The sequence below is a fragment of the Fusarium phalaenopsidis genome (assembly GCF_050370095.1).
Source record: "Fusarium phalaenopsidis strain FUZ10S chromosome Unknown contig_32292, whole genome shotgun sequence".
NCBI classification, from domain to species: domain Eukaryota; kingdom Fungi; phylum Ascomycota; class Sordariomycetes; order Hypocreales; family Nectriaceae; genus Fusarium; species Fusarium phalaenopsidis.
The window spans coordinates 215,710-322,850 of record NW_028145410.1 but is presented as its reverse complement, the minus strand read 5'-3'; the positions used below and the strand labels follow the sequence as shown (position 1 = coordinate 322,850).

Sequence of the window (107,141 nt, the reverse complement as noted above, 5' to 3'; positions counted from 1 at the left end):
AGGTATTGCCTAATGAAGTTTAAAGCCTAATGCGTGCTAATTAATAGTGCGTCGCGGTCAATAAGTAATTAATTAGCTATTTCCTTTATACCACAAAGCTAGGGGGGAAATCCTTATGAATCTAGGTCGAGAATAAAGTAAATAAGGATCTATTCCTCTAGATTAAATAGTTAGCGTGAATTAGGAATAGTATTAACTCGGGCTTAGATGCTATTATATCGGTTAAATAGTATTAAATGCTTAACTTAGTAGAGCTTTGCGGTACCTCTAAGACTTAGTTTTAGTATATTTTAATAGGCTTAAAGTGCAAGAAGGATTCTAGCCTCTTTATTAGACTATGATATATTAGGTGGTTAAGAATTAATTAATTAAATAGAGATAATATAGGTTAAGGGATTTTTTATCTGGTTTGCTTGCTGTCTGGCTCGCTATATATATAAGTTATTATTAATTATTTATTAAAATACTATAGGTATATTAATAAGTCTAAAGGGCATAATAAGATACTTAAATAATTTATACTTAGTATAAAAAGCGGTTTTTTATTTATATCCTTTCTTAATTTAAATAAGGTTATAAGCTTCTTTAAGATTAAATACTATAAAATACTTTATATTAAAAAGCTAATCCTTTAACTTACTAATAAGAAGTAATAATATATAATCCTTAATTATAATAATATTAAGTATTCTAAAGTTAATATAAAGTTAGAGCTTTTTATTCTTTTTTAAAATAAATATAATAAGGTATCTAATAAATAACTTGCTTTCCCTAATATATCTTTTTTATATTATATCTTTAATATATCCCTTTAATACTAATAGCTATACTTTATTAAGTAAGTAAAGTTTACTAAAGCTAGGTTACTTCTTATTAATAAACTTAATTTCTAAGTTATAATATATATATTTAGGTAGGCTTATTTTAAGTTTTTCTATGAAGAGTTTCTTATAGATATAATATTACTATAATATATTCTTAAGTTACTTTTTTTTTTCTAGGTTATTTTATAATTTCTTTTATAAAGCTAGATTCTTCTTAGGTTTATAAAATTATTATATAACTTATATAATTATTCTTTATTACTATTACTTTTATTCTTTCTAATATTTATATTTTATCCCTATAAGTAAAGAGGTATCTTATATTTACCTTTGCCTAACTTCTTTAATCCCTTTAGTAAAAGTTTAAGATCTTATATTATATTTTAAGTTATTATTTACTATAGAAAGTATCTTATTATTAAAAGAGAGCACTTAGCTAGTCTTTTAGTTAAAATATAAGTTAAATTATTATAACTATAAGTACCTAAGTATAAGATTATATTATTTATTTAATATAATATTAAATAATATCTCTTAGTTCTTTTTTTAATAAAAACTTTAAGGTAATTAATCTTATTATTAATAATACTATTATTATAATTAAAAGAGGTTCCTTCTAGGTTAATAACTAAGTAAGGCATTTATTTATACCTCTATAGTAGCTTAAGTCTATTTATTATTATTAAGTTAAAGTAATTCTACTTTACTTTACTATTTACTAAAGCGTTTAATTATTCTCCTTTAACTTATACTTTTAGTTTTAGGTATTATCGCTTATATACTCTAGTAGTAAAGTAAAGGGCCTTTTAGGGTAATATATTTCCTTATTTATTTACTTATTACCTTATATTAAATAAGGTATTTAGTTTTTTATTATTATTAAAGCATAGCTAATATAATTAAATTTATACTTATTATTTTTATAAGTATTATAATTATATATATTGTCCTAGCTATATAGCTAGTCCTAATATTACTATTTTTATTTAGCTCTTAGGTTTTTTTTATTTTCTTAGCTAATTATTTTTTATTAGTCCTTAATCTTATAAGTGATTTATTTCTTTTTCTAAGTAATATAATAGAGTTTTAAAGAATATTATATATTTGCGATACTAATAGATTTATATTAATATATTACTTTATACCCTTTTATTTTATATTTTAAATAAGGTTTATTATTTAATTAATATAATAATAAGATAGGAAAGTAATTTTATTTTTATTTTTCCTCTTAATAGGTTTTATATTAATAGTATTAATATAATATCTAAGAGATATTAATATACTCTTAGTATATTAAATATATTCTTATATTATCTTATAGATTAAAAGGTACTTTTAGATATTAGGGGTTTTTAGCTAATTCCTAGTAATAAGCTTAAATATAGATTTCTTACTTATTTACTATTTTTATATATTTTTATATAGTCTAGATATACCTTTTCCTTAGGCTATTTTAATACTTATTATTATTTTTATTATATAATTAGAGGTAATCTTTCTTCTCTTATAATTTTTTATTATTTTTCTAGGGCTTCTTAAAGTACTCTTAGTATAATTCTCTTTATAGTTTTTAAGCCTTATACTTAAACTTAGTTTAATTAATATTATTACTACTTATTTTAATAATCTAATTATTATATAATAATTTATTATATTAGTTTATTTTTTATTTTTTATAGATTTTATTATATTCTTATAATGCCTTAATCTAGTATTAAGGGCATAGGGTATAGTTATACCGCGCGGGGTTATCTTATTAATAGTCCCTCTAATAAACTATAGTAAGCACTAAAAGTTATTTTTTTTTTTTATATCTTATAATTTATCTCTTATAATTAAATCCTTTTATAATAGCCTCTTAGAAGTTAGCTTATTTATTTAAGGGTTACTATGCTAAAGGGGATATTATAGGTTTTTTAGTTTTAGGTTTAGTATATTTATTTATAATAATAGTATGCTATAGCATTAAGTTACCTAGTTATTATTCTCTCTTATTAGGCTCTAAGAGTGGTTTTTATCTTATATATTTTATAATATATAAGTAATTAGTTTTTTAGGGTTTAATTAGTTTATAAAGTTATTTCTTTATAATATTATTAATTATATAATTACCTTTTATTTATTTTTCTAAGAGGTATACTTAGCTATATAATATATTTATTTTATCTAATTAAATACTAGTTTTATTATATTCTTATTAGGCTATTCTAAGTATTTTAATAATATAAATAGCCGTCTAGGGTTTAATATCTGCCCAGGTGGATCTTACTTATTTCTTACTTTCTAAGAGGGGTTATTATAGCTTTGGTTAATAGCGCCCTTCCTTTATATCTCGCTACTTCTTTTAGTATTTATTAGCCTTATAACCCTTTTTATAATAATAATAATATTTAATATCTTTATTATCTTTCTAGGCTACTCTAAGTTTTATAAGTCCCGCGTAGGTTTTATAAAAAAAGTTACCCTTAGTTTATTTTTACCTTTAAGATTAATTAATATTATTTTTATTGCCTTAAATCTGCCTTTTATTAGATTTCTCTATATATTATTTAAATTATTAATTATTAATCTTAATAGTTATATTAATATAGTCTTAGAGGTTATTAAGTTTTTTTATTTTATAAAATTTATCCTTAATCTTATCTTTAAGTCTTTTATAAAAAGTAATCTAGAGGGTATTTATTTCTTAATTAAGGAATAAAGTAATTTATATAAACTTAGCTATATAGGTTAAGGCGGCCTTTATTTATTATAGGTTTTTAAGTTTTTATATAGCCTATTATTCTTTATTAATAGTTTTAAAGTTATATTTAATTACCTCTTTAAAGTTTTTATACTTAATAAAAAAGAGTTATATCTCCTTAGTAGGTTTATTTCTAAGAAAGCTATATAGCTTAGGTTTAAACTAAGTAAGTATATTACCTATAAGGTATTTATTAATATATAAGACCTTATTTTTAATACTAGCTATCTTAGTAGGAAAGTATTATTAGTATACTCTAAGGAATATAAGAAATATCTTAATATAAGTAACCTATTTATTAAATAGCTCTAAGTCCTTAGGTTTAATAATTTTACTAATATCTTTATAAGTAATACTAATAATAATATATTTAAATATTAAATTACTAAGGTTATAAACCTATTATTATATTAGGTTATTTTACTAGGTTTAGAGTATAGTAAGTTAATTAATCTAGTTTTATTATTTATTAATTATTTATTAGTATTATTACTATTATTATTTTATAACTTAGCGGAAATATTTTTATATATTATTTATAGATATCTTTATGCTAGTTAATTATTTTTAAGTAATTCTAGTATTATTATATGCGCTATCTAAGAGGTTATTATATTAGGTGCTTAGGTAATTATACTTATTTCTAAGCTTATAGACCTTATTCTTATATAAGGCCGGGATAATATATTCTTTATTATTATTATCTATATCTATTAGGATATTAGGTTCTTTTAGCTTAGTCGCGGGCTACCCCTATTAGGGGGTAATAGGTAGTTTACTACGGGGGGTAAAAGGAGATCTAGTATTAGGTGCTATAGTAATAGTATTGCTTAGAGTATATAATATATTACTAAATAAAAGCTATTAATATATAATAATTATATATTTCTTAAGAGATAAACCGGTTATACTAGGTTTATATTAGTAGAGAGTGCAAGGCATAGTTTAAGTAATAAGTTATAAGTCATGTTTAGTAATATACTTAAAGGTATTAAGTATAACTAAGTTATATTAATAGCTAAGGTAGCTAGTATATAAGAAAGTGCTAATAAGCGTATATTATATACTTTGGGATATTCTTAGGACTAATATTATTAAGGTTTAGTCTAGGGTAGGACTGATATTTCTAATACTCGGTCCTAGGACTGGCGGGAGCGACGTTTAGTCCCCTTGGTCTTATTTTACTTAGTTAGGTTATTTTACTAGGTTTCCCTGCCTAGCATATATTATAGCTATAATAATTAAGAAGGAGGCTATATTTCTTAATTTTATATTTTAGTATTTTAAATAATAGATAATTATAAGTAGTTTTTTATTATAAATTAAATAATTATATTTAATAAATAGGTTTTTTTTTAAAAAGATAGCTATTAATTAAAAGATTTTATTTTTTCTTATTTATAAAAGGGTAATATATATAATAAGCGAGTATACTAAATAAGTAAGTATACTAAAAATCTCTACCTTAAAGATAGAAATCGCTATAAAAATACTATAAACTATTTAATTAATTAAAACTACTAGCTATACTCTTCCCCTAATATCTTAATTATTACCTAATAGGTCCTTATATTATAGCCGGGCTTACCGTAGACACTATAACGCCGAATACCTAGTCACGCCGACCTCCCTTGACCACTACTTCTCGACGATTCGGCCACTACCTGCGCATTAATATCTATCTAATTAATTACTTACCTTCCTTCCTTTACCATCATTACCCCTCTTTTCTATAGTCAGGTTCTTTTTACCCTCCGGCGCCGGCTTAGTATCTTATTTGCCTCTCGAAGGTCTTTATTCTTAGCGGTTAATAAGGCTACCCGATGCATAACTGCCTTTATCTCCTTTGCAAGAGACTATAGAGCTTCTAAAATTAACTCTGGGGAGCTACTCTGATGCCTTCTAATTTGTCTTTCGAGGTATTTAGACTGAGATCTAGCCTTAAGCACGGTCTTTGGGGTCCTTAAGGCCCAAGGGGTCGACAGTTTAGCTGCCTCCTTAACCGGCGTTAGCATATATAGCTGCATATTAAGCTTTGAGATCACATTTTCCGCATTAAGAGGAATAAGCCTAGCTTCTCTAAAAGCCCCCTTGATATTTCGTTTTATTATAGTGGCTTAAAATGCGGCGTAGAAGGCTAGAAAGAACTTAGTCTTTAAAACGTGGGTTATAGAGCATCTAATTAGACGCTCTATTTCTTAACTATAAGTACTCTTAAGCACGCTAAAGCACTTAATATTAAGGGGCTAAAGTAGATAAGAGGAATAAGGTGATATATAAAGCCTAATAATCTTATTTTCCTTATAATATCTCTCAAATTTAATAAAGTGGTGACTTTTATAGCTATTAAGGATTAAGAGACAATAGATACTAATTAATTAATTAGTTATGCACTGGTTAAAGTGCTTAAGCCACTCGAGACTAGTCTCGTTATCGGTCTAGCTATTTTAGGTCATCGCAATAGCCTAATCGCCCGGGAGGTTGCTTTCTTGGTACTAGTTGGCGAGATGATATTGGCCCGCACTGATGATAAACGGCGGGATCGGCTAGCCTTCCGCATTGATCGCCTGAATGACCGTAATCCATTCTTGGTTTCTAGGCTATACTGCTTTTGGCTTTTCACGCCTTTCTGTGCCTATGATGACTATTCCGCTTGTAATCATACCTATAAGAAAGCTAGTCTCGTTAACGTTATAGATATTATCTAATTAGATGCTATACTTCGCGATTATATTCGCCATAAGCTAAAACTAATCGCGGATAATAATTAGATCTTCGCACTTAGCTCTCTAGTAATTATATTTATAAAAAAAATATATCTTAAGGTCTAGATATCGCTTAATAAAGTTTAAAGCCTAGCGTATATTAATTAGTAATATATCGCGGTCAGTAAGTAATTAATTAGCTATTTCTTTTATACTATATAGCCAGGGGGGAAATCCTCGCGAATCTAGGTTAAGAATAAACTAAATAATAATCTATTCCTCTAGATCTAATAGTTTATATGATTTCGGGATAGTATCGCGTTAAGATTATATACTATTATGCCGATGATATAAGGCATAGTAGTTAACCTGGTAGAGCCTTGTAGTTTATCATAGTTTTAAATCTAGGTTATTTTAAAGGGCCTAAAGTGTAAGAAGTAATCTAGCTTCTTTATTTAATTAAGATATCTCTAGTTATAAGGAATTAATTAATTAAATAGTAATAATATTAAATAAGGGATTTTTAATACACTCACTTATCTAGTGCACTCGCTTATTATATATGTTATCCCTAGTAATATATCTAAAAAAGTTAATTTTAAGGATTATCTCTTAATTAGGGTCTTATTAGGCTAATATAAATATATTAATAAAAAGCGCTTTAAGCTTCTTAAAGGCTATTTAGTAATTATTTAATTAAATAAATATAGCCTCTTTTTTTATTAAGGCTATAAGAGGTAATATAATAAAAGAAAACCTCGGGATAAATTATTAATAATAATTTATAAAGCCTAAGAACTTTTTAACTTCCTTAACTAAATAGGACTGCTCTTATAATTAGATTACTTTTACTTTTTCTAAGTTAACTTAAATTCCTTGCCTAGCTTTAATAATAAATCTAAGATATTTAATACTTATAGTCTTAAATTTATATTTATTAATATTAATTTATAGGCCTACCTCTTATAACCTCTAGAGGACTAGCTTTACTTTCTTCTTATAGTTAGCTAGGGACCTATCTAAGTAAATAAGGATATTATTAATATAAGCTAAGTAAAACTTATTTAAGTAATCTTATAATATATAATTAATATATTATTAAAAGGTTACTAAGGCGCCTATAAGGCTAAATAGTATAACTAGTTATTTATAAAGGCTATATTAAGTATAAAATACTATTTTTTACTTATCTCTCTTTTATATCTATATCTTATAAATAGCAGTGATTATATCTAGCTTAGTTAATTACTTTGCCTTAAATAGAGACCTTAAAGTCTCTTTAATAAGTAATAATAGGTATTAATCCTTCTTAATAATTATATTAAGACCTTAATAGTCTATATAAAACCATAAGCTACCCCCTAGCTTTTATATAAAGAGGATAAGGGCTAAGGCAAGGGAGCTACTAATATATATAAATCCCTTATTAAGTAACTCCGTTAGGGTTCTTTTAAGAATAATTAATTCCTCGCGAGATATTTTATATAAGGGGCCCTAAGGGGGCTCTTTTTCCCTTCTATTAGGCCCTTATTCTAATAAGATCTTATAGTTAGTACTAGGTTAATATAATAGCAATTAATTAATAAGCTTTTAATTAAATGCTCTTAAGAACTTATAGTAATACTTAGGGAGCTTTTCCTTTAAATTTAATCTCTTTTTTAATATAAAGACTTTTTTAATATCTAAGAGACTTATAAAAAATACTCTTAGGCTATTATATTTTTTTTTATTTCTTAATATATTAAATTAAACTTATAAAGATTATATTAATTAGACTTAGTAAATTAGGTTATTAAAAGCTCTTAAGGTCTTACTTATTTACCTAGTAGTTATATAAGCCTATATATAATTATCCTCTTATAAGTTAAATAGTAATATCTTTTTATTTATCTAGGTTTATTTAAAAATAACTTTATCTCCCTAGCTTATTATAATATAAAAAAAAACTTATTTTTTATAATAATTATTAATATTTATATTTATATATATTATATACTTAATAATACTTAGCGAGGATATATTTATTTACTTAAGTATTTATAAAATAATAAAAATATATAATAAGTATAACTTATAAGTAAGGGCATTAATAATTATTTTATAATATAAATATCTATTATTAATAAGGGCTATTAAGTAATATTTTTAATTAATCCTTATATTAATATAAAAAGATTAATTATCTATTTAATCTTCTAGCTCTTCTTACTTAGCTTAAGCCTATTAATACTTTTAATAATAATTTTAATTAAGAGCTATTTATTTTCTAATTCCTCTACTAAGGCTACCTCGCTTAGGCTATTAGCTTTATCTTTATTACTTAGGTCTTAGTCCCTCTTCTTTCTTAGCTTACTCTTTATAGCCCTAGTTTTATACTTAGGCTTCCTTACCTCTTCTAAGTCTTACTAGCTTCTTTAGTATTAAGTGCAATAAGTAATAATATAATTAACCTCGCCGTATTAATAGTATTTCTGCCTATCTAAGAGCTTTAATTTATATCTCTTGACCTTTATAGGTTCCTAATCTATATAATTAGATACCTCTTTTGACAGCGGTGACCTCTATCTAGGTTATTCTTAGTTAGGGCTTAGGCCTCGTCGCTACTCCTACTAGTTGCCTAGCTTCTAGTTATAAAAGCAGAGCTCTTTTAAGTTAGCCCTAAGGCTTTATAGCGCATTAATAAAGGAGGGATATATCTTTAGTAAACTAAGCTAGCTTATAAGGTAGGAATAAAGCTCTTAGTTAATTATATACTTAAGGGCATTAATTTATACTAAGTCTACCTAGCTAGCTCCTTTATTATCTATAAGCTCTTTCTTAAACTTAAGGAGGAAAGATATAAAGCTCTTTTTATCTTTTTATCTTATTATCTCTAGCTAGCTAAGAGCTTATTACTTAATATTTAGGTCTTTATAATAGCTAGCTAAGTATATTATAAATTTACTTAGCTTAAATTACTAGTTTAAGCCTCCTTTTTTAAAGAAGGCTATTATTATTATTTATAGCGTTTTAGCTAATTTAAAGTAAATATAAGTAAATTAATTTAATAGTTTACTAAGGGTAAGGTTATTAATATATAATTTATTTTATATTTTAAGTTATTAGGCCTAGAACTTCTATTAAGTTTTATTAAATTATAGGGGGTCTAAGAGGATTAATTTCCTCTTTATTAATAGTTATTTTAGCGAGGAGCTTTATTAAGGTTTAAGTTTAGCTATATTTAGGGGCTCTAGCGGTTATAGCATTAGAGCTAGTATTATAATTACTAACTAGATAGCATAAATCTAATTTCTTATCTCCTCGCGGTTGGTTTTTTATTTAGCGCATAGGGCTTATAATTCTTTTAATATTTATATTATTATTTATATTATTATCTAAGAGGCTTAGCTAGGGGAGCCCCCGTCTTAGTTAAGAGCTTTTATTATAAAAGTTACTTATATTAATTATTTATATTAATTTATCTTATTAGGTAGGGTTAATTAATTAATTACTTATCCCTTTAGGGGATCTTTTATTAATCGCTCTGGTAGCGAGGTCTTAGGGGGGGGAACTTCTACTACTTATAATTTATATAAGGTCTTCACAGGGATATACTTAGCTCGACCGCCATATAGGCAAGAGCCTTCTATTACTTATAATTAGCATAAGGTCTTCATAGAGGTATATATATATAACGGTCCAGCTGAGTATATTGACAACTAGCTAAACGACTCTAATGAGTATCCTAAAGCTAAGGAAGAAAGGAAAAGAAAGTAAAGGAGAAGAAGCGGAAAGAACCCCCTTTTAGCTGTTGAGCTTATGTGGGCCTCGGTGCTTATGTGGGTCTTGGTCGAGAGTGCAAGCCGAGACCCCCACGGGCTCAGCCCGTTACAATATATAGCTTAACCGCTATATAGGCAAGAGCCTTCTGCTCTTCTGGGCTTAATTATATAAAAAGCCAAGCAGGGACTAGACTAATTAACTTAATTAATTAGTCTTCTTATTAAAAGATATAATATATATAATAAGTATGCATCGCATATAAGCATATATTGTATTTTCCCTCTTATACCTAACTTTTTATTTAATTAATTAATTCTTTAATTATTAAATATATTAGACCTAAATACTAAGGCTAAAACTCTTCTTACTCTTTAAGCACTTTAGAATAACCTAAAACTAAGTATCTAATATGCTATAAACCTCTATAAGATCTCTAAGCATAGGCTATGTCGCTAGCAGAATGGCATTTAATCGCGATATAATTAGATCCCTTAATCGCATTAATTATCTAATCTTAAGGAATAAATTATTATTTACTTTATTCTTAACCTAGACTTATAAGGATTTCCTCTTAGATTATATAATATAAAAGAAATAGCTAATTAATTACTTATTAACCGCGATATATTATTAATTAGCATGCGTTAGGCTTAAAACTTTATTAGATAATACTTAGAGCTTAAAATGCGTTTTTTTTAGAAATATAATTACTAGAGAGCTAAGTATAAAAATCTAATTATTATCTATAACTAGTTTATACTTATAATAAATATAATCGCAAAGTATAATATTTAATTAGATAATCTCTATAATATTAATAAGACTAGCTTTATAATAAGTATAATTTAAAGCAAAATAGTTATTATAGGCATAGAAAGGCGTGGAAAGTTAAAATTAATATAGCCTAGAAACCGAGAATAGATTATAGTTATCTAGGCGATTAATGCGAATAGCTAAGTAATCCCGCTATTTATTATTAATGCGGGCTAATATTACCTCGCTAACTAGTACTAAGAAAGTAACCTCCTAGGCGATTAGGCTATTGCGATGACTTAAAATAGCTAGACTAATAATAAGACTAGTCTTAAGTGGCTTAAGTACTTTAATCGGTATATAGCTAAGTAATTAAATAATTACTATTATTTTTTAATTTTTAATAGCTATAAAAGTTATTACTTTATTAAATTTAAGAGATATTATAAGAAAAATAAGATTATTAGGCTTTATATATTACCTTATTTATTTTATTTATTTTAGCTACTTAATATTAAGTACTTTAATATACTTAAAAATACTTATAATTAAGAAATAAAGCATTTAATTAAATACTTTATAACTTATATTTCTAAGACTAAGTTCTTTCTAGCCTTTTATACCGCGTATTAGGCTATTATAATAAAAAGAAATATTAAATTAGCCTTTAGAGGAGCTAGGCTTATTTCTCTTAACTTAGAAAGTATAGTCTTAAAGCTTAATATATAGCTATAGACTTTAATACCGCCTAAGAAGGTAGCTAAACTATTAACCCCTTAGGTCTTAAAGACCCTAAAGACTATGCTTAAGGCTTAATCTTAGTTAAATTACCTCGAGAGGTAAATAAAAAGGTATAAAAGTAGCTCCCTAGAGTTAATTCTAGAAGCTATATAGTTTTCTTCTAAGGGAATAAAGATAATTATATATAAGGTTGCCTTACTTAAGGCTAGGGTTAAAGAACTTAAATAGGTAAATAAGATATTAAGTTAGCGCTAGAGGGTAAAAAGGACTTAATTATAAAAAAAGAGGGGTAATAATAATAAAAAAAGGAAGGTAAATAATTAATTAAATAAATATTAATATATAGGTAATAGCTAAATCGTCGAGGAGTAGTAATTAAGGGAGGTTAGCGCGACTAAGAGTTTAATATTATAATATCTATAATAAGCCTAGTTATAATATAAGAATATATTAGGTAGTAATTAAGATATCTAGGGAAGAATATAATAAGTAATTTTAATTAATAAAATAATTTATAATATTTTTATTATAATTTTTATCTTAAAAATATAAAAAAAATATAATATATACTTATATATAATATATACTTATTATATATATTAGCTTTAAGATAATATAATAATTTAGCTAAGTATATTAATAACTAGTTAAATAACTTTAATAAGTATTTTAAAGCTAAGGAAAAAAAAAGAAAGTAAAAAAAGAAGAAGTAAAAAGAGCCCCCTTTTAGCTATTAAGCTTATATAAGTCTTAGTTAAGAGTACAAGCTAAGACCCCCACGGGCTCAGCCCGTTATAAAAGGCATAGCTTTATTGGCTTTATTAAGCTATATAAGAGCCCTAAGTCTAAAGTTACGTGACCCTTCCTAAAAGGGTAATATAACCTAAAAGGGGCATTATTATAACTCCTTAATATCTTGCTTATATAAGCATATATAGCTTAGGTAAGCAAACTATAAGATAGCGCATAAGCTATAATATAAGATAATAAAATCCTAGGCTTATATCTTATAAGCCTATTTTTCTAGAATTATATTTATAAAAGACCTTTATTTTAAAGACTTTTATAATTTAGAAAGCATATAGCTATCTACTTATCCTAGATACTTATTTATGATCTTATAGTAGAAGACTTTGCGATAAAAACCTTAAAAGACTTACTTATATATAGCTTCTATAACTATTAAGGATAATAAGCCTCGCATCTAATGCCTTACGAGGCTCTATTTAAGGTAGATAGACGTCTTTTAACCACTCGAGAGCTATATGGTTGTCGGTCTAGCTATTAGGCGATGTAATATAGTACTAGTTAGCTATTAATTTAAACTCATCTAGAAACCACTATTTCTATAGCTCCTTTCCTTTAAAGATAATCACCGGTTTTAAAGCGCGGCTAATTACAGTAATAGCCTTAATAAATAAGGTCCACCTACGCGACTAGGAGCCCTTTAATATCGCCTTCTTCTTCAGGTCAGAGCTCCCGATTACAAGGCTATCTAAGCCTTGTGGGCAACTAATCAGTTATAACCTATAAAAACACGCAGAGGAGTTATAGATGACCTACTGAAACCGGCTATTATGCCACCCTTATCCACGTTAACTGTGTTCTCGGGCTTAATCTAGCCGTACTCGTTCTCCCGGATATCGAAGTACTAATTAATTACCTTCGGCGTAAACCCATTAAATCTGGCGGCTTCTTGACGTTTTCTAAGCTTAGTAGATAGTTATGGGTGACGTTTGACGAATCTCGTGGTCTAGTGCTTGCCCAAAGGTTTATTATCGCCTTATTATTGAAGGATAGCCTCGATATACGCGCGGAGCTGGCTGTGAGAGGGGGCATAGCCCAGAGACTCTTGCCGCAGCACCTAACGAAGGAGTGTGTCCTCTTGGCTCTTTGAAATACGTAGGTGGGCCTGGATGTGTTTATTCCTACTTGCTTGACCGGAAAGTCATCTCGAAATGGTCCACTGAGGTACTCTATGTTTCTGGGCCGCCTCAGTCTGCGATAGGCCTCTATTAATAACATTAAATATAGCCTCAGCTACGTCGTCTTCAGTATAAATATGCCGAGCTATTATGGCAGGAGTTCCACCGCGTAAACTAGGCGATATGCCTACTTAAGTATATATAGTTATATAGGGTAGATAAGTTAAAAATAATAATTTTTCAAAGGGCTAGAGAACTAAGCCACGCTGCGGAACGGGAAAAAACGAATCTAATATTAAGTTCCACGGAAAAAGCAATATAGTACATGTCTTACTTCGTCAGTAACTTTACTCCGGAGCGAATGCGATGTTATTAAAAATTTAGATTTTGTATGGGAGGACCGAAATTTTGGTGATGCATTAGGTGGGGCTATGCATTAGGTGGTCCTGGATGGTATGTATCAAGGTCTTCCAGGGTAGCGGACGACACAGGTCTGCACCAATGGCAGCGGCAAGCCCTCCGCTATGATGTGAAATGCCGAGAGTGGATACACGGCAACTAGAAGGCAGCTCGGACATTATTACGGAATCCGATCAGGCGAGCTGCGGAAGAATCTGCTATCATCCTAGTCATGGCTCAAGCGAGACTCAACAACACACATATTAGGACCTGAATGCTAGTTTTTATACACTCACTAAACCGTTAAAGTCTCCAACGGACCAATAAGCGAACACGAGCAAGGGTATGGAAATCCACTGTGAGGTCCTAAAGTATTGAAGCATCACGGCTGTTAGAGGAATGAACTCATCAGGTGAAGCGCCTCGGCCCGTCGGGCTTCGCGGGCAGAATAGAAAGACTCGATTTCGTCCGCGTCGACCTTGGCGTTTTGGAAAAAATGGGTATATAAAGTTGCAAATGGCACCAAGTCTCCTATCACATTCCTCATCATCCGACTTTCAACACAATCTACTTCTCTGCATCTGGTTTTGCTCCAGCAATGCTCCCATCTTCAAGCCCCGTCAAGCTGATCCTCCTGGCTTCGGCGGCCACGGGGGTAGCGCAACTCCTCTCGCCCCTCTCGCTCGTCAGGATCTCCGGTTTTGTCTCTCAGCGCCATCGGGGGAGACGCGGCGAGGGCGCAGTTCCAAGACGAGCAAGGTTTGATCTCTAAAGACGTCAACTATCACAACCTCAGCCTGCAGTACAAGCCGTTTGCGGTCCTGTATCCCAAGACATAGGACGAGATCTCTGAGACGCTAGCTTGTGCTGTCAAGCACAAGCGCAAGGTATAGCCCCGAAGCGGTGGTAGGGACTTTATCAATAAGTGTAAGTGCATTGTATATGACAAAAAAGACATTAAAGACTTGGTTGTTGCTAACAAAGAACCTTATTGTCCTAGGGTTGGGAGGCGCCGACGATGCTATCGTTGTCGACTTAAAGCACTTCAATCACCTCAGTGTGGACAAGACCACGGGCATCGCAACCGTCGGGTCTGGCAACTTGCTCAGAGACCTCGTCGAAGGTCTCAACAATGCCGGGCGTTTCATGCCCCATGGGCCTTCTCCGACTGTTGGTGTCGGCGGTCTCATCGCAGTCGGCGGCATCGGCTCTACCTCTCGCGAGAATGGCCTTTCCATCGATGTAATGCAAGAGGTTGAGGTTGTCTTTGCCAACGGTACCGTCACTCGTGCCACCAAGAACAGTAACCTAGACCTATTCTGGGCCATGAGCGGTGCTGGCGCTAGTTTCGGCATCGCAACCGAGTTCAAGTTTCAGACGAAGCCCGTGCTCAAGGAGCTCACTACTTTCAGCTATAACTATTCGACCACCGACAAGGCCCTCCTCGCTCACGCTGTGAAGGCCTTTAACAAGCTGGCGTTGGATAAGAGCACGTCTCGAAAACTGGGCGGATCCGGCAATCTTGCTAAGAACAGCTTTTACGTCAGCGGTGTCTTTCTGGGGGGAGCTGATACAGGCACAGCTAGCTGTGCAATTATCATCACGTGCCTTTTCGCACAGCTAGCTATGCTATTATCATCTCTTATGTAAGCCCAAAAAGGGGTAACGTACTTAATAAGCATGCGGATTAGATAAGCATGTGGATTAAAAATCTTAACCTCTAAGATATAAATCATAATAAAAATATAATAAACTATTTAATTAATTAAAACTACTTATTATATTCTTCCCTAGATATCTTAATTACTACCTAATATATTTTTATATTATAACTAGGCTTATTATATATACTATAGCGCTAAACCCCTAGTTACGCTAACCTTCCTTAACTACTACTTCTTAATAATTTAGCTATTACCTATGTACTAATATCTATCTAATTAATTACTTACCTTCCTTTATTTAGAGTTATTTTCCCTCTTTTTTATAGGTGGGTCCTTTTTGCCCTTCGCTGCTAGCTTAATGCCTTATTTACTTATTAAAGGTCTTAGATCTTAGCCCTTATTAATACTATCTTATATATAACCGCTTTTATTCTCTTAGAAAGAGATTTTAATATTTTTAGAATTAATTTAAGAGAGCTATTTTTATACCTTTTAATTCTTCTTTTAAGGTATTTAAACTAAGATTAGGCCTTAAAGATAGTCTTTAGGGTCTTTAAGACCTAAGGGTTAGAGGGGCTAGCCTCCTCCTCAGCAGGTATTAAAGTCTATAGCTATATAATATATATAATAAGCTTATATCCCAGATAAGTATATATCCTAAAAATCTTTACTTTTTATATTAAAAATTACTATAAAAATACTATAAACTATTTAATTAATTAAAACTACTTATTATATTCTTCCCTAGATATCTTAATTATTACTTAATAGGTTCTTATATTATAACTAGGCTTACTATAGATACTATAATACTAAACCCTTAGTTACACTGACCTCCCTTAACTACTATTCTACGACGATTTAGCTATTACTTATATATTAATATCTATTTAATTAATTACCTGCCTTCCTTCCTCTACTATTATTACTTCTCTTTTCTATAGTTTAGTCCTTTTTGCTCTTTAGCGCTAGCTTAATATCTTATTTGCCTATTTAAGATCTTTAACCTTGGCCTTAAGTAAGGCAACCTTATATATAATTATCTTTATTCCCTTAGAAGAAGACTATATAGCTTTTAGAATTAACTCTAGGGAGTTACTTTTATGCCTTTTAACTTATATCTTAAGGTATTTTAACTAAGATTAAGCCTTAAGTATAATCTTTAGGGTCTTTAAGACCTAAGGGGTTAAGGGTTTAATTACCTCCTCGGCAGGCATTAGAGTCTATAGCTATATATTAAGCTTTGAGACTATACTTTCCGGGTTAAGAGGAATAAGCCTAGCTCCTTTAAAGGCTAACTTAATATTTTTTTTTATTATAATAGCTTAAAATGTAGTATAAAAGGCTAAAAAGAACTTAGTCTTTAAAATATAAGTTATAAAGTATTTAATTAAATACTTTATTTCTTAACTATAAGCGCTCTTAAGTATATTAAAGTACTTAATATTAAGGGGCTAAAGTAGATAAGATAAATAAGGCAGTATATAAAGCATAATAATATTATTATCTTAGTAATATCTCTTAAAATTAATAAAATAATAACTTTTATAATTATTAAGAATTAAGAAATAATAAAAACTAATTAATTAATTAGTTATATACTAGTTAAAGTGCTTTAGCTACTTTAAACTAATATATATAATAAGTAAGTAAAATAAATAAGTAAGTAAAATACTTTCCTTAACCTTTAAAATAAAAATCACTATAAAAATATAATAAATTATCTAATTAATTAAAACTTATTGCTATATTTTTCCCTAGATATCTTAATTACTACCTAATAGGTTCTTATATTATAGCTAGGCTTACTATAGATACTATAATGCTAAACCCTTAGTCGCGCTAACCTCCCTTAATTACTACTCCGCGATAATTTAGCCACTACCTACATATTAATATCTATTTAATTAATTACCTACCTTCCTTCTTCTACTATTATAACCCCTCTTTTCTATAGCTAGGTTCTTTTTGCCCTCTAGCGCCGACTAAGTATCTTATTTGCCTCCTAAAGGTCTTTATTCTTAGCAGCTAGTAAGGCAACCCGATGCATAACTGCCTTTGTCCCTTTCTTAAGAGACCTTAGGGCTTTAAGGATTAACTCTAGGGAGCTACTTTAATGCCTTCTAATTTATCTTTTAAGATATTTAGACTAAGATCTGGCCTTAAGCATAGTCTTTAGGGTCCTTAAGACCCAATGGGTAAAGGGTTTAGCCCCCTCCTTAACCGGCATTAGAGTCCATAGCTATATATTAAGCTTTAAGAGTATACTTTCTAGGTCAAGAGGAATAAGCCTAGCTCCTTTAAAACCTCCCTTAATATTTCTTTCTATTATAATAGCTTAATATGCGGCATAAAAGGCTAGAAAGAACTTAGTCTTTAAAACATGGGTTATAGAGCATCTGATTAGATGCTTTATTTCTCGACTATAAGCCTTTTTAAGTGGCCTAAAGTACCTGATGTTAAGAGGCTGAAGTAGATGAGATAAATAAGGCGGCATATAAAGCGTGATGATATTATTTTCCTCGCAATATATCTCAAAGTCGGCCGAGTGGTAGCTTTCATGCCCATCGAGGATTAGAAGACGATAGGGACTAGTTGATCGGTTGGTTATGTGCCGATTGAAGTGCTTTAGCCACTCGAGACCTATCTCATTATCAGTCCAGCTATTTTGAGACGTCGCAATAGCCTAATCGCCCGGGAGATTACTTTCTTAGTACTAATTAGCGAGGTGATATTGGCCTGTAACCATGATGAACGGCTGGATAGCCTGGCCTTCCGCATTGATCGCCTGAATGACTATAACCCATTCCCGGTCTCTAGGCTACACTAATTTTGGTCTTCTATGCCTTTCTGCGCCTATGACGACTATTCCGCTCTAAATCAGGCCTATTATAAAGCTAGTCTCATTAAAGTTATAAATATTACCTAGGGTAATACTATATTTCGCGATTATATTCTCTATAAGCCTAAACTAATCGCGAATAATAGCTAGATCTTCGCATTTAGCTCTCTAATAGTCGTATTTATGAAAAAAATACGTCTTAAGCTCTTAGTATTACTTAATGAAGTTAAAAGCCTAGCGCTTGCCGATAAGTGGCGCGTCGCGGTCGGCGAGTAATTAATTAGCTATTTCTTTAATACTATATAGTCATAGGGGAAATCCTCGCGAATCTAGGTCAAGAATGAACTAAATAATGATTTATTTTTCTAGATTAGATAGTTTCCGTGACTTTAGTATAGTATTATATGGAGAAAGAATGCCTTGCTGCCGGCGCCATAGCATTATAGGACTAACTTTATAGATCTTTGCGGCGCATCGGAGAGATAATTTTAAATTATTTTAAAGGGCTTAAAGAGCAAGAAGGATATTAGCTTCTTTATTTAACTATAATATATTAGGTGGTTAGGAATTAATTAATTAAATAGAGATAATATTAGTTAAGGGATTTTTATTTTACTCGCTTGTTTGTTTTACTCGCTTATTATATATGTTAGTCTTATTATTTATTTAGCTATTTTAGGTCATCGCAATAGCCTAATCGCCCGGGAGGTTGCTTTCTTAGTACTAGTTAGCGAGGTAATATTAGCCCGCACTAATAATAAACAGCGGGATCGCTTAGCCTTTTATATTAATCGCTTAGATAACTATAATTTATTCCTAGTTTCTAGGCTATATTAATTTTAGCTTTTTATACCTATCTATACCTATAATAACTATTTCGCTTTAAATTATACTTATTATAAAGCTAGTCTTATTAAAGTTATAAATATCTTTTAATTAAATACTATATTTTATAATTATATTTATTATAAATATAAATTAGTTATAAATAATAGCTAGATCTTTATACTTAGCTCTCTAGTAATTATATTTCTAAAAAAAACACGTCTTAAGGTCTAGGTGCCGCTTAATAAAGTTAGAAGCTTAGTGCTTACTAATAGGTAGCGCGTCGCGGTCGGCGAGCAATTAGTTAGCTATTTCTTTAATACCACGTAGTCGCGGGGGAAATCCTCGTGAATCTAGGTCGAGAATGAACTAAATAATAATCTATTCCTCTAGATTAGATAATTTATATGATTTAGGAATCTAATCGCGTCGAGATTATTTACCTTTCTAGCGGCGACTTAGCTTTTTAAGGCAGATATTATAGATTAATATAGCGTGTTAGATATGTAATTTTAGGTTATTTTAAAGCGCTTAAAGGGTAAGAAGTATATTACCTTTGCTATTAAATTTAGATATATTTAATAGTTAAGAATTAATTAATTAAATAAAAGAGAGAGAGATTAAGGGATTTTTAGGATATATACTTGTCTAGGATATAAGCTTATTATATATATTATTAAGCTTTAAAACTATACTTTTTAAGTTAAAAAGAATAAGCCTAGCCCCTTTAAAGACTACCTTAATATTTTTCTTTATTATAATAGCTTAAAATATAATATAAAAGGCTAGGAAGAATTTAATCTTTAAAATATAAGTTATAAAGCATTTAATTAAATACTTTATTTCTTAACTATAAGCCTTCTTAAGTAGCCTAAAGTAATTAATATTAAGGGGCTAGAGTAGATAAGATAAATAAGGCGGCATATAGAGCATAATAATATTATTTTCCTCGCAATATATCTCAAAGTCAGCCAAGTAGTGACTTTTATAGCTATTAAGGATTAAAAGACGATAGGGACTAGTTAATCAGTTGGTTATATGTTAATTAAAGTGCTTTAGCCACTTAAGACCTATCTTATTATTAGTCCAGCCATTTTAAGACATCGCAATAGCCTAATCGCCCGGGAGGTTGCTTTCTTAGTACTAATTAGTAAGGTAATACTAGCCCGTAACCATAATAAATAGCTAGATAGCCCGGCCTTCCGCATTAATCGCCTAAATGACTATAACCCATTCCCGGTCTCTAGGCTATATTAATTTCGGTCTTCTATGCCTTTCTGCGCCTATAATAATTATCCCGCTTTAAATTAGGCCTATTATAAAGCTAGTCTTATTAAAGTTATAGATATCTTTTAATTAAATATTATACTTCGCGATTATATTTTTAATAAGCCTAAATTAATTATAAATAATAGTTAGATCTTTATATTTAGCTCTTTAATAATTATATTTATAAAAAAAATATATCTTAAGCTCTAGGTATTACTTAATAAAGTTTCTAGCTTAGCGCTTATTAATAAGTAGCGCATTATAGTTAGCGAGTAATTAATTAGTTATTTCTTTAATACTATATAGTCACGGGGGAAATCCTTATAAATCTAGGTTAAGAATAAATTAAATAATAATCTATTCCTCTAGATTAAATAGTTTATATAATTTAGGGATTTAATCGCAATGCATAGATATGCTATATTATTAGCGATAAAGAGTAATATAAGAGATTTTATAGATCTTTGTGGCGCATTAAAGACTTAATTTTAGGTTATTTTAATAGGTCTAGAGCATAAGAAGGATATTAGCCTCTTTATTTAATTATGGCATATTGGGTGGTTGAGAATTAATTAATTAAATAGAAATATTATAAGATAAGGGATTTTTAATCTGCATGCTTGTCTGATCTGCATGCTTATTAAGTACGTTAATATACTTTAAATTAGCATACTAATTTAATGATTAATAGCTTATATAGCTTTAATTCAATAATTAATAGCTTCTATAATATTAAATCCACGACTAATAGCTTCTATAGCACTAATTTAACTTACCGCGCCTTTCTTTTATTATAATAAACCTAATTAAGGGTCCCCGTTGCTTCCCTAATAATGCCCTTCCTTTTAAATATAATTATAACTCTCTAGAGGAACTATATATAGTAATTAATGCTTAGGCAGCGCTATGAGGCTATGCCTTTATAACCTAGAAGTCTTAGAAGACCTTTAGTAAAAGAATTAGAGTTATCTTTAGCTATAACCAAGGAGGGCGCCCTTCTTAGCTAAAGAAATAGTAATAGCAGATAATATTATATTAGATAAAATGCCTCTTCTTTATAATAGTAATAAAGAGCCTATATAAGACTATATAGAGTATAAGGCATCGCTCTAAGCCTAAATTTAATTAATATAATTATAAACTAAGCCTTAGTTAATTAGTATATCTAATATATTATTAGCTATTATCCTTAGATAAAATAATAATCTAATAACTTACTAATACTAATATTATACTAAAGGAGATTAATTCTTACTTATATATAAACTTAGATTTACTTATTATATAGCGAGATATCTATAATTATATTATATAGGGTAAATAAGAGCTTACTAAAGGTTAAAATAATATATATGCCCTTGCTAATAAGCTTAAAAACTAAGGCTTTTAGAGTTAAATATGCCTTAATAAGACTAGCAGAGCTATAGCGGTATTATTTATATACTTAAAGTCACTAAGATATATTAAATTATATCTTAAAGCGCTTATATTAAACTATATATATAAGACTAATAAGTATAAAATACCTTAACTTAATATAATTAGTATTAATATATATAATAAGCGAGTATATTAAATAAGTAAGTATATTAAAAATCTCTACCTTAAAGATAAAAATTACTATAAAAATACTATAAATTATTTAATTAATTAAAACTACTTACTATACTCTTCCCCTAATATCTTAATTACTACCTAATAGGTCCTTATATTATAGCCAGGCTTACCATAGATACTATAACGCCGAATACCTAGTCGCGTTAACCTCCCTTAACTATTACTTCTCAATAATTTAGCCATTACCTATGCATTAATATCTATCTAATTAATTACTTACCTTCTTTCCTCTATTATTATTACCCCTCTTTTCTATAATTAGGTTCTTTTTGCCCTCTAGCGCTAGCTTAGTATCTTATTTACCTCTTAAAGGTCTTTATTCTTAGCGGTTAATAAGGCTACCTAATATATAATTGCCTTTATCCCCTTTGCAAGAGACTATAGAGCTTCTAAAATTAACTCTAGGGAGCTACTTTAATGCCTTCTAATTTATCTTTCGAGGTATTTAGACTAAGATCTAGCCTTAAGCATAGTCTTTAGGGTCCTTAAGGCCCAAGGGGTCAATGGTTTAGCTGCCTCCTTAACCGGTGTTAGCATATATAGCTATATATTAAGCTTTAAGATTATATTTTCCGCATTAAGAGGAATAAGCCTAGCTCCTTTAAAAGCCCCCTTAATATTTCATTCTATTATAATAGCTTAAAATATAGCATAGAAGGCTAGAAAGAACTTAGTCTTTAAAATATAGGTTATAGAGCATCTAATTAGATACTTTATTTCTTAACTATAAGTATTCTTAAGCACGCTAAAGTACCTAATATTAAGGGGCTAAAATAAATAAGAGGAATAAGGTAATATATAAAGCCTAATAATCTTATTCTCCTTATAATATCTCTTAAATTTAATAAAGTAATAACTTTTATAGCTATTAAGGATTAAGAGATAATAAATACTAATTAATTAATTAGTTATATACTAGTTAAAGTACTTAAGCCACTTAAGACTAGTCTCGTTATTAGTCTAGCTATTTTAGGTTATTATAATAGCCTAATCGCCCGGGAGATTACTTTCTCAGTACTAGTTAGCGAGATAATATTAGCCTGCACTAATAATAAACGGCGGGATTAGCCAGCCTTCTATATTAATCGCCTAAATAACTATAATCTATTCTCGGTTTCTAGGCTATACTACTTTTAGCTTTTTATACCTTTTTATGCCTATAATAACTATTCCGCTTATAATTATACCTATAAGAAAGCTAGTCTTATTAATATTATAGATATTATCTAATTAGATGCTATACTTTGCGATTATATTTGCTATAAGCTAAAACTAATCGCGGATAATAGTTAGATCTTCGCACTTAGCTCTCTAGTAGTTATATTTATAAAAAAAATATATCTTAAGGTCTAGGTATTACTTAACAAAGTTTAAAGCCTAGCGTATACTAACTAGTAATACGTCGCGGTCAGTAAGTAATTAATTAGCTATTTCTTTTATACTATATAGCTAGGGGGGAAATCCTCGTAAATCTAGGCTAAGAATAAACTAAATAATAATCTATTCCTCTAGATCTAATAATTTATATAATTTTGGGATAATATCACGTTGAGATTATATGCTATTATACCGACGACGTAAGGCATAGTAATTAACCTAGTAGAGCCTTATAGTTTATTATAGTTTTAAATCTAGGTTATTTTAAAGGGCCTAAAGTATAAGAAGTAATCTAGCTTCTTTATTTAATTGAGATATCTCTAGTTGTAAGGAATTAATTGATTAAATAGTGATGATATTAGATAAGGGATTTTTAGTATACTCGCTTGTCTAGTATACTCGCTTATTATATATATTAATACTTATTAATAATCTTTTTATATTATATTTATATTTCTAAGTAGTAAGGAAGAGAGGGACTTTATCTAGGCTTTAAAATAGCTATAATATATATATAAGCTTTATAAAGCAGCCCTTTTACTTATAATACTTATAGATTGCTGCCTTACTTATATAAATATTATTTCCTCTCTCTCTTATTTCCCTAAATTAGCCTTACTCTTATGCCTTTAGTATATTAATAAGGTAATTCTAGCCTATTATTAACTTATATTTACTTAAAATAAAAGTAATCCTTAAGGACTTAAAGAATAAAAGAAGTTTTATAACTCTTAGCATAAGATTATAACCTTAATAACTAAGGATATCTATAATAAAAGGCTTAAGAAGTTTAAGAAGTATTACCTCGCTAACTATATTAACGAGGTAGGCTATATCATAGAGACCTAGCTAGCCCCCCATAAAGAGAGGTTTATAAAGGCATAGGTTAATCAATACCTTTACTTCGAATAATTTATTATATCACGGGCTAAGGGCATCTATCGGCTTATCAAGACCTATTTAAAAACCTCGCAGGTTAACCTCTTTGAGGCCTAGAGGGTTATTAACCTTATTCTATTAAACCAGCTCGCTAAAATCGAGGCAACCTAAGCTAGGCAGTAGATTACTATACCTCTTTAGCTATCTAGGTCATTATATAGCAATATCCGTGGTTAGATATCACATAATGCCCTGCGGAAGGTTAAGGCTTAACGGGAACGGCTATCAGCAGAATATCCTATATATATAAGGGTTTTCACTAAGACTCTTAGACTACCTTATGCTCATACCCTTCAGCTTTTGTAGGTGCAAAATCAGCCCCTTCTACTATATCAGTTCCATTCACATTGGCATCTCAAACGCTCAGGAAGCCCCCAGCTTCTCATTAAGCCTCGCAAGCAGTTCAACCGTCTAGCAGCTAGTTCAACACTGCCACTAATAAGCACATAGCATAAGCCTTATGCATTTAAAGCTATTAAGAAAGCAATATAACCAAAGGCACCGCTAAAGTATTTAAAATATAGCGAGGTTAGCTATACTATGAGGTCTAAAGTATGCCCCTTATGCTATAAGTATCTATTATTAGCCTCTACTAAGACTACTATAATAATATATATAATAATATATATATTTACTTGCTCTATAACTTGCTTATTATCCCTAGTATCCCTATTAGGGGCCTCTATTATCTCTAAGACTATTATAATAATATATATAATAATATATATAATAACCTAGGTATTATCTCCCTTAGTAGCTAAGCTAGAAGCCGCTAAAGAGGCGCCCATATTACGAGCTAATAACCCCTATGCTATCTATTAATAATATAAAAAATCACAAGAGGCCTAGTATACTATATTGCCTTAGGGAGCCCCTAAGACTAATTAGCTATATTAAAGGGCTATAGGGCTACTAACCCGCTATAATAAAGCGGACTATAATTAGTACCTTAATTATAAGTAAATAAGAAGATATTATAAGGTAAGAAGAAGTATTAGAGATTAAACTAAGGAGGAGATAATAAGTTATCTTAATTAAGATAAGGCTAAGAATAAGCGTATTAAATAAAACATAGGGATAGAGATAGTAAAGTAGCTATTCTTAGGGCGGCGAGGTATATAAGAAATATAAGATATTGCCGAGAGAGATCTTAAAGTATAAGAGAGATAATATAAAAATAAGAACCCCCTTAATTAATATTTATAAGAATAATATAGTATATAATTAATATATATTATTATAAATATAAAGAAAAAGCTAATCTCTAAGTATAATTATAATAACCTAATTACTTAATTAAATAGATCTATGGCCGAGTTTATATATAGTGCAAAGTAGGCGCCTCTTATATAATAGATCTTATTTGCACTGCTGGCGGTGTCTGTATTGGCTGCCTACACACACATCGGGCTTACATAAGAGATGATAATGGCACAGCTAGCTGTGCGAAAAGGCACGTGATGATAATTGCACAGCTAGCTGTGCCTGTATCAGCTCCCCTTTCTGGGCCCCAAGAAGGACTTTGATGTCCTCAGCTTGGACAAGCACTTCCCATTAGGCGCTCAAAAGACCGTCCACAGCGGTGTCTCTTGGATCGACTACATGAGCGGCCTCTTCCGAGGTGCCAGCAGCGTTCCCGGCCAGGCTTACTCCTACGCAAAGGATCTCGCTGATGGCGGTAGATATGTACTATCGGACTCCGCCGTCGAGAGATTTGTCGACTTTGTGCAGACCACCGACTCCGGAGCCGACCATTGGTCGTACCTCTTTGATTGGTACGGCGGTGCGGTCAACGATGTGGCCACGGGCGCTACCTCTTTTTCCCACCGCGACCTCCGCTACTTCGTGTCCGCCTACGCCACCACGACACAGGAAACAGGCGAAAAGACCATGAAGTTCATCGACGACGGAATTCTTGCGCTCCAGAACAACAAGCCTGCTAATTACCTACACTACGCTGGTGTTCCCAATTTGCGCCTGGGCGGCAAGGCTCAGGAAAAGTATTGGGGATCCAACCTTCCCAGACTCAAGAAGAGCGAAGCCGCGGGTGACCCCGATGACCTCCTCTCCACTCCTCAAAACTTCAAGCCCCGTGCATAAGGGAGTCTTGTGCCGGCTGAGCTGATAAATAGTCGGAGGGACATGTTCTCGATCACTCAGCAACATATCACCTGGGACTGCTTCTTCTCTCTAACCTTTCTCTTCTATTTCACGACCCTACCTCTCTGGTAATGATCTGCACTTTTACTACAGAACACACCTAGAGGGATGGCGATACATGTATGGCAATATATGTACATATATATGTCCACACTCACTCCATTCTGTAGATGAATAGCCAGATTAGAGCTTGCTGCGCGCATCATGTACAGCCGTCGGCTAATGGCCCAGATATTCTACGCCATTGTAGTCTCCCACCCGTTCTGAATCATAACATCCATCCAGTAGACATCTTCACAACTCTCGAAAGTGCTGCTTTTACTCCCTGTTGCCGAGACAACACGAGCCCCCTCATCCATGATCCTCCATGTCTCATTAACGATATCAAGGCACACATGGATCGGCCTTGGAGGGAGCGTGTGGAGAAACGAATTGAGCCGACTCTTGATGAAATGACGCATCCTCGAAACCTCAATGGTTTGTGAAGTGAAGCCCGCCATCTGATCCGCAGTGCAAGTCCCCGGTCCGTTATCATGAGTGTCCACAGGCGATGGTGACATCCGGAGCTCGCTTGACAAGGATACAAGGATGAAAGGCTGGAAGTCTCTTGTTCCCGACTCTAGAGGGATCGACTTCATGAGATTTAGAGCTTGAACAGCGTATGAAGTAAGCCAATCTTTGCGTAGTTGGCAGCAAGGAGAAGTAGAGTCAGGCCCATGGTCGTCGTTGAGATCCGGGTTCAGCAAACCCTCTCGTACCAGTCGGTGATCAAGAAGATCGGGGAAGATATGGTACAGCTGGATCAATCCAGTCGACCGGTAGGCTTCAGCCAGAGTCAGCAAATGCCACACTGGAGTGTTCCTGTCCTCGGTGTCGAGGACCGTGGTTTCCACAGGATGCGACATGCTGCAAAGATACTGCTCAAGCTCACTAGCCGCGGCCAAGTCCTTCTCGAGTTGCTTGATGTGGGAAAGGGACGTAAATCGATGCGAAAAGGCCATCTTTCTTTGTTTCCGGATAAGCCTGCCGACCTTTTGCACCGCGTGTTGAGTATCTCGTGCAAACCCAGTCCACGGATGCGGCACAAAGTGCAGCGTCGTGCAGCCTTGTGAGAAAGCGGGCTCATCTATCGATGCATCAAGTTCGTCATTCTCTGCCACGTACGAGAGAAGCATCTCCCAATAAGTCATCGACTGGTGGAAGAAGTGATAGTCAACGCCATGTCGCTCGGACACGGCCGTCGACATTGATGCCAGCTTCCTTCGAGCCCGGTTGAAGAAGGGTAGTCCAAGATCACGAGGGTTATGCCAGCTCGCTGAACCACCGAGCATGAGCATCGCGAGTAGCAAGTCCTGGTCCGGCCCGGACCCTTTATCCAGCATCTCTATGGCTTCTTTCCTCAGCTGTTTCCCAAGGGAGGTAAGCTGCGGAAAGTCATTGACAAGACTCGCTGCAGCCATGGATGAGAGGGTTTTGTATAGCAATGGGGAAGAATTCCATAGGCGAGATACTGTTGTTCTGAAAGGATTCATCGAGCTATCGTAGCAAGAGAAGAGCTGCGCAGTCTCTTTGAAGTAAAACTCTACAAGGATCGAGGCTGGGTCATTGAGAGGCCTTGCAGGAGACACAGTGCCCATGTTGTGTCCACTGGCCTTGGAGTAGGACACGACGGATGTGCCAAGCGGCGGGTTTTGCGCGCTTTCTTCGATAGGTGCTTTGTGAGGCTGAGGTTGAGGTTGAGGTTGAGGCGAGGTTGGAGATATTGGGAACGAAGGTGGTGGAGAAAGTGCAGTGGCGGGATAAAACCTGCACTGATCGTTGGTGACATCTGGAACGTCCTTGATCAATGCTTGTCCTTGACCAAGACCCAGCGGGCTCTGACCAAGACCCTGAAGAAAGAAGGCCGTACCCAGACCATCTGACGGTAAGTTTTCATCGAAGAAGTCAGGAAGGTCAGTGACTCCTGGAAGGTCCAGCAAGATGCTCTCAAAGAGAGGCTCGCAAAGCCCATCTTGTCTCTCATCCGTTTGGCTGAGAGTCGGATTCTGCTCTTGCAAGTCCACCCGCGGTGATGGGACGAGAGACTGGTTGTTCTCTGATGCACTCTTGGGGCCAGAGCTCTCCTGGTCTTGGCGCTTGGGTGTTTCACGCCGTTTCGGCTTCTTCGGCGCGTCCTGCCGGAAGACCTCATACTTGGTTGACCACCGAAACTGTGGGCCGTAGCCGGTGCACTTGACGCCGGCACGGGTGCAACGACCGCACGACGGCTTCTGCTCGTCACATCTTGTCTGTAGAGGATCGAGTTAGTCAAGCATACTCATTTCAGTGTGCCAAGCCAGAGAGGACTTGCCCGCTGCCCTTTGCATCTTGAGCACCCATTGTGTGAATATCCTTTAGAGGTGCGAGATTTGCCCGATCCCCTTCCTCTCGTAGAAGTCGTGACGGATGGCGTGCTGGAGCCTTCCATTCTGCGCGAATATCCTTGCTCAAGACGTATGAGCAAGGTTGAAGTTGGGAACTTGACGATGAGGCAAGATGAAGGCGGAGACGACCTGGGGATTGAGCCGCCTGGGCCGCCACTCTTTGCGGGGCATGTCCGCCAGATACCAGGGTAGATATCATCAGAATCATGATTGGACGATGGGAGATATGGCCATCCCTGCAAGAGTTTAGTTATCTGGCTAGCTTGGAGCGCCGTATCGATTGCCGGATTAGGCAAAACATCACGGCCTTGCGTACTTCACGACCATCTTCCTTTCAGTAACTTGGTAAGCAACGAGTCGATGTGCGGGTATAACTAAAGCTGATCGGTGGATTCTGATCGTGGACTTGCTCTGCGTTGACCAACGCCTACTCTTTCGTTGAATGACATCATAATTGCATGTCTATTTACCCCCGTTTCTTCCCTATTCACGGCTTGAATCTCGCCCAAGATGAACCCAAAGGAGTGGAGTCCCATTGAGCTCCAGGTTCCTGGTCTGGGCAATCTCTCTGGATTGTGCTTTGATGGCAAAGTGTGCCAGTACATGGGCGTCCCTTATGCGACCATCCCTGGACGTTTTCGGCGCTCACAGCCGATCGAAGGCCCTTGGCCTGAGGAGAGATGGGACGGCACCAAGCTAGGGTATGAAGAGTTCCGAGTTGATAGACTCTATTTTATGATTGAGAAATTGCCTAACAAAGTTCTGCAACAGACCCTTTCCTTGTCAGCCACCTCGAGATTTCTACCCTATTCCAAGCCCTGAGAGGCCTTGGGTCGACAACCCTAGCACTAGCTCGACAGACTGCCTGAGTCTGAACATTTCCGTCCCCAGTAAGCCCTCGGCTTCTGGAGGTCAGCCGCTGTACCCAGTCATGGTCTTTATGCATGGCGGTGCATTCGTGTATGCCGCTGGTGGAGCAGCGATCTATGATGGTCGCGCCTTGGCCGACATATCCAACCAAATCAACGAACCGACTATTATCATCTCTGTTAACTTTCGTCTTGGAGCCTTTGGCTTCTTGGCTAGTAAGGAGATTCGCGAGTATAACCTCGAATTCGGGGAGGAAGGCGTCGGAAATTATGGACTTTGGGACCAAGTGCAAGCTCTTCGTTGGGTTCAACAGCACATTTCTGCATTTGGCGGTGATCCAAAACGAGTTACACTGTTCGGCCAGAGTGCTGGTGGTGGTAAGTAGTTCTTGGCTGAAATGTTCCTTGATTGACGAGCTGACTTGTACCAATCAGTCTCTGCCAATGTCCATCTGCTTCGAGATGAGCCCTTGTTCTCGTCCACCATCATCCAGTCGGGACTCCTCCCCCTGTGCGGAGTCCTTTCTGTAGAGGAATACCAAGGCATATACGACAAGCTCCTGTCTGCTCTTGAGATCCCATTAGATCTACCGCCCCGGGAGCGTCTTCAGCGCCTTATTGACGTCGGCGAGGACATACTAACCGCTGCTATGGTGCCGGTATGCGTGATACCAGTCATCACCTTCAGCCCTTGCGACGACGGATATCTTATCGGACAGCCGATGCCAATGTACAGCGACTACAAAAACTTCAAGCCACCGTCATGGTGCACTAGGATCATGATTGGCGACGTTGCCAATGAGTGTGCCATTTGGAACAAGAGCTTCCGGTCTATAGATGCACCGACCTTGGTTGACAGGATCAAATCCTTTCTCGGCTCGGAATCCAAAGCCGAGAAGCTCATGTCACTCTACGACATCAACTCGACTGATGATCACGATGACAGCTTTTGGAAAGTTGAAAAGTTCACGACCGACGGTCTATACACGGCTGTGAACTGGTCCCTTATCCAATCGTTCCCAGCTGTTTACGCCTACCATTTTGATGTGCCGTCACCTTTCGACAATGACTGGGCTGGACTGGCACACCACTCCCTTGACAATGTATATGTCTGGTCATTGCTCCGAGAGCACCTTCCACCTTCCCATCGCAAAATCTCGGCCAATATGTCAAGTATGTGGCTGAAGTTTGCAAACGAACAAGAGCCTTGGGAGAGATTCGACAAGAATGGCCGGTTCATGATCTTCCAGGAGGATCAATGTGTGTTGAAGACGGCGGGGCAAGATGCGGCCCGTGGCTATCGCGTATGGGAGGAGATTGAGCGAGAGGACTTGTTGGATGACTTCCATAAGGTTACAGAGGAACTTTGCATGAGATGGGAGGAGATCACAGACAGCAAGCGAGAACCCAAGGCAATGGTTGTTGGGGAATTTGATGAATATGGTATCAAGAGGAAGAGGAAGGCGGCCTGGAATTAGAAACATGGTAGACTCACCTACGCCTAGATATAAATGGATCTATACACAAACTCTCTTTGACTGTGAGAACGGAAGAGGAGTCAGTGTGAAAAACTTCAGTAGTAAAGTGAAGTCTTTGTACATCACCAGTGTCACCACTTACTCCTCCTTGTGGCCGAGCTTCAAAAAGAATTCTGTTATGAGGTAGAAACGAGCCCTGCAACTCTAGGTGAGAATCTAGATAGTAATGATCTTGCTCAGTGTTTTTAGGGCCCCGAGTTGACCCCCAGGCTGACCTCTGCCCGTAATGAGGCTGAGGTATGACAAACGCTTCTCAGACTCTCGCTTTCTTATCAACTATTGCTAAACATGTTTCGGGTGGCCAAGATACGTGAAGTGGAATTTAATGACATAGGTTCTATGAAAGGGTAACCAAACTATTGTTAGACGGTATCAGCATAATACTTCTCCTTGAGGCCGCTAGAGCGAGACATGTTGGAGGCAAGATGTTGACGGGGCATGCATCGCCATCGCCATTGCTATCAGTCGAGTCCAAACATCTAAACAGGTTGGAAACTCAGTTTCAGCTTGCCCCCTCTTGGACCAGCAGTAAAGCCCTCAGCTAGCTCCATATCTGGTGCGCTCACAATCGTCGTCTTGTAGTTGGTATAAACACCAGCAATACAGTGCTTCATTGCTTCAATAGTGTCAGTCCACTTCCATGACTCGCCGGGAATCACAACTTACAGTGTGTGGCAATATTGCTCCCTATGCACATGGCACCTCCACTACCCCATGCCCAGAACCATCTCCTCATCTCGGACAACCTTTCGGGGGTCTGGTTGAGCCAGCGCTCAGGAATCCACTCGTCGGGCTCGGGGAACACTTCGGGGTTGCGATGGATCGTGAAACCGTGGGACTGGACTCGGACTCCAGGTGGGATGTTTGCATAGCCGGCGAGTGTGCATGAAGGAGAGGGAGTAACACGCGGCTGGCCACCTGGTACAGCAACCCAGAGACGCAAGGTCTCCTGGAGAATAGCGTCGAGCAGACTCAGTTGGTCAACCAACTTTGGATCAGGCAGTTCGTCTGGAGCGTTGGGGTATTTGAGCGGAGGCGAGAGGTTGAGGAGTTCACAGCGAAGTCGATCCTGAAGTTCCGGTCGACGGGAAAGCTCGTAGAACACATAGGTAAGGGTATCACCGCTCGTTTCGTGGGCAGCTGCGTTATGGTCGTACATGTCACTCGCAATCTCAAGCCGACGAGGATAAGCTTGGCCATTGAGAGCTTGACTCTTGCCATCCTGCTTCTTAAAGGCGCTTCTCTCCCACGCGTACACGACTGGATTGTCCTCAGCCGCAATGCGCGTATCAGCGGCGAGAAGCTTCTCGGCCTTGTCGCAGATGCGCATCTGCCAGTCCTCTAGGTCAGTGGTTGACCGTTCAACCCAATCCGGCACGAGCTTGATTCCAATCTTCCGTAAACGAGAGGTGAACTTGGGGAGTTCAGTAGTCCAGAAGAGATAGGGCCGTCTGATGTAAAAGGTGTCGAGGTACCATTTCCTCTCTTCGGCATTCTGCAAGAAGTTGCTGCCCAGTGAGAGCCCAAATTGGTATGTCATGAATGCATCCATAGAATATGCCGCGAGTATTTCCAAGACTTCGAGGGGCTTGCCCGAATCGGCAGAAGATTTGACGATGGGCATCAGACGATCGAACAAGACGGCCCTGGTTGTTTCCCGAACTGTAGGGCTTGCCAGGATGTAGGACTTGGAATAAACGTGCGAGAGCATGCGCTTGCGGTCCGAGTGAGGTTTACCAGACATAGCAAACATGGGATCAACTCTAGTCAACATTAGTGATCAGACAGCATGGTAGCCAGGCACTAGGATGTATGTACCCATAGTTGATGAATCGGTTATGGTAAAAATCGGTCTTGTGGAAACCGCCTGTATAGATGGTCTTCAATCCGCCCTCGTAACAGTTCACAGCGAGCTGGCTGGGCGCCGTGCGGAGGATAGGGCCCCTGGTCTTGTGAAGCTCGTGAACGGTTTGGTTCTCGACATTCTTGTAGCGAATGTAGTATATCCAGAGAGGGCACACATGGCTACTCCAGTGAGCAGCCGGGATCTTTGACAATGGCGAGCAAAACAAGGGGTATAGGACAAGCTTATAAAGGCCGAGTACCAGCGCGGCCACAGTAGCGACGAGTGGGATGTTAAGGGTCATGTTGGTAGGCGAGTGATTCCGTCTCAGAGTGCAAGTGGCTTGTAATGGTCCGGGCCGAGCTTTGACATACCAGCACGTTGGATGTTAATGTAAGCTGGATGCAAGATGGGCTTAAAAGCGAGAAGCTCAAAAGTAATCCCAAAACGGACAAAAATTTCGACTAGGCTCCTATCCCCGTTTGGAACTGAGCTCGGCTAGACGATCGACTGGCAGCGTAATCAGGAGGATAAGTCCCCGTCTTTTCTAGGAAGCTTTTTGAGGTTCTCTGATCAACATTTTTTCCTATCTTGGTGTATATCCTACTTAGATGCCTTCACACGGGATCATAAGTCCCATAATGACGAGCAAGACATCTATTAGCTGCATGTGATAAGAGCCGCAATATTTTCCCTTTTCAAGCATCGCCCAAGATAGCCTAGCTAATCTCCTTGTGGTCCAGATGCGGGGCTCCCCGGATTTCCCTATCAATGGGACAGGGGCGCCACCGATAACCCAGAGTTCTCGAGTCGTACATATCCTTCCCCAGATTTCACGCAAAATGGCCCTTTCTACTGCGGGTTCCTCTTTCATCTCGACCTCAGCGAATACCCATTTGACGCATTCACATTACTCGCAACCATGAAGAACCACCCAGATACCGAAAAGGTCAGGACTGGCAGCGCCGACAGCGACGCCGAGCGCCTGGCCGAGATGGGCTACTCCCAGGACATGAAGCGCAATTTCTCAGTGTGGTCTGTCCTCGGCATTGGCTTTTCTCTTACAAACTCTTGGTGGGGAGTGTCTGCGGCGCTCATCACCGGTGTTAACTCTGGAGGCCCATGCCTGCTCGTCTACGGCACCATTCTCCTTGCACTTGTCTCTGTGGGCGTTGCCGTCTCTCTATCTGAGTTGGCTAGTGCCATGCCCAACGCAGCTGGGCAGATCTTTTGGGCTGCAGAACTTGCGCCCAGGCGTTATGCTCGTGCAGCGTCCTACATCACTGGTTGGTTAGCCTGGGCGGGTTCCATCTGCGCCTCGGCGAGCGTGGCCCTTTCCATCTCTTCGGCAGCCGTTGGTTGCTACCAATTATCTCATCCCGACTTGTGAGTCACCCATCCTGTCTCCTAGCCAAGCAGAAAGTCCTGACATTCCTCGCCAGCGAAATCAAGACATGGCATGTTGTCGCGTGTTATCAACTGGCCAACGCCTTCATCTTCCTCTTTAACTGTGTTGGAAAACTTCTCCCAACGATCGCCTCGATTTCACTATACACAACCCTCATCTCGTTTGCAGTGATTCTGATAGCCGTTCCGGCTTCAGCAGAAACACACCAGGACCCAAAGTTCGTCTTTGCCACGTTCATCAACAATACCGGATGGGCCCAGAACGGCATTGCCGTCATCGTTGGCCTCATCAATGTCAATTGGGGATTTTCCTGCCTCGACACGGCCATTCATTTAGCCGAGGAAGTTCATAGCCCTGAAAAAATGGTCCCGATCGCCATCATGGGGACCATAACCATCGGCTTCATCACGTCATTTGGCTTCGTCATCTCCATGCTCTTCAGCCTAACTAACTTCGAGTTGGTGTCGACAACCGTAACCGGAGTACCCATGCTGGAACTCTTCCATCAGGCACTGAGACACAAAGGCGGCGCCATTGTCCTTGAAGCCCTCATCATCTGCACTGGCTCGGGTTGTTTGGTAGCCTGCCATACATGGTCATCGAGACTTTGCTGGAGCTTCGCTAGAGATGGTGGCCTCCCTTACTCGAGCTTTCTTGCACGAGTTCATCCCCGTCTAGACGTACCATTGAATGCCCATGCAACAAGTTGTTTGTCTCTTGGCGTCCATCTTGGGCTGCCTCTATCTCGCCTCTACTACGGCTTTCAACAGGTATGGTGTTACTATATCAACTACTTACTCGACGCTAACAATTGGAAGCGTTCTTTCAGGATGCATTGTACTCCCCTATCTGTCATACTCGATTCCCATCACATTTCTTCTCATCCGAGGCCGTGAAAACATAGCGCATGGACCATTCTGGTTGGGTCGCTTCGGACTAGTCTCGAATGTCGTCCTTCTCTGCTGGGCGCTCTTCACATTTGTCATGTGAGTACTGATTACTGCCTATCATCGCCCTTGTGATCGCAATGTGCTGACATGAAGATCGGCGTAGGTATTCATTCCCGGCTTATCAACCAGTCGAGGCAGATAGTCAGTTTGACAAGCCTTGTCCATCTTGATGCATGACGCTAATGATGTTTTTAGATATGAACTATGTTTCTGTGGTGTATGGCATTGTGTTTCTTATCGCGGCAGTGGACTGGTTCTTCAGGGGGAAGAAGGCATTTGAACCTCCACTGGGCCGTCACCATGAGATTGAAGGTGTCCCAGCTTGATTTCATGCATTGATTAAGTGCTGCCTGGGTCACTTCAATAAAGCGCAATGAGACCAGTACCGTTATTTTATTGAAACTTGTGATCTCTGCTCCTGTGCCCGATGCCTTCTGTGGACATATAATTTCAAGTCCTCTTAACAATGATTGCAACATATCGGGACTTTTAGCATAAATACTCCTGTTTCGCATCATGTGTGCCTTTGAATCTTCGATCTTTCGTTGGGGTACTGTAAGGATTCAAAGAGCGACCGATTGTATCTTGTCCCGTTGGCATGTCCCATGGCTATGATAGGTCGGAACTGAGCTGTATGTTGCACTGAAAGAATAAATATCACAATAGAGGCCAAAGCTGCAAATAAGTAGAAGAATGGCTTCTACTATGAAGAGGACGTCAAAAGAGGCCCATGTCTGTTGGAGCAAGTTCGTATGGATTCCTTAATCACCTCGATTTCATAACCGTTGGCCTTCGTCCTATGATAATAGGACGGGCGATGAAAGGGGGTGAATTTCCCGCACCATAGAGGCGATGGCATGATCATCATTCTTACCGTTTGTAGTAAAAAGTTTCCATATCTGACCCGGGAAACTTAGCCCGTAAGAGAAAGGTAGCCGGCCATAAGTGCGGATCGCAAGTTTTTGCTCAATTCGTCGTAAAAATAAAAACCAAGGGATAATAAATATTTCATCTCCCATGAACTTCAAAACTCATTACATAGGAAAACTTTATGTACCTCGCGACTGATAAGACATATTTGCCTTGATTCAGCCCATTTCGTTTTTTCAAAAATGTCTGATTTATTCCTGACTCCGATAGTGCATTTCCCAAATGCCCAAGACTCCTTCCAGTGCCCCCAAGTTGGAAGCACGAAAAACGCCTTCTTGGGTGATATATACGGGACGTATGTTCATCTGAACAACATATTTCAGCCCCGAGTTCGGCACAAGCTAACGAGCTGTTTTAGGCAGGCTTCCTCTGCAGATCCCCTGTCATGCGGCTTCTTCCGAATGACTGCAGGCGAATCTCTGACTGGGAAATATCCCTACAATGAAACTCTTATCGTACTTTACGGCGTGTTTGAAATGTTGGATGGTGCTGGGAATAAGTCAATGGCGAAGAAAGGAGACGCCTACTTTTTTCCGGCTGGTAGCATGGTGACTTTTAGCACCTCGCAGGAAGGGCTGGCCTTCTACACGGTTCAGAGGGCACGGAAGTAGAGCAATACAGAATATGAACTGCTTATTGGATACACTCTTATGTCTCCCTCAGACGCCAAGAGATATCGTACTCAGAGCTTTGAGTCCTTCGCTGTCTTGTCATCCTTCTCAGTAACATCCCACCACGGCCAAGAGGGGAACTCATTGGGGTTAATGGTTCCGCTAAACTCGGGCTTCCTCTTTTGCATGAAACTCTTGATACCCTCCACGTTGTCCCTAGTGCCCACCGAATGAAGGAAAATCTTTGAATCCAATACATGTGTCTCCTCCGGCGTGGGCGGGCAGTAAAGCATCATGTCGCGCATCAACTTGGTACTGGCTAGTGACGTGTTCTCTACAATATCAGCCGCGAGTTTGACTGCATATGAGACGGTCTCCTGCGGCGTAGGAAGCAACTTGGAGAACAATCCGCTAACAAGCGGATCAGAGGCAAGATATGTCGAGCCCGTAGTGGTCAAATGCATTGCATTCGACAGACCGACGAGCCGTGGGAGGAAGAATGCGCTGCATGACTCGAGAGTCAAGCCCCGTCGTGAGAACGGCAGGCTGACTTTGGCTTCTGACCAGGCAACACGGATGGTTGCAGGGAGGGTAATGGTGAGGCCAACTCCAGCTGCGGGGCCATTGATCGCAACAATGGTTGGCTTGATGCATCTTGCAATAAGAAGAGCAACTCGGCCGCCCCTGAGTGGTCAGTAATGTGAAAGTTGTCAGGTATAAGGGTATACATACTGATCTCGGAATTTGTTGAAAGCTTCTGGGATCTTCTTATGAGCGAGCAATCCGGAGAAGCCGACCTCCAAGTCAGCCCCTGCACAGAAAGCTTTACCAGTGCCGGTAAGAACAACTGCACGAACTCTTTCGTCGCTGTTGATCAAGTTGTAAACGGTTTCGAGCTCATTGAGGAGCTTTTCGGTCACAGCATTGTACTTGGTGGGCCGGTTCAATGCCACAATAAGGACCTTGGTTGCTGTGGGCGAGTCCGAAGGCACATGGGAGACCGAGATACCTTTGAAGGAGAGAGAAGAGTATGAATCAGGGGGAGTAGATGACGCCATCTTGATAGTATTGGTTGGAGTGATAGTTCGAATCAAGTCAGACACTCAACAGAAGATATACTTATACTATGATTGAGAACTCCACGTGAGACGCGGGGTAGAATCCAGGGTTGCCGAGGCCTCTGATGTATCGAGGTAAAGAAAGAAGACATCACAACCAGAATGTCGAGGTCTTGCGCCGTTGATCGGTGATAGGCGGTTGGGGTTGGCTGGGACCCACATATAGCCGAGGTGATTCGAGACACCCTATACCTGACCCTTGAGACACGAAACTCGGATCTGAGTGAAGACTACGGAACGGACTTCAATCTTAGCAAGGTCCCTGATGCGGAGTTTTAGGATGCCGCGCTCTGTTGGCTTTGCTCCAAGGCTGCATGACCTTTGTGCTCAAAACTACCCATGCTACGGGAATAGATGTTCCAAGGCAGGTTTGCTTTTTTCTCAGTTTTTTTAAATTCATTTTTAATTCAAATTTTTTTTTTTTTACAGATAGTAGGAAAGTGAAGATGCTTAATTTTTTGGTTCACTTTATGAGGATATAGAGATAGGGGATAAATATTGCCAGTGATATATGTCGTCGTAGGAGTCCTTGCTCAATTCGCATACCTACTTGACGCCCCGCCTAACGCTTAAAGTCTAGGTCCCGCTTACAAAGATAACTACCTCGGCTGTCTCCTCCAAACTGGCTCTATCCTCATTCTCGCACAACGACGACACGAAAGGCGACAAACACGATGCCGCTAAGCAATGATAGACCGCATAGGCGGGCCCACGTAGCATGCAAGGCATGCAATGCTCGCAAGGTCAGGTGTACTGTCACCTTATCTGGCCCCCCGTGCGCCAACTGCGCTGTGGACAACGTCCTCTGCGAGATACAGAGCCGCAAGCGGAGACGGCAAGTATGCCTATCATCTGAGATAGTCAAAATTGCTGATTGGTTACAGAAATACGGACCTGTTACCTGAAGTGCCTGGATCGGACGCGCAAGATAGTCCAGGTCCCTCTCAGCACAGCCATCCAACCCCAGAAGTCCATACGCCGCAAACCGAGAGTCCACAACACGGTACTGTCATTGTAGCAACAGACTATGAGCAACCTCAATGGGAGAGGCCTGGCGAGCTTGATGGCCATACGTCACCAAACCACTTGCCTCAGGCTCAAAATCACACCTCTGATGTGGCCAGTCGGGAAACCATTCCCGTCGGACACGAGGCCGCTGGTTACGAAGCTCCGTCAGCTCCATCCGCAGAAGTTCATCAATCAGAGCACATCGAAAGCTTTGACACCCCAGCTTCATCCGCGATCGCCAATGACACCTTAGCATGGGCCGAGACTCTCGAGGAGGGTGAGAGTCATGTCAACCGAGTGCCGTTCTACCCAGGTACACCCATTCATGGACCTTGACAACTAGTAGCCCTGACATGATACAGGTGATAAAAGAGGTCCCGCTTTTGTCATAGACATTTGCAACCCTCAGCGGTCAACAAATAGCAATCATGCTTTCGTAGCTATGCCGTCAATGGAATCTCTTCGACCAGAGGAGATAGAGTACCTTCGGTTCAAAGGATGCTTTTCTCTGCCTCCTCGTGAGCTACGAGAAGCTCTCGTGAGAGCTTACTTCCACTACACCCACCCCTTTGAGCCAGTCCTAGACCCCGAGGACTTTTTCAACAAGTACAGCAAAGGCCATCTCAGCTTGTTGCTTCTGTGGAGCATGTTTGTGTCTGCCGCGAGCGTACGTTTTCCAGGTATCGATTATGGGCAGTTTTAACGGCTCACATAGTTTATCGATGACAAGTTGTTTGCGGAAAACTTCTATGACTCCCAGCTTGCGTTTAAGCGAACGGCATATCAGCGAGCCAAGGTGCGTTTGAGCTTCACACTATCCCAGTCATATTTCACCCGGCTCTACTGATAATCTTATAGGCGTTGTATGATGCAGACTACGAGAAGAGCAAACTTACATTGATTCAGTCCGTGTTCCTTATGGGACATTTTTACGCCAGTGCCGAAGATCGCATGGGACCTTGGCATTGGAACGGCATCGCTCTTAGTCTGTCTCATACCATCGGCCTGCACATGCTTACATCCCCAGCACGTGAAGGCATTCAACCATCATGGCGCCGTCTTTGGTGGTGCATCTATTACCGTGAAGTTTGGCTCTCGCTGGGCCAAGGCCGACCAATGCGCATCTCTCTGGATCACTGCTCGACTCCGATGCCTGGGCCATATGACACTAGCCCTGTGTGTCCGCCGGAGTACCGGTACTACTTACCCGAGCAACTTGGCACTTTGCTTGGCATGTGGCTAGGTCTGATCAGAGTGACACGTGTTTTAGGAAGAATATTGTCGACCAACTATGTCATCAAGGGGGCAAAGCCGTCAAGAAACGACATTGAGAGAGATGAGAATGAGATCCGAGCCAACTGGTTCCTGGACGGAAAATACGACCAAAATTCAGTTCTAGCGTCTCATTTATACCAATTTCGACTCCATGTTCAGTGAGTCTTATGGGGTGATGGATAAGGCACAAACTAACTCGCTCTAGGGCGGCAATTATAGCTCTTTACCGGCCGTTCCTCCGCGAAACGCCCCATGGGGTTCTTGAAGATCATGTCGACTCTTGGCGGACGTTGGCGAATAACAAGGTTCGGGCGGCGGCTTCTGACGCAACAAGTGCTGTCAACTCGATGATGGCGGAGGATCTGATAAAATCCACCCAGACAGTTGCGTACGTGCTCCGAAATCTCGTGGTACTATCCCATTAACGGCTTACCAGAATCCTTGCTCTTGGCCCGCCAATGCAGGTCCACCTACTTGAACTGACGTCATCAAGGCAATCATCGAGCCAATTGGCAAGGCATAACTTGGCACTCTGTATGCTTGCTCTAGATGGGATGCGAAAGTCTTATATCTCGGCTGATGCGGCCTACAAACTATTCGACCGCGCGAGGAGCATGGTTGAGAAGACTCGGCAAGAAGCCGAGGCTGCCTCACGAGAGCCGACAGCTGTGCCAGAGACGCAGGGAATTGAGAGTACGCGATGGCTTGATAATTCTGAGGGTTATGATTTTGCGTCGACGGGGATCTTTTCGGCGTTTTGGACGCCATTTGCGACTTTCATACCAGATGACTTTTCGGGAGCTTCTTCCTAGGCTCGGGGTTCGGTGTTTGTCATGATCCTGATGTTATCATGATACTGCTATTAGCTCGGACACAGTTCCCTATATCGGAAGGAGAACCCAGAAACAATACAAGGGGTTTTTAAAGAGAATGTTATCTCGACAAGGTCCGGACTTTATGTCTTCTGTCGTGATTCTAGAAAACTCCGATGATCGCCCTTGAGCCTCGGCACTCCGGGACTAAGTGGAACCCCTTCAGGGCGCTAGCCCAACAATTTAGACCGACACGTCAATTCGAAACCGGAGATATTACTTCCAATGGTTATGCCGCCGATAAAAATGATGAGGCTCTTCTTGTTGAGTTGGAAAGATTGCAACATTGAACGGCACTGGCCAATGCATTCGCCATGAGCCGAGGCACCTAGAAAACTTTGACTCAGGGGTTCAATGTCGCATAAAATAAAAAGATTGCGTCACAACGAACACTTTTCCATTTTAACCTACAGTAAACATCATGGCCGAGACAGTCGAGATTCCAACGCCCGCGGGCTTGCCTCTGCTCGGCAACATCAAATCAATTGACCCCGAGTTCCCATTGGGGTCTATGGTGGCGCTTGCTGAGCAGCATGGTGAATTTAACCTGGCAAATGAGGAGCAACTAAAATGAGCTAACTATTTGTGCGAAGGCGAGATCTACCGTTTGAAATTCCCTGGCCGAACTGTCGTCATCGTCTCCACGCAAGCCTTGGTCAACGAGACGTGCAACGAGAAGCGATTCAAGAAGTGTGTCAATTCGGCACTTACTGTAGGTTATGACATGTTTCCAGCGACCTTGGACTGAGACTAATATTCGCATAGGAAATTCGAGAAGGAGTTCACGATGGACTCTTTACTGTAAGTACCTGATCCGGTAGCTGCGACAGAGCACATTTTAACATGAACGCAGGCGAAGCTTGGAGAGGAGAACTGGGGCATTGCTCACAGAGTGCTAATGCCAGCTTTTGGCCCGTTGTCGATCCAGCGCATGTTTGACGAAATGCACGACATTGCCTCCCAACTGGCTCTCAAGTGGGCGCGATACGGACCTGATTCTCCCATCATGGTGACGGATGACTTTACTCGCCTAACTCTCGACACATTGGCTTTGTGCTCCATGGGCTACAGATTCAACAGCTATTACTCTCCAGTCCTGCACCCCTTTATCGAAGCAATGGGCGATTTTCTCACGGAAGCTGGAGAAAAGCCTCGAAGACTGCCTTTGCCTGGAATCGTCTACCGCGAGCGCGACCGCAAGTATCAACAGGATATCGAAACCATGAGAAGTACCGCCAAGGAGGTTCTTGACGCTCGAAAAGCAGGTGGAAGCACGCGGAAGGACCTTTTGACAGCAATGCTTGAGGGTGTGGACACGAAAACTGGCAAGAAGATGACCGACGAGAGTATCATGGACAACTTGATCACCTTCCTTATTGCTGGACACGAAACCACATCAGGACTCCTTTCGTTTGCTTTCTATCAGCTTCTCACACACCCGGATGCCTACCAACTTGCCCAGAAAGAGGTGGATCAAGTCGTCGGCAAAGGGCCCATCCAAGTTGGACACCTCTCCAAGCTCCCGTATCTAAGCGGTGTCCTACGAGAGACACTTCGTATCAACGCTACTATTCCTCTCTTCACTGTCGAGGCTTTCGAGGATACCCTGCTCGGGGACAAGTACCCTGTCAAGGCTGGCGAAACCATTCTCAACCTCCTCGCCAAGTCACAACTCGATCCCACGGTGTTTGGCGACGATGCAAACGAGTTCAAACCAGAACGCATGTTTGACGAAAACTTTGCTAGGTTGAACAAGGAATTTCCAAACTCGTGGAAACCCTTTGGCAATGGCATGCGAGCCTGCATCGGAAGGCCTTTTGCCTGGCAAGAAGCCCTGCTCGTCATGGTTATGCTCTTGCAAAATTTCAACTTTGTTCTTGATCCCAGCTACGAGCTTGGCTTCAAGCAGACGTTGACTATCAAGCCCAAGGACATGTACATGCGGGCAATCCTCAGGGATAACCTTACGCCAACGACTCTTGAACGCCGTCTGGCAGGTTTGCCTGTTTCCGAAACGGAAGAGGCGAATGGGGTGAATGGCAAGTCTTCTGATGCTAAAGACGGTGTCCCTCTGACGGTCTTGTACGGTTCTAATAGTGGAACATGCGAGTCTCTGGCGCAAAGAGTTGCGACGGATGCTGCAGAGCATGGGTTCCACGTTACCAAGATTGACTGTCTTGACACGGCAAATGGAAATCTTCCTTCTAACCAACCTGCTGTCATCATCACCGCATCATACGAAGGCCAGCCTCCAGATAACGCTGGACATTTTGTTGCTTGGCTTGAGAAGACCGATCAAGAGACCAAGCCACTGAAGGATGTCTCATATGCCGTCTTTGGCTGTGGTCACAAGGATTGGGTCCAGACCTTCCACCGCATTCCCAAGCTTGTGGACCGTGCTCTGGAACAGCTTGGCGCAACTCGACTTGTTGACATTGGCCTTACTGATGCATCTGAGAACATGGTCTTCAGTGACTTTGAGGCATGGGAGGATAACATCCTGTGGCCTGCTCTTGAGGCGCGTTACAACCCCGAGGCTAAGAAGAGTTCTACAGACAAGGGATTGAGTGTCAAGAGCTCCAGCTTTAGGACTCTTACCCTCCGCCAAGATGTCAAGGAGGCGACGGTTGTCGAAACCAAGACCCTCACGAGCAAAACTGATGTGAAGTCCAAGAAGAAGCACATCGAGGTACAATTACCCGAAGGGACTCAGTACACAGCCGGAGACTACCTTGCCGTTCTACCGATTAATCCACAGGAAGTTGTTCGTCGGGCATTAAGGAGATTCAAGCTTCCAATGGATGCTCATCTTGAGATTTCGAGCAGTACACCGACCGTACTCCCCACGGACACGTCTGTATCAGCGCTGGATGTGTTGAGCTCCTACGTTGAGCTTTCGCAGCCGGCCACAAAGAGGGTGAGTCAAAGCAGGACAAGACAAGACACGTGTGACAGAATTCCAACTGACTATGAAAGAACCTTCTTTCCATTGCCGAAGCTGCGTCTGATGAACAGAACAAAGCTGCTCTGACCTCCCTATCCGAGGAAAGATACGTCGAGGAGATCAGTAACAAGCGTGTATCAGTTCTGGAAATCCTGGAACGGTATCCCTCAGTTGATCTACCTATCGGAGACTTTTTGCAGATGTTGCCATCCATACGGATCCGTCAATAGTAAGTGCCTAATTCTCATGTGGCTCCATCGCTTGTTGACTTTCCTTTCTAGCTCGATCTCCTCATCTCCGCTGTGGAACCAGTCTCGCGCGACGATCACCTTTTCCGTGCTCAAGGGGCCAGCTTTATCAGGCCAAGGCACATACAACGGTGTTGCAACTTCTTATCTGGACTCTCTGGCTGATGGCGACACGCTACAAGTGGCTATTCGATCATCGCCTGCCGCTTTTAGCCTCCCATCAAACCCGGAACAGACTCCGATAATCTGTATTGCCGCTGGATCAGGACTTGCACCGTTCAGGGGTTTCATCCAGCAACGCGCCATCATGATCGAATCAGGTCGTAAGCTTACGCCAGGTCTGCTATTCTTCGGCTGTCGCGCTCCTGATCAAGATGATCTTTACCGCGACGAGTTTGATGGTTGGCAGAAGCTTGGTGCAGTAGACGTGCGACGAGCGTACAGCCGACACGGAGACGGGTGCAAATATGTCCACGATCGCATCTGGCAAGAGAAAGAAGACTTTATTGAACTCTGGGAGAAGGGTGCTACCGTCTATGTATGCGGTTCAAGGGCGATGGCTGATTCGGTAAGAGAGGTCATGATCAAGGTGAAGTCTGAGATGGAAAAGAGGTCCGGGGGCGAGATGGGTCTTGAGGAGGCCAAGAAGTGGTTTGATGAGCAGCGGAACGTGCGATATGTAATGGACGTATTTGATTAGGTGCATGGGAAAAGATATACATAGACTTGTCCTTGCGGGTAAATAGACGATTCAGAGGGCGCCAGGTGGAACAAGGGCTCCATGTTCGAGAGATTCTCGTGTCTCGTTATTATTAGTATTATCTGCAATGATGACAAGAAGCCAACGGCATGGTAAGGGCACATAGTACATTGGAACAGTCTTAGGAAGTAGCTGTTGAAATACTACGTTGCAAAACTAAATATGTGTTCGACGGATTGGTGGATGAAGTGCGCTATCTTGGGTGTTCTAGACTGATTCCATGTGGGATGATCAGCACACCTGCACTCGCCAAGCCGGGATCACCACGCTCCTGGGCAACTGTAATTCCCTCACAAGGGAACCCAATATGTAAAGTATACACTCGCACTTTTAAAACTTAGTTACACATAATACCCTTAAGTTATTACTAGACGTGACTTATACCCCGTTCAAGAAGAACGCCAGCACCCACCCTGCCAACATAAACCCAGCACGACCGGTTTATGCCTTGGGAACCTCACCCTTCTTCGAGCCGGTTTCCGTTAAAGGACTGGTTGAACGGGCTTCTCCTTCCAGGCCATCGGCCACTGATAGAGCCGGAGATGGCTGATTGCTATACTCTGCCGGAACTTTTGGCACATCGCTCCCCACTAGCTCATACAATGGAGAACCCCTCCCCGTCTGGCCTACCGCCTCTTTCGATTCAGAATGTAGTTCATGGAAGTGATGAACGTCACCCATCAGTTCCGTATGGGGTTTAATAGCATTCGCATGCAACTCGCTCTTGCCGAACCCAGGAGAGTCTGCGCCTGTATCAGTCTCCTCATTCCGCGCTGGCCCATTTGGCGCTTGCTTTGCGGACTGTCGACGTCTCCGGATTATGAAGAAGGCTCCGGCGGCAGCGATGACAGCGACGACTCCAATGACAATGCCGACGATTGCACCAGTACTCAATGAATTCTGTGCCTTGTTGTCAGAAGAGTCATCTGACGGATCTGAATCTTTTCCGCCATCAGAATTCGAACCGGACTGAGAGCTCTTGGGAAGAATAGTCACGAGGGTCTCGTCTGCTCCCCCATCCCAGGTGCACTGTGATATATTAAACACGTGTCGTTCGTAGTCGGCTGTTAGATAGCTATGCTGTAGTCAGTATCAATCACATAACATCAGCTTCTGGGACCAGCTTACGCTTCTTGCAGGAAGGTCCGTCCAAGCGTGTACTGTGACTCGTTGGCGGCCAGCTTGAGAGGGAAGTAATAGCTACTCTTCTCAACCAAAGGATATTCTGCTCGGAGCGCGAATGCCTGGTATGGCAGCGTGATTGTGACGGTGTCGCCACCATCGAGAACATCTGACAAGCGGAAGGAGACCTCGGCGTCTAACTTGAGAAGCGAGTTGTGGTGCGTATCGTTTATTAGGTATAGGTTGCTATCTTCGTCAAGGGTGAGGTCGAATGCGGATTCAAAAGCTTCAACAGCTGACTTTGGTAGCCAGATATTGGGATCAGTCGAGTCAATGTAGATGTTGATGGGTGAAGGTAGCAGAGAGGCCTGATCAGCACCGCTGTAGATAATGGCTTGAAGCGCCACCACAAGATCACGGGTGATATCGTCAGCCATGGTGAAGGTAACGGCATTTTCGGTGAATCGCGAAGTATCGTAGCCGGAGAATATCAATTGACCATAAACCTTTTTCAGACCTAGAGCATGTTAAAAATCGACACATGTAGCAAATCAAGCCACTCACGATAGATTGCGCCTGCGGTGTAGCTCCAACTGAGAGATGGGATGCGCTTCTGGTCTTTAAGAGTGGTAAGGAACGAAGGTGAAGAAAAGTTGCCAAGTGATGTGAAGTTCAATGGCTGGTTGTTGATGCCAAAGATTCCTCTAGATTGAAGTCAGTTATCGGGGACTGCATGATAGATAGTCACAGCTCACAAGTAGAACGGAGATGCTGTAGCAATACCACCAACAGTTTGATTCTTCAAGGTAATACCTCCACTGCCATCCACAAGGCCGACACCAAGGACATCCAGGCCAAATTGCGCCGGTTGTTGATATCCCAGATTTGCCCCCAGGCCAACTTCTCCATCATTGATTCCGAAAATGCCAAGATTGTGCCAGGTCGAGGACTCGTTTGGGTTGAACAAATTGCCTCGCGAAACAGCACAATTCGTAGGGACATCGTCAAAAATTCTTTCTGAGCAGCCGTATTCCGAAAGAATCACCAGCGTCTCGGGTGCAGCTGTGGACACGAGAACTCGGGCATCTTGATGTGTTGTACCGACTCGCACGTTGAAGCTACTCCAAGGGCCATCATTCCCCTCGCTGGGACGATGTTAAACCAAGATCTCCTTCCAACTCGCGCACAAGAAACTTACAAGTACTGACTTGGGGGGATGACGATTGCTGAAGGGCTGCTGGCTTGACAAGCTGGCAATGAGGCCAATGATAAATATGCTACAGCAGCTGCCAAATGATGGCGCCGGGATGACATATTTGCCTCCGTTGATGCTGAAGAAGAGTAAGATCCAAAGATTTCCCTCCCAACGACATCGCGAGATACTGGGTCTGGGACAGAAAATCAGGCTCGGCTGTCGGGATGCACCAGCCCAGGGGTAAGAAGGTAGTCTGCCAGCCTGCATAGGCTTGGCATGGATTAATTTAACCCACGCCGCAGCAAGTGCATCGAATGTGTTCCTTCGTGTCCACACGACCGCTTTTACTATCCAGAATCAGCACTAGAAGCCGGTGTGGCTGTCTTGACCTCTTAACCGAGGCGGGTACAGTTTATCTTTTTCTTATTGTTATCTGCAATATTGGCATGAAGCCAACAACCACGACAGAAAAAGGCACAGTTATCAATGTATGAGGTATTAAAACCCAATGGCGTCAGGCGGGTACACAGCATGGGTCTGAGTGTGATATTATTGCTGTCTACAAACTGGTTGATTGTTGTGTTTGCAATAGCTCGGCTAGGCCCCTGGTTGACAGTAGTTTCATATCTCTGGTTCCCAAGGAACCCTACGCCTGTCAACCCACGTTAACCGGGCGTAGGGCTTAGCTTGATGTGAATCTCCGGCGCTTTAGGGAGCACCAGATCAGGCTGCGTGGCGGTCAGAGCCTGGTGGGGGCTGTCACTTCATAGCCCTCGTTTTCAGCCGCAGTATCCACCGTTACCACTCTCGGCGGCTTGGCCGACAGGCAGCAGTGAATGACCGGGCTGGCGGACGAGAAGGGTATCCTTATCCGTTCTTTTACTAGAGCGAGCACTGCTCTCTGTCGACCGTAAACTTCGCTTAGCCGTTGGGGTTGCTGAAATCATCGTCGTTCTTTACTTTCACTCTCCCTCAAGTTGCCAATTTTGTTCGATTTGCATTTCCTCGCAACCTTGGCTCTATTCTAAAGATGTGGACGCTGATAGGGCTCCTAGCCGTCGGGGCTCAGCATGTTCACGGTATGGAAATCTCGCGTCGAACCGGAATGATGGTTGTCTAACTGCTCCAGCTATCGCCATCACACCCTCGAACTCGACAACCAGTATCATTACAACAAAAAGTCAATCCGCTACGATCACTTCAGCCCCATCCATCGACGAGAACGGCATTACAGTGAACACCTGCTCATACATCAACACCACCGATGGCCAGACTCTCTGGAACTCTCCTTACTGCAGCATGTTGGTAGCCACGCCAAACAAGTTGTAAGGCCCGCTAACCTGTGATTAGGTATGCTGGTACTGTCGATCTAATCTACTGGCCCACCACTGGCAACCACTCTTACCCATCTACATTCGTCGATACCGAAACCGACTACACGTTGTAAGTCTCAGTTGACCCAGGCATCACTGAAACCAGCGGCTAATGATAACAGCTATTCGCCGTCTGTTTACATGATTGTCAACACCCTATACGGCTGGAATGAATGTGGTCCCCTCGGGCCCTCAACCAGCCGAGCAATCTTCGGCTTTGATCTGGATCAGGTTTCAACGCTTGTGCCATACAGCAACTCCGAAGACACGGCCACACGAAGATCGACACGGCAACTGTATCTCAGTGACTTGGGAATAGATTGCGACGGCAACTATAACAGGTCGCATCTGGCGACCCAAATGGCCCCTGTAAAGGATGATGATACCCGTTGCAACCCCTTCCTGGCTGTCCCAATTGATGCAAAGCGGTGGGGATATCCTTACTGGAAGCATTGCGGTATCAAGAACAACAAGTTTGGACTTTTCGACCCTCCATATGCCGTGAAGCCCCTTGACAACTTGATCCCGGTTACAGCAACAACGGTGGACCCCGCCAAGCCGAAGACAACAGCCGCATCGACCAAGGCTACCGCTGCCCCTGAACCAGGACCGACCAAAACGAAACCCTCTGACCCAGAACCTACCCCGGATGCCCTAGAGGAGGAAGGGGAAGAGGAAAAGCCAGCACCTGGCAATACCGAGACAGAGGGCGAGAAGCAGACTGCAGGTGGCGATAGAGATGAGCAGGGGGGCAAGACGATAGAGGGACCCGGCTCTGAGGCAGAGAAGACAAAGGCTGCTTCACCAAGCACCCCTTCCAATGATTCTGATGTTGATGCTGGCCAGGATGACACCCAACGTGACCCTCAGGGAGAGAACACCAAGGGTGGTTCGGGAAGTACCCCCTCCGAGAATTCTGATGGCGATGCCGAGCAGAATGACCCATCCTCTGAGGCAGAGAAAACCAAAGCTGCTTCAGCAAGCACCCCATCTAAGGGTTCTGATGGCAAGGCCGGGGAGGATGGCCCGCAGCCTGGCCCTCAAGTGGAGAACACCAAAGGTGCTTCGGGAAGCACCCCGTCCGAGGATTCTGATGCTGGTGCCAGCCAGGATGGCGCACAACCTGGCTCTGAGGCAGAGAACACCGAGGCTACTGGGGGACGCACCCCTTCCAAGGACTCTGGTGCCGACGCCGACCAGGATGACTCGGAAGACGCCGGCTCATCCCCGGCCGCACCAGGGTCCGACGAGGGCAGTTCCTCCGGTGACGGCCAGAACAACTCCGATCCCCAGGATGGCTACTCCGAAATTGATCCCACCGAGTATTCTGGACGTGTCGTCTCTACCATGACTGGCGAGCAGGTTGTCCGCCTTGGAACAGCTGGCCTCGAGATCGTTGACGTCGAGTCCGGCAAGACCTCTACCTACGCTGTTCCAGCCGCTGGAGTCACGGACGACAAAACTACGTACGCTACTGCTACTGTCGCTGTCTATAGTGGAACGACTTTGACTTTGGGTGGTCCTGAAATCACCGTCACAGGAGCGGTGGTGGTAGCGCCACCTGGTTCTGAGGCTAAGCCAACGCTCGCTGTCGTGGGTTCCTCATCTGCAAACAGGATCACAGGCAGATTTCTTGGCCTGGGAGTTTCTCTCATGCTAGTACTTTGGACTTAGATAGATTCGGGGAATTAAACGCCATGTCCAACCTTCTCGGTCGCTCGGGGTTGTTGAGCTCAGGTCTTGTTGCGAGTAGAGGGTGTAAATTAAGGGAAGACTCATAGCTTAGTACTCCATAATCTCGCGCTTCCTAATTGTACTAATACTAACTATGTGCGCATCACCTAACCTTGAAGAGGGTGTTCAAGAACCAGCTTCTCCTGGCTTGCATCCCCACGGGCAACCCGTTTGATCGCCTCAATGCCAGCCTCAGCCCCAGTAACAGCCGTAACAACCGGGAGCTTGACAACTCTATCCGCCGTTGCCAAGAGATACTCCATCACCCCACGGACGCGCTTAGGCGCCTCTGGATCTTGGGGTGCCCCCATGGCACTGTAACTACCACTGGGGCGGTACGAGGTGCAAAACCTGTATCCCGGATCTGCCGCAACGGGGAGGGTGCAAACAAGGCGAGTCTCTGATCGATCCGGGGATAATGACCTCTTGGCCAGCAAAGGGGTGCTTTCTCCACCGGTAGAGGCATGTTCCATGGTGCCTTTTCCAACGGTGTCGAAGGCCATGCTAAGCTTCACGCCGAGGGTCTTTTGCCAGCGCTGAATGTCCTCAACGACAGTTGGGCTCTTGTAATCGAAGCAGTGGGTGGCTCCAAGCTGCTCAAGGGTCACGTGGTTTTTGGCCGAGGCTGTCACAAAAATGAACTCGAAGCCAGCATCCTTGGCCATCTGGATGGCCATGTTGCCCACGCTGCTGGCCCCTCCCCAGATCAAAATTCCCTTTCCGGTTGGATCAAGACCGGTGACGCCTGCTGCGGCAAAGCTAAGGCCTAGGACGTTGAACAGGGCATCGGCTGCTGTATGGGCTGCCATGGAGATGACGCCAGCATCCTTCAGCGACAGGCCATCTGGTACCTTATATAGGAGCTCAGACTTGGCGATGGCGAAGTCCTGATGTGTTCCCAACGAGGAAGGCATCGGGGCCATGAGGGGAGCGATGCCGCAGACAGCATCTCCCACGAGGAAAGGAGAATTTGGACCTGTCTGCTCAATGGTGCCGGATAGTTCGAAGCCGGGGATAAAAGACCTCAGACCGATGTGGTAGAAGTTGAGGTCGCAGGGGTTTATGCCTGAGTACTTGACTCTGATCAGGCATTCTGAGCCCTCTGGAGTGTAGGTCTGCGTGACGGTTTGAACAGTTAGTTCGCCGTTGGCAGCAAGGTAGATCGACTTGTATGGTTGGTTCGCCATTGTACTGATGTGGTATTGTTGAAGTTTCTGAGTGTCTGGTTAAGATATCCAATGGTTGAATGCAAAGGCTAGCGCACTCATGTAGTTTTATAATGGATCTAGACCGGAGGAAGAAAGAACTACATCGCGCCGACGGGCAAACTTCAGCTGAGCACTACTAATACTCGGGATAACACCGCGTTCTTGAAGTCTAGTTTCTCGATCAGCTTGGTCAGCAATCGGGACTGCAGGGGGTCTGAATGTCAATGCTTGAACTCATAGAAAGTCAAAATCGAACGAATGGAATTTGCGGGCGATATGAGCGAGCCTTTGAGACCCTGGTGTGTGTAGTGGCGGACCTCGGCCTTTCAAGATCTTATCTCCGCGCGTCAAATCCCACTCTGTAGACAAAAGAACAAGTTAGACGTTAAATCAGATAATTGGAATGGGCAAGATATCTATGAACTAATCTTCTCTTTGACCACTATGGCTCGCAGTCTGATAGTTGGCTGTGTGATGACATTCCGACGTTGAATGCACCTATCCACTCTAGGTACATCAGGTTTTGTAACTTCTTTGCGTTTCAGGCATGTGCAATGATATTATATAAGTACAGTCTCTTTTACTATTACAATGTATTTGTGCTCTCATCTATGGTCTTCGAAGTGATGGAGATGTATAAACAGAAAGGGATCCAGCCGCTTTATCAGCTCACGATGTCCCTCATCTGCCGGTCTCACCAAGTAACACCCAATGACCATCCCTAAGCAAAAGTCCCAAGCTACAAGATCTGATACTGTTGTGAGATCGGTACATTTGAGGACCAAGTCGGCGACTGTTCTAACTGTTTGCCCCTGGCGGGGAAATGTTGCCTCCTCATCATCCCAGTATGAGTTCGGAGAGGGGATCTGGACTTTGAGCATGCTCGGGTTCAAGTAGTCGAACGGTTTGAACTGTGGAAAATGGCACATTAGAAGACAGTTGAGGTGAACGTGGACCTTGAAGTGCAGGAGTGCAAGCCTCGGCCGGTTAGTACAGCGCTTTATTAGCTTGGTCGATCGTGTTGGCAGCTTACCTCTGGTAGCACTCCCGGATTATGGGACTCGAGTTTTGTTCGTTGATGGTCTCTTGATCATAGACGCCCATGGTATCGAAAAGTTGCCACACATGCTTGCTATTGATTATAGCCGATGGGAACGTCTCTGCTCCACGGTATGTCGAAAGAATCAAGGCAATGAGAAGTACCTGGAACGGGGCGAGATACGCGGCCCGAGATCCAGGCGAGCCTTTGCAGGTTTCATGAAACTTGAACTAAAAGCTGGTCAGAGTGCCATGATCCATTGGAGTCGCAAAACTTACAAGCTGCGCATCGAGAACCTTGAGCAAAGCATCATGGTAGAACCGGGCCTTATGTCTCGTCTCTGGGGTATTAAGGACCCAAAGGCCAGCCGTTAAAACCGCAGAGATCAATTCCGGAGGATTATCTGACTGTAGGAAAGTTTTTTTATGCAAGAGAGGCCAGTGTGGGTGAAAATGAAGGAAGTACGATGCTTCAAGCTCGGTTCGAGACGACGCTTGGAGTAATTCGGTTGTTGGATTTGAGGACAGGTTTAATCCAGACAGTCCTTTGTTGAGCAAAAAGTCCAATCTGATAAACGAGGAGTCATTTGGTTCAGAAGCAGCTGGAGCCACTTTCGATTGGGCTCCCACGTCCTCTTTCGATGCTGGTTCCTCCTCTGTCTGCCGAGCAACCTCCTCAGACGGATGACTGATGGCTTGGTGTCGTTTGAGCAAATCACTAGATGCATTGAGTTTCGACTATTTGTGGTGAGATTGTAGTACATATTTACCCCCGATTGAATGAAGACGGGCATGCTGTGCACGCAAACAGACGTAAATTCAAGTGGTCCCGCTCATGACGTAAGAGGTGCTCCTTTTTCTTGTACGAACGGGCGCATCCCGCATGGTTGCAGTAGAATCGAGAGGGATCAGAAGACATCGGAAGACGGGGACTTGGGAAGTCCGAGAGAACTGTCCAAACTGTCAAGTAGAGGAAGACGATGTGGGATGTGGGATTTCGGTTCTTAACAAGCATTGGACCCCTGAAGCTGTGGATTGAGAAGCTCGCGCTATGTGGGATCTTGGCGTTCATGGCTGAGCAATGTGGGATCCGATGTGGGATTTCGGCTTTGCCTATTTCGGCCATTTCCGAGGCACACTTAGTCACCCTACACCCAACTTCAATGTTGTAAGGAGGAGGTCAAAGAACGATACCGAGTGGGAGAACTCGGCATGATTGTTCATAAAGAGGCCATGGTCTTGTAGGAACCCTCTGTGAGCATTTTTGAAATCGAATTCTCTGCAATCGCATCTTCCCTCTGTCAACACTTTGCAATTTGAACGTGGCCCAAGTTTCAGATCCAATAACCAACAAAATGACGACTGTTCTTGTGGCTGGTGGTACCGGAAGCATTGGCAGGGCCATTGTTGAGGCTCTCGCGGAACAAGGAAAATTCGACGTCATCGTCCTGGGACGCAGGGCAAGTCCAAGAATCCGTTAACAGAGGCACTGAAGGATGGTTGCTAATCTTGCTAGGCCAATGCTGAGCTGGAAGCGCTCCTGGGCGCCCGTGTCATTGCAACAGACTACGGAAATGTCGACGGCCTCGTCTCAATTTTGGAAGAAAACAAGGTTGATACCGTCATTTCAGCCCTAGGCGGCCTTGCTCCCCCAGACGCGGAAAAGGCTCTCATCCATGCTGCTGAAGCATCGAGCGTCACGCGTCGATTCATCCCCAGCGTCTTTGGAGTCCAGTATCGTCCTGAGTATGTCTGGCCTTTACTCGACTCTACGTTAGTGTCTAACTGTTGTTAGTCAAGCCTGGTTCCCTGCCGCTCAGGCCAAGTTGGCAGCCATGTCTGAGCTAGAAGGGACCAACCTTGAGTGGACCATTGTATGCAATGGCTTCTTCCTCGACTACTGGGGCATGCCCAAGGTCAAGTCTTACCTCAGCCCTATGACTCTGTTCATTGACGCGGCTTCCAAGGAGGCCGCCATTCCAGGGTCTGGAAACACCCCCGTCGTGTTCACGTATAGTCATGATGTCGCCAAATTCACGGCGGCCTTGTTGACGTTGGATAAGTGGGAGAAGAAGTCGTACGTTATTGGTACCAAGCTTTCATTAAATGAGTTTCTTCAGCTCGCTGAGGAGGTTCGGGGTAAGTGTCATTGCTCCGATAGTTAGACTGACACATTCTGACTCAGTGCGATACAGGAACTGAGTTCAAAAAGACTCATGACTCCTTGGAGCTACTCAAGGAGGGTAAGATCACTGAGCTTCCTGGCCACCGCTATGCGTATGAACACTTTCCAAAAGAAGCACTGCAAGGGATGCTTGCCACTTTTGGAATACTCTTCGACGAGGGGCAATTCGACTTTAAGCCTGAACGCAGCCTCAATGACATCTTTCCTGAGATCAAGCCTGTGTCGGCTAAGAAGATGTTGGAGATTGGATGGAAGAACTGAACGCTGGGTTTATAGGCTCAACATCAAGTCGTGTTCACTTCAGGACTAGGATCGAGATGAATGTCATTCCATGTATCCGCAGTCTGCTGACGTGCCATTCACAATCTGTCAGTCAAACTTGATGTCTATCGAGCAAAATAAGAGAGATGTTATTGCCAGGTTCCTTGGTACTAACTAAATCAATGCCGAGAATGGCCAAGCCGCCAAGCATGTCAGGGGTACGCAGCCTGCATGATCATCTTGATCAGGTCCATGTCTTCCCGAGCATCCACAGACGAAGTCTTTGGGGACGTCTTATTCGTCGCACAATGATAAAAGTTTAAGAACTCGAGCGTGAATGGGTCCTCGTAGGTCTTTCTAACCGTGCGCTCTTGGTAGCCATCGCCCTTGGCACTATCGATCTTTTCCCTGATGGTCATAGTGACAGGAAGCCCCTTCACGTATGGGGTATCGTAATCGACGCGCACAATCTTTCGTCGGGAATAGATCTCAATGTGGGCATCGAACCTGGGCACGTCGATAATTCCCGACTCGTACATGACCGGAAAGCCCTCATACTGGAACAGGACATTCCAAATTGGCAACCCGAGGGATGCGCCAACAACTCGTGAAGGCATGCCAACCATCTCACGCAAGGCAGAAAAGTCGTGGACGCCAAGTCTATGAAGTGAGCATTGAATGTTAGTCATATATGTTAATATGCGCCAAGGGCTGGGCATTAACGTGACCTACCCCGTGAACAGCCTAAACAACGTCTTCGACTCAGGGGTTGCTGCAACTCCAAATTCGTCGACCAGTGCTGTCTTGACCATCTCTTCCTCAACCGAGTGCATGTCTGCAACCGCGCCCTTTGGGAAGTCGGTATACTTCTTCGGAAATATGCCAGATTGGTCGACGAAAGAGCTGTTTTGCCCAATGATATCTTTCCAATGTCAGTTGCTTATGTCTTGACTCACTGACTGATTGTCAACTTACCTCTGACCCGTATGTACTCTATCTTGTCCATTCCTTCAATCTCCTTCAAAGCATCCAGGAAAGCCTCGGCATATCTTCTCTGGTATCCCACAAAAACCTTCGCCTCAGAGGTCTTCTCTGCGGCAATGATGGAATCTAGGTCGCGATAGTTCAGCGCGAGAGGCTTCTCCACAAAAACGTACTTGTTGTGCTTTAGAGCAAGGATCGCCTGTTCAGGATGGAAAGCGTTGACGTTGCAGATAACGACGACATCGGTATCGGGAGAAGTGATAAGCTCCTCCGGATATGTAGTAGTTTTGAGTGTTCCTCCTGCAACCTTCTTGCCGCAATGCTCCAGGGCTTGTTGGGACACATCGCAGATGTAAGTGATGTGATAGCAGCTGGAGAGATTGTTCAACACGTGGATATGAGATACCTATGGAGATCAGCATCGTCTGAAGAGGACGAATAACGTGGGCGCTGAGATACCTGGGCAATTTCTCCCAAACCGATGATTCCGACTCTGAGGACCTTTCTGGTTCCATTGACCTCTGGTACTTCAGCCATGATGAGTGGATAATCGAATCGAGCAGAATGTTTGACGCCGGTGAATTCTTCTAGCCTGCTTTTGGGTCTTAAACAACTAACTCCCAGCAAAGTTAATACGGCATGATCACGCAGTTCTTAGCATTCAATAAATACCTCCCCTTATCACCACGATGTATCGTCTACATTGAGAAATTCAGATACCCGTACATTTTGCCGTAGTTGACCCCTTGTTTGTCTCGAGTATGAGATTTGGCCCCCATCAGTCGAGTCTTACACAACAAAAAATCCTTCCTGTCTGTAAGACCGTAGTAAGCTAAGTCCGATGCAACGCCGCGCTAAACGATCGGTGCAGCGGCCCGTCTTATGCAGTAAGATACAAATGTAGACGCTGCTCGCTGTGGGACGGATAGACGCGAGATCTCGCCATTGTACGCGCGTTAGCGGCTTTATTATCGGAGATAGAGATGTGCCTACAGATGTGCATATGCATGAGACATACGGTTACCCGGCCCGCGATATCTACCCCGGAATCAACATTTAGGGACGTTGTATCGTCTGGTCTAGACTGCTGAGTCAGGGGCAAGCATTCAACTCCTACGGACCTCGAAAAGACGGCAAGTCATCATCCGTAATCATCATAGCATAGCGCTCGGAGAATCGGGATGGATTGCGATGGGTAAATGGGGAGGTGTGAGAATTATTGATGCTCTTGATCTTGACTGGAAAGATTGGGTACGCCTGAATTACATCTAAGCTGTTGTTGCTCGCCATTATCCCAGCTCCAACGCAACATGACTGGCTGAAGGCCGAATCTCCTCGAACAATCTTGCAAACCCCTCTATCAACCTTGTGCATACCCTTTACCAACATGACTGAATCCAATGGAGCCAATTCACCATGGAGAATCTACCTTTACGGCGCAGGTTCTATCGCCTGGCGACATGGCGTCGCAGCGCAAGGCCTTGGGCATGATGTCCAACTGTTTGCTGCCGACCCCTCGAAAGATGCTCGAGAAGCACTGCTCTCCAAGTTTCCCAAAGCCACCGTCTTTGAGGATGCTGAGGCCATGATCGCCAGCTCTGAAGGGCAGTACCGTGACATTGTCGTGATAGCTGTGCCTCCGTGGCTGCACCACGCCGCGACCCTTCTTGCCTTCAAATCCAACCGCCATGTGCTCTGCGAGAAGCCTCTAGCAACATCGGAGGCCGAGATGGCCGAGATGCTAGCTGCTAGTGATAGCTCCGGTCGCATTTTTGGAGAATGCAGCTTCCGATATCTCGGAAACGGAGCCTTGGATCGCGCTCGCCAGTTGATCGAGACTGGTGGCATTGGCTCTGTTTACCACGCCCGCTTCATCAACCGCCAGCCACGCGCTCGCGCTGGTATTGAGTACCAGCCATCGAGCAGATGGTTTCTACAAAAGGAGAAATCTGGCGGAGGAACCATCTTCGACTGGGGCGTCTACGATCTCACCATGTTCTTCGATGTCCTCCGTCCTGTTGCTGCCACGGTCAATCATGCCTGGTTAGCCACGCCAAAGACTGGTGCCGATCCACCCGAGATCACCATATCTGTGGAAACCCACGCTGGCGCATCTTTGACGTTGACATTGGAGGACGGTTCTGTCATCCCATTTGGTTGGGAGCGAGCAAGCGGTGTCCATGGCGACCCTCAAGTTGCTCTGAATGTCGACGGCACAGCTGGAGGTTTGACTTGGGAATGGGTTCCGACCTTTGACTACAAGGACGAAGTCGATCAGGAGAAGGAAGGCTTCAAGCTCGTCCACTATGTGGATGTCGATGGCAAGGTTGATGCTAGGGAGGAGAAGTTCCCGGCTTTTGGATGGGAGGACGCAAACCACCGCCCCTTGCTTTCCTTTGTTGACTTGATCGAGGGCCGCGAGAGCGTGGCTCTTTCCAGGAGCAGGCTCGAGTTCAACTTTTCTGTAGTGTCGGCCATTTACAAGTCGGCCGCTGAAGGCAAGCCTGTTCATGTTCAGCTCAAGTAAGATTATTAGAGACAGATGAAAGAATTGGACGATTTAAATGAGAGCAAATCTTGCATCGCATCCCGCGTTCTCAAACAAAATGGTTACGTCTAAAACGTAGAAGATACGACACTTGTGAGCTTTTTTAGATGATAACGCATTGGAGGGGCGCTTACTGGCAATACGGTGGCTGTGGGAGCACTTCAGAACAACCAGGTAACGGAGGGTAAAAAACAGGGTGACTGGCTCCCAAGCTTGAACTGCCTTATGGTACTGTCTTGAGAAATGATGAGTTTTGACGCTATGGAAAGCTAAATCAGCTATGAAGAGAAATGGTAAACAGGTGTTTGCTTCTCGCACACCTCCTTTGTCCGTCTGTTTAAGTCCCTACCTCTGTCAATCGAATTAACCCACCACCTTTTCCTTTCTTTCCATCCTACCATACGTCGGTAGCTATTTGAGTGCCTACATTCAGTACTTCTCGCTGCCACCAGAAGAAACCGTCTGTGGAGTTTCCTCCTGATCGATCCTGGCCTTGGAGGTACGGAATCGGAATCCCGCCTCGTTCCACCGCTTCCCAAAGCCATATCCGGGATGCCAGATAGTCAAAAAGAGGCATGCAAGTATAACCATGACTCCATCGAGAATCATGAACTCGATCTCTTGGTTCGCAAGCTTCCCGGTGAAGCCCTCGCTCAACTCGACGGATCGGAAGACAGTTCGAATAAACAGGCATGCGGTTGCGCCGAAGAGGGCTGTACTGGTCGTTAGCTTATTGAAGGGGAGTTCACTCGAGTCCTAGAGGCATACCGAATAGGAACATCTTGAATTTCTTGCTGTGGACGAGGTCGGTAAACTCGGGGTTGCGAAGCTCCGGGTGCTTTCTGACGCGCCAGAAGAACTCGAGACTGCAGGCAGAGAATGCGAACAGGCAAGCAACTTGAATGGAGAGGCCAGCGACCAGAATGTTTGTTCCAACATCAATCTAGAAGTAACATATTGTCAGTGTGTTCTTTCCATAGCAATAACACCCAGCCCTATGCATCGTACCATGTGTTGGTTTGTTACAGGCGTAGAAGCAGCAATGCCTCCGCCGACGGCCTGGACAACAAGACTGACAATGTCGCATCCCAAGAAAAAGGTCGTGTAGGTTCGAGGCTTGATTCGACTGATGGCCTCTCCGTGGATGACAACGAGTCGTCCAAGAGTCAGGTAGATGGCAGCGGCGATGAAGACGGGCCCGATGGTCAGAGTGATGAGGTACCACAAGAAGTAGTCTCGACTAAAGGGATTCCCATTCAAGAGCACCCGAGAGATGTAGCCAACCGTTTCAGTCACCAAGCCGAGGCACATGGTGATCATGAAGATCCTCGTCTTGTGCCGAATGCCCAGGTACACCTGAGCGATGGCGAGAATAGCCATGACAGCTAGGAAGACAGCATTTCCGGCCACGGTCGGCCGGTACCGGACATAGCCCCAATCTTTGACGGAGCATGTGTCCAGGGTGCAGACAAACCCTTCGATGTAGCCTTCGGGGGCCGTCATTTTGGCCAGAGTTTCTCGAGATGCGCGGTTCTGGTCGGCGTGGTTGAGTTAGTTGGTATGGAAATGAAAGGTCTCCTAATTGCTCGTATTTAAAGCCATTCACAAGCCAGAGATAAAATGTTTAAAGAGAGAAACAATGTTGGGAGTTGGAAAAATTGCTAAAGGAGTTGAATAGTTTGTTTGTTGGTTGCTCCGTTAAGCGTTGTTGGTCGCAGCCGAGTCAGAGTGAGTGGCCCAGCTCCTCCTTCGGCTTGGCTCCCCTATGTTCCGGCCGTTCAATCCGAGAGGGCTTCTGCCGGCCCGACAAGCATTCGAGACAAGAGAGAAATTCGAAGAGTGTGTGCTTTAGCCGTCGCTATTGGTGGCCCAGGGATAATTTGGCTAAATTACTCCATGAGCATCCCCCACACTGCCCAGAGATTGCATCGCTTCCCCATGGGGGTCAGCCACGAGCAGGGATCAAGACCCTTGAGCTTAAATTAGCCACGGATCGTCGTCCCGTGAAGCTTGTAGGGCTTGCCGCTTCTTGGCTGCAGTACTACCCTGTGCCGCCCGGCAGAAGCGCCTCCGTGTCCAAGTCTAACCAAGATAGACGCACGCGGCTCATTTTGTCGAGATTATGCAGATGCAACACATCTTACGTATGATTGGAACCATAGTTGTTGTCGTTAAGGGCATTTACAAAGTCCTATGGCTTATGACATGGTTCGGAAGATTCGGGATCAATCTATGGCGCCAGTGCTGCCTATCACCTCACAGGATGCACAAGTTCCTTCACAACATGCAAGTAATGTCTGACAACTGCTTATCAACCAGATACTAACGTGGAGATGTTTTGCGGTCCGGGCCGCAAAAGATCGCGACTGGCCTCACAATCAATCTTACCCCTTATCTTCACATTTGCCTTGCGAGGTACGGTTGAGGTCTAGGGTCACGGCTCCTTCGCCCGTGTCCCGTCAAGTCGCGATTCCGAAGGCTGACGTGTGGTCATCGAGGCTTGTCTTTACGCAAGAAGGCTTAGCTATCGGCGAGGAGGGTTTAGTCCTTGTTCGAAATGGCGCGCTTACAGTTCTCTCAGCCTGTGGAGTCTGGTTCAAGTTCATCACAGACAGTGAGTTCACGACAGGTACATGCTGTTCAAGGCTGGATCTAGAGATAAGTAGTCTAGGCTTTGTATTAAAGAGGAGTCTCCCCATGTAGAGTTTCCACCGTAGAATTATCTGTAGCTCAAACGAACCAAGGAGCGATCAGTTGCCCTCGGCCCTTTTTTCTTGTTAGATCCCTTTTCTTCAGATCTCTTTTAGGCAGTTGTTGGTTGCAAACATGTCCGAGTTGAGCCCCAGCCCGATTGCCATCATTGGCATGGCATGCCGTCTACCCGGTGGTTCGGACAACCCAGACAAACTCTGGGGCATGCTATCCGAGGGACGGACTGGCTGGCGCGAGATCCCCGAAGACAGATGGAACAAAGATTCCTTCTATCACCCTGACCCAGAGGCCAAAGAAGCCGTCAACTTCAAGGGACTCTACTTCCTGGACCAGGATATCACTGCATTTGATGCACGCTTCTTCAACATCCACCCTCATGAAGCTCACTGTCTCGATCCACAACAACGTATCTTGATGGAGACAACATACGAGGCACTTGAGAATGCCGGCCAGACACTTGCGGGAATTAAGGGCTCCGATACCTCCGTTCATGTCGGGGCCTATGCTACCGAGTAAGTGCCTTTTTCCTTGTGGTGGCACTTAGGCTAACATGGGCGCTTGCAGCTTTGAGCGTATGGGTTACAAGGACACAGCAAGAACCCCAAAGGCCCACATGATCGGCACCGGAATTGCCATCCTTTCCAACAGGATATCCTATGTCTTTGACCTCAAGGGCCCATCCAGCACCGTGGACACTGGGTGTTCAGGGAGTATGGTTGCCCTGCATCAGGCATGTCATGGGCTTCGAGCGAGGGAGTCCAAGATGGCCATTGTGGCTGGCACACAATTGGTTCTCACTCCTGATCAAATCATCCCCATGAGCAGTGTTGGGTATGTTGACGTGCTTTCATTATGTGACTTATACTTTATGCACAAGGACTAATCGCCTCCACCTAGTATGACCAACCCCGATGGCAAGTGCTACGTCTTTGATAGCCGCGGTGCCGGTTACGCAAGAGGTGAGGGTGTCGTCAGTTTCATCCTCAAGCGCCTTGACGACGCTGTCAGAGATGGGGACAAGGTACATGCAATCATCAGGAACTCTGGCCTGAACCAAGACGGCAAGACAGCAGGTCTCACACTTCCCAACCCCATCTCTCAAGCGAATCTTATGCGTCAGGTGTACAAGAATGCCGGTCTTGACCCAGCAGATACCGCATATGTTGAGGCACATGGAACCGGAACCAAAGCAGGTATGATGTCACTCCTGTGAACGCGCAGAGTCAACCCCTAACGACTTGACAGGTGATAGCGCAGAGATCTCATCCATCGCGGAAGTCTTCTGCCCTAATGGAGAACGTGAAGATGGCCTTTACGTTGGCTCTATCAAGTCAAACATTGGCCATCTTGAAGCTTCAAGTGGTGTCGCAGGCCTGCTCAAGGCAGTTCTCATCTTGAAGCACGGAGAAATCCCACCCAACGTTGACTTTATCGAGCCGAAGCCCACCCTCCATCTTGAGGAGCGTAAGATCAAGGTATGGATCATGCGAGAATGAAGTATTTTTGCTCGAACTGCCACTAATTTTTATCGCCAGATTGCAACTGAGATGGTGCCTCTTCCTTCGTCGACTGGTCCTCGGCGGGTGTCTGTCAATTCCTTCGGTTACGGTGGAACCAACGCCCATGTCATCTTGGAGGCCCCATCTACCTACGAGAAGCCAGAAGATGTACCACTCTTGAACGGTTCAAATGGCACCAATGGACACTCGGGTCAGACAAACGGCACCAATGGTTATTCCAATGGAACAAACGGTGTCAACGGCCATTCAAAGAAAGCCAATGGCACCAACGGGCACGTGAAGGAGCCGAATGGTACCAATGGGCATGCAGAAGAGACCCAGTCCGCACAAATCAAGACCTCTGACGGCTCTGTAACCAACGAAACCAATGGGGTCAACGGGAAACAGATTGCTGCACACGGCTCTCAGCTCTTCGTCTTGTCAGCTCGATCTGAAGTATCGCTGCAGACTATGGTGTCTAACCTGCAGAAATGGGTCCCTGCCCATGAGGATGCTTCCTACTTCCCCGATCTTGCCTACACCCTCTCCACTCGACGATCAGAGATGCAGTTCCGATTCAGCGTGGCGGCAGCTGGCCACGAAGAACTCATTGATCTGCTCAGTCAGAAGCCCCGTATCACCAAGGCCATGACCACGTTTCGCTCCGTGTTCCTCTTTACTGGCCAGGGAGCACAGTGGCATGCTATGGGTCGCGAGCTCACTATGCACCAGCCGATTTTCAGAGCGTCGATGCTGCGATCCGATGACATCTTGAAACGGCTTGGAGCAGAATGGAGTCTAATCGACGAACTTTCCAGGGACGAGAAGACCTCGCGAGTTGGTCAGGCCGAGATCTCTCAGCCATCTACCACAGCTATCCAAATTGCATTGGTGGACCTCCTGAGGAGCTTCAGCGTCTTTCCAAATGCTGTTCTCGGCCACAGCAGCGGCGAGATTGCTGCCGGCTACGCCGCTGAGGCGCTGGACCACGAGACAGCGCTGGAGATCTCGTACAGGCGTGGCTTCATGTCCAAGGCCTGTGCTCGTGTCATCTCAAGCAAGGGTGCCATGATGGCTGTTGGCTTGGGCGAACACGATGTGCAGAAATACATTGACCAGACCCGGACGGGATTGATCTGTGTTGCATGTGTCAACTCTCCCGTCAGCACCACAATTTCGGGTGATGAGACTGCTATCGACGAGCTGAAGCAGATTCTTGATGAAGAGTCCATCTTCAACCGCAAGCTCAAAGTGGACACGGCCTATCACTCTCATCACATGAAGAAGGTTGCAGCCGAGTACCTCGAGTCCATCTCGCACATCAAGGCTTGCACTCCAAGCCCTGACGTCAAGTTCTACTCTTCTGTGCTTGTTGCTCAAAAGACAGATGATTTCGGTGCTCAGTACTGGGTTGACAATCTCGTATCCCCAGTTCGTTTCGGCAACGCTCTAGACCTCCTCTGTCGCACAGAGACTGTTGGGGTTGAGCCATCACCATTCACCCTATTCACTGAGGTTGGCCCACACGGCGCCTTGGCTGGTCCTGTCAGACAAACCATCAAGGGCCTCAATCTGCCTAGCTTCAAGTCCAACTACCTTTCTACTTTGGTGCGAGGCCGCGATGCTATCATCAGTCTTCTGGAAACAGCAGGCAAACTGTTCGAGTCTGGATATCCAGTTTCGTTGGAAGCGACACTTGCACAGGATGGATCAAAACCTCCCAGCTTGATTGATGACCTCGCACCATATCCCTGGGATCACTCCACAAACTACATCTACGAGTCGAACCTCAGCAAACAGCATCGCTTCCGCGCGCACCCACCGCATGATCTTCTTGGCCTACGAGTTCCAGGAACTACTAGCCAGGAGCCTACTTGGCGCAACTTCCTTGGCGTTGACAGCCTTCCTTGGTTGAAAGATCATGTTGTCGATGGCTTTGCTATCTACCCTGCTGCAGCTTATCTCTCCATGGCTATCGAAGCAGCGCGTCAGATTAGCATCGATAGGAAGGTCCAGGGTGTCATCTCCCAGGTGCATCTGAAGAACGTCTCATTCTCCAAGTCGATCATGATCCCCGAACGACGCTCAGATGGCCTGATATCTGATGTCGAGGTTCTCCTCACATTGAGACCTGCAAAGCACTTGACTGATCGTACATGGGAGACGTTCCGCATCATGGCTCTGTCCCCAGAAGACGTCTGGCACGAGCACTGCTCTGGATCTATTATGCTTGAGTGGGTCTCCAAGGAGGACGAAGTCGAAGGTCTCCGTGAAGAGAACATGACGGTCTCGAGCCGCCTCAAGCACCTCCAAGACATCATTGATGCGTGTGACACCTCTTTCGGTGGCGAGGATCTTTACAAGAACTTTACCGAGAATGGAAACGTCTATGGCCCTACCTTTCAAGGTATCCAGTCCGCAAAGATCGGTCCTCGCGGTGGAATCGCTGAGATTAGCATTCCCGACGTGGCCAGTGTGATGCCTAGGAAGCACCAGCAGCCTCACATTATCCACCCAGCTCCGCTTGACTCTGTCTTCCAGCTGGGAATTCCCCTCTACAGAAGAAGTATTGGTAACGGGCCCGTCATGCCTACAACCATCGACGAAATGACCATCGACTGCCGTCTCAGCAGCGATCCCGGCACCAAATGGGTTGCTTCCACCACCATCATCGAGACGGGCTTCCGGTTTGCTCGTATCCAGATTATGGTGTTTGAAGAGACAGCTGAGGGTGAACCCCTGGTGCCCGTCATAAACATCGCGGGAGGGTCTCTTCGAGGCATTGGCGAAGCTCCCGTTGACGAGACTACCCTCCCGTTCAATCGCAAGATGAGCTATGCCCTGGAGTGGAAACCAGATGTCGATCTTCTTCCGCCTCAGAAGTTGGGCGAGTCTCAGCTGGTCGACTATCTTCAGCTCCTGGCCTTCAAGCAGCCGCATATGAAGATCTTGGAAGTGGGAGGCGGAACTGACGGCGGCGTGGCACTTCAATTGATCCAAGCACTTGACCGCCCGGAGGGTCTGTTACTTGACCGATACTGCTATACCCATGCCGACAGCGACACTTTGGAGCAAGTCAAGACATTGCTTCAAAATTGGAGCGATCGCGTCGATCTCAAGACTTTGGACATCTCCAAGGATCCTACTCAACAAGGTTTCCAACACGGCGGGTACGATCTTATCATCGTGTCAAACGCGTTTGACGGAACAAACTCCATTGATGAGAGTTTGGCCAACTCGCGGAAGCTCTTGAACTCTCGCGGACGACTAGTTCTTGGCGTTTCTGCTCCCTCGTCAGAGGGTGAGTGGGCTGCTCGTCTGGAAAAGCACGGCCTCCAGGGCGTCTCGTCTGATGGCTCTACCGCACAATCTCATCTGATTGTCGCCAAGGCTATTGATCAACAGTCTGGTTTGCGAGAAGATTTCCCTTCTGTCCGTGTTATCTGCCAGGCTCAATCGCATGGAGAGTTCACCTCTCTCGCTGTCTTACTGGTGGCCAAGTTGACAAACATGGGATTTCCTTGCTCTCTGGGCAACTTGTCGTCTGAACCAGTCAGCACTGACTGTATTTACATTGTCCTTGATGATGCGGCAGCTGCCATCTTGGCCTCACCTACCGCCGAAAAGTTTTCTCAAGTTGTGGCCCTGGCCACCAAAGCAAAGAACGTGCTGTGGGTTAGCTGCCAAGGAAGCGGTGCAGATGTCCATAATCCAGCCAAGGGTATGATCACCGGACTCTCTAGAGTCGTTCGACGAGAGAACGCGGGAATGCGATTCGTCACGCTCGATGTACAGTCCGACATCATGTCCAGTCCAGATACACTGGTCTCTCAGCTCCAGGACATTGTTGCAAAGTCTTTTGCTACTCCAATCAACACGACACGATCTGATGAGGATGAGTACGCTTTCAGGGACGGCCAGCTTCTCATCCCCAGAGTCCACGCCGATACCAACTTCGATGACTGGGTGAAGAGGGCCATCTATGCGCAAAGCATGGCGACGGGACCTTTCCAACAACCAGAGCGACCCCTCAAGCTGGAGGTTGAGACGCCTGGTCTTCTGAGCAGTCTCCGGTTCGTGGATGATGAAACCCTTTCGAAGCCTCTTGGACCCTTCGAGCTGGAGCTTGAGGCCAGAGCGTATGGTGTCAACTTCAAGGACGTCTTCATCGCCATGGGACAAATGATACCTGGTGTTACCATGGCGGGCGAGTGTACCGGCATTGTTCGCAAGGTGGGCTCCGAAGTCGGGGACAAGTTCAAGGTCGGAGATCGCGTTTGCGGTATCTTCGCCAAGCCCTTCTCGAGCCATCCTCGAATCAATGGCAACTTCAGCAGTCACCTTCCAGAGACGATGACCTACTCTGTTGGCGCGTCCATCCCTGTCATCTTCTGCACCGCATACCACTGTCTCGTCGAAGTGGCTCGTCTCGAACGTGGACAGACCATCCTGATTCATGCCGCTTCTGGTGGTGTTGGTCAGGCAGCCATCCAGCTTGCCCAGAACATTGGGGCCGAGATCTTCTGCACTGTTGGTAGCAGTGCAAAGCGTCAGTTACTCATCGACACTTTCAACATCCCACCCAGCCACATCTTCTCGTCCAGACTCCGCACATTCAAGCAAGGCATCCTGCGACTTACCCAGAACAAGGGTGTTGACTGCGTTTTGAACTCTTTGTCGGGCGAATCGCTTCATGATTCGTTTGCCGTTCTCGCGCCACTGGGAACCTTTGTCGAGATTGGCAAGTCCGACATCTATCGGAAGAACGAGATCAGCATGGTTCCCTTCGACAGCAGCGTCACCTTCGCTGCGGTAGACCTGACAGTCCTTGCTCGCCTCAAGCCAACCAGGATGAGAGAGACTCTCGAAAAAGTCTTGTCCATGTTTGAGGACGGAACTTTGAAGCCTGTTGCTCCCATAACAACCATGCCCATGACCGATATCGAGGATGCTTTCCGTCTGATCCAGTCTCGGAAGCATACCGGCAAGGTTGTTCTCGTCTCTGATAATCAGACACAAGTCAAATTGACCTTGGCGCGTCCTAAACCCCTTCTCCTGGACCAGAATGGCACTTATGTTGTCTCTGGTGGTCTCGGAGACCTTGGCCGAAGAATTGCCAAGTTCCTGGCTTCTCATGGCGCAGGACATGTGGTGACGCTCTCTCGGCGTCAGCTTCAAGAGGAAGACCAGTTGGCTTTCCAGGAAGAACTGCGCGCCCTTGGGTCAGAGCTTCACGTCATTGGCTGCGATATCACTGATGAAGAGTCGGTTCGGTCGGCCGCTGCCGAGTGTTCAGCAAATCTGCCACCTGTAAGAGGAGTCGTCCACGCAGCAATGGTTCTAAGAGTAGGTTTCCTGATAATTTCGCTTCTCGTGTAGTGTGGCTAATCCATGTACAGGACCATCCCTTCGAGATCATGTCTCACGACGACTACATCACTGCCACCAAGCCCAAAGTCCAGGGAACTCGCAACCTTGATGACGCCTTTGGGGCTTCTGACTTTTTTATTATGCTGTCATCCATCACAGCGATTCTCGGAAAGTCTGGCCAGTCCAACTACGCAGTTGGCAACGCCTACCAAGATGCCTTTGCTCAGAGCAAGAAGTCGTCAACGTGTAGATACATTGCCCTCAACCTGGGCGCTGTCGACGGCTCGCTTGCCATCACGTCTCTCCCCACTGTACAGCAAGAGGCCATGCGGCGGGGTTCAGTTCTCATGTCCTTCAATGAAGTGTTCGCAGTCATGAGATACGCAATGAGCCCAGAGGCAACCCAAAATGATCTTCACCAGTTGATTCTCGGTTTTGACCGAAAGTCTATGGAGGCGGTCCACGACGAGGCTGCTCTTGCGAATCCCATGTTCAGCCAAGTTCCTCGCCTCGAGCAAGAGGGAGAAACGAAGAAGGAGGCCGCTACCGACATTGGCAAGTTGATTCAACAAGCGACTACGCCCGAGGAGGTCCAAAGCATCGTCGTTGGCGGTATCTGTCAGAGATTCGCCATGTTCACCGCTTGCCCTGTTGAGGACATCAGCCCGGATGTTTCGATGGAGAGCTTTGGTCTCGATTCTCTTGTTGCTATTGAGTTGAAGAATTACCTCGTGCGGACTTTCGAAGCGACACTACAAACATCTGAAGTTCTAGATGCTACCAACATCGTCAGCCTGGCCAAGACCATCATTCTGAGGTCAAAGCTCGTTTCCCAGAACACCGAGGCACCTGTTGCCGAGAAGGAAGACGCTGTTGTCGTTGAGAAGGCTGTGCAGCCAGCAATTGAGAGTGCGGCTGCCGGTGCAAACCACAGCTTCCACTGCTGTAAAGCGTCCAAGACCCTCAACAAGATGCCTCTCTTCGACTTCGATGTCATGTTCGACGAGTACCTCGACAGATCCCGGATGTTCTTCCCGCCTGAAGAATTTGAGAGTCTGGAGAGGGATGTTGCAGAGTTCAGAAAACCTGGAAGTACAGGTCGAAAGCTGTATAATCGCCTCTACGAGGAGGCCAACGATCCAGAAATCGAGAATTGGCAGGAAAAGTACTTCCTGCAGAGTATGTACCTTCAGAGACGCATGCCGCTCGCACCGTTCAACAACTTCATGGCGTTCCACCCTCTCGGAGAAATGGGCCACACTCAAGCGGAACGGGCAGCTCTGATCGCCAGCATTGCCTTCCAATGCAAACAGGATCTCGAGGCGGATCGATGGGAGCCCATGGCGTACATGTTCACAGCCAACTGTACCGATCTCTGGCAGTACATCTTCAACACGGCTCGTCTCCCTGGTGTTCCTCTGGATCGGATGGCCAAGTTCCCTGGCAATGACTACATGGCAGTGCTCCACCGCGGGCACATCTTCAAAGTCTTGCTCAAGGACGGAGAGGAGAACGTGTCTGCTGAGGCACTCATCAAGATCTTCAGTGCCATTTTGGACCGATCAGACACTGACGAGAACTGGACCAGTATTCTCAGCGCTGACGATCGCACGTCCTGGGCCGAGGTAAGTTGAAATAAGGCAATTGCCTGCGATTTCGACCAGTGCACCTTTACTGACTGATTACCACGCCACAGAGTCGGCAAGCGTTGATGGACCTTGACCCAGCCAACAAAGAAACCATCGACATGGTTGAAGCTGCTGCTTTCCTTGTCTGTCTCGATGACACAGAGCCCGCTGGTGCCGAAGAGCGAATCAGGGACATGATGATGCTCAAGGGCTTTAATCGATGGGTTGACAAGTCCATCGCCTTTGTGGTGTGCAAGAACGCAACTTCTGGCACATACGTCGAGCACACTTGTATCGATGTCAGTTTTCCTGCTTTTCACCTCCCCCGTTACGACACCAGAAAGCTAACCTGCCATAGGCGATGACTCTATTTGCGATGCAGACTGCTATCGTTCAAGGTATAAAGACCTACGAGCCACCCCGACAGGTCAACGGACACACAAATGGCGTCGCTGAGGTGCCCAACGAGTTCACGCTCAAGACAACGCCTGCCTTGGAGGAGCGCATCCTCCATGTCCGGCAGCGATTCGAGGATGAGATCGCCAAGTTTGGCTACAGAGACATCGTCCTCTCCGAGTTCGGAAAAGACGTTCTACTCGATCGCCATCTCCCCATCAAGGGCATCTTCGATCTCATGTGCTTGCTCGCCAACTACTACTACTACGGCTACAACGCCCAATCCTGGGAGGCAATCTCCATGTCCCACTACCACAAGGGCCGGCCAGACATTGTGCAAGTCAACACGCCCACTACTGCGCACTTCTGCACCATTGCAGATGATGAGAGTCTTCCAGCACGCGAACGGTTCGAGCTGATGTTTGAGGCCGCCAATGACCGGAACCAAACCATCAAGGATGCGTTCACGGGCCGCTGCTACCAGCGCACGCTCAGAGCCCTCGAGCTCTGCGTGGAGGAGGGTGAAGAAGTCCCCGATCTCTTCAAGAACCCGCTTTACGAACAGACTGTGGAGCCGAACCAAATGTTCTCTAACACGGACGGTCTCTCTCCCGAATCTTGCTTCATCATGCAGAACCCCGAGAGATTCTGGATGACATATTATGTCACTGATGCAGGGTAAGCAAACTACTTCCTCATTGTCTGCTTTAGATGAAGCTAACATTCTTTCTTCACAGATCACATTTCTCCGTCATCACTGGAAAGAAGGAGGTGGTGGCCTGGGCAGACTGTTTGCAGCGTGCTTCATTGGTGATGAAGACGTTGATAGATGCGGCATAAAATGGGTGTTCTTTTGGTTTCTGTTTGACTTTTCTTGCAATTTCTTTTGAATCGTGCAGCGGAGCTTATGTCTTTTGCGAATCGTCTTTTCTATTCAAGCTCCTCGGTCATATTGATGATAATCCAAAAGAAGGCAATGCTTCCTTGGGTATATTACATTCAACGATGTATGGCAATTAGTCTGCCGGCTTGGGGCATTTCTACCTACAGATGACCGCAATACTGACATCCAGGCCATATGAACTCGTCTAGGATATCACCTTTTTATTTGCCTGGTTCTTAACACGGCGATTTCATGAACCATTGCGCTCTTCGCTCTTGTACCCAGTACACTCTCCATCTCCACGGGAAAAAGATTACTGTAATCGACGGCAATAGGAGAGTGGATGTTTTAGCTGATTCTCCAATTCAAGACTCCATACTCTATCTAAACGGTCTTTTCATTTTGCCTCTGATCCGAGTCCACAGCTCCGGGTGTCTCAATCGCCACAGCGGACTCATCTCCTTGAGTCGGCTGCACTCGGTCGTCTGGAATCCATCGTCTCTGCATCCCAAAGCTCAGAACCAACGACATGCTCGCCACAACGATGGGCAGGATAAAAGCCCGGGAGACGGCATAACTGAAAGCCCTCTGGACTAACGGCAACGCAGCCGCCGGCACCGCCTTCGCCAGATCCGCTGCGCCCGCATCCCGTACGGTTTTGGCATCGATCCCTGCCGGCGCTCCAGCCAGTCTTCGGAAGAGCTCCCCAGAGAAGAGGTTGGAAGCGATGCTGAGGCCCACTGCGCCACCAAACAAGCGAAAGAAGACAACAAGGGCACACGCGGTCGGCATGTCATCATCGGGGAGGACTACCTGTACCGCGATGAATGGGACCTGCTCTGCAAGCCCAATTCCCGCTCCACTAAGAATCTGGAAGCCAATCCACTCGCCTGTCGAAGAGTTTCTGTCCAGTTCGCGTAGCAACACGCACCCAGCGATGAATATGCTTGACCCCAGCCACATAAATGGGACATAGTGGCCTTTGGAGCTGATACATGCGCCCGTGATGATGATGGCGATGCTGCACGGGATTCCGTATGCGAGACAGCGCACGCCTGAAGTCACAGCGTTGGTTCCCAGTACAGCTTGGAAGTAGAAGGCCAAGTAGTACATGTGCGTATTGTGCGCTATGGACATGAGCATGTTGAAGACGCAGCTGATGGCTACAGTGCGCTGCGAGAGGATTCTCGTTGGGATGGTAGCCCTATTGGTTCCGTTAGACGTGGCAACTCAATGCTCGGTACGATCTTACTCTTCTTTCTTGGTTGCCTGTAGCACTCCAAATGCGGTTGCGAGTATTCCAAACACCACGATGCATGCGTAGACCCTCGGGTCGGACCATGGGTATCTAGTCCCGCCCCATTGCAGTGCAAAGAAGAGTGACACCAGCCCTGCTATGAGCAGAAAGCTACCGAGCAGATCAAGTCGCTTCAGTTTCTCACGCAGTGAGAGCTTCCCATGGACGGGTGTCTTTGCTTTTAAAATCATGAATGCGATCACAAAAGTCACGGCTCCGGCGGCTACAAACACGATTAGTGGGTTTCTTGAGATGGCCATAACTGATCACTCACGCAAATTGATCCTATTACCTGTTAGATCGTCACGGTCGTGTTAATAGTAGTTGTCGAGGAATGACATACCAAAAGCAGAACCGCCAAGTCAACCGAGGCGTATCTGTGATCAACCCTCCAAGGGTCGGGCCTAGCACTCCCGCGATACCATACATGCTTGTAACAAGAGCCATCCCGAACGGCCTAGCCCGCAGAGGCACTGACCTCCCATATACTGCCAGACTTCCGCAGAGAAGCCCAGCAGCCCCGGCTCCGGATATCACTCTGCCAGTGATTAGTGAAGCCGAGTTTGGTGCAGCAGCGCAAAGAATCGTGCCAGCTTCGACTTTACAAAATGCAAGTTAGACGGATTCGCCAAGAAATTCAGTGGGGTCGAAGCAACTTACATATAATGATGGAGACCAGATACAGAATCCTAGCGTCAAACAGGGTATACAAACGACCGAAGGTAGGCTGAAATGCCATTTCTGTTAGGAGGTAGGCGCTTCCATACCAAGGCACATCATCGAGTCGACGGAAATCACTAGTGATCTTTGGAATGGCAGTTGCTATTGTTAATGAGCGATTGTGTCTTTGTGAGAAATGTATGCGACTTAAGTGTCCTTACCAAGGATACTTCCATCTATTGCTATCATGAAGGTGGCAATAGTGAACACTGTTGATAGTAGGCTGAGCTCTCGTGGTGTCGCGTATTGATGAGTTGGTGTCTCATCATCGGTATCTAGCGGCTGGACGGCTATATTGCTTTCAGAGTCTCCTGGGGAGGTCTCGTTCCTCTCTTTGGAATGAGACCCATCGTTATTGTGCTTGTTGTCAGCCACTTTGCTGTTGTCCGCATTTGGGCCAGTTTGCGTAGTGATGTCTAAGGTGCCTCGTTGATCTGACTCCATGCTGCTTCGATTGCAGTTTTGAAGGCCACAGACGACTGTCTAAGAGTTAGGCTTTTGGGCAGATAAAAAGTGAAATTCTTGTGAGAATCCAGTCGGGCTCTATGTGTCGCGGTGATATTGAGACAAGTACTCCAGTGGCCTATGTTGCACAGAAGAATGTCAATACGTACGACGTCTGCCCATCCCATATGAGAAAACGGGGGCTTCTACAGCCAATGAAGTGTCATTACGACGACATTGAAGCCAGCCCATAGAATTGGACGGAAGTTGTGACGGTCTGGGCCTTCGGGACCTTCGGTTGCCAACGACCCTTGCAGCGCTTACGGCATGTAACGCTGCGGCACGTATGTAAGACTGGTAAGCTGCAATCTGCCCCTTTCTGCACTGCAAGAATCCTTCGGGAACGGTGCCGTCGGCCCAGACGGCTTTGCTGATATGCATCGGCTAAATTCAGAGCGCTTCTTAGTTCCCTTCCTGTTTCTTTGACGATTATCTCGCTAAGATCAAACCTTGGCAGACAATAGGTTCCAAAAGCAGCGTCTAGCATAGGTATCTGAACAATGACACTCAATTATTAATATGTAACCCTTCCAAGCATAGTGGTGTAGGATCTTCAGGCACCCAAGCATGGTCTCTTTCAACCTACTCCTCGCGCTTTGCGCGCCAACTTTGGCATTGGCAACACCCCTCTCCAAGAACTGCAAGGCGTTCCCAGGCAGCTCAGCATGGCCGTCAAGCAATGAGTGGTCTCGGCTTAACAGGACTATTGATGGTAGGCTTATCAGGCCAAACCCTCCTGGAGGTGTTTGCCACGACGGGCAGCCAAACTACAACAAAGATCAATGTCCCAACGTTCAACAAGATTGGAGGACCTTTGAATTCCATGCACAAGATCCGGTCTCGGTTATGTGGGATCTCTGGGCGAATTACACTTGTCTCCCCTTTGAAGACTTTCCTTGCAGCGGAGCAGGTTATCCGTCTTATGTGGCCGAAGTGGCCACAGCGAAGCATGTCAAGGCTGCTGTGGACTTTGGTAAGCGACGCATGAGCCAGCATAGCACGAACATCTCAGTTGACGCACATCTCATAGCCCGGAAGCGAAACGTCCGCCTTGTTGTAAGGAGCAGCGGACATGACTATCTTGGGCGCTCAGTTGGGTCAGGAGCTCTCTCCATCTGGACACACCACCTCAACAAGATCCAGTACCACAAAGGTCAATTCAAGCTCTCTGGATCAGGCAAGACCATACGCGGCGATGCTATCACTGCCGGAGCTGGGACAGCCATGCTTGATCTCTACAATGTTGCTGCCCAAAATGGTCGCACTGTTGTAGGCGGCGGAGCAAAGACCGTGGGGCTGGGTGGCTACGTGACGGGAGGTGGTCATTCGATCCTGGCCCCTCACTACGGACTGGCGGCAGACAATGTGCTTGAGATGGAAGTCGTTACACCTAACGGTGACATTATCACCGTGAATGAAGATAGGCACTCAGACTTGTTCTGGGCGATACGTGGTGTAAGCTATACACATCTCAGGCCCTGGTCTTCGCTGTACATCTACTGACACTCATCAGGGAGGAGGATCGACATTTGGAGTTCTCACCTCGGTCACTGTCATGACGCACCCATCCAAGAAGCTCACCATGGTCTCCTTCATGGCTTTTACTCTCCCTCAAGCACCCTTTGCGTTGGATCTCGTTACCTGGGCCACTTCCCAAATCCCTTACCTCTCGGACTCCGGCCTGTCTGGTTATCTGATGGCCACTGTAGATTCACCACCACCCGTACCGATCCCTGGTCTTCCTGAGAGAGTCGCCGGTCTGATGGGCAAGACCATCATCCTTGATACACAGGATACAGCCAAAATCAACAAGATCTTTAAGCCTCTGAACGAGACTATCCAGAAGCGTTGGCCAGGTCAGGTCACTCTTCTTGTTCTCACTCAGCCGTACGACTCATTCGCGGCTTGGTACAGTGAGAATTTCGATGATGGTCAGGCTGGAGGCTCAGTGTATCTCATCTCACGGTTGCTGGACAAGGATACTCTGACCAAGGATTTGGATTCACTGGCTGATGCGCTCAAGCCCATTCTCATTAACGATGGTTGGCTGGGAACTTACATGGTAGCTGGCAAGGGAGTCAACAAGGCAAAGCCCCGCGGAGGAGGAAATGCCGTTCATCCAGCATGGCGAAAAGCCTACATTCATGCGAGTGAGTACACCACCAACACGATTTTGGCTGAAGTTCAAGCAATGAGACAGGGCGCTAACCATGGGCAGTCCACTGGCTTGGGTGGGGGTACCCACCTTTCGATGAAACAGCTGAGGGAAGGACCAGGAAGATTCTAAACGATAGATTCCAGGCCCTTCGGGAGCTCACGCCTGGCGGCGGTTCGTATATGAACGAGGCGAGTTTTCTTGACTTCTATCGAAGAGGAGAGGAAATTATGCTGACAATATGTCTTAGGGCTTCCCATTCGAAGAGGACTGGCAGCATACCTTCTGGGGCGACAATTACGAGCGTCTCCTCAAGATCAAGCGCAAGGTCGATCCGAAAGATGTTTTGTGGTGCACACCTTGTGTGGGCAGCGAAGGATGGGAGGAGAAAAACGACGGTCGCCTCTGCAGGGTTTAGCAAAATTTGTTGGCCACGACTAGATTGGCCTAGGAAGCATGATGGAGACGGTCATGAAGGACGAGGCTTTATATGAGATGGATTGCCTTGTTTAGAAAAAGCGTCATCCCGTTCGTATAATAGCAATCTAGGGAATTAGAGGGAACCGATGTCTGCCTTCAGTGAACGCATATAACGCTCACTGTTCACTCTTCATGCCCGTCGTTCCCCATAAGCAGGAAAGTTTCGTTTGTCAATGTGCAATATGCGTTCTTCACTTGGAACTTGCTTGTTCTTTATGGAATGCAGTATGATTGATACCATTAAGTTATCTTGGAAGTTATAGTGTTGAAGGGTAAGGTTTACCACTCTGCACGCGGTAGGTAAGCTATGGGTGGTAGAGCTCAATATCTACACCGAGTTGCTGTTATCAGCACAGGTCCAGGGCCTTGTACCACCCGACTTCTTGAGCGAGTCAATGATGTTGACGATCGACCCGTACGTTCCAGACACGGTCATGAAACTACCCAGAGCAATGATGAAGACGCACCACGCAACCATGCCCTTCCACTTCCAGTCTCGATTTTGTCGGCCCCAGTTGTCGTACAACCACATGCAACCGGTTGGCTGATAAGCGAGGCAGAATCCCAAGAGAGCTCCGATCAGAGAGACGAGGTCTCCAAACACGGGGATGCCACTGGCGATCACATAAGCGATAAGAGTCGAACCTCCAGTACAGCCAAGCCAAGTGCACCAGTGGACGAGGGAGTTGGCGGTCAGATGATCTGATCCTCTCAGGATACGGACAAGGAAGTACTTGGCAGGCAGCTAGACAATGTCAGTTGGATTGAGGAGCGAATGGGGGACATGGCTTACATGAAGACAAATCGTAGTTGTCACAAGAAGACCAGGCAAGGCCAGGCCATAGGCGATCTTCTTGATCAGCGGCCCCGCGGATCCGAGCGCTGGAGAAGCAACAGCAGAGCCACAGAAGTAGTATACAACAACGGCAACGATCAGGTAGACGATGGTGGAGATAACCTGGGCGGTGATAACGGATCGAGAGAAGTCGCGAGGGTCTCGCATCTCACACACGATGGCAAAGTAGGCAGATGTGGCCGAGCATGCGAAGATGAGTGTCGACACGGCTGCAACTCCCTGGGAAAAGGTGGGATGACCGATGAGCTGCCAGTCCGATTCCCAGGGGCCTGTTTGAGGCGCCTCAGCGGGACGATCCTGGATACCGACGCTGATTGTAACGACGAAAACTGAAATTTGGTTAGACAACCATCGCGAGGTTCCTCAATGCAGACACTAAGCTTACCGGAGCAGAGTATAAAGGCCAAGCCAACCCAGGCAAGCCAGCTGATTCGACCGAGGGTTCGGATACTCGCGAGGAGGAAGCCGGAGATGGCAGCCACGGCAACAAACACAGCGGTGCAAGTTCCATGGACGGATATAGCGTTGAGTCCGATCGAAATACCGAGCATTCCTGATCCTGCCACAAAGATCCAGTCTAGGATGAGTAAGAATACGATGCACACGTAGGAGAGTCACCTGTCAGAACCACTTACAAAGGCAGAATGCGATGGCTAAAAGCTCGCGTCCGACTCTTCCAAACATCAAATATCCAGCATCATCAATGCTATAGACGTCGCGGTGGTTAAGCTTAAAGACACCGACGATGTAGCTAGTCCAAATAGCGATACCCGCCACGGCGCAGAGGAGGATTGCTCCAGGGATCATTCCTAGCGTGTGAAAGGCGTGGGGAAGCGAGAGAACGCCGAGGCCGATTTGAGTCTTGAGCATCAGAGCGACGGTTCCGATCCATCTCAGCTGCCCAACATCAGTCACAATGCGCAAGTGATATTTGATCGATGTGACCTACCGCACGATAATTGGGTCCATGATCTGTGACTGCGCCGAAAACGGCATCAACTTCTTGTTCCTTGCTGATCTCTCCAACTTGCGAGACAGTGGCATCCGGAGGCGTCGGAGCCTCGAGATCGTACTGGCTTTTTTCCGTCTTGGATGAATCCATCGTTAAGATAGACCCGCAAGGTCTTGTTGATAATCTTTGGGTTCTGGGAGATGAGAGAAGAAGGGCTTAGAGGAGACGAGGTGGCACTGCAAGACGAACGTCAGGTCCTTTATATACCTTTATCTGGCAGCGACCGGGGATGACGTCTGCCTACGGTCCTGATAGTGGCCAAGAAGGTGATATTCGGGCGCACCGCAGAGTTCATCAGGGGCGATAAAACGGTTTGGGCGTGGTTTGGCGTCAATGACAAGAAGGACGAATGGCGCATCATGATAAGCCTCGCCTGACTGGGTTTAGATCAAGCCCACGACAGGGTTCCCCAAGTTTTAGCTGCTTGAGCGGGTCTTCCCTCTGCTCGATAACTCAGCTGGACTCTTCAAGCCAATCCAGATCTTATCCGAGTTGGTTCGACACGCCGGAGTCTGGGCTTATCGATGCGGAGAGACTCGACGCGAGGCCTGGGGAAGGGTGCTCCGGCTGCCCCGATTCAATCGGGATGCAGATAATAGCAAGCAAGGCTTGAGTTTCCTAGCATCCCCAGTCCAACCACCCTTGATGGACTAGGAGGCATAGCCCCGGCATCTTGGATCCATGCTAATCAGTTGCGAGTCAAGTAGGAAATCGAGAGCGAATGCAAAACAGAAGGAGCAACCGAGGAGGTGGGGCTTCTGCCTCCTTACCCAATTCCGTCTAGTCTCGATACTTAAACCCCAACCCAATCCCACCCCCTGGGTAGTAGTTAAAGGCTATCTCCTTATCGATGAAGCTCACACAAGTCCCAGACCGCAAAGGCTTGATGTGCTGGTTGTGAACCGAGGCCAAACTTTTTACTTCTATCTTACAATGCAGAGTCCTGTCTAACTAAGTAAGTATCGATCATTGGCTTCTCTATCTATTAACGGCATCGCCGAATCAGAAGTTCAGAAGACATGTGCATGTTCTGTATCATCGGGCTTATCGGCATCGGAGATCTTGAGCAATATAGGCGGAGTACAAGACTACGGTTTGCGCATCTCCAACATTTGAGCCCTGTCCTCTCAATCTCCCCTGTGAATTGATGCTTACTACCTTGCGCCGAGAAATGGTCCGAGATATCTGGTATCGTATCTCTCTCCGCACGATGCTGCTTTTGGTTGGTAAATTCGCCGTCAACTTCCCGTTTACACACTCCGGGTTGGGGTAAGGGAAGACAGGCACGTGAGAGCGTACAGACTGAAACAGGTTACGTGTTGTGGTGAGTAAGTGACATTCGGGTACTTTATTCAACAATGGACTCGGCTTGGCTTTCTGGGCGAAATTCAAGACTTTCCGTCCCTTGGCATTCACCTTCTGGCATCTCGGGTTCTACTCAACCACAATCCAGCCATAACGGGCAACTGTCTTCACCGACTTGACTTGCCCTCTACATCCTTGCTGATGCGAGGGCGAGCAAACAGGAGACCTTTAGCGAGCGAAACCTTGCCACACTCATGCTCGTACTCGGTCCACTCGACCGAGGACTACTAAGTCGCCTCCACATACCTAGGTGTAGCTTTTGGCTTAGCTGTGCACCGACAGCCCCAAGATCACCTCGACATCGGCCCTTATGCTGTGGGGCATACAATGAACTTGTCGACCATATCGTCGATAGGGATGCCCAGGGTTGCACTCTGAGCCTGTCAACATTGGTAAATGGCCAGGTGGCGGCATCAAATCCGGTTACATAATTAATGCGCCCATCTATCTTGTTATTCTTGCCATCTTGCATGACAGTTCGCTGTCGGTAACCCTGGTGACTGGCAACTCCCCGAGGTGAACCAACACGTAATACCCAGCCTCGAGAGGGACGCCTCGGGTGCGAAAGCCATGGTCCGAAGAACAACAATCTCCGCTAGGGTCGGACGCCAACATGCCCATTATCAGCGAAAGCCGGATGCTATTGGCGATTCCATCATTATCAAGGCGGTCTTTCTGTATGAGTTTAGGTAGTAGACTCAGGTATTCACTCTGAAAACGCAAGAAAGCCATGAATGCAGCTCCCACAGATCTTATTGGCATTCCCGTCAATCTCAACACTGGTTTCAGGGGATCAAAGGCGCGCGATATTTTCCCATCAGCCGCAAAAAGCCGCCGCTCGGGTCGGCCGAGGAGAAAAATACAAGAGTCCGTATGCCACAGGTCTACCGTCGCAAGCCGATTCTCACGGTCGCTAGTTGTCTACCTAGGGTCATTGAAGTCTGCCGAGTACTGTCCGTGCTGGGCTAGCGCACTTAAGATCAAAGTGGCTGGGGTGTGGCAAGAGGTCCAGCATTATTATTTAGAGCGTGTGCAGCTACGCCAATAGAGAGATTCCCAAGGGGTGACAGGACTTCACTCGACTCTGGAGCGGTACATTCACACCAACAGGTCAAGCACGACGAATAGAATTTGGCTTCCGACGACACAAAACGTGGCTCCTTCTTCATGAGTAGTGTGTAGACTAAAGAAAAGATATTTCCCTGGCGAGATTGATATCCCATCCGGTTAACCCCCACCGCATGTTGCTGTTCTTGGGCCACATTCGGCCCAGAAGAAGCATAAGCCAGCGAAAGACAATCCAGTTGCCATAAAACAAGTGAATCAGGCTTTTCACATGCCATTCGTATCGTATGTAGCTAGTATGGGTGCCCAGGAGGTGTCCGTATACCGGACTGGGACTGCTTGAGTGCAGTTGAGGGGGGGGAGAAAAGACCTCTATCAGCCTAGACTAAATACACAGAGCAATAATCAAAATATCGGCGTAACTCTATCAACTCTTCCCAGCCCTTATGCAGCTCATCCATCTTGTTGAGAAGATCTGTAGTCCAAGCTGGGGCTCCACCTTGAAGCTGCACCTCTCCCCACTTGCGTCTAAGGGAATCCCCATACGTGGATATTGAAGGAGATCTCATTTGTGAAAAAGCATCGGCTCGTTTCAGCTGTCGAACGCAGTCCGCCCAGTTCTCATGTATTGTGCTAATCGTGTGATGAAGCACTTTAAGTGGAAGACTCCCCTGTTGAGGAAAACCCAGTGTACCATCCATTGCGCCATGGAGGAAGCAGTCCCCAACTACAGTAAACGTTCTGAAGTCGGTATAACGAAGCCAAGTATCGAGATTCCCCGGAGGTTCCACATTCCTAAGGACGAAGGGCAGCCTGCCACCAGGGAGGATATGTATCTCGTCACCTTTGGCAATGGAGGTTGGACCCAGGCCGATTCCCCCTTCGTCCGTGACGAACAAGGCTCGATTGGCCACAGCCAAACCCATAGTCTCAGTCAAAGAATCCAAAATTTCAGGTGCAGGTGGAGCTGATTCCTGATGAGGCCAGTCTGACGAGTCTGTCTCGATTCGCTGTTGGTACCAATAGTTTATCGTCCGTTCGTCGTCTCCTTCGAGTCTTTTGAATCCTGTTGGGGCCTTCATGAGACCGGACAAGATGGTTTCTATAAAATGGGTTCTCCTTTGACCCCACCCCTGTGAAAATTCCATGGCTCCTCCGTACCAGGTTGTGATTGCGTCCAAAACCGCGTTCTTGTCAGAAGACGAGTAAAGCGGTCGCCCAGTTATCATGACTTTCCCAAGGTACTGGCCGCTCACTGCTAAGCAGCCTTCCCACTTGAGGGGCTCGTATTCCATGACACCATGGTCTATCAGTGCCTTGATGCTTCGCCTGCCGTCCCGGTGACAACAGTTGATCAATCTGTCACAGATGCTTTCGAATTGTGGGTGCGTAGATTTATACCGCTCCAGGGCACTTGAAAGGTAAAGCGGCATAAGAGATGACGGATCACGCACACGCTCCAGGTTCATGGCCAAGGAGGTCATCTCGCTCTCAATATGCCGTTCAATCCTGTCAGAGCCCTTGATGCTGCACCTTGCGTCTCCACAAGCGTTATAGTAGTTTAACAGTCTCGCTCGCATTCGGTCGTGCTCGTTAAATGTGGCACTCCAATCTGGAACCCACGATGGTAGATCTTGTCTCTCCTTGCGACCAAGATCTCCTGCAAGGACAGAGAGGGACCGCGTGTGCAGAATGATGTCAATAGTAGCCAGTGTGTACGCTTCCCGGACCTCTGCGGAGTAGTCTGGCCAGATGGCGGTATTATAGTCGCATAGGCTGAGTAACGCGTAGATCTTGTCTCGCTCATCGGAAGCTTTGCGATTGCTAAACTCCCTCAAAAGTGATAAGATGTTAGGCCTGTCCCTTTCCCCCCATGCTCGACGGAATTTGTCAATGTCTTGCACTCGCGAGAGGAGATTCAAGACTTTGGCATCGTCCCTTGGAACTATGCTGTGCAGCTCGATGGCAGCTCTATCGGAGCGGCTCGATGCAGCATTAGCGATCATTCTCCACGGGGCAGAAACATTCCCGTATCGCAGAGTAATGGTTTTTGCAACCACTGCCTCTTGGACAACCCAGATGCGATCCCACCATCGGGCCGTGAGCATCTGCCGCAGACCCTCAAAGATGGCTATGAGATGGGTGTTCGGGACACCTCTCAAGGGCTCGGGTGGGTTGAACGGATTGCGGGATTGTGCCAATATCCTTAGGAGGCAGAAAAGATCCAAGGCAGTAACCGGCTGCGGTTGGCCTGGTGTGATCCAATTCAAGAGAACTTGATTGGTTAAGTCGTCGTCGGCAGAGGTATTTGTGAAAACTATGCAGGGTCCCGGGTCCTTGTGCACTTTGGAGCCCTTCATCTGATGACCTGGGCCACCCCCAAGGAAGACGATTACCTCGGTGGCCTCGCTGTAGATATCTCCCATGCGAGAGACTTGTGTAGTCCGCTCAGAGAGATCCGCTTGGTTTATGCACTGCTCCTGAGTCAAAATACAATTTCCCTAGCGAAATTGGTCTGCTCACCACTGCGTCGACCCAGAGGACTAGGGGTTCGTCCGGTAATCGAAGGTGTCTCAGGGCGCACTCAAGATTGAGCGTTATGGGAAGCAATGTGTCCTGCACCTGGATGTGTGGTGGGTTTGAGCGGCTCCTCAGACCCCATGCGTACGACAGGGCCTTGTATTCCCTTTTCCGATGCTGTCCCAGCAGCGTGTCTGTTTCAAGCTGGCAAAGTATGGAGTCTTTCCATCTTCCTGGTTGTAGGACCATAAGCCGTATCTCGTTGCGCGCCAGCGGCTTTGAGTAGATCGTTGACGGAGCCATGTCACTAAAGTGGCTTTCTTGCTAGGAGTAATACTCAGTAGTGAGGTCAAGAGACTGGAGGATATCGACTTCAGACACACCGAATTGGGGGGATGGAGTGGAAGAGAGACTTGTAGCGGAATCGTGCGTAAAAAAACGTGTCAGCATAGGTAGATACATGGCGTGTTACAGATGAGACGCGGGGGCTGAGCAGCATTCAACTTGCTGACATCTCCAGCAAATGATGGCAGGACATCTGTCTCCGCTCTGCCTTGGAGCCTAGCCTGGGCAACCAGCAATCCTTCATAGTTACTGGGGTCTTTATTGGTCTGATCTCAACCCGGCATGCAGGCATGACCAGTGAAAGCAGTTCTCTCAAGCCACAGATTGTAGTGGTTGCGACAGGGACCTGTTGAGGCAGAATGCGCTTTTTCTCGAACTTTTATTTAGTCTCAGAAGGATTGTTCACAGATTTATCAGTTGGCGATTTCTTGGAAGCCTCAGGAGAGACACACTTCGGACTTTTGCAGTCTTGCCTAGCAAGGGTATGGTGAATTATCGATCAATGCGCCTATGGGCTACTACGCACTCGTCTCAGCTACTATGGCTTGGCAACCGAAGATTCCAGGAACTGAATAGCCCTCCTCAGGCTCTCCACAGCGAGGACTTTATCCCCTTCCTTTCCTTCCACGTTAACATTACCGATCCTAGAATCAAACCCATGCTCCGCGTCCTCGGGGAACTCGGTGATGATTTCGCTCGATGTCGCCGCCCGAAGCTTCTCAGCTGCGGTCACGCTGTTCTCGATGGGCACAGCTGAATCATTGACGCCGTGGAGCAGAAAGGTGCGGGGAAGATCAACCAAGTTCCCAAACGACAGTGGGAAGAGCTTCTTGTCTTTCTGAGGGATTGCCTTGATGCCCTCCTCGGCGAGTGCACGACTAAGGCCGTCGACGCCGGTTATGTAATCGGGGAACAGGGCGTCGATATGGAGTGCCGCCGCTAAAGAGAATCTAAGATCATTTGCTGAATCTTCAGTTTGAGGGCAAGCAGAGATCGACTTTCTATCCTCATTTTCCTTCTTCTTGGGGAACTGCTGCAGGATAGGCTTTGTGTCAAAGACGGCTTGACCAAAGATGCTAGAGCCAGGTGTCGTGTAGCGAGACCCGGCGGGATCAAGCATTCCATAGATGGGAAGCAAGGCTTCGGGCTTCTGTTTGGCCAAGGTTCCCGTCGTGAGTGCCAAGTAACCTCCGGCACTCGAGCCTGACACTAGGACCGAGCCGATTGAGCGGCCCAGGAGACCTGGAAGTGAGGACCGAACCCACTCGTAAGCATCCGCAGCATCCTCAACAGCGCTGTGTGCCGTCGTCTCCGGGATTAGACGGTATTCGGGCGTCACAAAGATCCATTTGCGAGAGGTACACGCGTGAACCAGCCAGTACGGCAGGAAACTGTATCTGTCACCAATAATCTGTTCCAATAAGTGAGCAGCATGCCATGCTTGAGGAACTAGTTAACTCACTAGGAACCCGCCGTGATAATGGATGAGAACAGTGCTAGGAGAGCCATCCGTCTCCTCAGGGTAGACGACATCAACAGAAATGTCGCCATCCAAGGTGGTCTTGTAGCTCAACGTTTTTGACGTGTAGCCGTCAAAGTTGGCAAGGGGGAAGCTATTCATATTGACAAGGATTTACAAATACGTGAATAGGCCGGCTACTGTATACGTCGACGCAGATTTATTGCCCTCTTTATAGCAGTGATGAGGAGTGCTGAAACGAATTCCGAGTCGAGATGTGCGGGGGGCCAAATCCCCGCAGCAGTCGGCCGAGATTCGGGGTTCGGAAACCGGCTCCGGATTTCCGGGAGCGGATCATAAAAGCGGCCGATGGCCTCAGAGATATGCCAGTCAACATAGTCATGTCTCGTTATCGAAGTACATAGACTGAATCCTCAAAGGCTCTTTACCAAGGGAATGGAGCTTGCCAACGAGTTGCGTTGCTTCTCGTCAAACAAACAAGAGTCTCAACGTAACCTATCACGTGATGACATTTCAGAGGTTGTCAACGGAGGAGGTAGGTACAAATAGACACTGATCCGGCAGTAATTCCCTATCTCTGAAGCATGACATCTCAGTTTTCTTAGATACATACAATAGTGCGGCCTTCACTGCTTACATCTTGTGATCCAATTCGTTTAAAACACTTCAAGGGCATCGCGACGAGCCTCATTGGTTAACCGAAGGCGTATGTCGAAGCTGACCCTTACTTGCTCTTATCGCCTCCTACCATCGCCATCAAAGCCTATTCAGAGTTAGCACAATAGTTGCGAAGTGAGGTGGAAGGGCAAGACTACATCAGGGTTAATTTCGATGCCTGCGTTCTGCATCTCGGTTGTCAACTGCACACTCTCGTTAGTCTGTGATCATATGACGTCTCAGTTATCAAGGCAACTCACTGTCTGTGCTGCATCTCGGAACTCTTTGTCCATCAAGAGCTTCATCACCTCCATCTTACTTGGGGGCTTGCCAGGCTCAAATCCTGTGCGAGAATAAATAAGTAGCTCGTCAGAAGCTGGAGAGTCTCATTACCCTTGCTCTTGATGATGTCGCCAACCTTTTGCATGGCAATGATAGCAGGGGGGTGTCGGCTAAGCTTCTCAAACGTCTCCCTAATCTTGGGGTCGTTCATCATCATCTCGGACAGGTTCGGGGGGTCCGCCGAGGCGAGGCGTCGAGGCGTCACGTGAAGCGGCCGCATAGCGACGCGTGACAATGGTCGAGCGACCAATCTGAGTCTTGATGCTACAAACATGGCGAGGGTGTTGCTGGGATGGATCGGGAGATGGGGCTGAAGATGGTGACAGGCCGAAGATAAAATTACGACTTCCGAGGGTCAATGGGCCTCAGCTTGTGTGGATAAAATGGGGTTGAAGTTGAGCCAATCACCAGTCAGTAAGCTCAAGCGGACCGGCGGCGAGAGCTCAGCCAGCTGCTTCGGTTAATAAGTACACAGATCTCGGCCTTTTTTCACGCTGATCAGGGTACTCCTTATCAGTAGAACGCCAAGTTAGCTCACTGCGGTTAGCGTCGGCATCTCACTTGACACTCAAGTTATCCCACCTTTGTAGGCCAAAGAAGTGTTTACTGGCAACTTGTTCGGTAATTCAATCCAGTTTTATAAATGGTTAACTTGTGTCTCCATTCTTTGCCACCCGCCATTGGGAAGGTGGATACGTGCTGAAAAGTGTGTGGTTTTGCGTGGGTATAATGAGGCTTGATTCTTCTAAGTCTGACTGTCGCCGCCTGCACCTCTTGTGGTTGCAGTGGCTGTGTAAAAATGTGGCTAAACTCAGGGCGCCACAAATGACCTCAACAGTGCTCAAGGTAGAAACGAGCAGCGCTGGGATCGTCATCAAAGGGAACATGTTTGGAAGTGAGAGTTACCATGAAGCCAAGGTCACCGGACCTCCGCTTGGCAGATGCCAAAGATAAGACCTGCAGAGTCTGAGAGGTGAGGAGCTGAGAACTTCATTCAGTCAGAGCCCTGGATGTAGCTTAGATAACCTTCTCCATGAAGCAGGTCGCACGTTGTGGAGGTTGCGTATTTACGATTCTGCCATTTCCCACGAAAACGAGTGGAACAGTACGCATAAACCCCATGTATTCAAGGCCCGCCTGAGCAAAAAATCAGAACGAGATGAGCCCGGTTAGAGGCTCGTCAGTATCCGGGTCGGGCCGTACATTACAAGCATGCTATTCTGGACTGCCGAATCAGCAGATCTGCAGTCCTTTCCTGTATACTTTAAGTAGCTTCGGAGGCACTTGGAGAACAAATCTTGAACGAGCGAGGGAATGTCAGTACTTGTCAGGGCTCGGTGGCAGAGAAAGCAATTATGCTGTAGAAGACACACTGGGTTACGTTTTCTGCTTCTGACATGTCATTTCGACATGGACTGCAATAGGATGACATAGTGGTGAAGGGAGAAAAAGAAATGCAAAAAAAGGGGCTGGTAGCATGTATCCTTGCTCATCGTGAAAACTCGTCTATAGCTCCCTGCGTTGTCATACAACGGGATCGACATGCACCTACGGGTAATGATAGAGTTGCACAAAACTCCAATAGCATGGGTAGATAACATGTTGGACCACAAAGGTGGAGATGAACTACATAGGTAAATAGAAGGATACATTAATGAAATACAGGCAAAGAATAACGACGTCGCATCACCATTAGTCTTTGGAAGCGTGCATCGTCACAAGGCCATTGGGGTCAGGGTAACGAGCGATTTGTCCTAAGTACTCATTCAACGGGCCAGCCCTCAAGCCCTGCCTATTGATGTGCCCGACGCAAGCATTCAAGATCACTCAGTAGCCCGTCTCGCACTGCCGTACCTTGTTCAATTTCCTTTTCCAACCTCAGGATTCGTTCCCTCGCGGCATCCAGAACTTGGCCTCTGCTGAAGTATTTGCCCCGTTGGCCATTTACAGTGATAGGCCTAGTACATTCAAGCGGCTGTGGTACCGGAAGGACAGCGAGCAAGGCCTCGAACTGTGCCTTGAGTCGGTTGCGATATTGCTTCTCGACGAGATTGTGACATTCTCGGGCGCGCATGCCCTCCTTGTGACTGGGTCGTTTATGATGAGTAGACCTCTTCGATTTGCGTGAAGCTGACCGAAGTTTGATGTCAGAACGGTCGGAATGTCTTCCTTCGTGTTGCGATGAAGACGTAAACGCTTCATCATCTTCGGGGATGGACGTGCTGGTGCTTGAACGAAAATTCTCTAGCCTGGCAGCACAGGTGATACTTTCAAGAGCAGCATCGGCTTTCGGGTGATGGGTTGAAAGGCCATTGTCGTGCAAGGTTTGAGGACGCTCGAGTGGCAAGAAGGTATCTTGGGGGAGGTTCTTAGACCTTGGCGAGTGATCCGTCTCCCAACCAGTGAGTGATGGGGTGGCTATGTAAATATCTCGGATCAACGGTTGTTTGGCGGCTGAGGGTGGAATTAGAGGTAGTTACCTTGTTCCCACGGCGACATTACCGGTATATCAAAGGGTGCCTAATAGTCAGTGTCAGTACCTTGAACAGGGAGGAGTGGTCTAAAGGCAGAGCTCTGGGCTTTTGTTGACGGGGAACATTGGACAAGAAAGCGTCTGCATGAAAATTAGGGACATGACTTACTTGAAATTGATCTTGTTCCCAGAAGACGCAAAAATTGTTTCGATTGCCTGGAAGAATCGTGTTGGTTGGCACAAGTAGTGAATCCATGGGGGGCCTTGATATAGATGCGATAGGAATAAGCTTGGACGTATCAAAACCTTGTGGAATAGCCAGGATTATAAAGGTAAAAAGGTAATCTACGAATTGAGTGGTTGAGAAATGGAACATGACAACATCAAACACGTCAACCCACAGACAACCGATGGACAACCGACAATGACCACCAACGATAAGGTCAGGGTGTTCTCGGTGAATGAGGCTGATTCTAGACAAATCCTCACCTGCTGAGCGGGCACCTGAACTATTCGATCTTACCCGATTGATCGACTCATTTGTCCATGGGATGGCCTCACATCTGAGCCCCCGGAGAATTTTTCTTGACAGGAATAGCTGACAGGCAAGAAGAAGCAATTCACAAATATTGGATTGAGAATCCTCCTGTGACTTGGACTGGCAGCCGCTAGCTTCGTAGAGATCGGTCTCGATCACGCCATGGTTCATCTATGCTGACGTTGTCTGTCCCAGCCACCAGGTACAGCTCGATGATGTGCAACGAAGCTGAACGCTACCTCTTCCTCAGCGACGAATCAAGGCTCATGCCGCTGGTCGTTTGACGACTAGCACATGCGCCACGTGGGCCGTCTTAATCTTCGGTGCTCCCCTACCCCTATCAACCTGCGCTTCGTCTCGTGTCCAATCATGTGAGGGGTCCCTCAGAACCCCGGCACATGGTGCCCGAAAGCCCTAGGTCCCCGGGATTCAACCCCTCGCACTGTAGCACCCGTCGAAGAAACATGCCCTTGACCATCATGGATGAGGTTTCAGTGCCGGCTTTCAGATTCCCATTTGCACGTTCTGCCAAGACAGTAGTGTCGGGCCTTCTCCATCTTTTTCTTCTATAAGCTACTTGTGATGCATGCTTTCTTAGATCCTTGGTGAAACGTTTTCAGCCTAGAAACTGGGCCCGTCTTTCAACGATGCCCATATCCACGAAACAAGCTCTTGTGCACGCATGACAAGGCCCAGTACAAAAATCCCTACAGTACGCCGATAACTGTTGCCCGACATCCTTTCAAAGGAAACTGTCGGTATTAAATGATTACTCAACAACTTAAAAGGCCAATTAATTGTGGCTGAGACCTGGGTTTTGCTGGCTCCTTCTCCCTTCTCCCCTCCTCCTTCAACGTCCATACCTAGCATGCAAGGATTCAGGTGTCGGCGGCAACCGCGTTGTCCACATCTTGATCTCGGCGTACGTCATACGGTTTGGGGCAAGTTATCTCCTTGCTTGCGCGAAGACTACCAACGCGTACTCTGCAAGGATCCAAACCAATTACGGTTAGTAGATCACTTCGCCTACTCTGGCTGTAATATGACAATAACAGTCTCCCGCCAAATTCCTATGGCTCTTAGATAGTGCCCTAGCAGTGGGGCGAATACGCGATGGTAGTCTTCGCGCAAGCAAGGAGATCCGTGGAAATCACCCGATGTGGGGCATTGGATGCCGGAAAATCCATGTCCAGAGAACAGGAGCCACATGCATGTTGCATCCCGAACGCCACCAACTGCCACATGGTTCGATTCATGAAGTAGGGCATGAGGGGTAGTATAGATGTATCATGATCAGGTTGAAATTAGCACCAGCCATGCTCAGGGTCGCTGTGAAGGACACTTGCTCCAATCCCTTTTCAGTTATGGCTACGCGTTCATGAGATGGAACCATGGCGGGATTGGCTGGTTGCCAACGACCCCAACTGCATCGTCGGCTTGTCAGTTGCATCGATCAGATTCTAGACCTCGTCATGCAGCTGACCCGACCAATCAGCAATACAGAGCGAAGCCATCTTTTCGCCCACATCAGATGGTAGCCATGGTATTAGCAAATCAAATTCTTCTAATTTCGTCTTACTCGAGAGCGTTGTGATGCCGTGACCCGTCTGTAACTCGACTTGATATAGCTTTCCTCCAACACGCAGCTGATTGTCGGATTCGTATCAGCAACGAAGAGCAACATGTCTTGCGTTACATTCGTTGATGGTGTTAGATAAGGTGAAGTGCAGCGTTCACTCACGTACCTTGTCAAGCTCCCACTGTGACCAAGATTAACCTCTCTTGAAGTTGTCTCGAAATGCGTCTGGGACGGACCGGCCAAGACACGTGCCCTCCTCTTCGGGATCCTAGTCTCCACCCCATGATAAGTTACCGGCACTTGGACGTGGATCTCACGCTAGTTGCGTCCATACATGCATACCTCACCCTGGCACCAGGGTGCTGTGACTGGGGTATCGGTAAGCTCTCCGTCTCCGCAACCCGAAATTTGTCGGGATTTCTAGCTTTGAGGCTTGCCTTCTTTCCTCTCTTTCCTTTTCGGCTCTTTCTTCTTTTTATTTTCTTTTTCTTGCGGCAAAAATGCCCACGAACCATGGAAATCCATGAATCGTGGATGGAATCGTCAAGAGCTAGTCGACATGACAGGAGAGCTTAGCAGATACGAGAAAACAAATTACGTCTCCCTTTTCCTTAGTTGGCAGAAAGAGAGTCTGAAGAAGCTAGTCATGTCATGCCCCAACAGTCAGAGACTGTCTGCATCGCTGTAGTTCCTTGGTTCTCGTCGTAGCATGGTCACCCTTCGCTGCCATCTTTTCTTCATGAGGTGAGTCACTCATGTGATACTCTGGGTTGTCCCATACTTCAGTGGTCTTAAAGAATCACCTTTTCCATCAGGTGACTGTATTCAGGGCAGCGGCAAAGGCGGCATGGTCAATATCATTCTTTACACAGAGTTCTGGTACAGATCTCTCTGGTCTCAGACAACTTGGTTCTGATCCCGAATGCTAACCTGATGATTATTTTCCAAAACAAGCTCGAATATCGTCAAAATGCCACAATTGACACTACCCCTGTACCGAGCCCCCATCCAGAGTGTCGTCTCCTTTCCACAACCGCTCGGCTTCTCCGTGGTTTCTTTCCCGGGGGCCTTACCTGGCTGACTCATTGGGTGACATGCCGAGCACTGCGGCTGGCAGGGATCAGTTCATTAGACCTGGTCCTGGCTGGGAGTGTCTGTCACTCCAGTGGTACAGATCTGGGTCTAGGCCACTCAAGCATGAAGCCACGGACATTTTAGGGAATCGGATCAATGCACGGTGAGCTTCCTGATTTGCACCTACATGCCGGAGGCTTCAGCCATGGGCTGATCAAGCCCCAGGACCGACCTAAGCCCACATCCGGCCATCGTTTATGAAAAGTTTGGCAAACACAAGGAGTCTTCCGGCGGTTAAGGAGCTCGATGTTTGAACATGTAGCGCCATAAGATCGAGACCATATGGTTTGATCCTCCCTGAAATCTGGCTTCCAGATATAGGCTTATAAAAACACCCAACTAATCACGACCTCGTGGCTCGAAATCTCCCAGCTGTTATCTCACACCATTTTTACCATTTGATTTACGGATCACTCCTTCTCAACATCGGAAACTTGTATCCCTGGCTTCTCGCACCATCTGCTATTACCGCTCAAGACCCCTGGGGTGAGATTGATCCGTCGCTAACATGAATTGCGTCGTTATCTGACTGGAGACAGGGTGACTCTCTTATGGATACGTTTGTTTATTTCACGGATGATTGGGTTGAAGCCCTGCCATTCGGCTATGTTTGGTGTGGGGACCTATCATCGGACTCAATCCGCACCCAGCTCCCTCAACATCCGGCTACCTGGCCCTCAGCACAGACACAGGAGGATCTTGTCCCCGCTCAAGTACGAGATCAACATGTGCCAACGGAGCGTCAACACCCTCAACAGGCAGAAGCTGGTCAAGACATGAGCCCGCAATTCCTTAGTGAAGTTGATGGTCCACAGCCAGGGATGATTGAGGAGGACTCGACTGCAGTGAGGGAAGCAGCAGAGCCCGTTAAACGTAAAAGTAGAGGGCGACCGCCAAAAGCTGGGAAGAAGAGCCAAAGCCAGCAGCAAGGGAAGGGGAAGGCGAACACTCAGAAACGGATCTCGAGAGCTGCAGAGATACGTGTCCGTCAACAAAACAAGGAAGCTGCAGTCAGATGTCGTCGTCGCCAGTGCCAAAGGGAAGCTGATTTGTTGTCCCACGAGCAAAGATTGGAGGACAACAACCGCCGGCTTGTCTCCTACTGTAGCCTTTTGAAAGAAGAAATCTTTCACATCAAGGAACAGCTGTTGCAACATTCGAGCTGCGATTGTGCTCTGATACAGGAGTACATTGCCAATGAGGCAAAGAAGTCTGTGGGGAAGCTGTCATCATCGGGCTCTTCTCCTTGTCACCAAGAAGCCATTGACAGCAGCGACAGCAGGGATGGCTCGGAAGAATTGATTTATGGGCCCCCATCAAATACAGACAAGTCAAACCAGGCGGATGCATTACTCTTTCAACCATTTTACCCTCCTTTTGCCGACCAGGGCAAGACGGACGATGTACCTACGGAACAAGTCTTCAACGAAGTGGCTACTGAAAACTGGCAGGGAACACTGATTGGACATGGGGCCCAGTTTCAAAGTTGTGACGAGGTACATTGGGTCAACGCCGGGTTGGGCGATGAGTGCAATGAGTGTATGGCAGGATATTATTGTAGATAGCAAGTTGGTCTCTGGTTAATATCAAGAATCTAACATGGTGTGACTAAAAATGGAATGGTACAATGGTTTCAAAGGACCACACTCATGTGCGCCTGCCTTCATTTTGGGTCTCTGAGAAATTCTCCTTTCGTTACCTGCACTACCTTTGTAATGAACTGCTGGCTACATTGTCTTGCCCGCAGGCCACGATGCGACACTGTTGAGACTCAGCGTCCTCTTATTTACTGCCATCATAGGTCCTTTCCAATTGCCCCCTTCTTGGGGCGAACAAAGTCAGGCTTGGTGATGACGTTGTTGTCAGCATTCTTGATCCTCGCCAAAAACTTCTTTGCGTTCTCCGGATCCTCCGCGAACAGGGTATCAGCGACTTGCTTCTGCGGGGTCTCGCCAAGCCACTTGAACAAGGAGATGTCCCTGAACTCGTCGGCACGGAAGATCTCCAACATCTCAACAGGCTCATCGCCAATGTTCTCGACGAAATGGCCCATGTTGCGGGGCACGATGCCGACATCTCCGGGACCGTAGTCAAAGGTTCTGGCATTCCCCTCTGATGCAAAGATGGTCACTCTGGCGCGACCCTTAAGGAAGAAGGACCACTCATCAGCAGATGGATGCCAGTGCATCTCTCGAATTGCACCGGGCTCGATGAGGGCGTGAGCTGCAGCGACTGTCTTGGAGATGGGGAAGTTCTTAGAGTCGGTGATGCGAACTTGGCCGCCGCTCGTGATCAAGGGCTTCTGGTCTAGCATTCGGTGGGTAAAGTTGTACTTGGACTTCTTGACCTCCTTGCCCTTTGGCGCTTCGTCGCTGATAGAGCCAGGCTTGCGTCCCTGGAAGATGTACTTTTCCTTCTCGGGAATGTGGGCAAAAACTTCGGGGGCCAGGTTGAAGTTCTTGGCGATGACGGACTTTGGAGTGTGCGCTGTAATGGTCAGATGAGTCCTTTTGATGCAGCAGACTGTCCTACGTACCAAGCCAGTCAGTGAGGACAAAGGTTGATTCCTCAGAGAAGCTCCCGTCGTCAAAGATCAAGAGAAACTCAGTACCGTTGGGGCTGAGGCCCTGAAGAGAGTGAGGAACACCACTGGGGAAATACTATTACAGTCGTTAGAAACTTGATTGAAGCCATCTTAGAAATGTCGGTTAGCTGACGTACCCACAGGTCTCCCTTCTTCAGGTCGTCGATAAAGTTGCCACCTTCATAATCAAGAGCCGTGACGCGGACTTCACCGTCGAGTACATAGGCCCACTCAGCTTCCTTGTGCCAGTGAAGCTCGCGAATAACACCATGATCGAGTCTCATGTTCACGCCAGCGAGCTCAACACTTGTTCCTAGCTCTCGGACAGTGGTTTGGCGGGTCCAGCCACCCTCCTGTTGCATGTCAGTTCTTGGATCTGCAGGTGGTAATCTCGCGCCACATACCTCAATGCGAATGTGCGAGTCGGCAAAACTCCAGCGCATATTGTCGAGGTTTCCATGGTCAGTGCTAGGAGGCCTGACAAGGTCTGGATTTTGGCGGGATCGCTCCTTGTTCCACGGTCCCAGAACAGAAGCACCATCGCCGTTTCGCCAGGGGAGAGGATCAAGTTTCTCTCCCACAGAGTCAACGGCGTTGTCGTATGGGTCTTTGTATCCTGGCGTGAAAGGAAGCCTCTTTCCGCCAGCTACGCCATTGTAGCTAGATGGCAGCTTGAGACCCCTGAGCAGCCGCTCACGAGGGCTGTCCTGCACTGGGACGGCAGCGCAGAGGCTCAATAGGAGCGACGAGCTCAAAAGCGGAGAGTAGCGCATTCTCACAAAATTGGAAACAAGAGTAGTGTGGAATAGTCACAATGAGGATGGTATGTGTGTCAAGGAGGTGTGATGTCGTAGTGAACACCACCGGATAATTGAAGCACCTTTTTCACTCTTATCAATAAGAATTGAATTGCTCTTGCTAGGTTTCTTTGGGGCATGTTTGGCAACGCCGAGAAAGCGATGCCCGGGGGATTTCCGAAACACATCATCAACGGGGCAGTGATGCCGCCTTGGGTGCCAGCAAAGATGTGATGACTGCCGAGGCGAGTGCGGGGAATCGGATGGTCGGCACATGGCGTAATGCTGACGCGAAAGACATGGAGGTTGCGCGGGGTTGCAAGCTGAAGGGGTCACAACTCTTGGCTTCACGGATATTCGGAAGGGGATATGCAGGAGATCGAGTCATCATCGGAAACGGCATACTCTTCGGTCTCAGATCTATTGCCGGGCTGCCTTGTCACGGGCCTTTCATTGGAGATCCAAGGTTGCAACGGAGAGCAGGACAGCAAGTGAACTGAATGCCCAACCCATCTCTCAGTGAATTAGGTTTCCTCCGGAAAGAGGTGCTAAAGTGAAGCTCAATTAAGCCTAATAAGACGTGCTTTAGCTCTTGGCACTAACAAAGCAAGGCATGCGCCCGCCCCTCTGTTGGCGCCTTGGTCCTGGAGTTGGGGGATTATTTCCGAGCCGATCTTGTCCATCTAAACGTAATCCGGGGCTCCAATAAGCTAATACGTATTTGGTATGCGATTCGTTTGGAACAACAAGTCTCCGTGTACTTAATCTGACGCGTCTGGACTTCTCCGCCCGGCATCAACGGCATCGTATTAATCAATTTTCAACACTCACAGGTCCCGCCGCCAGATACGGAGACATTTATTACCCTCATTACGAAATTTAAATCTCTCGATTTTTCAACAATAATGGCTCAGCCACAAAATCCGGCGTCATATGGAACTGTTGCGGGTACTGGAGAGTCCAGGCCGAGCAATGGTATCCTGAATGGAAACGACGAGTCGCAAGCTCTGCTGGGACGAAAACCCAAGTCTGAATCTTGGTTGCGCAAAAAGCTCGTTGTTGATGCTCGTCGAGACTGGGCCGATGTCATGCTTCTCGGATGCTACATCATCACAGGCATCCTTGATAGCGCCTCCATTTCGACTTGGGGAGCTTTCGTTTCCATGCAGACAGGTGAGATAGATCTGTTAATCACGAATTTCTGAATGGTCACTTACAGAGTGCAGGGAACACGGTCTATCTTGGTCTGGGCCCAACGGCCGGAACAAACCGATGGAAAAAGTCAGGCTCCTCGATCCTGGCCTTCTGCATTGGGTCGTTCTTCTTTAGCCGCCTTCATCGCATGTTCTCGCCTTCACCAACTCGGAAATGGGTCCTGTGTCTATCATTCGCCATACAGACACTGTTTGTGGCAGGCGCTGCAGCCATCGTTACTTGGGGACCCAAGGGTGCTGGTCCTGATGATGTCCCCTGGTACGTCATCACCCCCATCGCGCTGGTTGCCTTCCAGAGTTGTGGACAGGCTGTCGCGAGTAGAGCATTGAAGTACAACGCTCTCACTAGTGTCGTACTGACAAGCATCTACTGTGACTTGTTCTCTGATGCTGCACTGTTTGAGAGTGTCTTTGTCAATGCAGAGAGGAACCGTCGGGTTGCAGCGCCATCTCTTCTTCTCATTGGTGCTATTATCGGTGGATTGGTCCAAAAGAGCGAACTTGGGACTGCAGGAGCTTTGTGGCTTGCAGTGGCCCTCAAACTGGTCATCATGTGTGGTTGGGCAGCATGGCCTGCCGAACAGGGGCTGTGACGAGGGTCCATTGGAAGCAGAGGACCCTTCTTGGTAACCCGAGTGCATTAGACGCGGGAGCGTGCCTTTGTCACCCGAACAATATGCCGAATACTATACAGGATTACTCAAATTTACTGTAATTTCATTGTGACATGTCTCCGCACCGGCTGCATGTAGCGGAGAAGTGATATCAATCGACTAGAGTTCCGGATGCGTACTATTCCCAGATTGGCATCCGTAAGCTGAAACATTGCTACTGCACCACGATCTAAGCCTCTGCATGCAACGCAACCCAATGCAAACTTGGCAATGCGGCCGCTTTTGGATCCTTTCTAGGAAGGTCGGTCGGCGGAAGCATCTTCCCGTTCGCGGGAGCCTGTCGTGGCGTTCTCATTACAACCCTTCATATGCCGGTTAATTGATTCTTGTAGTCTTGGATCTCCTTGACTGCGGAGGGGCTACCATCGCGTACCGGACCCACTTTTTCTCACGTAATGACGAGGGTACGAGCGGGGTACGGGAAGGTCTCTCAGAAAGGAATTACTGCCAAAACACCATAGAAATCATTTTGAAGAGACCTATGACTTCTCAATCAATTCCCGGCGAGGCACTTAACGCCTCTGATCCAAGTAGTTATATCACAGAGGAAAATAGCCGTCGTGAGCAGCCCAACGACGTCACGTGCCGACCCGTCTTCAACCCGGCCACAAGGTGCGGCGCCTACTTCCTCCCTATGGAGATGCCTTCTCGCGACTTTATTATCAAGCCACTGCCCCATACGCCTCTAGAGCTTTTCCAGCTTTTCCTACCTTATTCCTTAGTTGAAAGCTGGGTTCAATACACCAATAGCTGGGTTGAAAGCTTGCTCCGAGACCGTCATTTGAAGCCCAAAGCCCGGCTCAAAAGCTGGGTTGAGACCTCCGTTGCAGAAGTATACGTCTGGCTTGCTATCCTGATTTACATAGGAATTCACAAGGAATCTACGATCCACCGCCATTGGGAGACTTCTACGCCGGAGCATCAGGCCGCCGACCACAGCATACGCAAATATCTAACGTACGACCGCTTTCAGCTCCTTCAACGGCACATACGAGTCTTCAACCCGTTCAACACAGCTGATACACAGCTTCCGAGGGTATTCCAAGCTGTGGATAACTGGTCTGAGCACCTACAACGGGTGTCTCTCTCGCTATGGGCCCCGGGCACGAATATCGCCGTGGATGAGTGTATGACCCGCTTCACAGGGAAGTCATACGAGACAACAAAGGTCCCAAATAAGCCCACGCCTCACGGGTTCAAGACTTGGGTTGTAGCTCAAAAGGGCTTCTTTCTACGGTGGATTTGGCACCAGCCGAAGAAGCGTTACGGACCAATTGCTGTGCCAAAGAAGCCAAGGAAGAAGGGTCATAGTCAGCTTTCTCGTCAGCTACAAAGTCAGAGAAGAAGGGGGCTTTATACGCCTCTCAACCCGACACAGAGCGTGGTCGTTGCCCTAGTTAATAAGCTGCCAAAAGCCAGATATCACGTCTTCATCGATAACCTCTTTTCCTCCGCGAATCTCTTCACACAGCTACGAAGGCTAGGCCACGGGGCAACAGGCACAGCCCGCCGTAACTGCGGCATCTACAAACCCTTTATGCAGCTCAAAGTTGATGACACTGCCGGCCGTAACCTTCTTCGATTTGGGGAGGTACGAAAGGCTCCAACAGTTGATCACAAGGCAAGGAAGAAGGACATATTTACGTGTGTTCCCCTTACTAATTTGTCCCTTGACGTGGCAGGTGAATCAAATCGCGTGGAAAGATAACGCCCTCGTGCTCTTCCTGACTTCCGTGTTCAAGGGAGATGAGCTCACTAAGCGTAAGAGGAAACGGCCTAACACAATGGAAGCTCGTGCACGCCCGATACAGCGTTTTTTCGGTGACGAAGCTATAAAGGAATTTTATATTCCTTTAGTTGCAGCTATTTATAACGATCAAATGAATCATGTGGACCGAGGAGACCAACTGAGGGCATCCCTAGGTTATGATCACCGTATTCGTCGGGGTCCTTGGCAGGCTCTAGCCTGGACTTTCCTCCTCGAAATAGCTCTCGTTAATAGCTATCTTCTTCAGCTTCACGGCAACCCAAGTTGGAAGAGATACAAGTCACAAGCGGCGTGGAGAAGCTGTATTGTTGATGCCCTCATCGCAGCTTTCAGCCCGGGTCACAAAGGAAGGAAGCTCTATAGATCGGGTCACGATAACCTCAACCATCCGGACCATCAGCTTATCTATAGAGGGCGCACCAAGAATAGCCGCTGCCACGCCTGCCTAGGCCACAGTTGTGGTGTTGCGAGATCACGAGCGCAAGAGCGTGCCTTAGCCGAGACCAACGGGAATAGGGGCAGGAAGAAGGTGCCGAAATCGAGGTACGGTTGCGGGCTGTGTGATGTTGCATTATGTAACTCGAAGTATTGCTTTGACTTATATCACCATAGAAATTAGGTGGGAAAAGAAGTACCTTTCATTTGCGGCATTTTCATTGGATCAGGCCCCGGTCCGGTACGCGATGGTAGCCCCTCCGCAGTCAAGGAGATAGATAGAGTCTGAGCGCGATCGGCGTCGTGGTTGCTCAGGTGGTCGTGATCACCGGGACCTTTGCACACACGAGAGATGCATCACAGCCTATAGATCAGATCTATCGAGACTCGAGTTAATTGACGGGCATATCGAGCTGTTCTCTCGGCCTTCGGCATTGCTACCACGCATCTCAAGGTGAGGGTTTCACTCGGTAGAAAAATATGGCCGATTGCAGGAATCACATCGATGCAGCATGCCGCTATCCAATGAAGGGCACAGTGACTCGGTCATGGTGGTGTGCGGCCAATGGTCGCGACAAGATGTTACAACCTGAGGTCTGCCCGTTATGGATGGCCTTGAGTCTATCACTGCCGTCAGATGACATTGCGTATGATCTATCTTTGGAAAGAAGATAATGCAAGAGTGTGTGGTAGTGTTTTGGGATAGACACTGTTACAGGAGCAGTGTAGGGCGTGTCATATAATAATATCGTTCTGATCTCTGTAACGATAGAACTTAGTCTTCTCATCAACTTCTCTGTCCCTTGTTCTACCAACATCTTGAATTATCTCACAATGAAGCTCTTTGATACCCTGAAATCGGATCTTAAAACCGATGTTACTTGGAACCGAGCCGCCCGGCTTGGCGCTTCTGGGGCCAGATCCCTGCCTTCCGGGACTGTCCAGTATCTGGCCGACAAGCTCCCCATCATCGGCTGGCTGCCGAAATATAACCCGCGATGGCTCGTTAGCGACCTGATAGCGGGTCTTACGCTGGGTCTCATGCTGATTCCGCAAGGCTTGTCCTATGCCAAGATTGCAGACATCCCTGTCGAGTATGGGTTGATGTCCAGCTGGCTGCCTGCGGTAATTTACGCCTTTATGGGCTCCACGAAAGGTCAGTTAGTTCATATCGCTCGAAAAATCCTCAAGCTGACTCTTTGTAGATGTATCAACGGGACCAACCTCGCTCATCGGCTTGCTCACCTCTGAGAATGTGCACGCTCTTCAAGACCGATGGACCCCATCCGAGATCGCATCCGCAACCGCCTTCATGATGGGCATTTACGGAATGGTACTGGGATTCCTTAAGCTTGGATTCCTGTTGGAGTTTATCTCTCTTCCTGTGCTCAGCGGTTTTATTACCGCCATTGCCATCACCATCATCCTCAATCAGATGGACTCTCTCCTGGGTGAAGACAATGTTGGGGATGGTGCTGCCCGACAAATCCATGATATCTTCAATGAGCTGCCCAACGCCAACGGATGGGCATGTCTCATTGGATTTACGGGGATACTGTTCCTGACAATACTGGACAAGTCTGGGAAGAGATGGGGTAAGAAGAACAGAGTTATCTGGCTCTTGTCCATCACCAGGGCTTTCCTCGCACTCGTTCTCTTCACAGGAGTGAGCTATGCTGTCAACAAGAACCGAGACGACTATCTCTTTGATGTTGTCAAGGTTCAGTCCAAAGGTCAACAAGCGCCAAGAATGCCAAGAAAGGATCTCATTCCCGAGATTGCCGGCCGCAGCATTGCCGTTTTTATCGGCTCCGCAGTTGAGCACCTTGCTATTGCTCGAGCCTTTGCCGTCAAGAACCACTACGCGTCAGACCAGAGCCAAGAGCTTTGCTATCTCGGAATCACCAACTTCTTCAATAGCTTCTTCCATGCCATGGGTGTTGGCGGTGCCATGTCTCGGACGGCGGTCAACTCGTCATGCAACGTCAAATCACCACTATCTGGTGTCGTGACCATGGCTGTCGTGCTTGTCTGTGTCTATGAGCTTGTGGGCACTCTTTATTGGATCCCCAAAGCCACGTTGGCTGCCATCATCATCACTGCCGTATGGGGACTTATTTCTCCCCCATCGACATTTTACAGATACTGGAAAACTTCACTTGCGGATTTCATCTCGTCAATGCTTGCACTTTGGGTGACGCTCTTTGTCTCAAGTGAGGTCGGCATTGGATGCGCTGTTGGGTTTAATATCGTCTACGTGTTGTTGCGCCAGGTGTTCACGCGGCTGTCTTCAACGGGTAGCGACGTTGAGTCTAGAGCCGGCAACTCTCAGAGATTGGGCGGTGCACATTCTGATTCACTCCACATTCCCGAGGACATGAGGGTATTCACGTTCAACGAGTCCCTCTTCTTCCCCAATGCCTTTCGCAACACATCCAAGATCTTGGACGACATCCAAACCTTCCATGCACCAGTCTACAATGGGAGTCACGGCCTTGAAACGGAGCGAAACTGGTCTGTGGTGGGCGAGAAGAGAGTGGCGCGTCTGCGTAAACAAGCCGGCATTGATGGTACTTCATCGCTTCCGGAGATCAGAGTCGTCGTTCTTGACTTTACTCGCGTCAACATGATTGACACGACTGCCGTCACTCACTTGCGGAACATGGTCGCAGCCCTGAAGACGTACGCTGGAGAAGGCCTTGAGATTCGATTTGCTGGCATGAGTTCTCAATGTCGTGAGCGCTTTGAGCGAGCGAATTGGCACATCATCAAAGTAGGATCGGATGAAGAGAATGAAGGGGATGTGGCTGAGTCTACGTATCTGTACTGGGATACTGCGGCCGCAATAATGGCGCCAAGACGGAGGGTCTCGGTTCTCAGTGACGAAGGCAAAGTGCATGCGATGCATGAGGAGAAAGCAGATACTTGATGTTGCTGGGAATTTCTTACTTTATGTGATGGAACAGGACTCACAGATTGCCATTGATCGTATTAAAATATTTCCGAGTCTTCTCTCTTGGTATCTCTTAAATGATGCCACATATACCTCTCAACCTGTGCCGCAATTAGTGACGAAAGATCACGCGCACCAATAGGTAAACAAGATATGATGATCCACAAGACATACGCGTTACCGGCCTTTCCGGAGCTAGAAAGGAAGCATACTCCGGACAGAGTTTCGTAGTTTCAACCTTTAATAACACGGGGCTACGGGCACGTCCCTTGTTTCTCCCACATCGGGAAACAATTGGACTACGGTTCATGCATATTTCTAAGCCTACCCTGTCTAGCGGAGCCATGGCCACCTCGTGAGTGGTGGGAAAACGGGCACAGCCCTAGGTACATCCGAGTGTAACAGAGGGCGGGAATTGATCAACATGAAACAACAGTTGGTTATGTCTCCCCTGAAAATCACGCAAGTGTAAGCCAACAATCCCAACTGCCAAATTTGATGGCTGGATAGGCAGGATCTTCATGGTCTGGCCACGGAAGAATTGTCTGAACTCAGGGACAGTTGGTGGAGTCGCGCACAGGGTAACATTGTTTGAGCTAGATGATAAAGTCCTCTGCAGCCGCCCATTCAGCCAATCTCGAAGCCACCTCCTCTAGATCTTCATTTATTGATCGTTCCTATCCGAAACCATGAAGTTCCAGACCCTCTGTGCTACTCTGGCCGCCGCCAATGTGGTTGCAGCTGACACGCTGCTCGCCCGCATGGCCGATTCTTGGATCCGCAACAACCATGAAACCCAGAGAGCATACTGGTACGGTCGAGGTGTGGTCTATGAGGGCTACGAGGCGGCCATCGAGTTGACCAAGAATGAGACGCTGCTGGAGTGGTACCGCTCCCAGATTGATGATCTCGTCATCGCACCAAACGGCTCCATTGTCAACTATGACATGACCAGGTACTCGCTCGACAACTACCGCATTGCGTTGAACCTTCTTTACTGGTACCAGAAGACTGGCGAGCAAAAGTACCGAACCGGGGCCGACTTTATCCGCGACAGACTCAACCAGCATCCTCGTACCCCCACTGGAGGCTTCTGGCACCGGTCTCCTACCTACCCGGACCAGATGTGGCTCGACGGCATTTTCATGGCGGATTCTTTCTACGCTGTTTGGACCTCCCTTTTTGACGCCAAGAATACTACCGCCTGGAACGACATTGTTCTGCAGTGGGACAAGATTCAGGAGGTCACCATTGAGAAGGAGACTGGCCTGCCCGTTCATGGCTTTGACGAGAGCAAGACGGCTGTCTGGGCTGACCCCGAGACGGGAGCTTCCCCCATCGTCTGGAGCAGAGCTGTCGGTTGGTACATCTGGTCGCTCATCGAGGTCCTCGACGTCTTCCCTAAGTCTCACCCCGGCTACAAGCGCCTTCGCACCTACTACAAGAAGCTTGCGACGGCCCTTGTCAAGGCTCAAGACCCCGAGAGCCACGGTTGGTGGCTGGTCATGAACAAGCAGTACGCCGGTGTTGAGGGTAACTACCTTGAGAGCTCTGCCTCTGCCATGTTCACTTACGGATTGCTTGCTGGCCTTCGACGCGGATACTTGGATGAGAGGACTTTTGCGAAGCCCGCTGCTAGAGCATACAACCATCTGGTCAACGACTTTGTCACGGAGCATGCCAACGGCACAATTACGTGGGAGGGCACCGTCGAGGTCGGCTCGTTGAACAGCGATGCCTCTTTCAAGGTATGTATCTTTCCTAATTGTTCATGAAAGAAATACCAGCTAACATGCCATTTACAGTACTACACTGAGGTCCCTATCGTTCCCGATGACACCCGCGGTGTTGGACCCTTCATGATGGCTTTGTACGAGTGGGAGCGACGGACCACCAAGGCTTAAGATTTCAATGGATCAAGATAGAAGGGGCTGGCAAGTCTAATATTAGAGTCCTTGTACATAGAAGCAGCGGTAAGCTGCGCTTATGCATAAACTAGACCTATCATACATCTTAATATCTAAAAAGTTGCGCCTTCTCCTCCATTTTCTTGGCTACGTCATCTTGAATGCCGGCGCTAGCGGACGCTAGCGGATCTCACGCGGACTGCGGCGGTGGGGATGCGGACGGCCCCACTTCGGGCCGCGCCTTGGACGCGAAAGGAGGCGGTGATGGTGCGTGAAGAGTTGATCAAGGCTGACCAAACTTGGGGCATAAATATGGCCTCTCATCTCCTTCTCCCCCCTTTTCGATTCTATCATCATACCCAGCATCACAGAAACTACACCGACCCTTTTATTCTCCTGCAATCTCTACGTCTGTTCCAACATGCCATCAACCACCTTCTCCCCCGACTCATTACCTGATCTGGCCGGTCGAATCTACCTCGTCACTGGTGGAAACGCGGGAATGTGAGTTCATGCAGCTGAAACCTCTCCCAGATTGCTTGGCCTAACATTGCTCAGCGGCAAGTCAACAGTTGTTGCTCTCGCCTCTCGTGGTGCCAAGGTGTACATGGGTGCTCGCAGCGAAGCCAAGGCCACAGCCACCATCGCAGAGATTAAGGCGCAGCTTCCTTCAGCACAAATTCTCTTCCTTCCTCTCGACCTATCTAGTTTCAAGAGTGTGGTTTCTGCCGCAAAAAAGCTTTCCAACGACGAGTCTTCGCTCCATGGCGTGATCAACAACGCTGGTATTATGGGTGTGCCCTTTGCTCTGACCGAAGATGGGTATGAGATTCAATTCCAGGTTTGTTCAAACTTTCCACTATTATGCTTCGCCATGCTAACACCTTGACTCTCAATCAAGACCAACTACCTCTCTCACTGGCTCCTCACGTTCCATCTTCTCCCTCTCCTCCAGTCCACCGCCACCAACTCTCCCAAAGACATGGTGCGAATCGTCAATGTCACTTCTGATGGTCACGCGAGGTTCCCTCCAAAGGGCGGCATCGATTTCGGAAACCCCTCGCTTGAAAAGGAATCAGCCATGACCCGCTATGGTCAAAGCAAGCTTGCCAACATTCTCCATGCCAAACAACTGCATGCTATTTATGGTCCTACCCAGAAAGGAGACGGTGCTAGCCAGGGTACCATCTGCATAGCGGCAGTCCATCCTGGTCATATCGACACGTAAGACAAACCCGTCGTCAATGACACAACTCCACGGACAATACTGACTTGACCAGAAACCTCAACAAACAAGCGACTGGCGCCGCACCTGGCTCCGTCCTGCGTGCCATCACTCCGGTCATGCGCTGTCTGGGCATCTTGGATGATCAGGAAAAGGGTGCCTGGTCTTCGCTCTTTGCAATTGCAAGCCCGCAATTCGGATCCAAAGACTCTGGGGCTTACATCATCCCTTATGCAAAGATTGGAACGTCGAGCCCGCTCGCTCAGAACACTGAATTGGCTAAGCAACTGTGGGACTGGACCAAGAACGAACTTCGCAACAAGGGATTCCTGGAACTTCAATGATGCGCGCACTTCTACACCGTCTCCCCCTCAAGGATTCTGCAATATTTTTCTAGATCGGTGTCAGTAGTAGTAATGGAATGACTAATGGGCTTTGGCTTACCCCCAACTTTCCAAGAGCGTCCAATAAATGCCAATGCCTGCTTCAGTAGGTCGACTGCCGCCTTCAGCTCAACCTTTCCAGTCTCCTCAATATACCACTGGTATTGAGTGGCGGCGGCATAGAGACATTGGGCCGCGAAGGGACTGATGGTGATTTGGCTCCTTTGTGGCTTAAGGAGATTGACCAGATGAGAAGCAAACTGCCAGACTGATGCTCCAATCTCATGCAAGGTATTGAGGGCTGTCTCTTGCATCTTCAGCTGCTCTGGGGTGCCAACACCCGACAGGTCATCCAAATCAGCACAGGTGTGATTGTCACATAATGCAATGATAGCACTGAAGCAAAGTCCTCGAGCAGGTGAATAGACAACGAACGCATTAGGCTCCTCCCTCTTCACTTCTTGGTCTAGTGCCAGCTTGAAAGAAGAGAGGATTCCATGTAGCTGGAGCGCCTCAGAGTAATACTGTTCTGGACTTCTCGTGCTTTGGCTTGTGCCAATGTGGGATAGGACTCTGGAAAGCAGATGTGCTGCTTGACATGTTCTGGCGAATGGGGGTGCAGGCAAGTCGGTGCTGCTAGAAACAGCGAGCGACGGAACGACCGTTTGCTCCTAGTTGGCCGTTAGGGTTCCGATACTCCATAGCTCAGGTGAAACTCACACCCAGGTCCCATAAGGCTTCATCCATGGGTAGAAGGTCTTCAGGGCATGCGTCGACGGAGGCGAATGGCCTATCAGGCAGGCCAATATTGATAAATCTGGGGGGTTAGCCTTGTCCTCACTTGATGTCGAGTTACCTACCGATCTAGTATTATCACACCCCACCACGTGCGGCGTATCTCCTCCGTTGCAGTCCACGACACTGAGTAGCATTAATGACTTACTTCAGCTAAGGGGAGACAGGCCAGCAATTACTTGTTGATGGAAACATCTGTGAAACACCGCGCCGGTCGTGGATTCCGATGGCATGGCCTATTCGGGCGCAATGACAAATCGATAAAAATGCGGCCGGGAATATGGCATGCCCTGCTTCGTATAAGCATAACAGCAAAGTTGCTTGGAGAACACGCATCGAAATGATGCCCTGATCTTCTACCAGATGGAGACATCGTTTTACTTTGTGATATTGCGCCTGAGGA

At 45.9% G+C, this 107,141-nt stretch overlaps 27 protein-coding genes across 27 annotated transcripts; 15 read left to right on the top strand and 12 right to left on the bottom strand.

Annotated features, from left to right (window-relative positions):
* Window positions 1-14,453: 14,453 nt before the first annotated feature.
* LRP88_04412 (FAD-binding oxidoreductase) lies at window positions 14,454-15,505 on the top strand (the record flags this gene model as incomplete). The annotated part of the gene is made up of 2 exons (XM_083240986.1): window positions 14,454-14,553; window positions 14,856-15,505. 2 exons carry the CDS (start codon window positions 14,454-14,456, stop codon window positions 15,503-15,505), a joined length of 750 nt encoding a protein of 249 aa, XP_083102134.1.
* A 10,368-nt stretch (window positions 15,506-25,873) lies between these two features.
* LRP88_04411 (uncharacterized protein) lies at window positions 25,874-26,488 on the top strand (the record flags this gene model as incomplete). Its single annotated transcript, XM_083240985.1, has 1 exon — window positions 25,874-26,488. The coding sequence occupies one exon, from the start codon at window positions 25,874-25,876 to the stop codon at window positions 26,486-26,488; it is 615 nt and encodes a 204-aa protein (XP_083102133.1).
* Window positions 26,489-26,784: 296 nt separating this feature from the next.
* LRP88_04410 (Zn(II)2Cys6 transcription factor) lies at window positions 26,785-28,927 on the bottom strand (the record flags this gene model as incomplete). The annotated part of the gene is made up of 2 exons (XM_083240984.1): window positions 26,785-28,836; window positions 28,895-28,927. The coding sequence occupies 2 exons, from the start codon at window positions 28,925-28,927 to the stop codon at window positions 26,785-26,787; spliced, it is 2,085 nt and encodes a 694-aa protein (XP_083102132.1).
* Window positions 28,928-29,481: 554 nt separating this feature from the next.
* Window positions 29,482-31,318, top strand: LRP88_04409 (uncharacterized protein; the record flags this gene model as incomplete). The annotated part of the gene is made up of 3 exons (XM_083240983.1): window positions 29,482-29,672; window positions 29,743-30,218; window positions 30,276-31,318. 3 exons carry the CDS (start codon window positions 29,482-29,484, stop codon window positions 31,316-31,318), a joined length of 1,710 nt encoding a protein of 569 aa, XP_083102131.1.
* A 539-nt stretch (window positions 31,319-31,857) lies between these two features.
* LRP88_04408 (cytochrome P450) lies at window positions 31,858-33,525 on the bottom strand (the record flags this gene model as incomplete). The annotated part of the gene is made up of 3 exons (XM_083240982.1): window positions 31,858-31,994; window positions 32,045-33,141; window positions 33,197-33,525. 3 exons carry the CDS (start codon window positions 33,523-33,525, stop codon window positions 31,858-31,860), a joined length of 1,563 nt encoding a protein of 520 aa, XP_083102130.1.
* A 618-nt stretch (window positions 33,526-34,143) lies between these two features.
* On the top strand, window positions 34,144-35,307 carry LRP88_04407 (uncharacterized protein; the record flags this gene model as incomplete). The annotated part of the gene is made up of 3 exons (XM_083240981.1): window positions 34,144-34,607; window positions 34,664-35,199; window positions 35,255-35,307. The coding sequence occupies 3 exons, from the start codon at window positions 34,144-34,146 to the stop codon at window positions 35,305-35,307; spliced, it is 1,053 nt and encodes a 350-aa protein (XP_083102129.1).
* A 1,384-nt stretch (window positions 35,308-36,691) lies between these two features.
* Window positions 36,692-37,120, top strand: LRP88_04406 (uncharacterized protein; the record flags this gene model as incomplete). The annotated part of the gene is made up of 2 exons (XM_083240980.1): window positions 36,692-36,804; window positions 36,868-37,120. 2 exons carry the CDS (start codon window positions 36,692-36,694, stop codon window positions 37,118-37,120), a joined length of 366 nt encoding a protein of 121 aa, XP_083102128.1.
* A 71-nt stretch (window positions 37,121-37,191) lies between these two features.
* On the bottom strand, window positions 37,192-38,178 carry LRP88_04405 (enoyl-CoA hydratase/isomerase family protein; the record flags this gene model as incomplete). Its single annotated transcript, XM_083240979.1, has 2 exons — window positions 37,192-37,804; window positions 37,853-38,178. 2 exons carry the CDS (start codon window positions 38,176-38,178, stop codon window positions 37,192-37,194), a joined length of 939 nt encoding a protein of 312 aa, XP_083102127.1.
* Window positions 38,179-41,814: 3,636 nt separating this feature from the next.
* On the top strand, window positions 41,815-45,285 carry LRP88_04404 (bifunctional cytochrome P450/NADPH--P450 reductase; the record flags this gene model as incomplete). Its single annotated transcript, XM_083240978.1, has 6 exons — window positions 41,815-41,929; window positions 41,987-42,105; window positions 42,159-42,194; window positions 42,247-44,310; window positions 44,370-44,566; window positions 44,619-45,285. The coding sequence occupies 6 exons, from the start codon at window positions 41,815-41,817 to the stop codon at window positions 45,283-45,285; spliced, it is 3,198 nt and encodes a 1,065-aa protein (XP_083102126.1).
* A 501-nt stretch (window positions 45,286-45,786) lies between these two features.
* Window positions 45,787-47,434, bottom strand: LRP88_04403 (uncharacterized protein; the record flags this gene model as incomplete). Its single annotated transcript, XM_083240977.1, has 4 exons — window positions 45,787-46,420; window positions 46,474-46,984; window positions 47,032-47,171; window positions 47,223-47,434. The coding sequence occupies 4 exons, from the start codon at window positions 47,432-47,434 to the stop codon at window positions 45,787-45,789; spliced, it is 1,497 nt and encodes a 498-aa protein (XP_083102125.1).
* A 1,258-nt stretch (window positions 47,435-48,692) lies between these two features.
* On the top strand, window positions 48,693-50,709 carry LRP88_04402 (uncharacterized protein; the record flags this gene model as incomplete). Its single annotated transcript, XM_083240976.1, has 4 exons — window positions 48,693-48,741; window positions 48,792-48,963; window positions 49,013-49,105; window positions 49,158-50,709. 4 exons carry the CDS (start codon window positions 48,693-48,695, stop codon window positions 50,707-50,709), a joined length of 1,866 nt encoding a protein of 621 aa, XP_083102124.1.
* Window positions 50,710-50,876: 167 nt separating this feature from the next.
* Window positions 50,877-51,956, bottom strand: LRP88_04401 (zinc-binding alcohol dehydrogenase family protein; the record flags this gene model as incomplete). Its single annotated transcript, XM_083240975.1, has 1 exon — window positions 50,877-51,956. The coding sequence occupies one exon, from the start codon at window positions 51,954-51,956 to the stop codon at window positions 50,877-50,879; it is 1,080 nt and encodes a 359-aa protein (XP_083102123.1).
* A 2,414-nt stretch (window positions 51,957-54,370) lies between these two features.
* LRP88_04400 (uncharacterized protein) lies at window positions 54,371-55,461 on the top strand (the record flags this gene model as incomplete). The annotated part of the gene is made up of 4 exons (XM_083240974.1): window positions 54,371-54,475; window positions 54,532-54,744; window positions 54,794-55,154; window positions 55,211-55,461. The coding sequence occupies 4 exons, from the start codon at window positions 54,371-54,373 to the stop codon at window positions 55,459-55,461; spliced, it is 930 nt and encodes a 309-aa protein (XP_083102122.1).
* Window positions 55,462-55,673: 212 nt separating this feature from the next.
* LRP88_04399 (Gfo/Idh/MocA family protein) lies at window positions 55,674-56,982 on the bottom strand (the record flags this gene model as incomplete). Its single annotated transcript, XM_083240973.1, has 4 exons — window positions 55,674-56,121; window positions 56,194-56,383; window positions 56,437-56,851; window positions 56,905-56,982. The coding sequence occupies 4 exons, from the start codon at window positions 56,980-56,982 to the stop codon at window positions 55,674-55,676; spliced, it is 1,131 nt and encodes a 376-aa protein (XP_083102121.1).
* Window positions 56,983-57,832: 850 nt separating this feature from the next.
* LRP88_04398 (Gfo/Idh/MocA family protein) lies at window positions 57,833-58,972 on the top strand (the record flags this gene model as incomplete). Its single annotated transcript, XM_083240972.1, has 1 exon — window positions 57,833-58,972. The coding sequence occupies one exon, from the start codon at window positions 57,833-57,835 to the stop codon at window positions 58,970-58,972; it is 1,140 nt and encodes a 379-aa protein (XP_083102120.1).
* Window positions 58,973-59,422: 450 nt separating this feature from the next.
* Window positions 59,423-60,496, bottom strand: LRP88_04397 (RTA1 domain-containing protein; the record flags this gene model as incomplete). Its single annotated transcript, XM_083240971.1, has 3 exons — window positions 59,423-59,706; window positions 59,762-59,936; window positions 60,002-60,496. 3 exons carry the CDS (start codon window positions 60,494-60,496, stop codon window positions 59,423-59,425), a joined length of 954 nt encoding a protein of 317 aa, XP_083102119.1.
* Window positions 60,497-61,819: 1,323 nt separating this feature from the next.
* LRP88_04396 (uncharacterized protein) lies at window positions 61,820-71,438 on the top strand (the record flags this gene model as incomplete). The annotated part of the gene is made up of 9 exons (XM_083240970.1): window positions 61,820-62,217; window positions 62,270-62,536; window positions 62,603-62,898; window positions 62,951-63,180; window positions 63,241-68,550; window positions 68,604-70,199; window positions 70,271-70,501; window positions 70,561-71,276; window positions 71,336-71,438. The coding sequence occupies 9 exons, from the start codon at window positions 61,820-61,822 to the stop codon at window positions 71,436-71,438; spliced, it is 9,147 nt and encodes a 3,048-aa protein (XP_083102118.1).
* A 427-nt stretch (window positions 71,439-71,865) lies between these two features.
* On the bottom strand, window positions 71,866-72,624 carry LRP88_04395 (uncharacterized protein; the record flags this gene model as incomplete). The annotated part of the gene is made up of 1 exon (XM_083240969.1): window positions 71,866-72,624. The coding sequence occupies one exon, from the start codon at window positions 72,622-72,624 to the stop codon at window positions 71,866-71,868; it is 759 nt and encodes a 252-aa protein (XP_083102117.1).
* Window positions 72,625-74,569: 1,945 nt separating this feature from the next.
* LRP88_04394 (FAD-binding oxidoreductase) lies at window positions 74,570-76,575 on the top strand (the record flags this gene model as incomplete). Its single annotated transcript, XM_083240968.1, has 4 exons — window positions 74,570-75,457; window positions 75,516-76,152; window positions 76,221-76,348; window positions 76,408-76,575. 4 exons carry the CDS (start codon window positions 74,570-74,572, stop codon window positions 76,573-76,575), a joined length of 1,821 nt encoding a protein of 606 aa, XP_083102116.1.
* A 390-nt stretch (window positions 76,576-76,965) lies between these two features.
* Window positions 76,966-78,595, bottom strand: LRP88_04393 (uncharacterized protein; the record flags this gene model as incomplete). The annotated part of the gene is made up of 5 exons (XM_083240967.1): window positions 76,966-77,370; window positions 77,422-77,822; window positions 77,879-78,070; window positions 78,129-78,390; window positions 78,443-78,595. 5 exons carry the CDS (start codon window positions 78,593-78,595, stop codon window positions 76,966-76,968), a joined length of 1,413 nt encoding a protein of 470 aa, XP_083102115.1.
* A 5,743-nt stretch (window positions 78,596-84,338) lies between these two features.
* On the bottom strand, window positions 84,339-85,421 carry LRP88_04392 (uncharacterized protein; the record flags this gene model as incomplete). Its single annotated transcript, XM_083240966.1, has 2 exons — window positions 84,339-85,211; window positions 85,263-85,421. 2 exons carry the CDS (start codon window positions 85,419-85,421, stop codon window positions 84,339-84,341), a joined length of 1,032 nt encoding a protein of 343 aa, XP_083102114.1.
* A 583-nt stretch (window positions 85,422-86,004) lies between these two features.
* On the bottom strand, window positions 86,005-86,499 carry LRP88_04391 (uncharacterized protein; the record flags this gene model as incomplete). The annotated part of the gene is made up of 4 exons (XM_083240965.1): window positions 86,005-86,043; window positions 86,096-86,140; window positions 86,198-86,280; window positions 86,331-86,499. 4 exons carry the CDS (start codon window positions 86,497-86,499, stop codon window positions 86,005-86,007), a joined length of 336 nt encoding a protein of 111 aa, XP_083102113.1.
* Window positions 86,500-93,798: 7,299 nt separating this feature from the next.
* On the bottom strand, window positions 93,799-95,360 carry LRP88_04390 (RmlC-like cupin domain-containing protein; the record flags this gene model as incomplete). The annotated part of the gene is made up of 4 exons (XM_083240964.1): window positions 93,799-94,490; window positions 94,540-94,663; window positions 94,725-94,940; window positions 94,992-95,360. The coding sequence occupies 4 exons, from the start codon at window positions 95,358-95,360 to the stop codon at window positions 93,799-93,801; spliced, it is 1,401 nt and encodes a 466-aa protein (XP_083102112.1).
* Window positions 95,361-96,289: 929 nt separating this feature from the next.
* LRP88_04389 (YoaK family protein) lies at window positions 96,290-97,191 on the top strand (the record flags this gene model as incomplete). The annotated part of the gene is made up of 2 exons (XM_083240963.1): window positions 96,290-96,557; window positions 96,611-97,191. The coding sequence occupies 2 exons, from the start codon at window positions 96,290-96,292 to the stop codon at window positions 97,189-97,191; spliced, it is 849 nt and encodes a 282-aa protein (XP_083102111.1).
* Window positions 97,192-100,309: 3,118 nt separating this feature from the next.
* On the top strand, window positions 100,310-102,404 carry LRP88_04388 (sulfate transporter family-domain-containing protein; the record flags this gene model as incomplete). The annotated part of the gene is made up of 2 exons (XM_083240962.1): window positions 100,310-100,631; window positions 100,681-102,404. 2 exons carry the CDS (start codon window positions 100,310-100,312, stop codon window positions 102,402-102,404), a joined length of 2,046 nt encoding a protein of 681 aa, XP_083102110.1.
* A 713-nt stretch (window positions 102,405-103,117) lies between these two features.
* Window positions 103,118-104,332, top strand: LRP88_04387 (Six-hairpin glycosidase-like protein; the record flags this gene model as incomplete). Its single annotated transcript, XM_083240961.1, has 2 exons — window positions 103,118-104,176; window positions 104,234-104,332. 2 exons carry the CDS (start codon window positions 103,118-103,120, stop codon window positions 104,330-104,332), a joined length of 1,158 nt encoding a protein of 385 aa, XP_083102109.1.
* Window positions 104,333-104,756: 424 nt separating this feature from the next.
* LRP88_04386 (uncharacterized protein) lies at window positions 104,757-105,904 on the top strand (the record flags this gene model as incomplete). The annotated part of the gene is made up of 4 exons (XM_083240960.1): window positions 104,757-104,839; window positions 104,894-105,176; window positions 105,237-105,559; window positions 105,616-105,904. 4 exons carry the CDS (start codon window positions 104,757-104,759, stop codon window positions 105,902-105,904), a joined length of 978 nt encoding a protein of 325 aa, XP_083102108.1.
* Between the last annotated feature and the right edge of the window lie 1,237 nt (window positions 105,905-107,141).